Source organism: Rhinolophus sinicus, linkage group LG07 (assembly GCF_036562045.2).
Source record: "Rhinolophus sinicus isolate RSC01 linkage group LG07, ASM3656204v1, whole genome shotgun sequence".
Classification (NCBI taxonomy): Eukaryota; Metazoa; Chordata; class Mammalia; order Chiroptera; family Rhinolophidae; genus Rhinolophus; species Rhinolophus sinicus.
In genome coordinates this window covers 37,427,376-37,571,554 of record NC_133757.1, presented here as the reverse complement: position 1 = coordinate 37,571,554, position 144,179 = coordinate 37,427,376, and positions in this window count along the sequence as shown.

The window sequence follows — 144,179 nt, the reverse complement described above, 5'->3', positions numbered from 1 at the left end:
TTTTAAGGCACAAAGTATTTCCCAATGCAGCACATAAGGTCTTTGTGCTCATGTCAGCATTGGGGATGAATTTCTGAGAGAAAAATAGAGAAACTGTTCATTTCTACAGACATCAAAACACTAAAGTAAAACTGAAAAAAAAAAAAAAATGTGGCAGAATTAAAAAATAAATAAGGAAAAGCCTGAACTAAAAAATATGCCTATCAGGAAACATCCAGCCCATGAATTACAAATTTTTAAAAAGAGTGGGTTTTTGCATGATGATCGATTCATGCGGTGTACCTGGTGTTCCTCTGCGTTTGCTTTGTGGGACTCAGTGCCTTTCTTGGAGACATAGGCAAGAAAACTGTTTCCTCTTCTGCACCAATAAGAGGAAAACAAACTATTTCTCACATACACCTTGGAGGGCTTCCCTCAGTGTGCTTAATGATCAATAAATCATGTCAAATAAGGCTTTTTGTTATTTTTGACATAGTATTCCTAGCTGGAGGTACTCAGAGACTCCCAAGGATCAGAGACTCCCAAGGACTCAGCTTTAGCATAAATTCAGTATACTCTCTTTTATTAAAACAGTCAAGCTGTCCCAGCAGTTATTAAGTCTGTGTTTCATTTTACACATAAATGTATATATAATGGCCTTTTTCCTAGAACGACTTAAAAGATAGTATTCATTAAAAGTCCCATATTTACATTTTCTATACACCAAATGAGTCGATTACCCATCAAATGAACCAAATTGCAGATAAGGAGCTGAAATTAGCAGCAGTTTGAAAAAAAAGAAATTTGAAATAAGTCTTTAAGTAATGTGGAGGGTTACTTTATAATTACCTCATCAAAAAAAGGGACCATCATTGTTTTGGTTACGATTTAAAAATCAATTGCTTCCAAATGTATATATGTATATAATCTAACTTGCAATACTTTTATCTACTTGTAGCCCAAGGCCCAAGTTTCTTCTCAATTTCTAGGAGGTTTGTATAATATAGAACATATTTATTTTCATTTGTATCACTAAAAGTCCCACTGTGGATGGGGCTATGTCACCATTATCATGTTCATGAATCCCCTGATTATAATCTACACAGGTGGTCTCTCTGTGAGGAAGAACTTGTGAGGAATGTAATTGCTCTCTGCAGTAGCAGTCCTTTTCATTTTTAGATAGTTTTCCATATTTGAACATTCTTGCTGATTAGGGTCAAAGTATGCCTTGTTGTAATGTCTGGGTTTACATTTTAAGTTATCCAAGATTAGACCAAACTATCCCTCCACGTGATAGACTCACAAAAAATTTGATGCAATTATTTGTCAAAAGTGTCCTACTTAACCATTTCCTCCTGTTCTTTAGGAAAAACAGCCCCAATTTTTCCAGCCACATTTGGCATTATTACTTTGAACCCTTTTGTCATTCTGGTATCTTGTATTTGGACACCCTTTATATTCTTCCTGTTAAAATAAACATGAAAACTGTGTTACTGGTATGTTCTAACTAGTGAAAATCAGGACTCTATAGAGAGTTTTGTCGAGACACTAAACTTGTAAGAGAAAATCATTCTTTTTCTTGTATCCAGATCACCCTACTAACTTAGTTTTAGGTAGGGTTAATAAAAAAACATGGTGTAAAGGACCAGAGAATAAATATTTCAGGTTTTGTGGGCCATATAGTCTCTGTTGCAACTATTCAACTGTGCTATTACAGTGTGAAAATACCTGTAGAAAATCCATAAACAAATGGATACATCTCTCTATCAATAAAACTTTATTTACAAAATCAGGTTGTAGGCTCAATTTGACCTGCAGGCTATTGTTTGTTGACCCTTGGTTTAAGGCCAAGCTAGGTAAACACTGCTTATTATAATAACATCTGGATTTTGAAACACAGCTCTCTCATGCTAGAATTGCACATCATGTGTATGTTGGTGTGAGTATACAATATATAAAGGTCTTCCCTACTCAGTTTTGTTTACTAAAAGCTGATTGACAATTGTAATTCACTAACATCTATTCAGGTTTTTTTTTCAGGTTTTTTTTTTTTTATTCAACATATTATCTAGTCCTCAAAATTCTGTCATTCCTCATATGTTTGGAAGATGAACAAGTCTAAGTAAGTCACAGATGAAATATGACCAAAATATGGACAAAAGTGAGTTTTTCAGATTAAAATTTTTATTTATTACTACTTTATGAGTGTATCTATTACCCATTTAATGATTTATGAATTATTCCATTACCTGGTCCATATTGCTACTTCTTGTCCAAAAGAATATAATGAAGTACATTGCCAAATACTAAATGGTTACCTTACTGGATATTTATTGTATTATTAGAGGGCCCTGGTATAAGTCTCTCTTAAAGAACTTAAACTGATCCCTAGTGGTTATTGTTTCTTCATCTTGCACCATAAAGTGAATAACCATTAAAAAATGGTTATGTCTAATAATTAATAATAGAGTTACAGAGCATTTTTTAGACAGTTTTTCTAAAATTATCATACAAACCTGGTTAAATTACTGTAAAATTCACGTCTGAGCTACTGGAAGCTAACCTGATCCTACTCTGAAAAAGCACATTTTATGTTTCCAATAGTACTTATTAGAATGTTTGCACATGAGAGCAAAGGAAGTCCTGACTAAAGCTGGCTTGGATCGTAACTGATTTGTTACCAAGGTAATACAAGGCCATACAAGTAGATGACGCAGAATTTTCTTGGCCAAGATAAAATTGAAATATCTATGTCTTTCCTTAAAAATTGGCTCATCTATTTGGGAATCTGAGTTTCTCATAACTATATCTTTTCTCTGCTGTTTTAAACTTGAGCTCATTCTCTTTGGTAATTAAGAGAGTAACAAAATAGAAATTGTGCAGTCTCATTTTTATTCTGTTATGTGTGAGGGTCTGTACAAAGCTAGAAGTATTTTACTCAATATTTAACAACAGCATGTTGAATACCTCCAGCATGACCAATTTCAGGTTATCAACATAACATCTCTGAATGCAGAGTTGGGAAGACGTGAGCACTGCTTGCTTTTATGTGTAGTTCCAACTGGTTCACACACAAACACCACTAGTGTCACTTCTCTCTAGCCATAGATCTCTCCTTACTGATGTTTTTTTGAATTAACCACAGTATGAATGAAAAATTATAATTTTATTAGCAAAAACAATTAATCTAGGACTTGCCATTATTTTAATATGCTGTACTATTTTATTATGATTTTTGTTAATACTGTTTGCTCTCCTTTTATGCATTTTTGTTTTGTTATGCAACTTTGTTAGTTTATGTAGTCAGTTCTTGGCTAGATAATGAGAGAAAAGAAACTAACATTGTTAAATGCATACCCAGGGAAATTCTCTATGCTAGATGTTCATATTGTATTCCTTTTAATCCTCTAAACCCTGCGAGGTAAATATTATTGTCTCTGAATTGTATCTGAACAAACTTATATTTACAGGTTGATAAATTGCCCAGGTTCACACAGAGAATAAATTCTATATAGATCTATATGACTTCACAGTATGAAGAAAAAGAGGAAAAAAAATTCACCTTGCAGGGCCACAGATATCAGAAGAAATGATGGGACAAAGTCAATATTAGATTTTATAGAGGTAAAAGACTCATTTGGGGAAAAAATATAAATCCACTGAGGCAAGATATACATTATTAAATCTATAAGAAAAGTTCTGTTATGGGTGGGCCATGCCCGTCATATACAGCATTCAATTTCACATAAACTACTAACACTAGACTACTTGTTGAAATAGGAAATTGACTACATAGGGGATAGAAGACAAAATTAATAACACTGTGGCAAAGAAAATAACTGCAAGATGTAGCTATCTGCCCCATCCCCCAAATCTCCTACCCCAAAGGCTTAAGTGAACAAAGGGAAGAGGTAGAGTTTATTACAATTTATCAGTTCAGAGTAGTAGTCTTGCTGAGCGAGGGTTCACACCTCAGAGGAAGGGATATGTTCCAACTGCTGCTTTTGCTTCTGAGCAGTTACTATGAGGCTGATTTGGGGGCTGCAGACAAAAGCAGTAAAGTGTAATCAATTACCGGTTTCTCCTGCTATCTGAAAGTATAGTGTTCCTATGAAACCCTTCATAGGCTGAAATGGTATAAAGTGAAGAAACAGTTATCATTACTTTATATGGAAAAATTTCTGAGGTTTCCCAGACCCAAAAATAACTTACGAAATCATACCAAATACACCTAAATTACGACCAGTTTGCTTGCTCTCTTAAACATTTTTGATACATTAGGACACATCTAGCTAATGGATGCACACAATAAATGGAGATGAAGCACAGATGCTCACAGACACATTTCAGAGCTCTGGTGGCTTGATACTGAGATGCCGAGTGTACTTCCTGGGGAAGGAGCTTGGTGGGGCCACTCGCTGCTTGGGTGCACACTGCCTCTATAAGGGCTTGCTGCAAAACAAACACTGAACGCTCTTTTTGCTTTTCGCCGTTTTTCATAAAACCAAAGATTCTTTCTGGATTTCTTTCAGTTAGTGAAAACAAACACTGATGTAGGTCTTTTGTAAAAATTAAGTGTTATAACTCGAACTTGTAAAAAGTGGGGGATGCCTGTACTGCTCCCAGGGCAAACAGCTGCTCAGGGAGGGACATGGGTACCAATAGGCAAACAGGAAGAAGGAGGTCCCTTCTTCCCTTCTTTTTACCTGTTTCTCCAGTACCTCCTGATAGCATAACCTAATAGAAATCCAACTCAAAGTCTGGAAAATATAGCTTGCTGATTCTCATCGCAGCATCACAGTGCTTGCTGCAGAGACATAGCCAAATTCTATGATCATTGATAAAACAATGATCTTACCTAATTCTTCATGTACCTTGATTTCTTACAACAGGGATATCTGTGATTGTAGGGCACTCAGTATATTTTTCATTTTTTTTCTGTAGTGGCATTCTAATTGTCTTTTGCGGATCCACCTCTTTCTCTTCTAGTTCACATTGTCTGAGGGGGTTGACCCAATCATCACTGTTGCAATCAGAGTATGTCTCAGGACAGTCCAAAGAAGGACCCTATCCCATTAACCACAGTGGTTTATTTTGTAATGTGCTCATGGTCCAGGCTAGTCTGAGAAACTTAACCAGAAATGTTGTTGAAATTATTGGGGAAAACAAATGTTCTTTCTGTGCAGAAGAAGCTGAACTAGTAGGAGGTAAGCTTGCTGATACTGGTGTCCATCTTGCCTTGGGGCAATATTGAGTATGTTTTTTTGGGAGAGACTAAAAGAAATGTATACAATATAAAGGGAAACAGAACAAAGTTATAATGAGAAATTTCTTACAACCTAGATTCAGTTGAGCCTGAAACTAGCTCTAAATCTAGATTCTTAATAATAATACTATTAATAATAAATAATAGCCATATATCAAATACTATGCACTAGGCACTCATTTATGTGCTTTATAAGACTAATTCATATAATACTGAGACTTGTGAGGTAGATATAATTATTATATAATTTTTTATAAGGAAACTGAGGTAAAGTAGTTAGGTAAATAATCCAAAGTCACATGCTAGTAAATAACCTAACTCAAGAATATATGCCCTTATCCATGTCATGTAATCTGATGTACTTCAGCTATAAGAATCAGTATTTTCCATTATTGTTATAGTCATTTGAGATTTTGTTTAATATGTTTTGTTCTGGCCTGCAACTAACATGTTCTGACTAATAGTTTTCTCCCAGAAAAAGTATTTTTTTCTTTTCTCTGATATCAACAATTTATATGTATTCACTTATTTTATGTTATTCTTTTGATTTTTTTTGAAATTAATTTATGTGTGTATAAATATTTTTTCTTGTACTGGAATTTGCAGAAATTTCAGGATATAGTCTCAAGCACGTTTTATTGCCCATATCATATCATAGCAAGAATTAGTAATCAATGATTCATTCATGATATAGTCAAATCTCAGGAAAGCTTCACAATTCAAATAATTAATGATATGAAATTATATCAATTTGGCCCCAAATGCTTATTTCTGGAGAAAATCTATTTATTTTCTTTATGAAAAGTTCTTGAGAAATCAAGATATTTCATTTCTATCAGTTGAGAAAATGTTTTCTTATATTATGCTTTTCCCAGTGCATCATTTGTTTGCTCACACCAAAATAAGAAAGGTTGCAGCATGTGTTTATTTTGTTTTTGAGCATAACAGTTAATGGCTTTTTCCGCTCTCATAATTTTTTTAAGCCATTAACTTTATCTCAGCCCTTTTTACATTCCACACCATCTTGCATACTAATTATGTGTGTAAATTCCTCTTGCAACTACATCGCCTCACTAGCTAGCCCACATCAGTCTACTCCTCTTCTATCACACTTATTCAGCCTCAGTGCCCTCTTCTTTTATCTCATGACAAGTTAACAAAACACAGTGTTTTAATTCTATCACTTATTTCTGGTGGTGAAGTAATGATACAATGGATTTTGATCCTCATTTTAGCTATTATTTAATCATAGGCACGTAGTGACTAATCATGAACTAAAATCATTCAAAGATCTTTTATTTATTATCTAACTTCTGTTGTATGCATGGATTCCATGAGCTGAAGGAATTCACAAGTACTCAGGTAAGATATATGAAGTACAAACTTAAGTCTTTTCTATTAAGTTACTTGTATGTCAACAATAAAAGTCAATTAATGTTAGGTCAGTAGTTTCATAACAAAGCTGCCGCTATAAGATGGAATTTGATTACTAGGAGTGAGATAAGCTATTATAATAAAACCACTCTGCACTGTTCCCAAAACTTTCTACATACCAATCTTGTGTTCCATTACGTAACTACATATTTTATTTTTTATTATTACTATTCGTTTCAGGTATATAAAACAACCTAGTGATTAGACATTTATATCCCTCACAAAGTGATAACTCCAACAAGTCTACTACCTGTCAGACACCATAGTTAGCTATTACAGTACCATTGACTATATCCTCTATGCTGTACTTTACTTCTGTGCCTATACAAGTTCAGACAATTAAGTTTGTGAACTCATTCTAGAAAAAGTGCTACATACTTCTTTGCTGAATATCACTATGGTCACCTTCGAAGTACACCCCTTGGGAAGCTATGCACTGATGCCAGCACCTAGTCCACCTTTCAAAGCAATGTTGGAACTCTTTCTGGGGTGGCCGTCAGAGCTGTCATTGTATTACCCTTGATGTCCTGAATGTCACCAAAATGTCTTTCAATATTTCCTTTATCTTTGGGTAAAGAAAGAAGTCATCAGGGGCCATAAGGTGCATAGGGAGGGTGTTTCAATACAGTTATTTGTTTACTGGCTAAAAACTTCCTCACGGACAGTGCTGTGAGCTGGTGCATTGCGATGATGCAAAAGTCATGAATTGTTGGCGAAAAGTTCACATCGTTTTCATCTAACTTTTACATGCAGCCTTTTCAGCACTTCCAAATAGTAAACTTGGTTAACAATTTGTTCAGTTGGTACAAATTCATAATGAGTAATCCCTTTGATATCAAATAATGTTAGCAACATCACTGCAATAAGTTTGCAGACTTAATTGTCTTACCTCGTGTATGTTTTTTAATTATAGTTGATGTTCAGTATTATTTTATATTAGTTTCAGGTGTATAGTGCAGTGGTTAGGCATTTATAATTTATGAAGTCATCACCCCAATAACTCTAGTACCCATCTGACACCATAAATTGTTTTTACAACGTTACTGATTCTAATCCCCACACTGTATTTCACATCCCTGTGACTATTTCGTGATTGCCAATTTGTGCTTCCTAATCCTTTCACCTTTTTTTTACCCATCTCCCAACCTCACCTCCACTAAGCAACCATCAGTTTGTTCTCTGTATCTATTAGTCTATTTCTGTTTTATTTGTTCATTTATTCTGTTCTTTAGATTCCACATATATGTAAAATTATACTGGATTTGTCTTTCTCAGTCTGTCTTATTTCACTTAGCATAACACCCTCTAAGTCCATCTATGTTGTTGGAAATGGTGGGATTTTATTCTTTTTTATGGCAGAGTAATACTCCATTGCATAAACACACCACAACTTCTTTATCCAATCATCTGTTGATGGGCATTTTGGTTGTTTCCATATCTTGGCTGTTGTGAATAGTGCTCCAGTAACATAGGGATGCCTAAATTTTTCAAATAAGTTTTTTGGATTATTTTGGATAAACATCCAGGAGTAGAATTTCTGGGTTATGAGGTAGTTATATTTTTAATATTTTAAAGAACCTCCATACTGATTTCCATAGTGGCTGCACCAGTATGTAATCCCTCCAACAGTGCACAAGTGTTTCGTGTTCTCCACATCCTCACCAACACTTGTTGATTTATTGATAGTCATTCTGCCAGGAGTGAGGTGGTATCTCATTGTGATTTTTATTTGCATTTCTCTGGTGATTAGTGACGTTGAACATCTTTTCATATGTCTATTGGGCATATGTTTCATATAACCTCTGTTGTCTAGATTTTATAAATCAGCAAGCTGAGACTGTCTTTTCCTAGTTTTTCCCAGGGGACCTTGGGTCCTCACTCAAAAAGTGCTTTGAAGTTCCCAGTATAGATGGAAGATTGAATAAATATCTATGTCTCTCTACAATGATTCCACTAAAATGATAGTGAAAACATAAAAATGGTGTAAATGTAGGATGGCCGGTTAGCACAGTTGGGTAGAGAGTGGTGTTAATAACACCAAGGTTGCTGGTTTGACTGTCGCATGGGCCACTGTGATGTGAGCCCTCCTTAGAATAAATAAATAAATAAATAAATAAATAAATAAATAAATAAATAATAAACAAATCAAGTATAAATCTTTAATTAAGAATAGAATGGAAGGAAAACATCAATAGAAGAAGATTTCAATAAATTTCTCATGAGCAGAAAGAAAAATATTGGGAATCAATATAACAGTCCAGAGAAGTGCTTCCTTAGTCTAAAGTATATGAGGAATAGCATATAATCAAGAAGGGAGCAAGTCATGGCAAAACTTTGGTGTCTTGGTGCTTAGAAGAGCCAGACACTATGTAGAGTATGAGTGAAATTTGGGGCTGCAGATGATGGGATTAACTTAATGACAACATATGAAAGATATGAAAGAATGTACCAGTATATTGACCTCTGGAATTTCTGCATGCTTGGGTAGGTAAGAATTACAAAGAATTCTGATTTCTGGTGTTTTGGTATCCCTCATCATTAATGAAGCTCTTTCAATGAAAATCCCCATGCTGAACTCAGAGTTGTAAAGCAATTTTTCTTAACCCTTGAAATGAAGAATAAAATAGGTAGAAAAAGCTCTGAACTAAATTGCATACACAAAACCACCTGAATGTATGTTCAATCTACAAAGAAAAAATTGGTTATTATGGAAAAAAATAACAGAAAACATGGAATACATCTTGCAGAATAATAATAATAATAAAATCTGAAAAAGTATTTCATTAAATGTTAGAGTAAATAACTTTGACAATTTATTGAAAATCTTGAGAGAAATATTAGTGAAATATCAATTAAAAAATGTCAATGTATAGGTTCCAATACAATACTAAAAAACATTTCATTAAAAAAATAAAACAGAGAAAATAGAAAGAAAAATCAAAACAAAAATACATAAGACCTACAAAAACTAAAGTGTATGATTTGTCAAAATTGATGTTTATCAAATGCCTATGACAAAAACTGACACCCAATCAAAGATTCATGAAATTACAGGATATTAAGTATAAAAAGCAGACTCTAAATTCTTCCAAACAACAAAATATGAACTTTAATAATGGTTAACTAAATTTACATGGACTAAATTTGTTATAATAATAAACAATCAGGATAAATAGATTAAAATATACCTATATTGTTAGAGCTAAGTGGACAGGAAGATGTTCAATCAAATTTAATGTACAACTAAACAAATCAGTAACAAGATGGCAGACAATTTGCAAAAAATAGGTAAAACTTGAATAGACGTTTAATAAAAGTGGAAATCCATATGACAATGAACATATGAAAAGGTATGTCACTTTATAAATAATGGGGCAACTTAATATCATGTCTGGTGATTTTAAAATATGCCAACAAATTCTTTAATATTCCTGCCATTGAGTTTTATGAATGTATATCCCTTCTCTTCAATCTGGCCTGGTTTATGACCACTGCAACAGAACTTGTATGACAAAAGTGATGATATGTGTACTTCAAGGCTAGGCAATAAAATGCTAGGACATTTTTCATTTGGTTTACTGGACCACTAGTTCTCAGAGCCTTTAGCTGCCATTTAAAAATTCAGACTGCCCTGTGACTACCATGCCATGTGGAACCCTATGCCACATAAAGAGACTACTTACAGGTGCTTTGGTCAAGTCTCAACTGGACCCAACATTTGTGTCAGTTCAGCACAAATGCTTTACCTGTAAGTGAAGAAGACTTCCATGATTTCAGCTCTATGCTGGTGAACTTACCCCAGGCTGGCTGAATCTTTTCATCAGAGTCTCCAGACATCATGGATCACAGCTAAGACTTTCCCACTGTGCTCTGTCTAAATTCCTGAGCCACAAAAGCCTTAAGCATAATGAAATACATATTGATTTATAACACTAAACTATGGGGTGTTATAATAATAGAATTTAACAGAATTTAACAAAAATAACAGAACTTGGTACCTGGAAGCAGCTTGTTGCCAGAACAAAACCGAAATATTTGGTGTTGATTATTGGGCTAGGAATTGCTGCAAGCATAATGGACCTTAAGGAGGCTATTGGTAAAGGGTTGAAGGAAACTATACAAAATGACTATTGAATTCAAGAAAACAAGGGACCCTTGTGAAGTAGTGGAATGCATTGTCACTTACAGTGATGTGGAAAGTACTAAAATCCCCCATAAATTTGCTGACTTAGCTAAAGACATTTTTGAGCAGAATGTTGAAGTTGCCACATGGCTTATTCTATATTGCTATAATAAAATAAGAGAAGAGAGAAATGAACTAAAGGAAAGAAGTTTCTATTTTAAGTAGAATTTAGAGAAAATACATGAAGCACCCAGAACATTCAGCCATTAAATAATTCTCATAGTAAGAAGGAGCATCAGGATTTTTAATTGACATTAATTAGAGGATTAAAGACTACATAGAACTCACCAATTAACTATAATTAATTTATTGAGTGGCAATTATTCATATTAATACCCTTTTCCACATAATATTTAGTGGAATAATAAAGTTTTACCTACTGTTTTTTTAGTCTATGTTGGTTTTATACGTACATCCTGTATAGAAAGTTGAAAACTGTTATGCTTATTTTCTTTCAATTTTAAAGTGTTCAAACATTAATTTGTTAATCCCTGTAAAAGGGACTGTGCAGGATCTCCATGTGGATGATTTCTTAAATACTTCAGCAATGTTTCTCATTTAAGAACAGGGTCAATAAAACAAGTGCTCATGAGTCCATATCCTACTGATTGGAACCACCACATGAAAATACCCTGTACTTAGAAGTAGGAGTGCTTATTCTCCTAATGGCTTTTGTGAGTTGGCTTTGATCCTGTCAGTTTGGCAGCCTGTATTATGTTGGTTGTTTTTCTTGATGCTTGCTGGCACATAGTGACAGGGAGCAGAATGAGGCAATGAGTGTTTCAAAGAACCAAGAGATGTAAACCCTGAGAAAAATGAGCCTTAGGGCTAAAAATTGGTTTTGAACACGTAAGATTGGGTGTGGCATAAGTGCATTCTTCTTCCTCCAGAAAGTTGAACCAGAAACAATGTGCAAGATTTCAACTAAAATGAGAAGTATTTTTTGAATAATTTCAGAAATTCAATGATAGAAATGGCTGCATTGAGTATTATGTTTCATCCATCACTAATGGAATTAAAAGAAATAGAATGGTACTTGGTCAGGGATGCTTTATAAGTAATGTTCTCCTAGAGAGAAGCTTATATCAAATGATGTTAAACTACCTTACAGCACTAAATTCTTTCATACCAATAACTATGAAAAATGCAATAAGCTATTCAACAAATAATAATTAGATATTGAACAATGTGGATAAATAGAAAATTGCCATTTAGTTAAGTATGTTGTCTAGTGAAATCCTTTTTCATTATATAAATATATTTCCAAGGGACCTTGTAACATTATTTGTAAAAAAGAGACAATTCCTCCTTTAGCTGTGATTCAGTAGAGAACTATTAAGTAGGGAAGAAGAATGTAGAATATATCTGTAACTATACAGATAGTTGGGTAAGAGAAAAAAACAGATGTACAAGATAAATCAAATTACCAATCACTTCAGGAAAACATACACACAGGAAATAAAATTAATAGTTACTTATTAACAATTGCATTAAATAATCATTCTAGAGGTATATTACAACTTTAATATATAAAACCAATTTAATATGGTTCCAACTCTGACCTCATGAAATAGCTTTAACTTCCTATATGGATCATATGGTTTCTATTAAAGGTTTGTCTACTGTTATCATTCCAATAAATTGTGGCTTGTGATGGGTATGGGAGTGGGCAGGAAATTCAGAATTAATTTTTCATAATTATCAGTGATACTAAACAAGTTCAAAAACTGAAATACATTATTTAAAATAAAATTTGAATCATAGCCTCTCTCTGGAGGCACTGAAACAATACCTTAAATCACTATTTCAAATTTACTTAATAAGCAATTTACTTAACATCACTTCTTTAATTTTAATAGAACATACATTGATTTATAAAAGAGTGTATACTAAAGAAATTCTTCAATGTTATTGTATTATAGTGAATGATGTCATATATATGCATAGAAATATACAAAATTAATTTGATTGTTTTAATTAAAATACATCTGTGATAAGTGGAATCCTACAATGATATCCAATCACTAGATTTTCTTACCTGTATATTTCTCTCCCATTGAGTTTGGATAGAATATGTGAATAGAATGGAATATCATTCTTATGAAAATTTTACATTACATGGCAAAGATTTGGAGATGCAATTAAGATTCCTGCTCAGTTTCACTTTAAGTTAATTAAAAATGAGAATATACTGGGTGGGCTTGGCCTAATCAAGTGACCCCTTAAAAGGGACAAGGCACAGCAGCAGATACTCTCCTGCTGGCCTGGGAGAAGAAGTAAATGGCCATGTTGTGCACTGCCTATGGAAAGCACATGACAAAGAACTCTGGATAGTATCTAGTAATTGAATGCTGACAGCCAAAAAGGAAATGGACTCCACAAGGAAATTAATTTCGCCAATACTATTGATTTTTAAAAATTTTTCTTAAATTTATTGGGATGACATTTGTTAGTAAAATTATATAGGTCTCAAATGTACATTTCTATAATATATCATCTATATATTGCATTGTGTGCTCACCACACAAAGTCAATTCTCCTTCCATCACCATATAATTGACCCCCTTTTCTTTCCTCTACTACCTCACCTCCCCCCTTACCTTCTGGTCACCACTAAACTGTTGTCTGTGTCTATGAGTTTTTATTTCTTTGTTTGTTTATCCTGTTCATTTTTGGCTTTTAATTTTATTTCACACAAAAGAGTGAAGTATATTTTTCTTGACTTTTTCTGTCTGATTTATTTCCCTTAACATGATAAGCTCAAGATTCATCTATGTTGTCACAAATGGCGGTATTTCATCTTTTCTTATGGCCAGGTGATATTCCATTGTATATATGTATCACTTCTTTATTCAATCATCTATTGAAGGACACTTTGGTTATGTCCATGTCTTGGCCACCATGAAAAACGCTGCAATGAACATAGGAGTACATATATCATTACGGTAAATGTTTTCAGAGGTTTTGGGTAGATGCCAAAAGAGGGATTGCTGGGTCATATGGTAATTCTGATAATTTTTTGAGGAACCTCCATACAGTTATCCATCATGGTTGTACTAATTTACATTCCCACTGGCAGTGTATGAAGGTTCCTTTTTCTCCACAACCTGTCCAACACTTGTTCTTACTTGTCTTGTTGATGATAGCCATTCTAACATGTGTGAGGTGGTATCTCATTGTGGTTTTGATTTGCATTTCCCTAATAGATCGTGAAGTTGAGCATGTTTTCATATATCAGGTTTTCATATATCTGTTTTCATATATTTGTATGAAAATTTTTGGAGAGTGCCTGTTCAGGTCCTCTGCCCATTTCTAAATTGGATTGTTTGCTTTTTTGTTGTTGAGTTGTATGAGTTCTTTGTACACTTTGAATATCAGACCCTTATCAGAGGTGTTTGCAAATATCTTCTCCCATTCAGCTGGTTGCCTCTTTGTTTTGTTGATGATTTCTTTTCCTGTGAAGAAGGTTTTTATTTGATATAGTCCCATTCATTCATTTTTGCTTTTAGTTCTTTTGGTTTTGAGGTCGAATTCATAAAATCCTCTCTCCACCCAAGGTCCACAAATATACTACCTATGCTTTCTTCTATGCAATTTATTGTTTCGTGTATTATATTTACGTCTTTGATTCATTTTCAATTATTTTTAGTATATGGTGACAGATAGTAGTTTAGTTTCATTCTTTTAAATATGGCTGTCCAATTTTCCCAGCACCATTTATTGAAGAGGATTTCTTTTCTCCATTGTTATGTTTTTGACTCCTATGTCAAAAATTATCTGCCCATATATATCTAGGTTTATTTCTGGATTCTCAATCCTGTTCCACTGATCTGTGTGTCTATTTTTCTGCCAATACCATGCTGTTTAGATTATTGTTGTTTTGTAAATTAACAAAATTTACAAAAAATTTACAAAATTTACAATAAATTGAAGTCAGGGAATCTGATTCTTCTGGCCTTGTTGTTTCTTGTCAGGATTGCTTTAGCTATCTGGGGTCTTTTGTGATTCCATACAAATCTGATTTTTTTTGTTTTGTTTTATTTGAAAAATGCCATTGCAATTTTGATGGGGATTGCATTAAATCTGTATATTGCTTTGGGTAATATGGCCATTTCAACTATGTTGATTCTCTCAGTCCATGAGCATGGGATATTTTTCTATATTTTTACATATTCTTTAATTTCTTTTAATAATGTCTTATATTTTTCAGTGTATAGGTCCTTTACATCTTCTGTTAAGTTTATTTCTAGGTATTTTTTTTTCTCTTTGTTGCAATTGCAAAAGGAATTTTTTTCTTTTTCTGAAATATCACTGTTAGTATATAAGAACACAATGGATTTTTGTACATTGATTTTGCACTCTGTAACTTTACTGTATTTATTTATTTTTTAAAATAGTTTTTTGATGGAGCCTTTAGAGTTTTCTATATAATCATGTCTTCTACAAAAAGTAACAATTTGACTGCTTTATTCTCAATTGGGATGCCTTTTCTTTCTTTCTTTTGTCTGATTGTTCTACATTATGTTGAATAACAGTGGTGAGACGGGGCATCTTTGTTGTGTTCCTGATCTTAGAGGAAAAGCTTTCAGTTTTTTACCATTGATTATGTATTAGCTAAGGGTTTGTCATATATGGGCTTTGCTATTTTGAGGTACATTCCTTCTATACGCACTTTATTAAGTGCTTTAAGCAAAGATGGATGTTGTGTCTTGTCAGATGCTTTTTCTGCATCTATTGATATGATCATATAATTTTTATCCTTTATTTTATTTATGTTGTGTATCACATTGATAGATTTGCATATGTTGAAACATCTCAGGCCCCTGGAATGAATCTTACTTGATTATGATGTATAATTTTTTTAATGTATTGGTGTATTTGATTTGCTAGTATTTTGTTTAGGATTTTTGCATTTGTATTCATCAGAGATATTGGTGGTGTAGTTTTCTTTTTTGTCTATTATCCTTACCAGGTTTTGGTATTAGGGTAATTGTAGCCTCATAAAATGAGTTAGGAAATATTGCCTCTACTTCTTTTTTTTGGAAGAGTTTGAGGGTATTAAATCATCTTTGAATTTTGGTAGAATTCACTAGTGACACCATCTGGTCTTGGACTTTTGCTTTGGGGGAGGTTTTGGATGATTGTTTCAATTTCCTTACTGTTGATTGGTCTATTTAAGTTTTCCAGTTCTTTGTCATTCAGCCTAGGAAGGTTATATATTTCTTAGAACTTGTCCATTTCTCTTAGCTTATTGAATTTGGTGGCATATATTCCTTTGTAGTATTCTCTATGATCTTTTATATTTCTGATGTATCTGTCTAACTGCTCCTCTTTTATTTCTGATTTTGTTTGTTTATGTCTTTTCTTTTTCTCCTTAAGGAGCATAGGTGGGGTTTGTCAATTTTATTAATCTTTTCAAAGAATCAGCTCTTTGCTGCATTATTTTTTCTATTTTTTTTCTATATTTCATTTAATTCTGCTCTAATTTTTATTATTTCCTTCCTTCTTCTGACTTTGAGCTTCATTTGTTCTTCTTTTTCTAGTTCTTTAAGAAGTAATGTTAAGTTGTTTATTTGGGATTTTTCTTTTTTCTTGAGATTGGCCTGTAATAAGAGAAAAGCACCAGTAAAAACCTGGAGCCTCAGATAAAATTGTAGTCCCACCCTGGTGAGAGCCTGAGCAGTTAATAAGTATAATTTGAATTTTTATCCCCTTTATATTCTATTTTTGGGTACCTCACTATACTCATTACTCTATTACTTGAATTATCAGTTATGAATGTAGTCTTTTGATGCATACCCATTATAGATGAGAAAGCCAGCCTTGCTACACCATCTTCCATCTTTCCCCTTTGTCCTGTCAAAGGTTGACCTGTCATAGGTGGTTAATATATTTTGTACAGTAAGAGTTTATGTCTTTAGCAAATTCTCACATTTGTTTTCGTCTTAGTTCTACCATCAAACATAGTCACTGCTCACTCCCAGTCTTTTCACTATAGTTCTTCTAGTTATCTTTTGGGTGAATCTCTTCCAGCAGATTATTCAAGAAGAAGGACATGCAGTAGTAATATTTAACATTCTCTAGGTTTTTGTCTATAGTAAATAAATATATATGTTTATATTTTTAAAAGTTTCAAATTCAAAATTATATATATATATATAATTTTTGCTTCCAATTTTTTATTTGTTGATTTTATACGTATCATTTAAGTGTTTTCTGATGTTGAATATTGCTTTGTATACAACTGAGACACTGTATACAAAATATATATATTTTGTTTTCACTTGTGCAAATATATATATATATATATATATATATATATATATATATTTGAAATTTAGTGACCTTACTAACCTATGTTCTGTTTTAATGATTCCCAAGGTATGTTGTGCTTCTGCAACATGTCCATTCAGGTATTCTTTTAATTCAGAAATATAGTTCTTGGCTATGTCCTTATTTTAGTTTTATTTTTCAGTTTTATGAAGGACTCTATTTATATATTGATTTTTATTTGTCTTATTTATGTCTGTCATTTTCTCTATAGTAATTTAATTCTTTATTAAATTTGATTTCCTTTTGTTTGCTTTTTCCCCCCTCTAATTTATATATTCTCCTACATCTTCTTTACCCCAGCCTCCCCCCACCCCCCTCCGCCCCCTCCACCCCACACACACATTTTGCCTAGTCTATCTCCTGGTTATTCCACATATGTCTTCATTTTTGTGAATTCTTTTCCCCCCCTATTTTCCTTCTGATTTCACCTTCTTCTGCTTTCTCCTCATCTTTTCTTCGATCTATTAAATGTCTAATTTGCAGCTAGAGGAAATTAATATACACTCAAAAGAGTGGAATCTATCACTGAATTATGTGAACAGGGAAATTTAAAAAATAATATTTCACTGAAACAATACTTTACTGTGTATTTTTTACCTCACATTTTTTTCCTGATAATCTATCATCCTTCAGCATGTATATAGCAATCTTCTGCTGATCACTTTTTAATGTTTTTAAATTAGAAAGTGCTGACTTTTTTGTAACCCAGTTATTTGGATTACCTTTTACTATTACTACAATTTCCAACTTTTAGAGTTACACAAAAGGTTTCTGTGCCATTTTTAACAGAGAAAAACATTATTTAATACTTTTTAATTGTAGTATCCACTCAGAACTTTTTAAAAAAATAAGATCAGTGTAAAAAGAGTGTTATACAATTTCAGCTCTCTGACAGCTACGACTGTCTTACATTGGGCTCATATGAATAGGGTATAAGATGTAAAGAATTGTCTCAATGTTTCCCAAATCATGGTAGGTTATTCTGCAGTCTTTCTTGACATTTAGTCTGACTATTTTTCTCACTTCTGGGTTTTGATATTAACACGAATTTTCTTTTTCTCATTGTCATTATTATTTGGGTGTGAATATGCTTTACTTACATGAAGAATTGCCAAAGAGATACTATTTAGTTGCCCATCATTAAATTTATTCAATGCATAAATTTCATTGATTCAACATATTTAAAGATTTTATTTAAGTTTCTTTTTTTGTATAATCACTTCTTCAAAATTTTTCTACTATAAGTAATTTAGGATTTATTTTGACAAATTGTCTCCATATTGATAGTACTAATTTAAAATAGCCATAAGTAATTAGGGTAGATGTCCTTTGACACTTTTAATCAGCATTATGTATTTTTGATAGCATTTATTTTACAATTTAATAAATTGCATTAATTTGAATTTTTCCAGTTATTAGTGAGACACTTTTCATACAGTTTAGTGAGTAAAAAGTAGTATCAGTTCTGAAGTCAGACAGTCACTCTAGTCTCAAACTGCAGTATTAGATGTGTGAAAAATAGTTGCATCTACTTCATAGAGTTTTAAGTTTGTAACATAATGATGATAAATGTGCATAGCAAAGTTTATATATATACACACACACATATATGTATATATATATACTCAAAAGTAAATACATATATGTGTGTGTGTGTATATATATATATATATATATATATATATATATATATATATATATATATAAAGCTGTTTCAGCTCCCACCTTCAAATTTGCCTTCCAGCCAAATGGAGGGAATAAATGGAAAGGAAGTAAATGATCCTTTTCCTTTGAGGACATAAGATCCTTTTCCTTCAAGGACATAATCTAGATATTACACATATAATTTTTGAACATACTCCATTGGTTACAACTTAGTCACAGAGCCAACTATCTGTAAGGAATGCTGAGAAAGTCTTTATGTTGGAGCCCACATGCCCACTAATAATGTTTGTTGTTGTTGTTGTTGTTTAAAGTAAGTGTATACAACAAGGAGAGACTAGTTACCAGTCATCATCTACCTCATTGATCAACTATACACAAGTACTTTCCCTGTAGACCACTCATACTCTATTCCTAAGGGAGCCAGCCGTAAATTCCATCAGTTATTATACATCACTTAAAGCCCAGGGTATTTGGAGAATGTGTCATCTGCTTCATTAGGCCTGGAAATGACCCTTCATGAATTGACCATCTAAAAATAAAGAAGTAAGTTGCTTTCATCCTTCACATTCTTACCCAGTAAACAATGATTGAGACAGAACATGAAAACTGAGAAAAACATGTTTCTAAGAAGGAAAATTATATATATATATACACACACACACATATATATATATATATATGTGTGTGTGTGTGTGTGTGTGTGTATATATATATATATATATATATATATATATATATATATATATATATATCAGTATTCATCTATAGCAACTATTAAATTTTCCTGGGCAGGAATTGAGAATATTTCATGCTTTGGTCATAGACCTTGAATTATGGATGTGGTAACTGCTGGCTTTCTGTCTGAGATAAATTTCCTTTTCCACTGTTCTCTGTGCTGGAGTTACCTGATAAAATACAGGAGTCCCACTGAGTTCGAATTCCAAATTACAATGGGTCTTCTGCATATTTTTTTCTTTTTCTTTTTCTTTTTTTGTCAATCTTGCAGTACTGCTGTGTGACCTGGCTTTAGATTTGAGGCAGGTAATTATTACTATTTTTATATTCCACTTGGTCCTCATGTAATATTATTTGAGAACTGGCCTTTACTAGAAACTACAAAACTTCTGTAGATGTCTTTTTTGCTAGTGTAAGTTTGAGGGCCTGTGAATTGATTTAGGAATTAAGAAATGACAGAATTGCGGGTGAGGATTTATTTTATTTATAAATACAAACCCCTCGAATCTTAGTAGCCATGGTGGTTATTTTGCTTTAAACATTTCTAAGTTCAAGGACTCAAGTCAAAGATCTCCTTTAGAAATAGTTTAGATATTGGGAAGACATTCTGTCTTATTTCTTCTTTATTCTTCTTTTTCTCTCAATTTAATGCAGGTTACATTTGGGCCATCTGAAAAAACAGGTTGGGGTAGGAAGGCAAACATTTTTGCATGTTAATAGACAGTCTTCTGATTACCACGAAGACTGTATTTCCTGCAAGCTCTATTTCTCAATCTACAGTACAGCTCCCTAAGCATTTATAAATTATGAAACATACTGATTTTTTTATGTTGTATATTTGCATCTCCCATTCATTTTACCCAGGAGTCCCTCTGAAGTCCTCCAGACTGTTGTTTCACAATTAGCTAAAATGTCACCTCCTCTGTGAAGCTTGATCTGAGTCCTCCAAAAAGCACTAGGAGATGCAAATATAGTGTGTAGGAGTATACAGAGACGGGATCTGGAACTATTTTGACAGAAGAAGGAACTAAGAAGTTGGATTCCAAGCCTGCTGCCTGTGTGCTCCAAGACAAAGAACTCAGGCAGAAGTTAATCAGTGACAGAACATTCTCTCAGGAAGACTAATGATTCCATTAGGATAATACCTGCAGTTAAGCCCAAGGCAAATTAAATACAGTTTGTGCTTTACAAGAGCTAAAAACCAACCTGCCCCTATTCTTTTTGCATCTCACTGAAGTTAAAGATGAAGTTACCATTGTTCTTCTGTCCTCCTCCCTCCACCCTCCCCATACCAATGAATTTTCCATGGAAGCAGAAAACACCCATAAACCCTAGACCTGGGGATGGAGGGGGTCTCTGTTCCACAAGCGATTAGAGACTACCACTCTGTCTATGGGTTGGCCTTTATTTTCTTATTCTCTGCTAAATAATCTTAACTTTTACATTAAACTATCAGCTCACGTTTTAATTCTTTCCTACCTGAAATCAAGCGCCCTCTTTTCCTTTAACAAGAGTGTAGACTCTTAGGGTCACGCAGCCTGGATTTTCATTCTGTCTCTGACTATTATGTGACCAAGTTACAATGTCTGCATCTTACGTTTCTATTATGCAAAATAGTGTCAGCCCACTATTCCAGAGGGCTGAATTAAATGATCCAGGAAAATTTCTTAATACAATACAATGTGCAAGTATGGTGAATATTTTTAGTTACTAAGTAGAAACTCCATTCCATGGACTTTAATAATAGCACAATTAATAGTAGCATAGTTAATTATCAACTCTTGGTTGTTGTTGTTTTTTATTTAATTTATTTTTTTATTAGTTTCAGGTGTACAAAACAATGTAATAGTTAGAGATTTATCATTTATATCCCTCACAAAGTGATAACCCACCCCCAATCTACTACCCCTCTGACATGGCATACAGACGTTACATTTCCACTGTCTCTATTCCTAATGCTGTACTCCACTTCTTGTGACCATATATATATATATATATATATATATATATATATATATATATATATATATATATATTTATAAAATTACAGTTGACATTAATTATTGTTCAGCCTCAGCTTTTCAGCTTCAGCTACACCATCCCTGAAGTGGACTCCCTAATAAGACAAGTGTCCATCAAATACCCTACAAAATCTTTACAACGTTATTGATAATATGCCCCAACCTGACTTTCGTATCCCCATGTCAATCTTGTGGTTACTGATTATGCTTTCTAATCCCCTCACCTTCTCCTCTGTATCTCTGAGGCTGTTTGTGATTAGTTTATTCATTTATTCTTTTCTTTGGATTCCACATATAAGTGAGATCATATGGTATTTGTCTTTCTCTGTCTGACTTATTTCACTTAGCATAATGTTGTCTAGGTCCATCCATATTGTTACAAATGGTAAGATTTCATTTTTTCTTTATGGCTGTGTAATACTCCATTGTATAAATATACCACAGTTTCTTAATCCAGTCATCTACCAGTGGGCATTTCAGTTGTTTCCATGTCTTGGCTATTGTGTATAGTGCTGCAGTAAACATAAGGTGCATAATTTTTTTCAAATTAGAGTTTTGGATTTCTCTGGATAGATATTTAGGAGTGGAATTCCTGGGTCATAAGGTAGTTCCATTTTCAGTTTTTTGAGATACCTCCATTCTGATTTCCATTGTTTCTTCACCAATCTGCAATCCCAACAGTGCACAAGGGTTCCCTTTTCTCCACATCCTCGCCAGCACTTGTTTGTTGATTTATTGATGGCAGCCATTTTGATTGGTGTGAGGTGATATCTCATTGTTGTTTTTATTTGCGTTTCTCTAAGGATTAGTGAGGTTGAGCATTTTTTCATGTCTGTTTGCCATCTGTATGTCCTCTTTAGAAAAATGTCTCTTCATGTCCTCTGCCCATTTTTTAATTGGGTTGTTTGTTTTTTTGGAGTTGAGTTGAGTGAGTATTTTTTAAATTTTGGATATTAACCCCTTATCAGATATATCATTGACAAACATCTTCTCCCATTTGGTAGGATCCCTTTTTGTTTTATTGATGGTTTCCTTTGCTGTGAAAAAAAATTTCGTTTGATGTAATCCCATAAGTTTATTTTTTCTCTTACTTCCCTTGCCTGAGGGCACATATCAGTAAAAATTTTACTCCTGGTAATGACTATAAACGTTCTTCCTATATTTTCGTCTAGGAGTTTTATAGTTTCAGATCTTACATTTAAGTCTTTAATCCATTTTGAATTTATTCTTGTATATGGTGTAAGGAGGTTGCCCAGCTTCGTTTTTTTGCATGTGTCTGTCCAGGTTTCCCAGCACCACTTATTGAATAGACTGTCTTTACCCCACCATAAATTCTTGCTTCTATTGTTATAGATTAAATGACCATATAGGCATGGATTTATTTCTGGGCTCTCTATTCTCTTCCATTAATCTGTGTCTGTTTTTATGCCAGTACCATGCTATTTGGATTACTGTAGCCTTGTAATATAATTTGATGTCAGATATTGTGATACCTCCCACTCTGTTCTTATTTCTCAAGATTGCCGAGGCTATCTGGAGTCTTTTATGGTTCCATATAAATGTTAGGATTATATGTTCTATTTCTGTGAAAAATGTCCTTGGTAGTTTAATAGGAATTGTGCTGAATTTGTATATTGCCTTAGGCAGTATGGACATTTTAACTATGTTAATTCTCCTATCCATGAGCATGGTATGTGTTTCTATGTCTTTGTATCTTTTTTAATTTCTCTCTTCAAAGTCTTATAATTTTCTGAGTACAGATCTTTTACTTCTTTGGTTAAATTTATTCCTAGGTATTTTATAGTCTTTGAAGCAATTGTAAATGGGATTGTTTTCTTAATTTCTCCTTCTGATATTTTATTATTGGTATATACAAATGCAACTGATTTCTGAATATTAATTTTGTATCCTGCTACTTTACTAAATTCATTTATCAGTTCTAATAGTTTTTTGGTGGAGTCTTTAGGGTTCTCTATATATAGTATCATGTCATCTGCATATAATGACAATTTTACTTCCTCCTTACCAATTTGGATGCCTTTTATTTCTTTTTCTTGTCTGATTGCTGTGGCTAGAACTTCCAGAACTATGTTGAATAGAAGTGGAGAAAGTGGGCAACCTTGCCTTGTTCCTGATCTTAAGGAGATGGTTTTAGCTTTTCCCCATTGAGTATGATGTTAGCTGTGGGTTTATCATATATGGCCTTTATTATGTTGAGATATGGTCCCTCTATTCCCACTTTCTTAAGGGTTTTTATCATAAATGGCTGCTGGATTTTGTCAAATGCTTTTTCTGCAACTATTGATATGATCATATGATTTCTATTTTTCATTTTATTAATGGGGTGTATCACATTAATTGATTTGTGGATGTTGAACCACCCTGGCATACCAGGAATGAATCTCACTTGATCATGGTGTATGATTTTTTTAATGTATTGCTGAATTCTGTTCACTAATATTTTGTTGAAGATTTTCACATCTGTGTTCATTAGGGATAGCGAGTTGTAGTTTTCTTTTTTTTTTTGTAATGTCTTTGTCTGATTTGGGGATCAGAGTGATAGTGGCCTTGTAAGAAGTGTTTGGGAGCCTTCCCTCCTTCTGGATTTTTTGGAATAGTTTGAGGAGAATAGGTGATAATTCCTGTTTGAATGTTTTGTAAAATTGACCTGTAAAGCCATCTGGTCTAGGGCTTTTGTTTTTTGGGGCCTGTTGATTACTGACTCAATTTCCCTGGTAGTAATCAATCTATTCAGGTTTTCCTTTTCTTCTTGAGTTAACCTTGGAAAATTGTATGCTTCCAGAAAATTATCGATTTCTTCCAGACTATCTAATTTGTTGGCATATTGTTGCTCATAGTAATTTCTTAATTTTTTTTTTTTTTTTTTTGTATTTCTGTGGTGTCCATTGTCATTTCTCCTCTTTCATTTCTGATTTTATTCATTTGGGTCCTCTCTCTTTCTCTCTCTCTCTCTCTCTCTCTCTCTCTCTCTCTCTCTCTCTTTTTTTTTATGAGTCTGGCTAAAGGTTTGTCGATTTTGTATATCTTCTTGAAAAGCCAGCTCTTGGATTCATTGATCTTTTGTATTGTTTCTTTGGTCTCTATTTCATTTATTTCTGCTTTGATCTTTATTATCTCCTTCCTTTGGGCTTATTTTGATGTTCTTTATCTAGACCCCTTGAGTGTAAGGATAAACTGTTCATTTGTGATTTTTCTTGTTTCTTTAGGTAGGCCTACATTGCTATGAATTTCCCTCTTAGGACTGCTTTCGCTGCATCCCATAGATTTTGGGTCACTGTGTTTTCATTTTTGTTTGTCTTGAGATATGTTTTGATTTCTTCCTTGATCTCATTGTTGACCCATTCATTATTTAGTAACGTGCTAGTCAACCTCCATGTATTTGTGTATCTTCCAGTTTTTTTCTGAGTTGATTTCTAATTTCATAGCACTGTTGTCAGAGAAGACAATAGGTATGATTCAATTTTCTTATATTTATCAAGACTTGTTTTGTGGCCTAACATGTGGTCTATCTTGGAAAATGTTCCATGTGCACTTGAGAAGAACGTATATTCTGCAGCTTTGGGGTGAAATGCTTAGAAAATATTAGTTAAATCCAACTGGTCCAATGTGTCATTTTTTTTTAATTTATTGGGGTGACAATTATTAGTAAAATTACATAGATTTCAGGTGTACAATTCTGTATTACATCATCTATAAATCCCATTGTGTGTTCACCACCCAGAGTCAGTTCTCCTTCCATCACCATATATTTGATCCCCCTTACCCTCATCTCCCACCCCCCACCCCCTTTACCCTCTGGTAACTACTAAACTACTGTCTGTGTCTATGAGTTTTTGTTTCTCATTTGTTTGTCTTGTTCTTTTGTTGTTTTTGGTTTATATACCACATATCAGTGAAATCATATGGTTCTCTGCTTTTTCTGTCTGACTTATTTCGCTCAGCATTATACTCTCAAGATCCATCCATGTTGTCACAAATGTTCCTATATCATCATTTCTTACCACTGAATAGTATTCCATTGTGTATATATACCACAACTTCTTTATCCATTCATCTATCGAAGGACATTTTGGTTGTTTCCATGTCTTGGACACCGTAAACAAAGCTGCAATGAACATTGGAGCACACATGTCTTTATGTATAAATGTTTTCAGATTTTTTTGGGTAGATACCCAGGAGAGGGATTGCTGGGTCATATGGTAATTCTATTCATAATTTTTTGAGGAAGCTCCACACTGCCTTCCATAACGGCTGCACCAGTCTGCATTCCCACCAACAGTGTATGAGGGTTCCTTTTTCTCCACAGCCTCTCCAACACTTGTTTCTATTTGTCTTGTCGATGATAGCCATTCTGACTGGGGTGAGGTGATATCTCATTGTGGTTTTATTTGCATTTCTCTGGTGATTAGTGATATTGAGCATTTTTTTCATATGTCTATTTGCAATTTGTATGTCCTCTTTGGAGAAATGTCTCTTCAAGTCCTCTGCCCGTTTTTCAACTGGGTTGTTTGTTTTTTTTGTTGTTGAGTTTCATGAGTTCCTTGTATATTTTGGATATTAGCCCCTTATCGGAGGCACTGTTTGTAAAAATCTTCTCCCATTCAGTTGGTTGCCTCTTTATTTTGTCGATGGTTTATTTTGCTGTGCAGAAGGTTTTTAATTATATAGTCCCATTCATTTATTTTAGCTTTTACTTCCATTGCCTTTGGAGTCAAATTCATAAAATGCTCTTTGAACCCAAGGTCCATAAGTTTAGTACCTATGTTTTCTTCTATGCAGTTTATTGTGTCAGGCCTTATGCTTAAGTCTTTGATCCATTTTGAATTAATTTTGGTACATGGTGACAGATAGCAGTCCAGTTTCATTCTTTTGCACGTGGGTATCCAATTCTCCCAGCACCATTTATTGAAGAGGCTCTGTCTTTCCTCCATTGTATGTTTTTAGCTTCTTTGTCAAAAATTGTCTGTCCATATTTATGTGGTTTTATTTCTGGGTTCTCAATTCTATTCCATTGGTCTATGTGTCTGTTTTTCTGCCAATACCATGCTATTTTGATTATTGTAGCCCTGTAGTACAAACTAAAGTCAGGGAGTGTGATACCTCCAGTATTGTTCTTTTTTCTTAAAATTGCTTTGGCTATTCGGGGTCTTTTGTGATTCCAAACAAATCTGATGATTTTTTTGTTCTATTTCTTTAAAAAATGCCATTGGGATTTTGATGGGGATTGCATTAAATCTGTATATTGCTTTGGGTAATATGGCCATTTTAACTCATTTTAACTATGTGTCATTTAAGACCACTGTTTCCATATTTATTTTCCATCTGGAAGACCTGTCCCTTGTTGTCAGAGGTGTGTTGAATTCCCCTACTATGATAGTGTTACTGTTGATCTCTGTCTTTATGTCAGTCAATATCTGTTTTATATATTTAGGTGCTCCGATGTTGGATGCATAGATGTTTACTAGGGTTATGTCCTCTTGTCGGATCGATCCCTTTATTATTATATAGTGCCCATCTTTGTCTTTTAATATATTCTTCATTTTAAAGTCTATTTTGTCAGATATAAGTATTGTAACTCCACCTTTTTTCTCATTTCCATTTGCATGAAATTCTTATTCCAATCCTTCACTTTCAGCCTGTATGTGTCTTTTGATCTGAAGTGAGTCTCTTGTATACAGCATATGCAAGGGTCTTGTTTTCTTATTCACTCAGCCACCCTATGTCTTTGATTGGAGCATTTAATCCATTTACATTTAAAGTGATTATTGATAGGTACATAGTTATTGTTACTTTTTTATTTGTAGTTAATTGTTTTCATCTTTCTTCTGCTTACAGAAAACATTTTAACATTTCCTGCAATGCTGGCTTGGTGGTAATGAATTCCTTTAGCTTATTCTTTCCTGGGAAGCTCTTTATTTCTCATTCAATTTTAAATGATAACCTTGCTGGATAAAGCAATCTAGGTTGTAGGCCAGGGGTGTCCAAACTGCGGCCCACGGGCCAACTGCGGCCCTCAATCCATTTTTTATTGGCCCGCAGCAAATTCCAAAAATATATTTAATTTACTTAAATAAACCAGGTGAGGCAATACGTACTTCACCTCGAGGGAGTGGCCCAGCTGTTTATGTGTTTTACGGCATATGGCCCTTGGTAAAAAAACGTTGAAACATGTTTGGACACCCCTGTTGTAGGCCTTTGTTTTTCATCACTTCGAATACCTCCTGCCACTCCTTTCTGGCCTGCAGAGTTTCTGTAGAAAAGTCATTTGATAGTCTTTAGGAGTTCCCTTGTATGTAACCCGCTGTCTTTCTCTTTCTGCTTTTACGGTTCGCTCTTTGTCTTTAACCTTTGCCATTTTAAGTATGATGTGTCTTGGTGCGGACCTGTTTGGGTTCATCCGGGTTGGAACTCTCTGCACCTCCTGGGCTTGTGTGTCAGTTTCTTTCACCAGGTTAGGGAAGTTTTCAATCATTATTGCTTCAAATATGTTCTTGATCCCTTGCTCCCTCTCTTCACCTTCTGGTATTCCTGTGATGCGCATGTTGTTGTGCTTAATGTTATCCCAGAGGTCTCTTAAACCATTTTCATTGTTTTTTCTTCTTTTTTATTTTTGATGTTCTGCTTGGCTGATCTCTGCTAACTTGTCTTCTAAGTCACTGATTCAATCCTCTGCTTCATTTAACCTACTGGTAATTCCTTCAAGTACGTTCTTTATTTCAGTTAATGTATTCTTTATTTCTAACTGGTTGTCCGTTATGGTTTCTCTATCCTCTTTTATGTCATCACTAAGCTCCTTAAACATTCTTATCATCAGTGTTCTGAACTCTGTCTCTGATAGGTTGGTTACTCTATTTCATTTGGTTCCAATTCTGGAGGTTTCTTCTGTTCTTTTATTTGGGACATGTTTCCTTGTTTCCCCATTCTGGCTGACTCTCTGTGTTTACTTCGATGGATTAGGTAGATCCCCTAGGGTTCTTGGTTTTTGCTGGATGATCTTATGTAATATGTGTCCTTTATATTTGATATACACCACTTCCCTGTTCTCCTGTGCATGTGCTCCAAAGGTGACCCTTGTGTTGTGTGTATTGCCCTGTTAAAGTTGAGCTTTAATTGCTTTTGACTTGTCAGTAGGTGGGATTGACTCATGGGCTGACTAGTTGTGTGACTTGACTCTGCCCACAGTGGATGATCTGCTGTTTGAGGGTTGACTGCTCAAGTGAGGCTTGGTCCCTCTGGGCTCTTGTGCCTGTAGAGAATTCCCTCTGGGTATGTCACTTGTAGGTGAAACCCTGTAATACTCTGGTTTGGTCTGGAGTTGGCCTCTGGGTGTGTTGAATCTTGTGCCTCTTGGGCTGGGCCCTGGTGTAGGGCAATTTCAGAACAAAGCAAATCACGAAGCACAACAACAACAAAGAAAAAACTATGTACACTCATATGTAAAAACAACCGATAACCCACATGCAACACAGGCAAAAATATCAAAAATACAAAACAAACAAACCAAAAAAAACAAAAACAACAAAAAAAGCCAGTGCCAGTCTTGGCTTAAGCCCACCAAGTAATCTGCAGGTTGTCCTCTGCTGTACCAAAGAGTACTCTGCATCTTGTGCAGACAGAGCCGGTCACCTGGTGCTCAGAGTGACCCTTACACTATAGTTCTAGATGAGTGGGGCTATGGGGTGTGGATGGCAGTTTTTACAAAGTTCGTGCACTTTCTGCTCTTGCCTGAAACATACGCACACTGAGAGTACCACAGCCAGCCCTGTGCCCAGGTCTCCTGAGTCTTAGGGCACTTCTTCCATTGGCAGGGTGTGGAGGGTGTGAGGTTTCTGAGCTGCTGAAAGCTCAGAGCTGCCTCTGCCACCTGCTGCTGATCCCTGGGTGTTTCTCAGCAGTTGTAATTGCTCTGCCCTTGGCAGGCCAGAAAAGGTGGGGGCTGGGGTGGAGGAGTCTTCTGTCTCCCACCTCAGCAGTGACACACTCTTCCCAGCCTCTTCCGTGGGTCACAGCTGCAAATTGGGTCTTCCCAGATCCTGAGGGCTATGGCTCCTCTGTAATCTGACACTACTCCTCAGTTCAGGGGCCAGTTTGAGTCTCTGAAAGGGCAGGGATAGGATTGGGAGAGGTGGAGGGGCCCAGGTATGGTGTTAACTTCCTTTTTCAGACATAGGTCCCAGCTGGAGGTCTCAACTGAGGTTAGTGCCTCAATGCTGGATATACTGTCCTCTCGGCAGGGGAGATCAGCTGTGGGACACAGGGAGAGAGCCCATCTTCTGGCTCTTGTGATCTCTGTTCTGTCCTGGGGCCCCCTGTGTGTCCGTAGCTGCGGATGGGGGCCGCGTCTCCACTCCACTCCCTTCCCTCTTCCCCTGCTCACCCATTTTGCCCACCTTCAAGTAATCCTCCTAGGAGTCTCTTAGCTGTTCTGTGTGATGAGCATAGAGTCTTTTGATTTGTGGTAAGTTCCAGAGGAGAACTCAAGACCACCTCACTGCTGCCATTCCTATGACGTCATCCCCACAAATGTGAGGGTATGGCTCAATGAGTTTTAAAATGGAGGCATGGGAGTTAATTTCCAGCACTCCACATTATTCCAAAGTGCAGTCCTGTTTAACAACCAGAGTGCTAAAAAGCTTGTTTTTTTCTAGTATTGCAATAGGTATTCCTTTATAGTTTCACAAGCAGATATGTTTATTTACCTTTGGATAGAGAATAGGAAAATATAGAGAAAAGAATGCAAATTAGGTGGATTTACTTAACCTTCTTTTAAGAATCCTCATGCGCTGAAATACCACATCAAATGTTGTAAAAAATTTATAAATTTATATTTGGTTAGCTTTACATCATTATAACTCTGTCACAGTTTGAAGACTGCTAGGCTGAAGACACTGAATTTATGTCAGCAGGGAGTAACTTCTTCATACCGATATACTCAAAAATGTCAAGCAGTTTGGAATTTTATTGTAGGAAATTGTTTAAAAGATACCAGGAACATGTTATCGCAATCACTTAATGATGCAGCTGGCAATACGAAGTGAAAAGACATTTGTGAAGTTAAAACTAAGGAAGATATTTAGTAGGACACAAACTGCATTAACCTTAAAAGAAAAATAAATTGGACATTATCAGAAACAATACCATCACTCTTTACAAAATATAATTCAGAAAATAAAAAGGTAAGCTACAGATTGGAAGAATATATCCATGATACACACACACACACACACACACACACACACACACACACACACACACTCTCCAGATGGGTTTCTTGTCGTTATAAGGTTAAGTTGGATGTGGTATTTATATATTCAGGATACAGAATCTTCATAATATATATATATAATTAGCTTATGCTTTAAAATGGCAAACGTTTTGAGCAGACTCTCATATTAGAATATATACAAATAGCCAATGAACAGTGAAAAGATGTTCAACACCATGGTCCATCAGGGAAAAGTAAAATAAAACAATAATGAGATATGATGACACAGGCACTAGAATTGCTGAAATTATAGAAGACTAATATTAGTGCTGAAAAAAATTGCTGGTGGGAATCTGAAATTTTTCAACATGTTGAAAAACAACTTGGTAGTTCCTTAGAGGCATGTTGTACCTACCCCAATCCAGCTGTTCCACTCTTTGGTATTCATCCAAGATAAATGAAAATATATGTTCACTGAAAGACTTGTGCATTCATAGTCTTAGCATCTTTATTTAAAATATTCCCTAACAGAAAAACGAATAAATGTCCATTAACATGTGAATGAATAAACACATGACATGTGTCCATAAAAAAAGTAACATAACAAGCTATAGATACACTCAAGCACATGGAATTTTTTCAAAAATAGTATGCCATATGAAAGACAATGTATATACTGTGTGACACTATTTATGTAAAAATGAAGAACACACAGAATTAGCTATATTGATAGCAAGCATATCTGAGGTTGCTTGTGGGTTGACTTATAAAGCATAAAAAATTACTTTGGGTAATGGAAATGTTCTCTTTTGAATGGGGTAGTGGTCCCATGAGTGTCTCCATTTGTTCAAATTTGAAGTGGGCGCATTTTGTTGCATGTGAATTATACTCCAATAGTTTCATTTTTCATTATACATTATATGTTATATATTATATATGACATATGACACATGACACTAGACATTTTACATTACGCTTTATTTACTATATGTGTGTGTTTGTGTGCCAAGGTGTGTGTGTATGTGTGTAGTCATCATCCTCCCATTGTCAATTAGATAACTGAAGAATCGGCCTAAACTGATCTTCTTGCCTATTCCCTGGAAGCTATTTTCAGATTAGATGTCTAATACATTCAACACATGTCAAATGCTGTCACTCCTCTGCTCAGCAACCTCCAATGTTTTTCCATCTTTCTCAGAGTACAAGTTGAAATCCTTACATATAATCTGCCCACTTCTCCCTTCAGTGTTTTATTTATTTATTTTTTAAATTATTTATTTAGTTTAAGTTACAGTTGACATGTTAGTTTCAGGTGTATAGCATAGTAGTAAGCTATTTATATAATTTATGCAGTGTCCCTCAATTAGTCTAGTACCCATGTGGCACTATACATAGTTGTTGCAATATCATTAACTATATTCCCTATGCTGTATTTTAAATCCCCATGACCAATTTGTTACTACCAATTTGTATATCTTAATCCCTTCACCTTTTTCACCTAGCCCCACAAACCCCTTCCCCTCTGGCAACCATCAGTTTGTTTAAATTACAGATTTGTTCATTATTGGAGCTGATGAAAGTATTACCAGATCCCTTAAGCTTTATTGAGGATTGTCCTGTGAATAGTTACGTTTTAAATCTCCATGTCACCTGACTCCATACACACATACATCATTTCAAATTGATATTTGCAGAGGCTTGCACTTGAAGAGAGTTGACTGAGCATAAGATTATTTTTTTTTTTTTACTGCTCTTTCATCTTGAGAAACAATTAAATATGAAAGTACAGTTTTACAAAGAAACCTAAACAAAAAATTGTATAAAGAAAAAGAAGAAATTTATCAGTAGAGCAAAGTTTTTGGTGTTTTGGAAGACAGACAGTGGATGCAAGCATGTTAAGCAGGTTGATGAATCCCAGAATGGAAGCCATAGTGAACGATCTCTGTGGAGTTGTACATGGAAGGATGTACAACTCATCCTTCCAGCAGACTCATGGAGAGGTGAATGTAGAGATTATGCATGGAAGGGAGGCCAAGGGTATAAGGATTGCTTAAAACATTTGTGGACTAGCTATTGCCTTTCCGACTTCTTTCCATTAAATCACAAAATTGACCAGTTGACCAGACACTTTGTTTGCATGCAGACTGAAACAAAACAAAAACAAACTGTGGTTGTTCCTCTAAAGAAATTAAACAAACTGACTGAGAGGAATTAAAATTTTATTGTGGGATAATGCCTTGCTCCATGTATTCTCGTGCAACCTGCTCCTCCTATCCCTTTATACTATTTCCCTAAAGAAGACAAGTTTCACTGGCCATTCAACTTGCCAGGTGGCCGGCACCCATCTCATAATCAGAGTGCCTGGTGTGTCTTTCCATTCAAAGGAGAGATCTGTCAAGAGAACACAGCTACATCACTGTTGCACAGTGTTTTAAACCTCTTGCCAGTCAATTTTTGCGTTGTGAAAATTCATGGCTTTCCATGTCTGTTGTTTGCTCAAATTGATGTCTATGTTTTATCAGTATGTAACCTAATACAGTACTCACTCTCATCCTTTTTACAGTAGTTGCTCCATTCCTAATCAGTGTATTGCTGCACTTTTCGATCATTTGCATTTCATTCTTAATTCCCCACCTCCTTGCCACCCAGGAGTGTTCATAAATTCTTCCATTAAATATGAGTCTTCCATTATGCTTGTGCCATAGTCTCAACAAGACTATCAAATCACTTGGATTTCTTTCCCCTCATGTTTCTCCCCCCTGGGAGCCAGCCCTTTGTTCTCCAGATTCAATCTAGATCAATTGATATGTGGATTAACTGCTTCTTTGGTTCAGAAATGTAATCAAGGGAAATGTTAATACAAATTCTGAGAGTAATGAAGGAAATTCACAGAATGATTTACGTTTAGGTTCTTTGGGGAGTAATTGTCCAGATTAGTTTATTCGTTTGCTTCTCTATTTACTAGTTTCTTCCCATTTCTGGAGGACATCCTGAAATAGCTTATAAAAATAGATGGCGTGGTAAGTAAAGCTTTCTGAGCTCTTTCATGGCTGAAATCATCTGTATTAGACCCTAACACTGACTGACAGTTTAGAAATGCATTTCTAGATTGCAAGTCATCTTCCCCACCACCACAGGAGATCAGAAATGTCATTTTATTGTCTTTAAACATTTCTTTATTTATAAGAATTTTGATACCAGTCTGATTTTCATTCCTTTGTATGTGACTTTTCTTTTTCTTTTCCTCCTCACTGGGATCTTTTAGGATTTTCTTTCTTTATACCCTGTTATTTTGAGATTCCTAGATTTAGTCATTTTTATTATTCATTGTGCTGGACACTGTGACCCAGCCAGTCTCTCCATCTCTTATCCCTATTTGGAATATCTGTGTGTCAGATATTTGACACCCTTGCATATCTGTTCTATTTTATCTCGTGTATCCATCTGTTTTTGCCCTCATAATAATATACATATTATTAATTTAATTTTCAATTTTTAGCAACAGTCTACAGTGAACACAGAAAAAATAATTGTCATTTGTACAATTAAAAGTACAAGTGATAGAAGCCAAGGAATTTAAAGGGTAAGAAATGTAGAAGGCAATTCATGAATTAGAGGCAGATCACTTCATCTTACACGAAGAAATGTCAAGGCATCATCTAAAATGGATGGAACAACAAATAGAGACCTAAATGCATTATTTAGATCTATAATTATTCAGAGAAGAAAAAAATAACAATGTACTATCAAAAATAGGGTGAACATGTGAAAGAAAGACCGGGAGAATATAAGCAAACTGAAGCATCATCTCATAGAAGGTTATAAGATCTGCTGTCTAACTTCCATAGATTAAAAAAAAAAAAAGTATAAGCATACTACTTAATATTTTAGAGGCAGTCATTATATTCCTCTAATTATCAAAGTAATTAAAACTAGAAATAATTAAAATTATTAGACGGGATGGAACCAGCGGTATCGCAGCTAATATAATAGACAATATTGGTTTTCATTATAAATACTCTGTATCCCAACATTTTAATAATAAAATAAAAAATTTTAAATTTAATTGGAAAATGTATATTCATTTTGAGTTGACTCAAACTAAGAATTACATTTCCTTTGAATATCAATGAAATAATTTTTATTAAAATATATAAACAAAGATTAAATATTCTTATAGGTGACAAATGCATTTTTAAAATGTAACACTATTATAGAAATAAATATTAAAGAATAATCAGGATGTCACCCAAATAAAGACATACATGATTTTTTGCTACAGCAATTCTTATAGTAAAATTCTTGGATTCCAAAAATATTTGACAATAAAGAAATGGTGAAATATCTTCTGGCATATTATGATGGTATTTCATATCATGCTTTTCAAGAGTCTTTAAACAAATGAGGAAAATTAGAATTAATTATATGTTTTTTTAAAGCTTACTATAAAATTATGTGTGCATTTAAAACTAATTGATCCTAGAGAACATTATGTTAAGTGAAATAAGTCAGAAAGAGAAAGACAAATACCATATGATCTCACTTATATGCGGAATCTAAAGAAAAGAATAAGTGAATGAACTAATCAGAAACAGTTTTGGAAACATGGAGGAAAAACAGAGGGTTGCTAGAGGGGCGGGTGGGGGTGAGGATAAGGGGAAGGTGAGAGGTTTTGGGAACGTACAGAGGGATAGTGGATGGGGGAGGGGGGTTCACACAGTGTGAGGGATATAAATGATAAACGTCTAAGTTTTGCTTTGTCTTGTGCACCTGAAACTAATTAAAAAAATAAATAAATAAATAAAAATAAAAAAAAATAAAAATAAAAATAAAACTAATTGATAATTTAAGAAAAGTTTATTTATACAAAACACTGGAGAGAATAATCCCAGGGGTTGGTGGGAATACAGTGATTTTCACTTATATCTTTATATTTTTATAAAATTGTGTATAATTATGTATGTTAAATAGCAGTATATAATAGAATATGTTATATACTTTATTGTATGCAATTATAATATTATATAAAATAAGTATATATGTAATGATCACATATTCCTTCTAGTAAAAGAATAATAAATGTTATAAAGATTTAACATACAGCATGTGGTGCCTAAAGCTCAGAATGATACACCATATAATCAGCATTTCTCATCACCAAAGATGCCATCTTTTCGCAAACTGCCTACCTCAGTTTGATGTGACTGAGTGATTTATGATCTCACTCTTTTCCAAGTAACTGATTAGTTTCTTAGAAAAGTCTCTGACCTTGTTAAATTTGAAGTTTTAAGTTGCAAAGAGATTGTGGCTTAGGCAGACTGCTCTCTAATCCTCCCAAACCATGAGACCAAATTCAGATTGGATTCAGAGAATGCTCTGGGGCATGTGTAAAAATGAACTCTTATTGAATTTGAAATATAAAAATTGATTTTTCCAAGACACTTGTATTGAGAACAAGCTGAAAAGAAAAGGCAGGCTGCATTTAAGTATTGAGTTGTTTATATATATATATATATATATATATATATATATATATATATATATATATATATACATATATATGTGTGTGTGTATATATATATGTATATATATGTGTGTATATATATGTATATATATGTAAGTTTCTTTCTAAGAAGAAAAAAGTATAAATAATACATTCATACAGAAACTTGAAAATATTCAATATTCTAAACTTGTTGTTCTAAATTTTCTAGATACGCTATATCTTTGATGGTGTAATATAAATACCTAAATTGATTTACTTAGCTAAATGATATATCATTAGCTATTTGTTATTGAGGTAGCATTGATTTATAACACATAAGTTTCAGGTATACAACATTATAATTCAATGTCTGTATACTATACTACCTGTATAGCATATACTATAGTGTGTTCATCACCAAAAGTCTAGTTTTCATTCGTCACCATATATTTTACCCATTTGCTTCTTGCTCCAGCCCCTTTCCTCCCTGGTCACAATCCCTCTGTTGTCTGTATGTATGAATTTGTTTTATGTGTTCATTTGTTTCTTTTTTTGTTTCATTTTATTGTACACATATGGTTGAAGTCATATGGTTTTTATCCTTGTCCATCTGACATATTACACTTAGAAGAATACACTTATGGTCCATCCATGTTCTCTCAAATGGCCATATTTCATCTGTTTTAGAGTAGTATCTCATTGTGTGTGTGTGTGTGTGTGTGTGTATTTATATATACCATATCTTCTTTATCTATTCACCCACTTAAATTGGTGCAGTCACTATGGAAAACAGTACGGAAATTCCTCAGAAAATGAAGAACAGAACTACTACATGATCCAGATATTCCACTTCTGTGTATTTACTTGAAGAATACAAAAATATCAATTTTAAAAGCTATGTGCACACCTATGTTCAATGCAGCATTATTTGTCATAGCCACGGTCATTAGATATTTTTACATATTCAGAAAAATCCTCCAATTTTTTTCTGGAGTATACATAATGAAGTGATAGCATGCATTAAAAGAAATTCCATATATTTCTAATAAAATCCTCAGCTTGACAAAGTCTTTGCGGATTACTGAATCATATGTATTGTTAGCTAAGAATTAAAAATAATGAAAGGATAGCTAATAAGTTAATATAGCACATAACATGTTACCTAGCATTGGAGTAATATGTTCTCAACTGTGCAATACTAAGTTAACACAAGCAATTTTTTTCTCCTCTGAAGTAGCAAGGCAAAGTTTGACACAATTAACTAAGATGATACACTTGTTCTCCTTCTTGGATTTGCATATATTCTTTGTACTACACTTTTTATGTTTCCCGAGTCATCATTCATTATTAATATTCTCCTAGAATGGGTTAACGAGAGTGACATGATGTGCAATATTAGAGAGGGTGGTCTTTGGAAGCAGCCTGGTATGTTCTGTCATTAATCAACAGTGTGACATTGAACAAATAACTTGATCTCTCTGAGCCTCAAATTGAGAAAATGATTACGATTCTGAGGATGAGGGTCTGATGAAGTAGACGGAGTATGTAAATGTTCAAATATAATGTGAAATTCTCTTCCAGGTTTAACTAAATGACAAATCGTCACGCCATAGCTGTCTTATAAAATTAGCATCTCTCATTTTCTGTATTCCTTGCGGACTTGTTAAAATTTGTTTATTTGGATGATTAAAATCTTCTATATTTTAATTGTTTGATTCAAACACTTGAATATATTCCCAAGATGGACAACTGAGAGGACATTATCCCAAATATATTTGAATTTTCAATAAATTCTGATGATAGGGTAGTTAAGCGTTATGCTCTCTGGATTGCAATTCTGTCACACACCTCTACTAGCTGTGAAACCTCAGGCACATTTCTTAACCAATATGTGCCTCAGAACTTCTATAAATTGAGGATGATTATGATAGCACCTACCTTGTAGAGTTGTTGTGGACTGAATAAATTAAAGCAAGTTAAAATGTTTAGTTCTGTATCTCACATATTGCTAGAAATCTATAACTCTTATTCGTTTCTAGGTCTAGAATCCTTTTTATAGCCTGATGGATCTTTTGAGAAGATGCAATTCTATTTTCTAATTCTATTTCAAGTTTTCTTGAATTTTATTTCTAATTCTAATTCAAGTTTATTGTGCTTACTAGAAATGGTACTCAGCAGATCAAATTAGTTTCTGCATAATAACTCCTTCTATGATTATATCTAGATCATTAGATCTCCGACAATATTTTCCTCTTCTCATTCTTTTAACCTTAAAATGTAATGTTAGACAACACTTAAGTTATACATTGTTTCATTTAATCTCCCTTAGTAGTACAATAGGAAAACCTCACTGTGTAAATGACCATCATATTTATAAGTGTGATTATGAATTTAAGGCCAAATTTTTTAAACTGGTCATGAGCAGCAAAAGGTAGTCTAATATGGTTCAGGTAAACTTCAGTTCTAGCCTCAAAGTTAAATTTCTCAGTGCAAGTATAATCTCAAATCATATTTGCCTCCTTCAAAGCTTTCTAATTTTTCATATTTTCTCCCTGAACCCTAATATTTCCATATGAATCCATGCCTCACTTTTTACTACACTGGGTTTTAAGGCTTCTTCATGCTTAATCGGTACTCTTTTCTGTTTTCTATTTTATTTTAAATTTCATTTTATTTTATTTTATTTTAACATTTTATCGCCTTTTCTCTTTTGATTTTGTGAGAATCCATTGCACTCCAGCAATCTGTCTTTGCAAGCTACTGATTATATGATTTTTTTTGGAAAATGAATTCTAAACCTTCCTTTGACAATTTGAGTAGCTAAACAAAAATACAATGAAAACGTATGTGCATAAATAAAAAAGATACCAAATTTTAGAAGGATATTACCAAAGAAAGGACAAGATGTGCTTGTTTTTCGTTTTTTCCCTTTGTTGCATGAAGAAGAAAATTACTAGCATCTTTAGCTAGGTTTCTAATGAATATGTTATCCAAAGAATTTGCCCCTAGCATTAGCTCCATATCATTGCAGGTCTTTTTAGAGAAACTTAAAATGTTTCGGGTAATAAATGGATGGGAACAAAATTTCTCAATTTACTGATGTCATAACTGTATGGCAGACAAAAAAATAATACATGAGATTTGTTTATTCTGATATCAACTTGTGAGATGAAAACGTTAGACCTACTAAAAAGTGAAAACATATATACATAAAACATTTTGTTTATAATTTTAGATTTATATGCATCAAGAAGCCCATAGGGTTCCCAACTATTACAGTTTTAAAATAAATAGTCACAAATTTCTTCATATCCTCCCTCTGAGGGATGGGGGTCAATGTCCCTTCTGCTTGATTCTAGGTGGACTGTGATTCACTTGTAACCAATAGAATGCGGCACGAGTGGAAAAGCATAGCTAGGTCATAAAAAGTAATACATCTTGCAGCACCTTGTTCTCTAGAACACTAGTGCTTGAGGTCCTAAGCCTCCAAGTAAGAAGTCTGTCTAATGCAAGGCCATCACACTGTGAAGAAACCAATCTGCATTCAGAAGCCATGTGTAGGTTCTGTTGTTGGCAGTACTAGTCTATGAGTCCTCATAGTTCTGATGCCAGATATAAGACAGGTTTTTACATGACTCCATCCTCAAGGTATCTCGTTACCTCCAGGCTTTGAGCTGTCTCAGCAAGGGAATCTCTGGGTAGAAACAAGGTGCTTCCTTTCTAACTTTTCTAATTGTCTAATCAACAGAACAAAGGCAATATCCTTTTTTTTTTCTTTTACACAACTAAGTTGGGAATAATGTAATATGCAGAATTGCTTATCAGAACAGCAAACCACGTGAAATAGTTTAAGTCTATAGAGAACAGAAAGTCAGAAACATTGGGTTTGGCTAAACTCAGCCAGTCACATAAGAGATTGAGAACAGGAAAGTTTTTTGACATTCTGTCTATTCTTGGAAATGCAGATTCATGAAAATGGACTAAAATTAGCAAATCCAATCCACCAAGTTAGAATGTGCTAAGTGACAGCCCTCAACTGTTACCTTTTTAAGGATAGATAAGATTTCAAAAGAAAGATATGTAATAACTAAAAGCAACAACATTGTTAAATTAACCGTCAGAGGACACATGCACGCGCGTACACACACATACACACACACACACACACTCACACACCCCAAGATTTGGCATATTGCTAAGGTATTTCTCCTGTACTGGACAGGATACATTAGGCTCAGGTGTGAATACAAGTTAACCATAAGTCTTTGTGGCTTCACATAAAAAGGGTTATGTATTGTTCATGATAGATATTTGGTTCATGGCTGGTAGTTTTAGGGGGTGGGGAATTGCTCCAGCTTGAAAGGGCTCTTCTATCTGATAGTACATGTTAGAGACACATATCACTAAATTTTGACGAGAAATGTAGAGAAAGAGCTTGAAATTCATGTGGGATATTTGAAGGCCAAACTTGAAAGAAGACAGGAGATTACTGCCTATATCTTTTTTGGAAAACCCAGATAAATTGTAAAATTTAAAAGAAGCTGGAAATATAGCCTCTTGTGGTCCCTCCAAAAAGAAAAATGTATTATTAGAGTTGGGCGAATACCTAACAGTGACTTGTCAAAACTTGCTGAAAGCTAAATTCTGATGATTTTATTTACTTCATTAATATTTTGTACTACATAGCTTTCTTCAAGTGTCTGATATATTGGACCTTAAACAAATATTTATTTTTATACCTTTCACAATATGAGTGTCCTGCCATATGGAGGATTAGGGGGCAACCGAATGTAGAGGAAAAAAATGTATTGGGAATTATAGATAATAAGTTTCAAAGTACTTAACATGCTTTGGGTTCAAAGTAATAAAAAAATATCAGCTCATTTTGTATTTTTTGATCAAAGAGCAACATACAGGAAAGAAATTAAGAATAACTCATTATACAAAAATGTGATAGATTTTGATAAACACAAAGTGAAACAACACAAAAACAGCTTATCGTCACCTATAATATATAATTTATGTGCTTTAAGATAGTATAATCCATATTCTTTTAAAGTCTTCTTATTTTTGGTAAGGTTTCAAGTGCATTTAATTATTTCTAGTGGTTTATTTCCTTAGTGAATCAAGGTAATTATTGATTGGTCTGTTTGAAATGACTGAGCAAGCAAACATTGAATGAATCAACATGAATCATCCCCTTCATCAAAATTGTTAACATCTTCTTTCCTACAGAAATATTCTTTGCAAAGTCAGGTTTGTTTATTCTTTGGAACTACTCTCTTAACAAGAGTGTAGTGTCAACTGGTGTTTAAATGACATCAAAACACATGGCTACAAACAGAAATTAGTCACTCAGCCATCAAAAGAATCTGGCTTTTCCTAAGAGTATAGCCCCTTTTGAATTACTCATCACTTAGATAACAACGTAATCTGTACAAAATATTAAGAAAGCAACAATTTGAAGAAACCGGAAAGAAACTTAAAGCAGACGGAAACTGGAGGGGAACTGAGCCACAAGGAAGGAAATGACCAGTTTATACAGTGGTTTTAACTTTTAGCCTGAAGACATTTGTCAGTCTAGGAGGCAAGGTTGGGGGTTGGGGTGAGGTGGGGGCAGCTATTCTCAAAACAAAAAGCTACAGTCATTCTAGCTTTTGGAATCAGAGGATGGATTTGGGGGCTTTTGGGGTGGCTGAAAACTAATGAAGGAAATAAGATTTGTGGTTATAGGACTTAATGCCTGAAGAAACATCCCAGTCTTGGTGGGGAGGTGGTAGTGGGGGAGGAGTAAACTGTACCAGGTACATAGAATAATCAATAGATGGTCATGATTATTGTGACTGTTAATAACATGTTACAAGTTCTATTTATCTATTGCAAAATGTCAACCTGGCACTTACAGACATTGAAAAGAGAAAAAGTATGTACATAAATCATTATAAAGCTGCGGGGCTGAATGTAATATTCATTTTTATTTTGAAAAATTATTTTGTAACTCAGACACAGAAAATCTCTCTCTCATACACACACACACACACACACAAATGTATATCTCAATTAGTATTAAAATGTGTAAACACTCTTGTTACACCACCCTATCAAGACAGAACTCCACCAAGCACCACAGAAACCCCAGTAAACAGCTGCATCCCAAAACTTTCCTCCTCCATTACCTGACTTACATAATCACCGCTATCTTGTGTTTTATTCATAGTTTAGTATTATAAACTTTTCTATAAACTTTTAAATCTCCTTTATTTTCCACATTCCCCATTCAACAATTTTTCCCTTTAATTTTATCTGTTGAAGAATCCAGAGCATTTGAACTATAGGATTTTAAGGTGAAACAGCCTCTGTACTCCCTGAAAATTGGAAGGTGGTAGATCCATTGTTTGATCAGCTTTATATGTGTTTCCTTTGGCCAGATTTTTGTATTCTTTTATCAGGAAGCATCTAATGTCTGCTTGTACTTTTTGAGATATTATCTACTGTTTAACTGCAATACTTAGATTCATTGTTTCATTTGAGGTTGCTAAATAGATATTCTAACTCTTTCTCACTTATTACCAACTGTAAAGAAACAATTCTGACCTACTTGATTACCGAGTGGTACCAAATTCATGAAGAAATGGAAAAATAAATGCTTCATTCTTTCCCTTATTTACCAATTTTCAAGATAAAGAATGGTTCTTAATAGTCTTTCAAATTAGTTTAAAATATATATATATATATATATATATATATATATATATATATATATATATATATATATATATCTTTATGCAGACAACAGTACCAGAGGGGGAGAGGAGTGGGAGGAAGATGATAAAGGGGGTCAAATATATGGTATCAGAAAGTGACTAGACTTTGAGTAGCGAGCACACAGTGCAATGTATAGATGATGTATTATAGAATTGCATACTTGAAACTTACATAATGTTATTAACCAGTGTCACTCCAAGAAATTTAATTTAAAAATAATTATGCATTCATGCATTTAAATCTATTTGATGGTTTCAATAAATTTTAATCATCATCATTTTTGAATATTAAATTGTTCCAACTTTGCCAGTAGGTTCTTCCTCAAGTTATAAATTCTATTTGCAATTGATCTATAGATAACATGCAGAAGGAGTAAAATTGACATTTGGATTTCTTTTTGAAAGAGGACCAAGTTATTCTGTGCCCAAACAGCAGTTTCGTTTAAATCCTTAAAACACATGTTAACTCTGTACAGTGTATGCTGTGTGTGCATGCAAATGTTTGTGTGTGTCCCTTTCTGTACATATATATGAGGTTCGACAATGAAGTTCATGAACTCATCCTAGAAAAAGTGCTACATACCTCATTGCTGAATATCACTACAGTCATCTTTGAAGTATTCCCCTTGGGAAGCTATGCACTGATGCTAGCACCTAGTCCACCCTTCAAAGCAATTTTGGAACTCTTTTTCTGGAATGGCCATCAGAACTGTCGTCGTATTACCCTTGAGGTCCTGAATGTCACCAAAATGTCTTCCTTTCAATATTTCCGTTATCTTCAGGTAAAGAAAGAAGTCATTGGGGGCCACATTAGGTGAGTAGGGAGAGTGTTCCAATAGAGTTATTTGTTTACTGGATCAAAACTCCGTCACAGAGAGTGTCATGTGAGCTGGTGCATTGTCGTGATACAAGAGCCATGAATTGTTGTCGAAAAGTTCAGGTCACTTTCGTCTAACTTTTTCACTCAACATTTTCAGCACTTCCAAACAGTAAACTTGGTTAATTGTTTATCCAGTGGGTACAAATTCATGATGAATAATCCCTCTGATATTAAAAAAGGTTAGCAACATTGTTTCAACAAGTTTGGAACTTAGTTGTCAGAACTTGTATGTGTGCCTTTGTGTAATGCAGAAACTCTGGTTTCGCTTCCCAGTTAACTACCCGTTGACCTCAGAATAGCTTTACTGCCTTTCCTTCCCTTGAGTGTTTTAAATATTGCTCCACTTTCTTCTGATCTAAATCATCACTACTAAAAAGGACTAACGATAATTTAATTTTCAATTCCTTATAGATAACTTGCTATTTCAGCTAGTGGCCTTTTTTTTTTTTACTTTTACATTCATTAGTTTGTATTTTAGTTAGCATTGATTTTCTGTGTTACTGTCGTCTAGCACATGATGTGCTCATTCTATATGTCGTTTTTTTTTCCCTTTTTTAGGATACTTCAGAAAAATTTAGTTTAGTTTTTGTTCTGTTTTATGAAGTCATTTTTGTTCTTTAGGGACTCCTATTATCCATATGTTGGATATCTTTTTTACAAATTTAATCTTTGTCAATTTCTCTCAAAACTTTTTTTTTTTTTTAAATCTCTTGATTTCACTGTAGTTTTGGCCCACCTTGCCTCCTATTTTGGAAGGCATTATATGTTCTGCTCATGTCTTATATTATATTTAATGTGTGTGATTTGTTTTGAAATAAAAAAATGAAGTTTTGATGTGTACTCTGGTTATATCTTTCTGGCATGCTTTTATTTTCTGTATTCTTGTTATTTTCCTGTAATATTGGTATTTATTTGATTTTCATGTTTCTCATTTTTCATTTGCAATTAATTATTCTGAATGTTTACAAAAAGTTGTAATTTAGAGTACCTTTCCTAATAGAACTCCCTCTTCTGTTGTTCATTTGTAAAAAGATTGGTCTCTTGCTATTGAAATTCTCTGACTGTTCTGTTTCCCTACTTTTATGTGAACCTTCTATTCATCTCCTTTTCCCTATATACTCAATTCAATTTCATCCCCAACAATTTCTCTTTAGTTTGGACTCTGAGCTGAAAAGGAACCAAGGTTGGTGGGGCAGTTCAAAGAATTCATGGGGAGAGCAGGTTTCATAATTAATATTACCATAAACCTTGTTGTAATCACTTTCTGTTGAAGAAGGCAACCACTCCAACCCCTCTAGTTAGTTGATTTTCTCTGATTGGTCTGCCTACCTTCTAGTGATAACCTTATTGGTTATTTGGGGTTCCCCTATTCTCAGGATCTCCAGATCCTGAGATTTCTCTGTTGTTTCCTGTAATTTCTTCTAAGCAGATGCTGATGCCAAGTGTAGCCATTTTTGTTTTTTATTTTGAAGCTTGAAGAGACATTTTCTGACTTGGTTCTGTTATAAATGTTTTCCATTAGTTTTGTTTGTTTGTTTGTTTGTTTTTTGTGTTCTGATATCTAGATGTGCTCTCTGCTTTTATGTAGGTATTCAGTGAGATGTAAAAACTGTACAGTCATTGCCATCTTCCCTCTAGTAAGTATATCACTAATAATCGGCAGGTGCCTAGCATAGTCCCTGGCTTATAAAGACAAATATTTATTAAATCTACAACTTAATTGATACATGCATTAATTCATATAGAAACAAATGTATAAGTATTTGATTTTAGTTAACTTTATCCTGTATGGTACCTGAATAGGAGACAGTGATTCTCACTTTGTTCTGAGATTGATTACTTTAGGATGACTATGCAATTTGTCTTCCAAAGAAAACATGTTTAAGTGTGAAATGATTACTTTTAACACTTGTACTGGGATAACAGATGAAAATGAACAAACAGGGCCACAGGGTCCACCTACTTGCACTTAACAAAGTCTTTTGTGCTTCACCTCTTCAAAGAAGGTGATGTATCCTCCCCCAAAGCACAAAAATTAACTCTCCGAGTTTGTTACTTTGAAAGTTTCTTATCTCACAATTGTTAAAACAGTTGAAAGTGCATGCACTAAGTTAAGAAGCTCAGGAAACATTGAATTTCCAGGTGTGATCATAAGGAATAGGTTATATTAAATTTTAAGATTTAGTTTTAATTTCAAATTCTGTTAGATCAAAGAGTAAATGTTGGAAGAAATACTATCAAAATGAAATATATCAGCCTGGAAAACAATAAGAAATAGCTCGTATGAATATTGTCTATTGATCTGTAGCTGAGATACACTTAGGCACTGTGGAATTAAGACAAAACTGATTTGGCAAAGACTGACTATATATTTACAGTTCTGCCAAAGAACTAATTGTGCTCCTCCATCTATTTTATCAAGGGTGAAATATCTAGTGGAGGTGCAATACTATTGTCCATTCATTCATTAGCATAAATATTTTAGAAATCATTGAATTCTGGGATGCTGAAGCTTTTCTCCTTCGTTTTTCCTTTTGGAACTTGTAGCTTCATTTAATCTGACTCTCTTCCTTAAGAATCCCCAGGGTCCAGTTTGCTACCGTAGCTTAGCTTTGCTTTTTCATATTACACTATATCAAAAATGAGTGTTTTGCATTTTATTCATCTTAAGTAACATAGTGTGCTCAGATGGGCCCCTCAGTCATAATCAGAAAGTTTTAGAGCTCTTCCAGGATCACCAACATAAGTCTGCTGGATATAAAAATTGTGATGACTAGTCATCATTATTTCTATTTAGGAGTATGAAGTGGATGGGTTGTCTAAAGGTAGAATTTAGCATCGTATTTGCATCATTTGAAACTGGCGTATCTTCTGCGACAGTGAGGGTGTGTGTGTACCTCTCCTCTTTAGAATGTACCCTCTTAATTATTTCAGGAAAATATTTGACATATACACACCCAGCTGTTGGCAAGGTGGTTCAATTACAATTCTCCTTTACAATGTTGGAACTTACAGTATAGAAAATTTAGATTAGCTCATCCATGCACAAGGAAATCTTTGATTTAGTAAAGTGAGAATTTTCCTATTGTCTATGAATTGCACTGATAATAAAAAGTGAAGCTCAGTGGTGACAATAGCCCTCTATGTCTCCACCATGCTTATCATAAAAAACATACACATAGACATACATTCACATAGAGTCACATATGTGTAAATTATCTGTATTAGTTATGTTCTGTTGTTTAACAAATTACCACAAAACTTAGAACTGTACAACAAGCATTTATTATCTCACAGTTTCTGTGGATCATGAATCTGGGAGTTTACTTGATACACCTTCTACTTCAGGGTCTCTCACAGGCTACAATCAAGGTGGTGGTTGTACTATACTGAATCCAAAGTTCAACTGGGAAAGGATTCACTTCAAATTCAAATGGTTGTTGGCAGGATTCAGTTCCACTCAGGCTCTTGGACCATGGACCTCAGTTCCTCCCTGACTATAGACTGGAGACTCCCCAGTGTCTATGTCCTGTAGGTTCCTCCAGTATTGTAGCTTCTGTGTAAGTCAAGAAGCTGAAGGTCTGCTAGCATGATGAAGTCACTATCCTTTGTGACTTAATCACAGGTGTGATATCTCTTGAACTTTGCCATGTTCTATTAGGTGAAGAAAGTTACTAGGTTCAGCCCACGTTCAAGGTGGGCAGGTTATATGGGTGTGAATAACAGGAGATGGAGGTCATTGGGGGAGATTTTAAACATTCGCTTATCACACAGTTTAAAGAGAAAGATTTGCTAAAAGCTGGCCAAATCAGTTGTACAATCCTCAGCTCGTTACCCACCTTGAATGGTTTTGTTCTTCAGAAGCAGATAGATGGAGTTTGTAATGCAAGATTGTCATTAAGGGGATCCAGCAGATCCCTTGAGTTAAACGACTATGATGGAAGACAAAAATATTTTTTATTGCATTTTATTATTTCAGTATTTTCATATGCAGTAAGACTTTTGATGTGGTAACCTGACAGATATAGATATCCATTAGTTAAAGATGTGTGTGTATTTTATGTTTGATAAAATATTTAAGAACTGTATACATAATCAGTTTATCTGGGAAAAAGACATATGTGTACTCATATTTTAATATCAGTAGCTTTAAAGTTAGATTGTCTAGTTTCTAAACTCAGTTCCACTTTTCCAGTTATGTGACCTTCGGCAAGATTCTTAACATCTTTAATCCTAAATTTCTTATTAAGAAAATGAGACAATAATAATAATGATATCTGCATAATGGTATTTGCATGAAAATAAAATAAGGATATTCATGTAGAAGGGTGTAACAGTGCTTAAATATGTTATATAAACAAATGTAAATCATCATTGTTATTTTCTGCAGAGAACTAACAGTCTGACTAGGAAGGATTCTGAATCTAATAGAGGAAAATGGAAAATTCAGCACATTTGACTGAGTTATTCTGTTTAGTTTTTGTGAGTGATTTATGTAGGGCTTGGCAGATGATGAAAGAAGATGGTGTATTTGGAATAGAATAACAGAGCTGTTAAGAGTCCAGATACAGTTATGTATAGCTCAATCCTCTTTCCTTCCAAACCTGTACTGCAAATTTCACTGTACCTTTTAAAATAAATATAGAAGATTTAGAGTAGAGAATTTACTATAGCCAAATCAGTGCTCACTGCATTAGACCATCTACTAGATCATCAAAATAGATTTGTATTAGAGAAATGTCTTTCTCATGCATGGCATTTAGATTCTTTGGCTGTTGCATAAGTTTAATAAGTACATTACGTTGTTGAGTTGTATGGAAACTGGCCAAGAGGTTCATTAGACCTTAGAAAGCTGTTATCTGTTACTTCTTGTAATTCTTCCATGTGTGGACATGTTGTTATTCTCATGTCCATGAATAATGATCATTTGTAATGTCTTTCGTGAAAATTCACATTTCAATGGCAGTTTTTTTTAATTAAAATTTATTGGGGGTGACAATGGTTAGTAAAATCACATAGGTTTCAAGTGTACAATTCTGTAATGCCTTATCTATATATCATATCGTGTGTTCACCACCCAGAGTCAGTTCTCCTTCCATCACCATATATTTGACCCCATTTACCCTCTTTTACCACCCGCCTCTCCCCTTACCCTCTGGTAACCACTAAACCTGTGTCTGTGTCTATGAGTTTTTGTTTCTTGCTTTGTTTGTCTTGTTCCTTTGTTGCTTTCAGTTTTATATCCCACATATCAGTGAAGTCATATGATTCTCGACTTTTTCTGTCTGAATAAATTTGCTTAGCATAATAATCTCAAGATCCATCCATGTTGTGGCAAATGGCACTTTTTCATCTTTTCTAATGGCATTTTTCATGATCATGTTTACAAATGTTACTCTTGTGTAATAGGGGGTGTCTAATACAGGAAATTTCATAGAAAACTACATGTGGAAGCCCATTAATGATTCTCTTAAAAACCTTTTAAGGAATGTTCAGCATCATTGGCACTGAGCATTTTAAAATGGATTTCCTCATACCTCTACAAATGGAGACCCATTGTCTACCAAATAGTCAAATGCTATAAGGCCTTTATTTGATCTTACAGTTTCAGGGAAGTAGCTCAACTTAAAAAAGTGGATTGGGAAGACTGTCTGAAAGAACAATGGCCACTTAAATTCCTGTTCAGTCATAGCCCACTTCTCTCAAAATGTAAACTTTCTGCATGTCAAAAGCAAAACAATTTGTTTGAACTAGGTGTTGAGAATATTGGATTTGAAAACCATATTCTTATTTTTTTGCCTTTTCTCAAATCTCTTTGATGAAAGAAAAATACTGTCCTATTCAAGTAGCATTTTTACTAGAAAATCTTTGAAATCAAAAAGTACTGAATTCATAAGTGCTATTTTAAGCAAAACATACCTGAGAAAGAGTTCAATTTAAGCTGGGACCTAGTGAAAATAAGTTAAGGTTAGCATTTATGAGGCTTGGGTACCAGCTGAAGCTCTGCCAATAGTAAGCTGTATGACTTTGAGCACTTGTCAAACAATACACTTCAGTTCCTCATTTCTATGGCAGTTCTCTTTACCATTCTCACAGTGTTTTTAAATATCAGATGAAATCAAAGCATGTCATGGGAAAATGCTCACGTAAAATAAATAAGAAGAAAAGATAGGCTATAAAATTGAATTTACAAAATGAATTTAATTTTATATAAATATTATGGGCTATAAACCTGAAAATCTGTATTACTTAAATAAGAAATAGCAAATATTTGAGTGAGTTATTTTCTTTGTACATTTTAATATTACTAAAATTATACTTTAAATAAATATTTTAGTTGTAAAGCTGCTGGGATTATATATTTAAAAGTTGAAAGTATTTTATTAAAGGAAACATATTATTATGATGAGAGGGGGGAAGTAGATTATAGTTAAAAAAAAAGGGAACAAATTATACTTTAAAAAAAGAGAACAAAAGAGACATGAACATTGATTTAAATTATAGGTCTGCCGTATGTTAATCATGTGCCCTAGGGCTGAATGTTTGGCTGCTCTAAACCAGTTTCGTCATCTATAAAATAAAAATATGTTTTAATTATTTTTGTTTACAATAATAGGTTACTAATGCTCAGGCCACTGATAATCCCCAAACATATTCTTTACTGTTTTCATTTCTCAAATTTCCAAGGAAAGTTTCAATTTCAACACAAAAGTTCCCAAACCAATTAAAATTGAATCTAGTTAAGGAAACTGTTGTTTTTGTTCACTTCTTCATTAGTATTTATCATGTTAGTCCCTTTGTCCAAATGGGATATTATTATTAATTTTGAGAATCTGATGTAATACTCAACTTTGTTCTTAGGTGTGGGAGTGACTATACTTGCCCATGAAGGTATTATGAGAACAAAATTAAATGGGACAATGTATGCAGTGTCCAGCTTAGGGCAAGTGCTCACTCTTATTACTAAAGGAAGGATAAAAACAGATCCTGGCAATTCACTGAGGTTCACTGCCACTCTGGGGATCACCCAAAACATCCATTTTCATCTGATTTAGCAATCAGAGGTATAGAGCAGTCATATCCAGTAAATACTTGGACAAGTTTCAGTATTGGCTAGAGAAAGAACATCCTAGATTTTTATTTTTATTTTAATGCTACAATGCAATGTGTATACTATCTTATAAACATCCTATACAATAAAGTGGATAAATATACATTCTATATGAAAATTATGTTTTCCTTTTTTAGTTCAATGATGGCATAGGTTTCAGAAATGTGTACTGCATGATATATTTAAATATCTAAACTAAGTTTCACTACTCTACTACCCTTAATATATTTTGCCTGAAACTGGAGATCAAATTCTACGAACTTAAAAGCAGCCTGTGAAATAAAGGCATTTTCCTAATACTATTTACTGCTATTGTTTTACTCTAGAGATAAGTATAAAATACTATTTGATAGTCTATTATATGCTTATTCAATGTTAAAAACATTAAAATCAGAAAATGGCAAATAAGGAAGCAATATCTGGTTACCTTTCCCTGGCACGCCTACCATCTTATGTTAAATGCTCAACAGCTCTCAAAATGTTGTACCTGTTTTTGTTTTTATGTTTGCCTTAAAAAAAGGAAAAAAAGTTATGAATCTGGAATTTTCCTTACAGTTTACTTGCTCTTGACTTTATTTTTAATAGAGCACTTCTAAATATAGGGACTTTTTCTTTAAATATACTAGGTTGTCCTATCAAGAGCTATAGTTAGAAAGTATATGGTAGGGACTAAAAAGAAGAGAATTAACGCTATTATCTGCTCTTCACTGCCTTCAGTGAACATTTCTCTGCCTAAGTGCATACAATTACATGACATTTTAACACAGTTATTCATAATAAAATATGCTGCTGTCCATTCAAAATTCTAATCAAATCCACAACTTTAAAATAAACCTAATGAGCCTACTACCTATCCATCTGTTGGCAAAAGTAAAGGGAATTCACAACAGTTAGAAAAACTGAATCACGCTGAAAGTCATGTCACTGCCCTTCGTTTACTACTCTTTGCATTCAAGCATGCATTAATTAGGTAACTCAGTTTAATTAGACCAAATATTTGAAGAAGTGCATATTATATCTACTGCACACTGTTCTAAGCACTGATAGGGATTCAAAGATGAGCAAGTCTCATGACCTCACATCATTGATTTATGAGTGTTAGAAAAAAATATAAACATCAAAATATTAGAAGACATAAGATAATTGCCATACAAGAAGTTCATAGAGAGGGCAATCAGGATTCAGAAAAAGAGAAACCATCCATAATAATAATAAGAAAAATTTCATGGAGAGGATGGGATTTCGAATGGACTTTGAATAGTAGGAAGAGTTTCAGTTCCTGGGAAAGAAGAGATACTGAAATTAGCAGGGGGAAAAATGTAATCAGCAACTTTATGAAGCTGTGTGGTGTGGATAGCTTGCTTAGGAACCAACATGCAACATACAGATGAGAGTCATGAGACCAGATAGGAGTGTGGGAGGACAGGGTACGTAGTGTAAAGGATCTTTGTCAAAGTGATGCAAAACAAGAATAAAAAAATCCAACTTAAATCAGAAGAAACAAGGGAGCTTTTGAATGTTTTGTTAATAGGGAAACTGTTTGTGATAACCAGCCTGCATGATAGACCATGGTGATTCCAGCTTACTGGTGTTTGCACACTTTTGTAGTACCTTTCCATATTGTACCACTTTGTCTGTGTGACCAACAGAATATGGCAGATGAATATATGCCACTTCCAAGATTAGGTTATAAACCATACTGTGACATCTATCTTGTTCTCTTTTACTGTTTTCCTTTCTCATCACTCATTCTTTTGGAGGATCTATGCCATGGGTGGCCCTCTAGAGAGTCACACATGATGAAGAACTGAGGCCTCCTACCAAGAACTACCTGGGTAAGGTTGGAAGCAGATCTTCTAGCCACAGTCAAGTCTTCAGATACTATTGCCCCACTCTACAGCCTGACTGCAACCACATGAGAGACCCTGAACCAAACCATACAGTAAAATTCCGCACAGATTTCTGGTGCTCAGAAATTGTATGAATGATACATTTTTGTGGTGTTTCAAGTGTCAAGTTTTGTCACTATTTGTTATGCAGCAGTAGATAACTGTTGCTTTAACTTTGTGGCATGATATAATTCATATGACAGTAAAATTCTGAGTAGATTAGAAGAGAAAAAATTAAGAGATGAGAAGATACATTTTAGTAACTCATGATGTACCAAGCCCCCTGCCATGTGCTCTTTATGAATTTTCTAATTAAATGACCCAGGTATTCTTTTTAAAAAGGTGCTATTTGTATTCTTGTTTTATAGAAACTTAGATCATGAAGCAACTTGTCCAAGATCTCATAGCTAATAAGTAATAAACAAAAATTCAAACCCTTATTTGTTTATATAGATAAGTATTGGTTGAATGAATGAATAAACACATGGGTGTACATTTTATGGGTTGTTATAACATCCTACCATGTGGCCTTGGGAAGTTACTTACCCTGTTTGCCTCATTTCAAAAAGGGGATGATAAATGGTGCTTTATGAATAAGGTTTTGTGAAAATTAAATAAGTTAAAATATGCACAGCTATACAAAGTTGAGAGGTGGGGAGGTAGTATTATCAGGACAATCCTGTTGGTTCTTACCCTGGTAACAGATGTAACCAAAGTTTAAATGATATATGGATTTCTATAGAAATCAATTGCTCCCAGAGCAGGCGAACAGCAGGTCTACCAGTTAGATTTCAAGAATGACCATAAACACTACATCAATTATAACCCTATGAAACAGGATAAGAGTTATTTCTCCATATATTTTGTACCATAGGTGCCTCTATTACCTCACCCTAGTCCTGGCCTTTGAAATGAAAATGCAAAGAAAACACACAATAGATCTCTGGGAGACTGTAAAAACATTCCTGCTGTTCTCTAAGGGAGCTGTGAAACAATAATTAAGCACATAAAAAAAAACAAGTTTTTGTGAATGATCTTATGTCTCTTTATTTCCTGTCCATTGTTTTATTTGTCATTTCCATTTAGATAACCGTTGCAATTTTATTTCAGAAATCTGTGGAAATTGAAAAATCCTCAAAAATACATAAATTATTTCCAACTGAGGCCCGACATAGTCTAGGGAATATATGCAGTTGGTGTAAGTTGTTTGCATTTTATTTAAAAAAAAAATTCGGATTCTGCTCTTAGAGTTCTAAATATAACTACGTAGAAAAAAATTGTTGAAATGCAGAGGTGTAACACATGTATTAACAATATTCCTGCTCTGGGCAGAATTTTTCCATTGTCCTATAGTTTTTCTGTCAGTATTTTTCTTCAGATTATTGCTGATGGGAAATACCTATTTTTGACTGGAAGATAAATGTTATCTTTTAAAAATATCATTGAATCATTGAAGAGGAAAGTCTATGTTAATTAATATAAATGGTATTTTGTTCATAGTTAAAGCAATATATATGGTGATTTTTGAAAGTTTTTCATTTTTTAGGAAACACCTTTCAAAGAACTGTCCAGTCTAATATGACATAAAGAAATCAATGGTATTCCATAGGCCAACTAGAAAATCAAAGAGTGGATTCGATATGAAGCAGGCAACCTTTGAAAAAATGTAAGGAGAAACTTTCTAAAAATGAAGCTGTTTAGCAACAAGAATAAAATTAGCTAGCTTTTACCGAACACATACTATCCACCAATTACTCTGTTAAGAGTTTTATTATCTCCTTCCAACTGTATAAAAACCTGTACAGTAGGCATTAACATTATTTTTCTTTTATATATGAAAATATTGAGGCTTAGAAAGAGCAAATATATTTCCAGAGGCTAATTCTTGATGTAGTTACTATTTGAACGTAAGATGATATGAAGGCCAGTGAAACAATACACAACTCTGCCTCCAAATGCTTAGACATAATGTGTTAGGCACATGGAGGTGAAGAGGGAAGGAGGTCACTGAAAATTCTGAAAAGGCAACTGACAACTAGTAAGTGGAGCTCTAAGAGAGATCAGTGTGCAGAAATGATGGGGAAAAGGAAATCTTGGGCTCAGGCTCACCATTCCCAAGGCTGCTGAATGATGAAAGAGTGAAAAGATGAATAAAAATAGTACATCTTTCACACGGTGATTTCTACAATGAAAGTGTTAATAGCCAGCATTCATTGAGAGACGCTATGCACATAGCACCATGCTAAGTATTTTACATGCATCATCTCAATACATCCTCCCTTATCCAATGGAATAGGTACAATTCTGATCCTTACTTTGCAAGTGAAGAAACTAAGGTTTCAAAACTTTCAGTAACATGTGGACTGCATAGTTAGTGAGTCAGGAAACCCAGGGTCAAAGCTGGGCCTACCTGAATATAAGGCCTAAGAAGTCAACCACCAAGCGATATTCAACCCGTTATTTTACATTCATTCATTCTTTTCAGTCTCACAACAACCTTATAAGATAATAGTGACTAATGTAAAAACTGAAACTCACAAATGTTAATGAACAGGGCAACCCTAGGTCATATTCTTAATATTGAAACCCAAATTTGATTATATTGATGGTTAAAGATATATGGAACATGCACTAAAAATAAAGTACTTTCAAAGAAAGTAATTTCCCAAAGAAGTATCTAATCTTCCTGCTTTATTGAAATATTATTCTCAATTATAGACCAAATAAAATAATCCTTTGGGGTGTTTTCAGTACTGAGCAGTTGTTTCCTTGTCACAAAGATCATTTTGGACTTATCACCTAAGAGTTTTCAAGTATTCCTCGTTGATGAATTCATTGAGAACAGCATTTATGAAATGGGAGAATTAATCAGAATTCAATTGTTTGTATTACAAAAGAAAAATATAATTAAAAACTATGCACAGCAAATTATAAAGTATTTCTCAAATTTATTTAATATTAATTGCACTAATGATTTCCATCTAAGAATCTATAACAGGCTATATTAGTTGTGCATGTTTTATACTGCCTACAACACTTTGATCAATGCACTACATAAATACGTAATTCCAAAGGAAGCCTTAGCATCGATGATAATGAGAATGTTAAAGGAGAATGAAAAAGGAGAAATTAAAAGATTACTCCCCAAAGGGGTAAGATTCAGTTGAGATCAGGAGAGGGTAGACAGACAGTAGGAGAAGGCAGTTGGCACCTCCTCTTACTCTTGTTATCATTGATGATGATTTTTCCTCGTGCTCATCATGTGGACATTTCTTTCCTTTTTTGGACTTGGAAGAACCAGGGAATTTCGTACAGTGCACTCTTCTGTGGCTGATAGATGAGTCAGGAATCAGTCTCCTTCACTACAATAATTGTCTTTGACAACCTATTAACAGCAGTTAATGGCCTGAGACTGATGTGGACTCTTGACCCAACATTTCCTTGAGTTTCACTTTTATTACTAGAAGTGCAAGTTTGTTTTTTTTTGCTTGTTGAATTCAAATTACACACTACACCATTAGCATATATAATGCAAAATTTTAAAGTTCTGTTCATTGTAAAAGTGAGTTGTAAAACAAAAGTTAAGACAAATGGGCTTTCTTTATCAGTTTATATCCAAATGTCTTTGAGAAATGGTAATACATTCAAGTTGCCTTTCCTGCCGCCTACAACCGTGTCAGACATAATAGAGTTTTCCACTAATTTTCTCTTGAGCCTTGGCTAGTTAGTCACTTCAAGATGTCTACAATTGGCTCAGTTAATGAACCCCATTTGCAGTACCTACTCTAGATCCTGCTAAAGTATCCCAAACACATATTTGGCCTGACATAATTGCAAAGCAAAACTGGGGGTTGGAAAATTATGGGATAGAAAACAGATTATCAGAGAAATTTGGAACTAACATGAAATCAATAACTTTTTATGTCAACCCAGAAGTTCTTTCCTTTTATACTAAACTAAGGAAGACTTCCTATTGCTGAACCAGAGAGTCAACAAAAAAAACAAAGAAAGAAACAAAGCAAAAACAGAATTCTCGGTAACTGAAGCAAACATTTTATAAAACATAGAATTTCCACATATTTGAGGAATCTAGTGACTAGGTATCCACTAAAGTATCCATGACTAGGTATGCTGCTGGAGGATGAGGGAATACTAGAGAAACAATATCTTTCAGAAAAATACAATTTTAATATAACCAATAATAAAAAACAAGTAAATTTAAAAATTAAAGGCTCTGTAATAATTGTCTAAAGCAAAATAGACTTTCAGAAACCATGAAGCAAGCATTTAAACTCTTACTGCTGTTAGACTAGTTGAAGAAAATTAAGTGTAATGGTGATAAAAATAGACACCAATATCAGAAATGTTAAATTTAAAAAATATATTATTTAAGATAAAGAGGTAAAATGTGCGTAGTGCTCCTTCAAAGAGTAACTTCAGCCTTTTAAAAAAGATTTTTATTAAAAATATAGCTAGCATACAGTATTATATTATTTTCAGGTGTACACTATAGTTGCTTAACATTTATATACCTAAAGAAGTGATCACCATTAAGTCCAGAAATCATCTGACACTGTCCCATGCTATCACATTATTGATGATATTCCCTATGCTGTACATTATATCCCCATGATTTATTTGTTTTATACCTAGAAATTTAGACCTCTTATCCCCCTTCACCTTTTTCCCCTTTTAAAAATTGTTCAATTAAAGTTGACATTCAATATCATTTTGTATTAATTTGAGGTGTACAGAATAGTGGTTAGTCATTTATATAATTTAAGAAGTGGTCCTCCTGACTAGTCTAGTACCCACCTACCAATATGCATAGTTATTACCATATTATTGACTATAATCCCTATGTTTTATTTTACATCCTCATAACTGTTTTGTAACTCCCAATTTGTACTTCTTAATGCCTTCACCTTTTTTACCCTGCTCCCAAGCCCCCTCCCATCTATCACCCCAACAAATCTAGTACCCCTCTGACATCGTACATAGTTGTTAGAATATTATTGACTATATTCCTTATGCTATACCCTACATCCCCAGGACTACCAATTTATACTTCTTAATCCCTTCCCGTTCTTTCATTCACTCCCCCAAACACCCTCCCATCTGGCAACCATCAAAATGTTTTCTGTATCTATGAGTTTGTTTCTGTTTTGTTTGTTAATTTTGTTCTTTAGATTCCACATATAAGCAAAATCACATTGCATGTCTTTCACTGTCTGACATACTCCGCAATACTCTCCAGGTCCATCCATGTCACCACAGGTGGCAATAACCCATTCCCTTCCATGGTCGAGCAATAATCCATTGTATATATGTACCACCTCCCCTTTAACCATTCTTCCATCAGCAGACTCCCAGGCTGCCTCCACATTTCGGCCATTATGAATAATGATGTAATGAACATGTGGCTGCACACGTCCCCTCAAAGTAGGGTTTTGATTTTCTTCAGACAAATACCCAGAAGTGGGATTATCCAGTTCTCCTTTGTCTCTTGTTATAACCTTTATTTTAAAGTCTATTTTGTCTGATATAAGTATAACTACCTCAGCTTTTTTTGTTGTTTGTTTTTGTTTGTTTATTTGTTTGTTTTGTTTTCATCTTCATGAAATATCTTTTTCCATCCCTTTATTTTCAGTCTGTGTGTGTGTCTTTTGATTTGAAGTGAGTCTCATGTAGACAGCATATATAAGCCTTTTGTTTTCTTATCCATTCAGGCTTCCTATGTCTTGATTGGAACATTTAAGCCATTTACATTGAAAATAATTATTGAAGGATATGTAGCTATTGCCATTTTATTATTATTATTATTATTATTATTATTATTTATTATTGTTATTGTCTTAAAGAAGTCCCTGTAACATTCCTTGTAGTACTATGCTGATGGTGATGTTTTTGTCTGGGAAGCTCTTTATCTGTCCTTCGGTTTTAAATGATAGCCTTTGCTGGGTAGAGTAAGCTTGGTTGTAGGTCCTGGCTTTTCATCACATTGAATGTTTAATGCCAATCCCTTCTGGCCTGCAAAGTTTCTGTTGAGAAATCAGCTGACAGTCTTATGGGAACTCCCTTATAAGTTACTAGTTGCCTTTCTCTTGCTGCTTTTAGGATTCTCTCTTTGTCTTTAATTTTTGCCATTTTAATTATAATGTGTCTAGGTGTGGGCCTGTTTGGGTTCATCCTGTTTGGGACTCTGTGCTTCCTGGACATGTATGTCTATTTCCTTTGCCAGGTTAGGAAAGTTTTCAGTCATTGTTTCTTCAAATATTTTCTCAGTCCCTTGATTTTTCTCTTCTCCTGGTACTCCTATGATGCAAATGTTGTTACACTTGATGTTGTCCCAGAAGTCTTTTAACTAGACTCATTTTCTTGGATTTTTTTTTCCTTGTTTTGCTATTCTGATTGGATATTTTCTGCTGCCTTGTCATCCAAATCACTGATTCAATCCTCTGTTTTATCCAGTCTGCTGGTGATTCATTTTAGTGCATTCTTCATTTTACTTATTGTATGTTTTACTTGTGATTGGTCCTTTTTTATGGTTTCTATGTCCTTTTTCATGCTTGCTGTCTCTCTTGAAGTTCTCACTAAGTTCCTTCAGCATCCTTACAACCATTTTTTTGAATTCTTCCTGGTAGGTTTTTTACCTCCATTTCATTTAGATCTTTTTCTGGAATTTCTTCCTGTTCTCACATTTGGGATGCATTTCTTTGATTCTTCATTTTGGCGGCCTCTCTGTGTTTGTTTCTGTGTAGTGGGTAGGGCTGCTATGTCTCCCAGTCTTGCTGGGTGGCCTTATGTAGTAGGTACCCTGGAGGGGTTTGGCACAGTCTCCCTGGTCACCTGTAGTGGGTGCGCTAGGAGTGTCCCTTATGTGGGTTGCGTGTGCCCTCCTGTTTTAGTTGAGCCTTGATTGCTGTTGGCACATCAGTGGGTGGGATTGACTCTCATTCTATTTGTCTGTGGTGTTTGGCCACAGCTTATTGGCTGCTGTGTGGGGGGCTTCCCCCAAGAGTGGGATTTGTCCCAGTGGATTCTAGTGCCTGTTGAGACTGCCCTTTGTGTATGCCACTTGTTGGGCTAATTGGGTGGTGCCCTGCTGTGGTCTGAAGCCAACTTTCAAATATGTTGTTTCTGAGGCCACTTGGGAAGGGCACCAGTGTAGGCCCAGGTCATCCACTGTTTGTGACTTGCTGGGGACTACCTGGTAGCATCTACAAAGTGATCCATAGTTGTTAACTGCCTGTGTGACACACAGAGGTGTGTGGGAGGGACCACGCTGTGAACCAAGGATGTCTGCCATAGTACTGGGCCTGGGGTAGCTTTATAAAAACCAGGACACCCAGAGGTCTGCTACTACCTGCTGGCTCCATTGAGTTTCAGCCACTGATAGAACCTTATGTAGTATGCAAGTTGAGTTAGGCAGGGTCACTAGGAAGGGAGTCACTAGAGTGGGAAGATTTGTGGTCACCACGTTAATGTAAATTCTAGTTTGGTTCCACTGCTGAGCCTGGAGCTACTCATCAAAAGTCTCAGAACACACTGAAGCCAGTTGCCTCACACCTGGGGTCTGCCAGACTCCAATAGTTTTCCAAGAAAGAGTGTGATGCAGACAGGGCTGGCTGATCACTGAGAAAGTGCCTCTGGCATTGGTGGAGTTGGGTGGGTTGGGGTCCTAGCAGAACTCATCAGACCAACACAGATTCAGATTTTGCCCTGTGGGGGAGGGCTCAATACAGGAAAGATGGTGCCTGCCTGCCAGCTGCATGGGAGGACAATCCCTCACAAGGAAAATGGTGATTGTCCTTAAGCCCTTGCACCAAAGCCACATATCTCAGTCTGCCCCCCCACACCCCCGTATGCCTCCAACACCCTCCGAGGCACCATCCCTCCACCAGAGCCCAGGGTGAATGCCTGTGAGTTATTGAGTCCATGCATGGGTTGTTTAAGAGGATGTTGGTTTCCCACAGCCTTCTATCCTACCTGTATGGTCAGAATACCCACTGTTTTTCACAGCCAGATGTTGTGGATGCTCCTCTTCCTGGCGCCAGTACTCCAGACTGCGGAACCTGCTGTGGAGCTGGAGTCCTTTACTCATCCTGGGGGAACCTCCAGGGCCCAAATATCCCTCCTGATTCTCAACCACCTCATGGAGGTTTGGGGCTCATTCTGCATCTCCACCCATCCTACCAGCCTCGACGTGTCTTCTTCTTTAACAGACTAGGACTTCTGTTCAGCTAGACTTCAGATGGTTCTCCAGGTTGATTGTTCTATAATTTAGTTGTAATTTTAATATGTTCACAGAAGGACCAGACACAGTGTTTATCTACTTGACCATCTTGGATCTCTCTATCAGTTCTGCCTTTTAAGCAATTCTTTTTCTTTTCTTTCTAATTGTCTGAATTATGAAAACCCCCATAATATGATGGCCCCTATCTGACTCTATTAGAATAAGGATTCTGTGGTTCAGGCTGAGCAAGTATGAGTTGAGTGCTTTATCTTACACAAGAACCAGTAGAGTTAGAATTGATATAAATAGCTGGTAGGAAATAAGTTAGAAAGATAGATGTGAAAAGGGAATGAGACTCTTTCCTGAAATCTCAAATTTTAAAAAAAATGCAAAGAGAATGAAATCTCTCCACAATTCCTAGTAAAAGAAAGTTCATTGAATTTTTCCCCTTACCATTTTAATGTAGAAAATATACACCAGCAGTTACAAGTACTGACTCTGACTTGCCTTGAAAGGATTTGAATTTTAGCTTATCTTAATAATTCTCTGGTTTTAGGAAAATTATTGAAATTTTATGACCTATAGTTCACTCCTTTTAAAAGTGACAGAAATAATGGTACCTCCTCTGTAAGGTTCTCAAATGAGGTTAAATATGAAAAGTACTTAGCAAAATACCTGGCGCCTAGTAAATGCTCAGTAAGTGTTATCTGGCATTTGCTAGTAATAATACTATTGTATCAATTTTGCAGAAGATGCCTCCTCATTTCCTCTGGACCCACTTCCTCTCACTCCTCATCCACTTGGAGTCTTGAATCTCTCCCATCATTTTAATACTTTTGTTCCCTATTTTCTTTGCTGACTTGGACAGTCTTTTACATCTATTCATCTCATGTCTCATTTCCATATTCAATCTCCCCTCTAGTGCATATTGTCCCCAGGTGAGCAACTATCCATGTAGCCCCAATCCCTCTTTATCAGGAGTAGCCTATTCTTTCTCTTTCCTCACTTTGTATGGATATGGGTATGGTCCTGGATAGTTAGGAATCCAGAGTACAGATAAGTTCACAGATAGAACCATCTAGTAGAGAGAAGACGATCCTTGAGATGCAAATAACAAGTATTACAAAAGAAAATAAAAAGGTGTATTCAATTATGCTGTAACAACAACAACAGTAAAATCCAAAGCTTAAAGCAGCAAATGTTAATTTATTTTTTGTTCAGATTTCATAGTCATATTGGATAGGAGAGGGCTCTGCTTGACATTGTTTTTAATCAGGGATCCAGGCTGATGAAGTATCGACATTTGTAACTTTATCTCTTGCCATGTGTAGAGTAAGGGAACAATCATCACATAGAAGTAACACAAGACACTGCAGCTTATATTTCATTGGAAAGCAAGGCACATGCCAATGCCTAACTGCAAGGCAGCTCAAAAGTTCTATCCTACTATTTGTCTGGAATATTCGTGAATGGCCCTAATGATTACAAAATTGTAAACCAATATAATAGACTATGAGCTCCTGACAGCACAAAATGTTCTTCATGATTTTTTTTATATTCACCCCTTCAGACAAAAAAAACTTGCCCATATTAGCTAAAGAATAAATGCTTTTATAATGAGTAAATAAATCTCATCTATCCTATTATAAAAATGAATCCAGTGTTGATTATTCTAACAGATGCAATATATAATGCTAATAGAATTGACAGTTTTAGAAGAGGTTATTTACCTAGAATGTTTATGCACACATTATGTTGCTTTGAAATTTTTAAACATTAAAATTCTTTAGTTTCAACCTTGAGAATATTAAATTTTTTTCTGAAGTCTTTTGCCATGCATTGTGATATAAAGCACTCTTGGGACTTTGCCAAAGCTTCCCACTGAGATCTTCTGAAATTACTCTGGATTTAAATTGCTTAACTTGATAGAGGAGAACACTTACATTCAAAGCTGTTAATCACATGCACTGTAATGTTATGAAAGCATTTAATGTTTTTTCCCTGTGGGATATTAGGTGTCATGTTAGCATACTGTGATTATTACTCTGAGTTCATGTTTTAATTCTCTTCTCTCCCCACCAATGCACACCTACTTCACTTGTAATGTAACCTCTGTGTGCCTGCTTCCATTTCTGGGGGAAATTATTGCATCCCAGAAATTTTGAATTTTTGCTATGGCTTTATTCCCGTGGGTTTCAGACTCATGTACTTGACCTGATTGAATGAGTCATGAATGAATAGAAACATATTGGAGGTGCCAGGAGTGGATGCTGAAAACTATTAAGACTAAATATTGATGAAGAGCAATTACTTTGCTATGACAAGAAGCTTCTTGATTTCATATTCCAGAATATTTCTAAGGTATGAGGAAATAAGAAATATAATGGAAGAGAAAGAAAATCAAAACTCTTTTCTTAATATTATATTAACAGAACAAATATTGTAATAAAAATTTTTAAATTATCACTTTTATAAATGTACATTTGTCTATGATAGTCTATATTCCAACACTTTATTGTGTTGACTTAATAATTATTTGTGATATACTTCTGCTTAATTTCTTGTTATCCCTTCTGCGTAATCAGGCGACAAACAAAGCCAGCTAAAACTTGAAGAATACTTACTTTTTTTTTGTTCTTATATATGTCTAGAGATAAGGAATAGTCAATTCGGGATAGGAAAAATTGGAAAATACAGTAATTCCCTTTTCCTTGTCAAATTCTCTTCTTCATTTATCAAATACCGGGTTCTTTCTTTTTTTTTTTTCCTTGTTGGAGTCCTTCACTCTGCCCCCCCACCCACAAAAAAATGACACTCTCCCCATTAAAACTTTCATGATCTACTTTTTCTGCCTCCTCCTGTAGATTCTCCTTCCCAAATGTATCCAAAAATCTACATCACAACATATTGATGGGTAGTGCTGCCTTCAGTTAATATTTTTCCATACATAAATTTTACTAGGGAATTTTTTTATTTTAGTCAAATATGAAAAGGATACAAAATATATTCAATTCTGAATGTAATTCTCTGATTTCTAAGTATTAGGCTTATTGCATGTAGGTTAAGGCCCCAAGAGTTTCGTGATGCTGAGTTACTTAGGAACAAAGGAAAATGGAATACTTAGAAAGCAGAAGCTGCTTACATCTATGCAATGAAGAGGGAGGGAGAGAGAGAGGAAGAGGGAGAGAAGAGAGAAGGAAGAAGCTATAAAGAATAAAGAGGGGACATCACTACACTGTAGATCCTTAACATATTAAAAAAATGATAATGAAAATTGTGAAAAACTTTATGCCAATAATTTTGACATCTGCAATTCTGTAGTAGCAGAAATGCTAAGCCATGTTTTTAGCTTTACTAGGGAGCCACAAATAATTTTCCTAAGTTGATATACTTTTTACACCTCCATCATCTGCATACGAAAGTTCTACTTGTTACACATTCTTGCAACAACTTAGTGGTGTCAGCATCTCTAACTTTACTTATTCTGACGGATGTGTACAGATGTAGCATTGCGATGTTAATTTGTGCTTCCATGATTTTAATCAAGTTGAGCACTTTTTCACAGATATATTGGTAATTTGGATTGTCTTTTCTGTGAAGTGCTGATTGTTTGTTCTTGCCCATTGTCTATGAGCATGCTTGTCTTTCCCTTATTGTTCTGTAGAAGTCTTTTTTATACAGTAGTCCCCCCTTAGCCGTGCATCTTCAGTTACCCACTGCCAACCACTGTCTTATAATACTAAGTGGAAAATTCCTGAAATACATAATTCTAAGCAGTAGAATGAGATTTTGTGCCATTCTGCTCTGCCTCACCCAGGGAGTGAATCATCCCTTTGTCTAGCGTATCTACTCTGTATGCGCTGTCTGCCCCTTAGTCCTTTAGTAGCTGTCTTGGTTATGAGGTCCCCTGTTGTGGTATCAGTACTTGTGTTCTAGTAACCCTTATTTTACTTATAATGGCCACAAAGAGCAAAAGTAGCGATGTTGAAAATTTAGATATGGCAGAGAGAAGCCACAAAGTGTTTCCTTTAAGTGAAAATGTGAAAGTTCTCAACTTAATAAGGAAAAAAAAAAAAGTGTATACTGTTATTGCTAAGATCTACAGAAAGAACAATTCTATGAAATTATAAAGAAGGAAAAAGAATTTTGTGCTAGTTTTGCCCTCACACCTCAAACTGCAAAAATTATGGCTACAGTGCTTAGTTAAGACGTAAAAGTCATTAAATTTGTGGGTGGAAGACATAAATAGAAAACATGTTTCGATTAACGGTAACATGTTGTGTCAGAAAGCATTGCATCTATCTGAAGACTTCAGTAAGGGATCCCCCTGAAACGAGTAACACCAAGCTATTTAACACCACAAAGAAGGGATGGGAACAGATCCAGGAATAGGTTTAGACTGAAAAATGTAAAAAATTACTGGAGAGGCTGCATCTGTCAATAAAGAAGCTGCTACAACACTTCAAACAGAGTTCAAGAAGTTGATTAGGTTTGGTACTATCCTCAGTTTCAGGCATCCTCTTGGGGTCTGGGAACATATCCTGCATGGTCCTTTGTGAATTTTAGTCAGTATTACAAATATCTTTCTAACTCTGTAGATTGCCTTATCATTTTCCAGATCATGTTTTTTGATTAACTTTTCCTAATTTTAATATAATACATTTTATCAGTGATTTTATTTATTGTTAATGTCTTATATACTGCTTGGGAAATATTTGCCTATCGCAAGGTCATAAAAGCTTTTTAGATTTACCAAAAAAAATTCATCTAAAACCCACATTGAGTTGATTTTTCTTTATGACATGAGAAGGGGCCGATATTAATATTTTCCCCATATTAATTAGATTGTTCTTTTCTGACTGCGCTGCAGTGACGCCATAAAAATAAATTAAATAACCACATATATGAGGTCTGACCATTACGTTTGCAAACGTTGCAACAATGTGCAAAATTTTTTTTGATATAAGAGGGATTATTCATTATGAATTTGTGCCAACTGGACAAACAGTTCACCAGGTTTACTATTTGGAAGTGCTGAAAAGGCTGCGTGAAAAAGTTAGATGACCTGAACTTTTTGCCAACAATTTGTGGCTCTTGCATCACGAGAATGCACCAGTTCACACAGCACTGTCTGTGATGGAATTTTTAGCCAGTAAACAAATAACTGTATTGGAACACCCTCCCTACTCACCTGATCTGGCCCCATGACTTCTTTTTTTACCTGAGGATAAAGGAAATATTGAAAGGAAGACTTTTTGATGGCATTCAGGACATCAAGGATAATGGGACGACAGCTCTGAGGGCCATTCCAGAAAGAGTTTCAAAATTGCTTTGAAAGGTGGACTAGGTGCTGGCATCAGTGCATAGCTTCCCAAGGGGAGTACTTCGAAGGTGACTGTAGTGATATTCAGCAATGAGGTATGGAGCACTTTTTCTAGGATGAGTTCGCGAACTTAATTGGCAGACCTCGTAATTGAGACTATTTCTGGACTCTATTTCATTGGTCTGTGTTCCTATCCTGGTGCAATTACCATAGCACTTTTATTACCATGGGTTTATAATAAAACTTTATACTGCATAGTTTATTTGCTACAACATTTTTTCTTCTTCAAAATTATATTGACTATTCTTTCTATATTTATATAAATCCAAGAATTAGCTTTTCAGTTTCTCTGATTAAACAACAACAACAACATCAAAAACTGGAGATTTTGCTTGGAGATTTAATTAATAGATCAAATGTGGAATTAAAAAAAAATGTTCCAATCCTTAAACAGTATATTTCCCTCCATTTATTTAGTTTTCTCTCATTTTAAATATTGTTTCATAATAGTGGCCTGACACCTCTTCTGGTAAAACTCTTCCAGGTATCTAATGGGGGATTACTACACCTTCATAGAAGAGCTGCTGGATGCTGAGTCCTAAAGTATGAGTGAGAGCAGCTGGAATGGATGGAGGCGGATGAGGCGATCTGTGCGAGAGATTCAAGCTGTAATAGGGCTTGAAGAGGAGGGAGATTGTGACAAATTAGGAAACTGGAAGTGCTTTACTATGACTCGACAATGGTTCAGTATGCTTGGTTATACTAATATATATTATTTGGATATAATTATTCAAATTTTCATGGGTAATGCTTGAAAACTGTTATATTGGAGAGCATAATAATAATTATTTTTCTCAATTTTCAAGTTATTCTGTGAGAGCTATTCGTTCCTGTTACCAAACAGAAAGAGTTTGTCCACCTGGCAATAGCAAAGTCAAACATTAAACATTAAAATTGCAGTGGAAAATATGGGCTATTTTATTATGAGTGGTGCCACCCAGGAGAACAGGAAACTGATGCTCAAAAGGCCAAATTTCCTGATCAGGTAGAACAGGTATTAGGAAGCAAGGGTGGGGTAAGTTTAACTGGATAACCTTGGAGTTTGGCCACTTATGATAAGGTGTAGCAACACTGACCATCCTGGCAAATGGACCTTTGGTTCTGAAAGTGTTTCGGTGTTCAAGTTCCAGTTATGTCCTGATGCTTTGGGTGGAATGACTAGAGACTTTGGTCTTGGGTGCAGCTGGAGATCAAAATTCTCTCCTCTGAGCATGCTTTCGCTGCATAACATGCAGATTTGGGTTAATTTTTCTGAACAATAGCTTGTTAAACAGGATAGGACCATGTTGAGCTGGTTCTGTGCTATATTAGTAAGGAGTATATTTAGGCATTTTCTTTTATAAAAACAAAAATAAAAATAAAAAAAGAATGTGTTGCCATTTTGCTAAGTCATGATTCCTGATATACTTAATGTATTTTTCTAAGTACTTAATCTACTAAGAGAGACAGATTTGGGGCCTTGTGATAAGAGACTATCTAACTTGCAAAAAATATACCTAAATACAACTTGCATTAATAAAAACAGAATTTAAATTATTTAAAGGCATAGGTTATAAAACATCCTCGGGGAAATATTTAAAAATATGCAAATACACTAAGAAGTTTGAACTAGATTGAGAAATTGGATTAATTGTAGTGGGAAATTGAGAAAATGCTAAACTCTTGCTCTGAGTTTAAGCTCTAAACTGATATCACATAACTGCTCTTTTTTTCATTACTTCACAAAAGAGGAAACGATGGCTTTCTGTAAAATGAGAGCAATTGATGAAAAAAATAGATGTTCATTCAGGAGGATAAGAATGATGCCCCAAAGGATTTGACATCTTGGAAAATTAAAAACAAAACAAACAAAAATCTCTGCCTTAGTCTTCAGTGAGAGCACATACAGTCCTAGGAACCAACATCACATAAGTGAGAAGGCTCATGAGCAGCAGTCCTGGGTCTGTGCTTGGTGAAGAAAGATATTAACATGAGTGAGACAAGTGTGAGATGTTTTAGATTAAAAATACTTTAAAAGACAATAAATAATAAAAAAGTACTTTGCCATATATATTCAGAGTGAAATAAAAAGTGTCTTAATGATGTGTTTATGAGATGTAGACTGCTGCTAACAGAAAAGCTACTTATTTTTGATAAGCTTTGGCATTGTGATATAAGGGTTCTATGACATTACAGCACAGGGTCACTAGTTTGAATTCACACTGGCCAACAGTCATTGGAAAGCAATATGGTTGTTCCAGATCTTGTGAACTGCTGCAGCAGCTGACATTCTGTTTTCATCAAATACTCTAGGCATATGGCAGTACTGTTTAATGAAATGAAATGGACTTGGTGTAAGGAGACAAATTCTAGGAGCAGCTCTGCTGCGAATGAGTTGTTTGGCCTTAGGCAAACCACACAGATTCTCTATACTTTTCTTAACTGTGAAATGAGTAAGTTTCCTGTACATTTTTAAGTATAAAAAAAAAAAAAAAAATAGATTGCAAATTGTATTTATTTGTTGACATAATGTAAGTACAATTAGTAGGGCCAAGAAATTAGTTACAATCCCTAGATATTCTTTTTACACCATGTATTGAGCCCTTCTCTGTTAAGTAGGTTGTGGAGGAAGGAACAATGAGAGAACCACACATTTTGGAGCAACTTGCTTGCTGACTCAGTGAGAACGATTTAATTATAACCTGTGTTACTTGACAAGTCCTAGTGGAAGACTGATGAAGCCCTCTGGTTTTAAAATCTTCTCTCGTCATCAAAAAGCTGGTGTTTTCAGCATTCCATCACTTGAGCCAAGCTCACATATATAATTCAAAAAGGCTACAAATGGATGCACATCTTTCTCTGCTTATCAGCCAAACATTGGGGTGTAGACAAAGGCTCAAGCCCAGTTGTAGCCTAAAGCCCTCCCCAGGAAATACAGTGAGACCATCTTTAGTCTGCCAGCCTGTCTTTCACAAGAGACTGGGGCTAATTAATCGTTTATTCCCATTTTACTTATGCTCTCTTCTTACTCTGCTGGCTCTATTTTCCAGGCAAGCCTACTTCACTGCCTTGAAGTTCTCATTAAGAATTAACCATTAAAATAAATTCTTCCAGAGTGACTTCTTTAACTTTTTAGTATACTCTAGGATGTTAGTGCTAGATAAAGGTAGACTGGAATACCTTTTTCTCATTGTGAATAGTCACCAATTCAATTGTAAATCCCATCTAGGAGAAGCACTGAAACTGTTTGGAAAGGTCTTTAGAAAATAATCCACTGAGAGACTAAAGCACATGCAAACAATATTAAAAAGAAATAAAAAAGAAAGCCATGAAAAGATATTTCGCATTGTTCCCAGTCAAAGTAAACATCTGGTCTTAAAAAAATATTTTCAGCATATATATATATATATATATATATATATATATATATATATATATATATATATATGTTGTTTTCAGTTCTGTACCCAGATTTTTCAAATATATTACTGGAGTTATTGAAGTAATGTCTCAGAAAAGCAATCAAATACACTTCGAACTAATATTTGCCAAACATTAGCCATCCTTGATACGGCTTTTGACAAATTTTTTGAACATGCCTGTAGGTGCCACAAAAAGCCAGTACAGGAAAAGGAGCGAGGCAACGTGAGATTATATGCAGTTACCCAGCCATGATATTTTTAATTTATGAAATATAGCCTTGCTGAGGATCCATAGTTCTGTAGTTGTTCTTTATAAAGGAGAAATTTAAGATCTGTTAGTTGTACTTAAATAGTTTCCTAACAAATTTTGCCCATTTCTTTCCTACCTTTCAAATTCTCAGTGCAATGTCCAACTTAGTGCAGGCTTTGTGGTCCATATAGTGTCCACAATGCAGAGCAATTCTATTTACTTTGGAAAATAAAATAAAAAAGATGTGCACTAACATTAACAAACAAAAATATTTATCACAGTCATTTCTACAGTTATGAAAATTAGGGGCAAACAGTAGTCATTACATAAATGCAATATAATGAGAGGTATAATCATTGCATTTTATTATTCTTTTTTTTAATTTAATGGCATGGGGAAATGTTCATTATATTTTAAAATAATGGCATACAATGATATATGATTTTATTTTCATAATACTATATAAATACTATATTCTTTATGTAATAGGGCATATATTAGTATACATTTTAAAATCAATAAAAATATGAAGAGTAGTTTTATTAAACTTTGATGTTGTCAATGATTTGGGATTTTTTTCCTTATTGTATCTTCCAAGTTTTCTATAATTTTATGTATTAATTTTAGAATTGAAAATTGAAGAAAAAAAACCAATAAGTATCATGAGGCACAGGATAGACCAGGTGTTTTGGGTCTCTGCCAAGTACACTGAGGTTATTTTTAATCTATGTTCGCCTCTAAAGAGGATTTAAAAAAATACAGATTCCAGGGCCCTGCCACAGGCCCATTTTTACTGGTAGCTAATAATTTAGCGGAAACTCGGTAAGGTTCTGGAGATCAACCGTATATGGGAAGCCACGTCTAAGTAACAAAGGCAGACACTTAATGTTTCCATCGTTGAACAGCATTGCTGGCATGGGCTTTAGATGTCATCTATTAGAAATGCCTATTTTGTATGAAATGTAAAATAAGCCCCAGAGCTGCACAGCTTCTCATAGAGAACAAGAACCCTGGTAGCTTGACTTCTAGTACTACTCTAGCTCCCCGGTACGCTGTTGCCAAACCCAAAGACCTCCACGCTCATGATCTCTTAGAGATCCTTTAAAATCTGGCTCCTTTCTTTTCACTGTCTGCATCTACTCCCTGTTGTTGGAGGATGAATAAAGTCATCAAGTCGGAGCATTTTAAGCAGCTACCAGACCTCAGACAATAACTCTTAGAATTATTGCCTACTTGAATCAAATCCATTCATCCAGAGGTGAAAAGACTCTAGCATCTTTTCTCTGGCTTTAGGGACTGTATTTCACAGACGGTTGAAAGGCTGCTAAGAGTAGAGTGTAAAATGTTTGAAAAGTCACTTGTTTTTAATGTATTATTTATTTATGCATGGGAGTGCATACTTTGAGAGATAAAATGAATTAAAAGCCTGAGAATTAAATACTCAAGTCTTTAAAAAAGTTTTAAATAATGTTTTTCATTATGTGTGTGTGTGTGTGTGTGTGTGTGTGTGTGTAATTACCAATATTAAATAGAGAAACATAAACATAAGGAACTGACAGGCTGAAGAAAAGGTGGACATTTTTAAAGAGGAGACATCTATAATGACTTTTAATTTAATTTTTCTTCCAATGAAGAGAATATCTGTTTTATAGTTTCAATTTGAACTTAATTTTATGGTCCTAAAAGTAGTCAAGACTTGTGCTCTACGATTTAAGCAGGTGATGCAATATCTTTTCCTAGGCTTGGATGAGAGACCGTAGACTGACAGACTCCATATGAAATGGCCTGGTCTAATTGTATGACTTTAGGCAAATATGTATTATACTCATTTTGCAGATGAGAAAACTAAAGGTTTGACAAAGAGAGGGAATCTTTTGATTTAAGTAAATTAATATGTACGCTGGGGGACTCTGATCCCGTCCTTCCTGGCTTCTCCCACATTATGCTGGCAGATCTTTTTATATTTAGACAGAGACAATGCCAGAAAAGTAAAGACTGATAATACTGGGTACATTTTGTCTGGAGATAGAGTATGTAGATAAAATCTTAAATGATTCAAATCCCCCTCTCTCTCAGCAGGCACTTTGTATATGAAACATATTCAGTGAGCATTGTTGGTATGTTTTCCTAGGGACTATACAAATAATAGGCAGCTATGTAGAGGTCATTTATGCCAGGAAGATAACAGATAAGAACTTAAATTGATAACATAGGAGTACCAGAAAACTACTGTTTTCTCTGGGCTCCCAATTATGGCCAGGCTGATGATGAAGAGAATCTAATCGAAATAGGATGAGAAAGCTGAGCAAGAACGGTACTTAGATAAATATTGGAATACATATAAAGAAACATCTCTGTTTCAGAGTTTTAATCAAAATTATCTTATTGATTCTAATATTATGCAAGAATTAATGATTTCTATTTTCAGGTGTATGCCGATTTTGCTACATTATTGCTTTCTTCGACTGGGATATTAAGGTTTCCTATGTCAGGAATCTGAGGATATGACGGAAAGAGGAAACGGCTAACTGGAAACTGGCAAAATATAATCACATAAACAAAAATTTTAAATTTCTACTAAATTACAAAGATATCAGGTATCCTAAAAAAAGGAAGAAAGAGTGCTAATGGAGATATTATATTAAATAGGAATATATCTGTATACAAGTGAATATATACAGAGGGTACCAAGAAATGCATACACATTTTAAGAAAGGAAAGAACTATTAAAATTGTAATACTCAATATATACCGATAACAAAAGATGAATACAAGTCACGTTTGACTTCTGCAATTACAAGAGGTGCTTAAAGTGGTTACCATCAGCGTCCAGACACTTCTGATCACGGTGAACTACTGCTTGAGCAACGTTGACCAAAGTGTCCACTTGTGTACATTTTTTTGTCACTCTTGATATATATATACTTTTACAAAATATCTATTAACTATTCAATTTTAATTCCTCTTCAAATATTGATCTACTACTTTATACATTCCTTTTACTGTGCCCTACACAGGTTAACCATGATAAAGAGAACAGACAAAATCCTTATGATTATGGAAATTACAGCTTAATAGGAATGACAGAAAAGAAAAAATCTTGCAAGTAAACAATGGTGAAATATAATAAATGCAATGAAGGGAAAGAAATATTTGTTCTGAGAAATTTTAACAGGTTTACCAAATTTTGTTGAGAGTTAAAAGAAGTTTCCTAAATTATGGCTAAGAATTGCTTTTAAAATATCTTATGAATGTGTGTGTGTGTGTGTGTGTGTGTGTATGTGTGTGTATGTGTTTCAGGATGGGGGATAAATCGGCCAGAGAAAATTGTATTGCATAAAATCCTGAGGTGAGAATACAACCATTTAGAGAAACAAAAAGACAAACAGCAAAAAATAAAACACAACAAAAAGTGAATTTGGAACACAGCAAGAAAACAACAATATAGGCTGTTACCGTATTTTGTAAAATCCTATGCATTTTTCTTGAATGTGATAAGAAACCATTGATGATTTTTATATAAGGATTATTTAGTAATTATACTAGTACATAGAACTCATTAAATAATAAATTATTTAGTAATTCATCAAACCAATCAAAATCTAATAAACTACACAACTACCTCAAAAACACTACTGTTTACAGTAAGAGGCACTTGACCCTAACCCAGAAAACAAAGTTTCAGTAATAGCTATAGTAGTTGGTTTCATCATACCCCAGAAATATTTCTAGATTTTTATTTATTTATCAAATTTATTGGGGTGACATTGATTAGTAAAACTATATAGGATTCAAGTGTACATTTCTATAGTAAATCATCTATTTATTCTAATGTGTGTTCACCACACAAAATCAGTTCTCCCGTCACCATATATTTGACCCCCTTTACCTTCTACCACCCCCTCCTCCCTTACCCTCTATTAAACACTAAACTGTTGTCTGTGTCTATGAGTTTTGTTGTTGTTGCTTTCAGTTTTATATCTAACATATGAGTCACGTTATATGGTTCTTGACTTTTTCTGTCAGACTTATTTAACTTAGTATGATAATCCCAAGGTCCATGTATGTTGTCGCAAATGGCAATATTTCATTGTTTCTTATGTTCGAGTAATAACATTACTCCATTGTATATATATATGTACATCTTCTTTATCTAATCATCTATCAAAGGACACTTTGGTTGTTTCTATGTCTTAGCCACTGTGAATCATGCTGTAATTAACATAGGGTTACATATATCTTTACAGATGAATGTTTTCAAAGTTTTGGGGTACATAACCAGAAGAGGGATTGCTAGATAACTCTATTCTTAAGTTTTTGAGGATCCTCCATACTGTTTTCCATAGCGGCTGTAGCAATTTACATTCCCATCAGCAGTGTATGAGTATGAGGGTTCATTTTTCTCCACAGCCTCTCCAACACTTGTTATTGTTTGTCTTGTTGATGATAGCCATTCTGACTGGGGTGAGGTGGTATCTCATTGTGGTTTTGATTTGCATTTCCCTAATAGCTGGTGAAGTTGAGCATTTTTTTCATATATCTGTTGACTGTATTCTTGGGAGAAGTGGCTGTTCGGTCCTTTGCCGATTTTTCAGTTGTATTATTTGTCTTTTTCTTGTTGAATTGTATGAGTTCTTTGTGTATTTTGAATATCAGACACTTATTGGAGGTGTTTGCAAATATCTTCTCCCATTCAGTTGGTTGCCTCTTTGTTTTGCTAGCTTTTTTTCTTTTTCTTTTTCTTTTTTTTTTTTTTGGTGCTGTGCAGGAGCTGTTTAGTTTGATATAGTCCATTTATTTATTTCTGTTTTTACTTCCCTTGCATTTGAGGTCAAATCCCTAAAATCCTCTTTGAACCCAAGGTTCACAAGTTTAGAACCTTTCTTTCTTCTATGCAATTCATTGTTTCAGATCTATGTTTAGGTCTTTGATCCATTTTGAGTTATTTTTGGTATGTGGTGAGAAATAGCAGTCTAATTTTATTCTTTTTCATGTGGCTTTATAATTTTCCCAGCACAACTTATTGAAAAGGCTCTCTTTTCTCCATTGTATGTTTTTGGTTCCTTTTTCAAAATCACACACCCATATATGTGTGGGTTTCTTTCTAAGTTCTGAATTTTATTCTGTTGCTCTGTGTGTCTGTTTTTCTGCCAATACCATGCTGTTTTGATGATTGTCACTTTGTAGTATAAATTGAAGTTGGGGAGTCTGATACCTCCAGCCTTGTTCTTTTTTCTGTCTACATCTGTAAATTGCATTGTTGTGCTCACTGTTACTGATCTCTTGCCCTGAGGATATTTCTACAGAAAAACATACTGTTAGTAAACATTTTACAAAACCAGCCTTCGAAAAGTCTTTGTAATAATAGTTAGTCACAAAAGTCTTCTGGTTATCATTTTCTTCACTTCCTATACTCTCTGTTGCATTATCAGGGGAGGCCATGACAGCATCTCTCTCAGAAGGTATTGAGACCACTCTTGAACATATCGGAAAGATATAAAGATCTTTGCAAATAAGAAGGTAAATAACACAGTTCCTATCAACCATTTTTTCAGTGGAAAAAATTACACTTCATTTTCTTAAACCTTTGTTAAATATTCTGAATAGCTGCTCCCATTCCCATGTTTCTCAAAGTCCACAATAGAACAACTGTAAAACCAGGTTTGTATGTATTTGCAGCTGAATAGTTTTATCAACCTGTTTTGCACCAATATCATCTTGAGGGTTCAACAGACTCCCACCCTTTTATACCCTGTGTCATTTTCAGTCCAATATAGCAACGTCTCAGCTGAAATCGTTTTCTCAAGAACTTCAAAAGTCTGCATTGTATTTCAGTTTTCACTTCATTGTACAAAGGCCACATCCACATGTTTTTACTTCATGATAATCCCTCTTTATCTTTAGCTCCCTTTGAGAACACTGAGGGGCAATACCCGTAAGATTCCTAGAGATGTTACGGTTTTTAGGCACATGCTCAATCTCTTGAAAGAGCCTCTGTGAGACTTAAAATAGTGACCTGTTGATCTTTCTGTGGTTTTAGCAAAATATTTTATAAGCATACCCTTTTGCTCTATGCTGCATTTTCAAAAGCTATTTCTTAATTTTAATAACTTTTGCCATGTTGAGAGACTGAGAAGTTTCTAACCGTCACACCTGGTTTCTTTTTGTTTAATAGTTCTTCCTTCAGTTAATTTCCTTTAACATTTTATTATAAGCAAGAAGCTATCAGGGTGGAATTTTTAGCACTTTGCTTAGAAAACTCCTTAGCTGTAGAACAAGTTTAATATATGAGTTCTGCTTCCCATATGACCTCAGAACACCATTCTACTAAGTTATCCGTCACTATATAACAAGGACCTCCCTTCATCCCATTTCAAAAAATATGTTCCTCCTTTCCTTTTAGGTCCTTACCAGGAGTGTCTTCCGAGTCCATATTTCCACTAACAGTTGTTCAAGGCGATTTAGGCTTTCTCTATCATGCTCCTCAAAATTACTTCAGCCTCTGCCTACTGCCTGCTTCCAAAGCTGCTCTCACATTTTTAGGTATGTGACAAAAGCACCCTCTTCCAGGCATTGGAATCCGTGTTAGTTATATATTCCTGCATAACAGTTACCACAACTTAACAGCTTAAAATAAAATACTTTTATTGTGTCACAATTTCTATGGGTTTATAGTCTGAGCACAGCTTAACTGGGTTCTCTGCTTCCGTATCTCACAAGTCTGCAATCAAGGTGTCAGCAAGGACTACAGTTCCATTTGAGACTACAGTTTCTCTTCCAAGCTTATATGGTTGTTGCCTGAATTATAGTCCTTGCAGTTGTAAAACTGACGCCCTCAATTTACAGAGTCACCCACTGTTTTTCGTCATGCGGTGCTCCCAATGCAGCTGCTTGCTTCCTGAAGCCAATAGGAAATGGAGACTTATAAGAGGTAATGTAGTCATTATAGTGCCATCCCATCACTTTTGCCATATTCTGTGGACTAGGAGCAAGTCACAGATCTGTCCACAGTAAAAGTGATTATACAAGAGCAAGAAAATCAGGTGGTGAAGACCATGAGGGCTACCTTAAATTCTGTCTACCATATAGATGTATGATGTAGGTATTAATATGTCTTTTTTAAACAGGAAAACTAGGGAGTAAATCATTCAAATGGTTATTAGCACAGTCACTACACAGATCCTAGGTCGTAAGATTCTAAAACACACTTAATTGGTGCACTTGATCTTATGATCAGTTTGACCTCTTTGAGCATCAGATTTCACTAACATAAAATGATGAGGTATTACCTATAACACAGGCTATTACTAAGATTAAATTGAGATTCATTTTGTCCCTGACCAGAGTAGAGCTTATAAAATGCTAATAGTTATTATAACTCACATAATTTAAAAAGTTTTTTGTTTGTTTGTTTTTTACTAAGTCTGTGTCAAGAATCTGGTTTTCTTATCTTGGATCAATTGTCAGCCTTAAATGTATCATTGCTGCATGGTCTTTCCTCATTGGAAGTCCCGGCTGTCTTTCACCACAGGTGAGAATAAGGTGGAGCCTTCTCCTTTAGTTCTCCACTCTCAGAGGGACAAGGAGAAGGATCCCCATTTAAGAATGTGACCAAGACAAGGTAGAAGAAAAGTTTATTAAACATTTCTTTAGTGATTCTGTCTCCCTATTATGTTGGCTCTAAAAACATTAGATGCTAAACTACCTTGAGAATAAAGTCTAAGAAAGGTCGTGGGGTGGGGGTGGGGGAAATTCTTACTTTTAAAGCTTTCAAAGTATATCTTAGTTCTAATGGAATTATCCAAACTAAGAATAGCAATAAACCTTTCAGCTGAAACTATTAAATAAGTAGGAAAATAATGTTTCCTTTAAATCCAAAGTTCTTAAGGCTTAAGAAATACCTGTCAAAGTCAATATTCTAGTAATTTAGCCAAAATTAGTTAAAATATGTTAATTTTATCAAAACCATCCATTTAATAGTAACCATGAATAGTACTTTGTTGAAGCTAAGAGGTTAAAATGTGCTGTCATAGTTCCTGGTTCCTAGAAGTTGTGGTTCAAATAGGGTAGAAATAGAATATATTTAAATAACTCTAATATAAAATATATGAGATAAATGCTATAAAAATACTACAGTTACAATGCCAGTGGGGTTCAGAGAAAGATGAGGTTCCTTCTAGATAGAAAATTTCACTGAAAAGATGGTATTTAAGTTATAGTAATGAATGGGTAAATTATAGCATGTGATGACGAAGGGAACTGCAGATTGAAGGGACTTGTAAATCATTTCTCAGTGATGGGGAAGGATAGGTTATGTAGGGAGACAAGGAAGTCATTCAGTTTTACTAGAACTTAGACTATAAGGATAAGAGTTGGAAGAAATTACGCGAATGGGTTTATATTAAAAAAACACATGAATTGCCAGATTAGGCTGCTCAGACCCTAATGTACAGGAGAGAAGCATTCGATGGAATGTTGTTATTTATTTGTTTTGTTTTTAATATATTTGATGGAATTATGTGTCTGCATTGGCAGACAAGTCTGACAAGGAAGTTCAGAATGGGTTGGAGGCCATGACTGGTGATAGAAACCCTGTCAACAAAACACTTAATAGTCTATGTGAGAGTTAAAGAGGATCTGAAATATGAAAATGACAGTGGGAATGGCAAGATAGGGAGTAATTATGGCAATATCAAAGAGGCAGAAGAAAGAAGACAACGAAATAAGATGAGTTAAAGAATGATTTCAATCTTGCAAACTGTGTGACTGGGAGAAGGATGGTGATTTTATCTGAAATAGTGAAGTCATGACAATAAATTGGGTTAAGTTTTGTTTTAATTGTTCCCAGAGGAATGAGGATGTGTGTTCAGTATTACACATGTATACTTTGAGTTTCATATTATACAGAACATTGAGGACAAATCTGGGTAAAGTCGGAATTCTCAGGAGAGGTCTCGTTGAGGATGTGAATATTATTAACATGAAAGAAAGCTCTGAAGTTGGGAGTGTATGAGACTGAATAAGATTGCAAATGATCTTCATGACAGCAATGATGAATACAGAAATGAAAAAAGACCAGGCAAGAAACTTAGAAAATCCCTGTATTTAAAAGGTGGATAAATGTCGACAGGTCAGAAATAGAATAAGAGAAGAAGAAAACAAATATGAATCACAAGGAAAACAGAGTTAGGAGTGTTCAGGAATTTATCAAAGGTCTGAATACAGTTATTTGTATTAAAAAAAAACACAACTCATTTTTGTTTGTCGGTTTCTGTTTTACTTTACAATGAATTCTGTTGATGCACTAAAGGGTTTCACAATATAATGAACTACGAGTATATTTATATGCAAATATATTCAAGCTATCAACTTTGGATTGGCCTCTAGGGAAGTATAGTTATCTTAAATCATACATAACTATATAATAAAATGTTCTTTAAAGGTGTACATCTATGCTATTTCCAAATATTGTCATTGTCTTTTTTACCAAATTCTTGGGTATTCTAATACTCTCTTCCGGTTTCCAAATACAGTCATGTCACCTCAAAGTAAAGATACATTTGATTTTTCTGTTCCCATTATTTATATTTTATTGCTATTGCATTAACTAGAACATTTTAAACAATTCTGAGTGACAGTGAGGACAGTGACTAAGCCTCCTTTCTGCTTTGAAGGAGAATGGTCTAATAAGTCACTATTAAAGTTTATGTAGGATTTTCTGTGAAAAGACTTTACCATATTTTAGTAAGTTTTCTCCTTGATTTATTCTATTGAAATAAATTATTTAGATTCTTTAAGTCTTAACAATCTTGTTTTGGAAACTCATTCCATTATTTTAAAGCATAATATGATGAGATGAAAAATTGAGGCATTGGGTATGCTTGTTTTCCTGTTCACTCTTGACATTACTCCATGATATTTGCCTATTTTAAGCAGGTTCTAGAATGTTCTATTCTCATTTTCTCAAAGAAACGAGGACACAGCAGAATATGGGTTTCAAAAATCCAAGCCTTAAAAGATTCAGGTTATAAACAGATTTGGATAAAATAGGTGAAGAGGCAAGCTACCTCACTTCCATGTTAAATAAAAACTCTCAGGAAAAAAGGAAATCATAAACTTGGGAGGAAACACAGAATTGTATCTCCATACCCTGACTTCTCCTTCTCCTTGGGCCAATTTGTTTATGTGTTTGAGGAGGCAGAGGAAGCTGAAGGGCAGCAGCACATTGACGTTCTTATTATTCCAGAGCAGAGGAAGTCTGTCTTTCCTGAAGAAGCAGCAGGGGTGCAGATTTCCCCTTTGCACAGACTGCAGGACAGTAGGTTAGGGTGGGAGGCAGTCTCGGAGAGGACCGCCAAAGATCTTTAATGCTGGGGATCAGGCCCTTGAGCAGTCCTATCTTCTTGAGTGTGTGGTGGACCTATAACTTCCTTCTATTAAATAAAATATGGCAATATTACTAGGATATAATTGATGAGACTATAATTTCGATCTTGCCAGCGATCTCCTTCCTCTTTCTTGGAGCTCTCACTTTGAAGGAAGCAAGCTGCCATGTTATGAGTGGTCCTAGGGAGGAACCCAGAAGAAAAGGAATGGGTCTCTGGCCAATAACAAGTGTCATGAAGTCTGCCAACATGCCATGTGAGAAGGCTTAAGATAACTTCAGCTTTGGAGGACATCTTGCTTTCAGTCTTGTGAGAGACCCTGAGACAGAGAAATGGCTAAGCCTGGATTCCTGATCCAATGGGATGCATGTTTATAACATTGATCCACTAAGTTTTGAGGTCATTTAATTTTTACAAAGCAATAGAAAACTCATACAGATAATCTTACGTGAAGTGTTTCTGCAGGTAGATTTGAGACTTGCACTCATTCCAGTGAAGATACAGTAGAAAGATATCTCTTTTACCTGTGAATAGCCCTGAGGAAAAACAGTCTTAAAAAGCTGTATAAGTTTCATTTAGACCCAGAGTGATATAAGAGGGAAGGAAGAAGCCAAATATTTTCTGTACCTTTGAGAGTAGAAAGGCATTTACTAAGCGAAACTAGAAACTTCAGAGACCTGGCTGTAGGTAAAAAGGGACAATTTACTGGTAAGTTGTTTTGATGAAACACTGAGTGCAAAATGATAAAACACACATTCAAATAATTCAGATAACAAAGACCAGCTAATACTACTCTCCTGCAGTCACTATGACACACAGAGTCCTCAAATACCCCACCTTCCACCCCCAAAACACTCGTAAGGATTTGAGTGACTCAGATTAAATTCCTACCAGGGAAGTGTAATGTACATCTCAAAATACAATTCACAATTATTTTAAACAAACAAAAAAAGAATAAATCAATGTTACCAAGGCAAGTTACAGCTCACATACATATTAGAATTTGTTGGCTGAGATTCACACTAAAATAATGAAAGTTGCTTCTTCTTCCATATTCTGTAGATAGAATAAATGGCATTGATAGTTCTGCAATGACGGTGAATTATTTTTATTTTCCTCAAATAAAGACCATTTTGTCTTTGACTGTTTTTGAATAATTAGATGTCAAAGTCAGTGGTTAAAAAAAATTCCAATAATACCACAAATTATAAAGTAATTATAAATAATTTTAGTAAGGAAGATGTGAGATCCCTATTAAAAATTCCCACTTTTAATGCACACTTTTATTAGCATGATTGTAAATTCATATGCATTTATAAGAAATAATACAGAAATCCTGTGGATATTTTACTTAGTTTTCTCATAATGGTTTGCTAAACTGTAGAGTAATGTCACAACCCAAATATTGACCTTGATACAATCTACTGATCCTTTTTCGATTTCCCCAGTTTCACTTGTAATCAATCATTTGTGTGCCTGTGTGTGTTTACCGCTATAAACTTTTATTATATGTATACATTAGTTAGTGTATCCACCACCAGACAGACAAAATAGGGTATAATCCCATCACCAGAAGGAGGTGGTAAGCACATGGAGGTTAGATGTCCCAGATCAAGGAGTTGGCAGGTTTGATTTTTTCTGAGGCCTCTTGGCTGGTTCTGTTCTCACATGAACTTTTTTTTTTTTTTTTTTTCTGAGTGCATGCATCCCTGGTGTCTCTTTGTGTGTCTGAATTTCCTCTTACAAGGATGCCAATAGATTTGATTAGGACCTGCCCTAATGGCTTCATTTTAACCTAATTATCTCTTTAAAGGTCCTATCTCCAAATACAGTCACATTTTGAGGAACTAGGCGTTCGGGCTTCAACATATGAATTTTGAGGGGATACAATTCAACCCCTAACAGGGTAATTTTAAAACTGTTATATAATTACAATCATATATGATGTAACCTTTTAGAATTAATGTGTGTTTTTTTTCATTAAGCCTAATTCTCTGAAGTTTTATCCAAGTTGTTAAGTGTATTAGTAGTTTCTTCCTTTTATTGCTGAGAAGTATTTCATGGTATGAATGTGCCACATATTATTTAACCATTCATTATTTGAAAAACATCTGTGCTGTTTTAATGTTTTAGGCTATTATGAATAAAACTGCTATAGACATTTGTGTACAGGTTTTTATGAGAACACACATTGTTTTTTCTCCGAAATAAATGCCCAAGAGAGCAGTTGCTGGGTCATATGGTAGTTGCAAGTTTTGCTTTATAAGAAACGACCTAATTCTTTTCTTGGGTGACTGTACCATTTTATATTCCCACTCGCAATATATAAGTGATTCAGTTTCTCTGCATCCTTACCAGAATTTGGTGGTGTGATAATTTTTTATATTAGTCATTCTGATAAGTGTGCAGTGATATCCTCTTGTGGTTTTAATTTTCGTTTCTCTGATGGCTAATGATGCTAAACATCATTTAATGTGCTATTTACCATCTGTATATTCTTCTAAGTAGAAGCTATGTTCATGTCTTTTGCTCATTTTCTAATTGAAATAGCTTTCTTCTTTTTTTTTCTTTTTTACTGTTGAGAGTTTCATTTTTTTTTCTTTTTTAATATTCTAGATATTAGTCCTATGTTGGATATGTGGTTTGCAAATATTTCTTGAAGAGTGAAGCTTGCCTTTTTGTCCTCTTCATAGGGTATTTCCTGGTGTTGTCAGAGTCTCTCTTTAAGTTGTTATTGGAATTCTGGATTAGATTACAAAGTCTAAAATGCTATCTACGTTCTGAAATGTGACAAATTATTAAGGTTTACAGAGACCCAGTCAGATACCACAATGCAATATAAATTATATTATAAAATATTTCTTCTATTTTCTGAAGAGGTTCAGAGGAAAACATAATCTGTTCATTCATAATAACCGCTAACATTTATAGTGATTTTTAGCAAGTTCTAAGTACTATCATAAGCACAGCTTTACATAAATGTATTCATAGAATCCTCCTAAGTATATTATGTAGTTATTCATTATTCTCTCAGTTTTATAGAAGTGGAAACTGAAGCCTAGAATTGTTAACTTCTCCAAACCTAATTATTGTTACAAGAACTTAAAGGGATTTAGGGGAACCAAGAAAGTACAAAAATTACTTTTCTGCTATTGGACCTAAAAGTTCATTTTTAATTGACCTGGTAAAAATTCAGTGTTTGATAAATTGGGATTTTAAAAGTGAATGGCATATTTAGCAGATGCTGGATATTTTACTTGTTCACATGTAAGCATATGAATTTCTTTATCATGTGCATAAATTATTTTCTTGGTTTCATTACTCAATTCACAGACTATATTTTCAGAGTGACTATTACTGTGTTCATCTTTCTCTACTATATTTACTACATAGAACTATCAGAATGGTTCTGAAACATTCCTTGGTAACAGATCTTTTTAAAAATAGTTATAAAGTTATGGATACCCTAAGTTCTACTTCACATGCAAACACAATCACAGTTTTACATGTGTTGATACGATTTCAGATGGTCTGCTCGCCCCCTAATACTACCTGCAAGTAAGATAACTTTTCTAGTTTCTAATTTGTATTGGTCAAGTTAAGAAGCTGAAGTCACCAAACTTGTTAATTTTCCGCTAAACTTCTTGATGTGGATAACATTATAAAAATTATAAATTCCTTATTTGGTTATCGTAACTGATGTTCTACAATGACCTTGAAAGTCAAGATTTGAGGGAAATTGATCCAATGATAATAGTATTCCCTTTATTTTATAGACTATACTTCATGTATCTTCTGCCATATTGATGAGTGCATTAAGTGATGATATTTATCAGCAGACACTTCTAGTATTGTCTTCAAACAAAACGTGACTTTTCTCACCAAAATAAAGTTTTAAATAGGACTTTCATGGCTCCTGTGTTTGGAGAATGCTGATCAGAGTAAATAAGACTCAGATTCCAATAAACAGAGAGATGGCTCAAGGACAAAGAGCAAAAGCCTCATGCAGACATTCTTGAGATCAGTAAGGAAGCAAGCTCCCAGTATTTTGAAATTTCTATTGAACAGAAGGGAATTCTTTCTTGGGATTCCGTTTTAAGAGGCACTGTACTGGAACCTTTATACTTATCTTCTAAAATGTGACAAATTATCAATGTCTGCAAATACCCAGCCAAATTCTGCAACGCAAAGGTTACATTGCTTCTAATCAGAACCTAGACAAAAGGAATTAGCTCTGTAAGATAAGGTAGTACTGAGTACAACAATGCAGAGGGCACAAGAGGAAAATGATGAAACCAGTTCAGATCAGAACCATTTCCCCAGTCATGCAGGTAAAGGATTATCATGACAATCTGGTAAGAAGGAACTGAAGACTGACGCCAAAATTTACCACATACCCTTGCTGGGTCAGTATAAAATAGGTCATGTTTTTTATGATGTGTTATTGTCAAGATGCTTTCCATAAATTATTTTCACATAGTCTTCAAACCCCAAATAAAGATTATTTCAAATACTGTCTTGTAGATGACAGTCACTGTGGAGTTTAATGTCCAAATAAGACAAAATTAGATAAGCTAACCTATTTGTGGAATCCTGTCTTACCAAGATTTGATTCTCTCTGCTTTGCTATACTTTAAAGGCTGTCTGGGCTGTGTTTCAGTATTGCATATGGTAGATGCTTCCCTTTGTTGATGCGAAGTTTATACTATACAAAATTGCTATGTATTATGACGTACAAAAACACTTTCAGTTTTTCTGTGGGTATATATTATGTAGAAACACACACACACACACACACACACACACACACACACACACACAGGGTGCCAAAAAAATGTATACACATTTTAAGAAGGAAAAAAAAAAAACTTCATTAAATGTAATATTCAATATATACTGATAACAAAAGATGAATACAAGTCACATTTAACTTCTGCAATTACAAGAGGTGCTCAAAGGGGTTACCATCAGTGTCCAGACACTTCTGATTATGGTGAACTAGTGCTTGAGCATAGATAACATCTCTTAAAATGTATATACATTTTTTTGGCACCCCCGGTATATGTATATGATTGCAATGTATTTGATAGTCCTTGACTTACAGAAATGTTCATTAATTTTCCCCTGTTAATTAAAAGTATGTTATTATGTACTATAATTATGCCAACCAACCATCAAACATATATCATCAAAGGAATGTTTTGGAATAACAACCCCACATTGAGTAGAGCAGAAACAAATATCAATAATTATCAATGAAAACAGCAAAGCAGTAAAACTATTCCACATAATGAATGGATGTCTCTAAGGTGTTTAGTCACAAATGTGTTCACTTTCTAAGAGAATGGTCTTACATAAAGGCAAAGTGATTTTAATGGTATTATATTTTAAATAATTTCCTCAAGTTTATTTCTAGCTTTCATAAAATGACTCCCCCTGTCCTTCTCTCTCTCTCTCTCTCTCTCTCTCTCTCTCTCTCTCTCTCAAAAAAAAAAAAAAATCCCCTTGTATTTGTATCATGGCATATTATGGAGAGATTACTGTTTAGTAGCTGCATGATTTCAACTCTTTGTATCAAGTAGGGCTCAACAGTGGAAAATCCAATCAAGTTTCAGTGAAGTAATCAAGTTATACTGCTGTTGTGGTTTCAGCACGTTCCCAGGTGCACAATTATTTCAGCTGACTCTAATATGCAGGAGAAAAATATTCTGTACCAATATTTTGTACCAATACATTGGTGGTTAATCAAAAGCAGAGCTGTCATTTTGTAGGCCTCTTGAAAATTTTAATTTATATTTATTTCCTGATTAAGCTTCTTACTACTGAAGGTAGCACGACATCTTCAGTTAGCTAGTGTCACTTTTCCTAATATCAGGTTCTTAGTTACTTTTGATTTTTATTCTTTTTAAATTAAAAATTAAATGTATGCTGTTTTATACGGTGCTTGATCAATCCCCTCTGGGTCACATGTTTTTCAACCAGATGGGTTAAATAGTATACTATCTCCATTCTGAGATTGAGAATCTATTTCTTTTGTTACCATATAAATGGGTTCTTTGCAGATTGAAAGAATTTTAACCATAGCCTACAATAATGAGAATGATAATAATTACAATAAGAACAACATATATAATACTTATACATGCCAGACACTATTCTAGGCACTCCACTAATGCTATTCATTACTAATTTAATTCTCACAACAATTCTGTAACATGATTAATTAGAGTGTCATTATTTTACAAACGCAAAAACTGAGGCACAAAGAGTCAAAATATTTTGCCCCAAAGGAAATAGATCATGTGAAGCCAAACCAGGAATTAAATTTAGGCAATCTAATCCTATTCTGAAGAAAGATGTATTTGTTCAGCTCCTTTCATCCACTGAGAATTAATTCCATATTACTCTGTTAACGCAATGATGACAATTATAAAATTTGAGTCATTCATAATTTTTTTTGAGAAAAAATAACAAGTAAGCTAGCAAATCTCTTTTGCTATCAAGTGTGAAACTTGTCCTGATATCAGTGATTTTAAAATAAGACAATATAAAGGTGCAATTCATTCTTATGTGTCATGTTCCTTAGTAGAAAAATGTGACAGACACTGTGTTCTACTTACTATTCGAGAAACATTAAATTTTTTGTTTATATTGAAAAGGGCAGATGTCAAAAATGGAGCAAGAGAAGGAAGAGAAAAATTAAGAGAAGGAAGCTTACATTACTAGGGCTTTCCATTCTGGTAATGGACTATTGTGATACAGCTAGGCAGTATGATAACAACATTACACCATATATTTCAGATCAAAAACAAACAGTGATAACACTAACACCATTTGGGGCAATGTTAGTGACAAATGGAAAACTAATAAAAACAAACCCCGTGGATATACTCTTACCACTACTAAATGAAGTGTTAGATTTCTGTTTTTTGATTTATTATCCATAAGCTCTTTTCTTAAAAATAAAATTAAGCCAATGTTTTTCTGTGAATTCTGGAGGCTTTCTAACACACAGCCCCAGAGAACAAAGTTTTTGCTGAGGAATCCTAACTTTTGGGACTAAGCCCACTGCGAAGGCACATTCTTTGTTTGGGTAATTAGTACTCAGAGTAAGTGCAGTGGGCATCTGTTGATATACTATGCTCAGCGTCTGTTTTTCTCCTTCTGTCTGGTGCAACTCTAGTATGAACTCTTACACACACACACACACACACACACACACATACACACACACACACACACATTCCTTTAGGGGATCTGCTTCTCCTTATTACATTACGAATAATTCTGGTAAAGCTTCTAATCACAGTATCATACCAATTGACCATGGTGAACGCTCCCAAAGCCTGGGCTTATGACACGAGTAAGGCTGATCAGAACCCATTGTTCAGGTTTATGTATACTGAATTGGGAAAGGAAGAGATTTTCTTCTCTGCTATTGCTAAACTATAATAATGCAAACTTGAAGTTGACTTGGCCATTTTAGCCCCTCCTCCCACTTCATACAGAGTTAAGGAGTTAGAGTTATGGAAACAGAAAGAGTACATTGTTTCCCTTAATATTGGTTGTTCTGAGTTATATGAATTAATAAATTCTCATTTGTCTGAATTAGATTTTTCCTTTTGAAAAAAGAGAAATAGGATAAGGAGGAGATCTGATTTCCTATGGAGGGTGTTTGTAACTTCCCTGGACATTAGTGATATTTTAATGACTTTTCACAGTAGTCTCCTGCCTAACATACAAACAACCATAACAGTAACATTTGGGAAATATATAAGATTCAAATTTAAAATTGTAACAAAAATTACTTCCAGAAATTAACTCTCAACATAGCAAAATAGAGAAGAGTTAAGTACCACTTTTATTTATCTGCAGTTTCTTCTATTTTATCCCCCACAAAGCCAATATTCTATACATCCTCTGGAACCTCTGACAGCTTCCACCAACCTGCAAACAATGGAAATAAAATGGAATGAAATGTTTTCTGATGCATCCTAACCTCTGTTCCAAGCATTACTCAAGGAGGGCATGTTTGAGTAGGACACCTCACTACTTGCTCAAAGATGCGGGGTTGGAAAGGGCTCATGGGATCTTGGAGCCATCCTGGCTGGAAACCCTTTGAATATAAGATCCAGATTTTACCAGGCATGCCTTCCAAAAATCACTTGAGAAGAAATATATAAATCTGTACTACTCAGGTCTCACTCCAGACCTTCTTAATCTTTGGGTAGCACACCTAGGCATGCATATTTTGATGAAGTCCCCAATGTGATTCTAATGTTCACCCCTGATTAACAACATCTGCCATGAATAAATTACTTTTCTCTGTCTATTTGCCTCAGTAAGCAGACTATGCTCCAGAGACTATGGACTCTTTACAATTAACTGTAGATACTATGAGTCTGGCACAATAGAGGCTCTCAATTTTTTTTTTTTTTTTTTTTTTTTTTTTGGATTTTAAATAAAGCAAGCTGATTTGAGTTCTTCCTTAATTTCTTTAGCAGAAAAGATACATCTGAATTCCAGGTGCCATTATTTTTTCTGTCACATAAAACACTGCTCTTAGGATAACACATACTCTTTTCAATAACTTGTTTTATTAAGAGGACATGCTAAAGTCTAAGGGTAGATATGTACCATTAAACAGGCTTATACTGATTGTTATTCACCTATGATAGGTGATGCACTGTGCAAGAATTGGGTAGAGCAGAGTACAGTGTGAAACAAGCATGAGGAGAAGACCTCGTATTACCAGTGCTCTACATAAACAGGCCTGGTCTAGATATATCCCCTAAAACGTAGGAGAGAAGGAGTATTTCTTAACCATAGTCTCCATGCTTAGAGGCAGAGAGTGATGACACAATCACATCCAAAAAAGAATGCCAAGTGTGTCCAAAGTTGGAGAGACGTGTGCTAGGTATTTAGAACAAGCGGGACAGAAAAAGCATAGCCATTAATCTGAGGATGCACAGAAATACCTAATTAATTTTCTAAAATATAACTGACTATGATGGATGTTAATTTGTTTTGTTTGTGGAAAAATAACAGTTTTAATTATACAAACTCCACCCCACTTAACGTGTGTGTGTGTGTGTGTGTGTATGTGTGTGTGTGTGTGTGTGTATATATATATATATATATATATATATATATATATATATATATATATATATATATTAACTTAAGTAAAGAAGCAGAATAGTGCATAGCTGAATGTTCAATTTTCCAGCACCCATTTCCCCTTCACCATCTTATTTCCTTTAGGGAAGCATCATTCTCCCACTCTCTGGTCTTTAGGTTAGAAATAATATCAATTTTTAGATCAATGGATGAACACATGATGAAAAGCCTAGCAAATTAGAATGTTTTCTACTTCTAACCAGAATGATTAGTTCAGAAATGATCATGACCCGAATCATCTCCATAAGAATCATTCCAGACCTTTTGTTAGTAGTATTGATAGAGAGAGTTTCACTGGTATAACATAAGCCTGGAGTTGCTTGAGACCTGTGTGACACCATAGTAAATGAGACTTCTTTAGAAAAAAGAAGGCCATCCTGAAGAAAGAGCAGGCAACTAGTAGAGTGAGCTAGAGATAGAAGTGGGGAAGGAGGGAGGGAGGGAGGGAGGGAGGGAGGGAGGGAGGGAGAGAGAGAGAGAGAGAGAGAGAGAGAAAGTGTTAATGAGTTTGTTGGAGGCTCTAGTTTCTAAGATGCCCCTCCAAACCACTTCTTTTGAGCATCTCAGTTATGTAATAAGTTAAATTCCTTTGTTGGTTTAAGTGAAGCTGAGCCAAAATTTTGTGATTTGCAATAATAAAAATTCTACCTAAAACAGATAGGTCAGGTGCTTTAAGATTAAGATCAAGACCACATAGAGATTGTTTACAGGTTAGACTGGGTCTAGGAGGGGCTCAGGGTGTGTCTGTCTCCACCTTTTTGGATTGTAAGATCATGGAAATATCGGGGTGCAAAAAAAATGTATACAAGTGGACACTTTGGTCAACGTTGCTCAAGCAGTAGTTCCGCCATAATCAGATGTGTCTGGATTCTGATGGTAACCACTTTGAGTACCTCTTGCAATTGCAGAAGTCAAATGTGACTTGTGTTTGTCTTTTGTTATCAGTGTATAGTATTACAATTTTAATACAGTTTTCCTTTCTTAAAATGTGTATACTTTTTTTGGCATCCTCTGCATTAACAAATCCTTAAAGAAGGAAAATATGCATGCATGTGCACCTACACAGTGATGTCTGAATTTCTTTACAGTAAGAAAATAATTCCACCCAATCAGAAAAGTTTCAAATTAATACTGTTGTGGGAAATGGGGTGGGGAGACTTAAAGGCTAGAGTCTGGTTTATCAGAGGCTCCAAGGGAAGATGACTTTATCATTCAAACTGAAACACTTTTGAGAGATGAAGAGCACACTAATAATAATGACACCAGGACAACAGGTATGAATCAGATCTATTCCAGGGAAATCAAGACATATTCTTTTTACACAAAAGGAGTGAACTTGGAGAGTAAAAACATTTTATTTTTTTTAGTTCAAAAGTCTCAAGTTCAAATCTTCTCTGTCCTTATATAATATTTAGCCAATCAATTTAGCACTCAGAATTTGTGTTTTATTTTTAAAAATGGGTTATATCTTTTATTGTAAATGATTATTTGAAAACTCATGTGTTATATACATCCATTACCATACCACATGAGTTTTGAAATAATCATTTGCAACAAAAGGTTCCGTTTTGTTTTATTGAAATCCAGTTTTTATAGAAGGACCAAAAAGGCCCATAGAGCTGAAGTGAGACAGAAAAAAGGTCAAAAGGATGAAAGTGGACAAGGGTTTTGTGTACAGCCAGCACTGAGATTTTATTTACTGGTTGGGGGCAATGGGGGTGGGGGGCGGGGCAGCGAGGTGTCAGCTGAGGTCTTTCTTGAAGGCTGAGGGCACCACCTGGAGGTAACGGGGATGCATTAGCACATATTGGCACAGTTTCTATATGTCTGTAATAAGAGCAATTTTGTAAGCATTTCCATCAAGAGAATTGATCATTGAGGATTTGGCAGCCTGCCCAGCTTATTATCCAGAGTAAACTCTGGCCCTACTCTGATCCATTTAAATATTATGTCACCTTCCAAAAAGTTCTTGCAAGGGAACTGTCAGGGTTTCTTACTTCTGCTTTACTTATTAAAAACAGCCTGGTGTGGGCAGTGATTCTGGAATCTTAGACACTCATCTGAGGTCAACAACCACAGAGCTGTGTGATCATGTGTAAATCAACTTATTTCTGAAATCTGTGTCTCTGAAATGGGAGCCAGGATGGTGTAGCAGAGCTGTTAAGGGTAATTACTCAGCAGTCAAATATGAATTCAATGTGTGCATCCATTATATACCTGTGGAAAATTATCTATCTTATTAAATCTTTATTTTCCAATGTGGAAAACAAAAATGGTAGTAACTATTCCATAAAGCGGGAAGATATCATCAGATGCGCCACATAATATATTCATTGTAGCACGTGGTATTTGCTAAAGCATCAGTAATCATTTCTTTCTTTTAATTCCCATAAAGCCTCCAAACCAGACATTGTCATGTTAAACCTAGTTGTAAAAATGAGTTTCTTAAAGCTGAAACAAGTGGGCTTAATCATTTATGGAGAGATTATATTTTTCGAAGACGGCTGTACCAATATGCCTCCCATCCTAAATGGTCTTCTTGTAATATGACATTAGCATTCCTTCAATGAAACCTGGATAGCTAAGTTGTTTACCCTCAGACAAACCTGTGTGACTGTGTTGACCAACATAGTACAGCAAAACTAATGCTACCTGACTTCCCTCTCTCTTTCTCTCTCTCAGAACAAGCCGACTGGGATCCCTCAACCAACATGTAAGAAGTCATGCTCCCTGAATCTCCCATGAGGGAGATACCACATGGAGAGAACACATAAAAATGGAGCTGTCCAAAAAGCCCCTGTTTTTCCAGTCCCTAGCTGTTTGGACCATCCCCACATCAACTCTGAGACATGTGGTAAGTACGCTTTCAGACGACTTTATCGTCTGCTTTTGTGCCACTCCATCTGATTTTCTGCAGAACATAGGCAAACTGTGCATGCCAAATACTTCTCAAGCTACAGATTCATGAGCAAATTACATTATTGGTGTTTTAGGATACTAACATTTGGAGTGTTTTGTTATTAGCCATAGTAACTGGAATATTTAGTTTTTAAAATATGTTGTTTTTATGGCTACTGACCTAACAAAAAACAAGTTTAGCCTCCTAAATTTAGAGTTCTAATTCAGTTTTCTTCATTTGTTACCTTGACTATGTGTTACAAAATGTAGACTATGACCCTGCACCTCTCTGGATAAACAGTTAATTTTAGAGAAGTCCTAATTAAATATCTGTACTCTAAAAAGCATCAAAGACTGGCCTACCTGCTTATAAATCTTGCCTGGGTCTTAATTCTATGTAGATTAGGCTCTAAAATGGAAATGAATTCAGGCGCTGTGCTACTTTTTTATTTAAAATATCCAAGTGGACATGCATCTTTAGTTTTACCCTACATAATACTTTAGGGAAATGGTGTTAATCAAATATGCCTTTTTTTTTTTTCAAATGCAGCTATTTTTATTTGCTGAAATAAATGAAATTTTCCTTGTATGATAAACTTGAATTCCTCAGAAGATATAATTTCTAATACATAATTGTAGTGTTTGGGTTATTTTGCTCTATTATTAATATTTAAAAAAATTGAAATCCAATGCAAATGTAATAGCTTATAATCCTAGGTCAAAAAGTATAAGGACCAAATTCAGGTAGTTGGAACATTTGTTCTTCTGGTTCTCACCCACCTGCTTTATTAATTCAACATTGATTGCATAAATGTCAGATCAAAGTCTTGGAGCTGTGCATGCATGGTCTTTCTTAGCATATTGGACTCATTTCAAAGGGGAGAACAGAAAATAGACATTAATAAAGAATATGTGTTTTTTTTTTTTCTTTGCTGTTAGATTCTCTTATTGATCACATCTAATGATCACAAATTAATAAAACATTTGAAGGATTGAAATTAAACATGGAAAGCAAAAGGCTAGTGCTTTGCAACAGCTTCTTAAAAAATCAAAGCAGAACTTGTCTCTTGGAAGAGTAGAGGAGAGGCTAATCAAATCTGCTGTGCTATTCATTTAAAGCTACTTCCAAAAGTCATATTTTAAAGAGAGCAAGAATAGTTTTCAAATATTGCAATCTAAGTAATACCAAGAAGGCTTTCCCACCTCCTCCTACCTCAGCTTGATTCTTCTTAAACTCTAAATTATTTTTCCTCTAAATCTATACATTTCTAAATATATAATGCTGATTGTTGAAAATAGTTTTAACTTGTATCCATCTGCTTTGCATTATTGGACAGCTAATTCAAATCTCACATAGACCCAGGAAAATGGAACTGTGGTGCTCAGAGTAGAAAACCAAAATGATCAAGAAAATATAGGAAACATCATTTGAGGAGAACCCATGGACAGTTAGGGCTCTGGACAAGAGAAACAAATGCTGAAAATAGTTTCATTCCAAGGCTCTGACCCTGTCAATTTAAATTAAATCCTATCAATCCTGGGGCTCTGTGAGAATTTTAAACTAAGAAAGTTGATATTTAATCTAATTGCTGATGGTGAGGTATTAGAAAGTGCACGTTTTAGGAATCAGGAGCCAGGTTCTCAGTCCTAATTCTGAGATTTACTAAAATCTAAAAAGTTATCTCATTTTGCTCAATCTCACAATCCATACCAATTCACAAAGGGGCTTGTATGAGGAGTCTTTTCCTGGGTTAAAAGTGGGGCTGTAAGAGAAATTTCAATCCCTTTGTATTTTGTGGGCATGTAGTATGGTGGGGAAGGGCATCTACAACTTGATTTTACTCTCCAGGCACCTGTGAATTCCTGAAGTTTAAGGGCAACCGCATGATCTCTTTCCAAACATTTGACATGTCAAAACTATCAAGTAAGTTCAGGCTACAGATATAAAGAGTATTCAGCTTTTTTTTTTTTTTTTTCTGAATTAATTCAGTTAAACTCATCAATATACAGAAAGTCATAAAGAAAAATCCACAATGTTTAGAGTTTATCAATAACTTCTCTGACCGATGTAAAACAAAGGAAATATACCATTCTATGATCCAGCCCATGGTGTCGTGAAACATCTCAGTTCGACCACTTGCACACTCTGATAGTGAAAGATAATACCGCAAACATGGATAAGAACTATTTAAACTAGGCAAATAGTTGGGACTCTGTAATAATCTCACTAGATGTTTAGTGACATTTTAATCAAGAAGTTCACAATCTATACTCACCACAATTTGGAGAGTCACTGTGTTTGGCACTGTTCGCATTTTCAAACACTGGTCCTGTGTGATTATTGAGATACATGTTCTCTTGGAGAGCCTTTTTGCTTCTTTGAATGAAACTCTAATTTCAGGTATATCTCAAATCTGCTATCCAGTAATCAGTCATAAAGGCAAGAAATGTTGTACAATTAGGTATTGTTAAGCCACTAGCTGATGTAAAACACACATGTGCCAATTTTCTGATTTATGTAAGAATTGATATTGCAGTATTTCAACATACTTTTTTCAGGTATGATCTGATGCTGTTGTCAAAGTAAAAACAAAACAACAAAACAAAAATGCACTAGATAAATTTAAACCAGCAAAGAAGATTTTGTTCAAGGCTCTTACAATAGGGAAGTGGGGCAAGAACTCAGTTTGAGTTCAATTTTGCTGAAACAAGTGCCAAAAGTGTTTTCTAAAGCGGAAGAGGGGAGATCCTAGGTCATCTGTGTGTGCTCATTGGCCTTACCTTAAAGAAAATAAACTTTCTCCTATGTTCATGACAGCAGGTACTTTTCAACTTAGTGCAAGTTGACCACCAAAGTTAGACTTCTACTCTTCTGTGGAGATTGAAAGATAGGGGCTCTATGTTCCTTGATGAGTAAGTTTCAAAAGGATAACTCCCAGCTCCTTGACACATTCCTAGGTTTTAAAACTGGCAAGAAGCTTTTAATAAGATTCTCGGTAATGAACACACAATGTGATATCTAGATGATGTATTACAGAATTGTACACCTGAAACCTATGTAACTTTACTAATAATTGTCGCTCCAATAAACTTTAATTTAAAAAAATTACTTAAAGTGGCAGAGAAAGAATTGACCAAATTTTTCTAAAGTAAATAAATTCTCTAAGAAAAGGAAGGTCTGGGCTGAGAGGAAGAAGCCTAGGTAAAATTTTAGTCAAGCTGACCGATACATTAAAGATGTCTCAATCACTGTCAAACTTTCAAAACGCACCTCACTCCTTTCACATAGCACGCAACATCTATCAATCACAGAATCACTGGCTGCATTAAGATGCTCATAGGAAGTTGCCATTTCAGTTTAAACTATTCAAGAAATGGTGAACAGTAACAGCATTTGTTCATGGAAAATATGACATTTATAGTCTGCCATTTAAAACGAATGTTTTTTGTTTGTTTGTTTGTTTTTACCCAGGAGCTTATTTTTGAATTTTCTTTAAATATTTATGTGAATTTTTAGTCACTGTACGTTTTTCATTATTTCTCAAGTACAATTGGAATAAGTGCATTACTGTAGCCCAATTAATTATTATTTTTTAGTTTGCCTGATTTATCAAAAATGGGCAGTCATTTCTCTTGACAGTTTGTACAGACCATCTATATCTATCTCTATCTCTATCTCTGTCTCTGTCTCTGTCTCTGTCTCTGTCTCTAGCTCTAGCTCTCTATCTATCTACTTACCTATCTATCTATCTATCTATCTATCTATCTATCTATCTATCTATCTATACACACACACACACACACACACACACACACGTATATTTGTATTGACCATAGTCTACCATCTGCTCATTCAAAGAGAAATGTTCACAACTCTACGTAGCTACACTCGTGAGACCATCCTCTCATATGCACTGTTTCTGGGGCTCCCTATCCATCAGTTATCCACTTTACCCACATTGTTCCAAAGAGCAACTACAAAACGTGTTCTCTAGCCAGTGACCTTGGTACAGAAGTAACCCCTTGACAGTGAATCTCTAATTTAGAGACAGTGATAAGGTGACTTATCCCATTTCAACAGTCAAAGGGTACTGTATAATAGGCCATATTTTCTCCCAGATGCCCTGAATAAGGGTACTGAAAGAAAAAGTTTAGCAAGAGAAAATAAAGCATGAAAGATGAAGCTTCACCCACAAAGGGGATAATGTGCCAGGCCACTTCTTTACAGCTCCATAGTTCAGATTATATCATCACCACTCCCAAGCAAAGAAAGAGGTCCTCACTGTTGAAGTTAAAACTTTAATAATGTGTAGTATAAAACCCTCCAGGGACAATTGGGTTCCCTAGAAACAAATCTGCAACAGAGATTTGCATGCAGAAATTTATTGGGATGGATCTTTAACCAAAAGTTGATAAAACATCAATGAAACCAGGACTGAGCAGGAGTGTTGAACTACTGCGATTCATTTGCAGTAGATGTCTTGGCTGATCTCAGGGCAAGTTCTGAACTTGAATGGCTTTCTGATATGCCCTGGATTGAGGCGAGGGGACCTAGGCATTCTGCTATCACATTGATCATCATTGAATGTTGACTACAATGGAGAGCATGTGGTAACCTTGAATGAGGTGACTCCTTTCCTCTCAGAGCAATTTTTGAGAGGGGCTAAACTGTGAGGAACAGCAGCTGCTGCCCACAATGAATGCCTCCCTTCTGCAGGGGAAATGGATAACACAGAACAGCATCTGCTTTAGTCTACCATTTGGTCAGCTTTGATCGACTTGCTTTATCTAATAAATTCATCCAAATGGGGACAAGCTTTGCTATAATTCTGATTGGTCTTTATCTTGGAAAAGCTTGTAAGTGGAAAGTAAGTAAGTCAAAATAAAGCCCCAGAAGCTGCAACTGATATTTATCATCTTCCTTCTCTAATACTCATTCTGGATGCCCTTCATCCTCAGCTAGTTCTGCTGCTTGTATAATGGCTTATCCCATAACCCCTAAGGAGTCTAAATTCCTGATCTCCATTAACTTTTAATCTTCAAAATTAGTGAGGGTACTGTCAAAAGTTACCCTTCTGTACACAGCCAAATGTCCCCACTATTTATCAACAGCCTTATCTCCTCCTTATGTTCTTGCTGGTCTCTTGGCACAATACAAAGTAATTAAATGGAAGTGCCTACAGCTTCATGGCACACTTGCTGTAGCCCTGTTATAATGGTGTCTCCTCTGGACATCTAGACGCTGACTCTTGAGTAGGAGAAGTACAATTGCACTAAGTACACACTGGGAGTGATGGTAGACATCCCACTCCTACTGCTACCCTTCATTACTGGACTCGGCTAGGTATTCTGTGTGCTGATATGAACACCATGTGATGGCCATTGTTCTAGGGTATATGATGTGTTGGAGAGTGGCACTTTATCCTTCTAGGGTGTCATCTGCAGTCTTCTATTCCAACTGGATATTTAAAAGTTGTTCCATCATTCTATCAGGCTAGTAGCTTCTGATTCATGCAGGATGTTATAAGACAAATGAATTTTATGATTATGTGCTGTATTTTCTATATACTTTGCTGGGAATATGGGTACCCTGGTTTGTTACAGTATTATGTAGAATCTAGGACTATTGGAGCAAATCCTCTGAGGCTTTTCAGATAGTGTTATTTATTGAGATCTGCAATCAGGAAAGGCAAATCCCTAGACAGAAAAGCTCAGTTCTAGTCAAGGTGAACTTGTTGCTTTTTCCGCCATATGGATAATTGATTCCCACAATAGATAATGTCATATTAGAGGTACAGCCTAGGTGACAGTTGCTGGCCTAAGTATTAACTGGAGGAGCTGTGGTGAGTAGAAGCCCATGCTGTTGGGTTTATACATAGCCTCCATCCCTGCCACCATGGCTGTTCCATTCAAAAACCCATTGTTCCAGCACTGGGTGTTGGCAGATGTCACTTGCATGTATCATTCATTCTGCCCACTTGATTGTCAGTGTCTTTTCCATAACACTCATGGAAAACAATGATTTTCTCATTATATGTCCATCTATACGTCTCTTCCCTAGAACTCTGTCCCTGATTTTCCAACTTTCAATTTAGTTTAAGTATGATTTGGTGACTGAAAAATAGCAAATAAGAATTTTATTTTCCAATCCAGCATGTCTGTCTCCTTTATATGTTCTTTCTATTTTTGTTGTTGTTGTTGTTGTTGTACAAAGTGAATCATTTTCTTTTTATAAATACAGAGCTGAATAAATTAAACCAAAATAAACAAAACCTAGCTATTTCAAAGTTTCCTATAGAAATCTTCTCAGTCAGGTCCGTAATTTTTTAGGCACATTTTCAAACTACCAAGTTACTTGCAGACAGTTATCTTGCTATTTGTTCTAACCCCATGTAAACATGGATTACCCTTTCTCCAGCCTCATGTAATAGCTTTTTTTAGCCTCCAATAACAGGTTTTTTTTTCGTATCACCCTTCTAATCTCCACCCACTGCCCTGTCCCACAGCCAATGCCACATATTTTAGTACTATTAACACACATTTATGTTATCTATTGCCATCTAATAAATGACTCCAAAATATAGTTGCATAAATAAAAATGATATCATGTTTCTCTTGATTCTATGGGTCACCTGAATGCTTCCTCTGCTGCTTTTTTCTGAGCACATTCATGCAACTTCTTTCAGCTGATAGGTAGATTGGAAAAGCTGGGGCCGCTAGGTCCCTTGCTCTCTCTCCACAAGATCTTTCATACCAGGCTTCTTTATAACATGGTAGTCTTGGTATGATGTTCCAAGGGGGTGAAATCATAAGTTGCAAGACCTCTTGATGTGTGGCTTTTGGAAGTACAAGGATATCTCTTCTGCCATATTCTTAGTCAAAGCCTGTGACAAAGCCATCCCTTATTTAGTGAGATGCAGAATAGATGCCACGTCTTGGTGAGATTTGTAGTAAAGTCACATTACCAGGGAGCATCTTTTAAACAATATGTCACACGTATCCTGTCAGATGATATGGGCTGAATTGAAAGAAGGATCTTTGTACCCTGTCATCCAGTCATTGGATGTGAGTTGCTACATGCAACAGGATATAAGCTTGGTAGAAATAAATCCTTTTGGCTAAAAAGAATTTCATTAGAGAGATTCAACTTTGAGTTATCAGAAGCCCAAAGTCCTGGCAGCCTCGGTAAGGAGTGTCTCAGTACAAAAAGTGTAGATAAGGGAATCACAGAAATCATTGTACTGAAAATGCTACACACCCTGATTTGTGTATTGCACACATATTGTACAGGTTTCAGCATAATCACTACACTAGTGAAAGAATGATTGTAGTCCCCCTTTTTTCATGGGAAATAGGTTCCAAGACTGCCAGTTTCTTGTCAAACCTCAGATAATACCAAACCCTATATATTCTATGCTTTTTTCCTACGCATACATACCTATGAAAAAAATTAATTTATAATTAGCTACAGTAAGAGATTAACAACTAATAACAAAATAGAACAATTATAAGAATATACTGTCATAAAAGTTATGTAAATATGCTCTCTTTTTCAAAATATTTTATTGTACTGCACTCATCCTCCTTCTTGGGGTGATGTGAGATGGTAAGATGCCTACATGATGAGATGAAATGAGGTGAATGACACAGGCATTGTGACATAGCCTTAGGCTACTATTGACCTGATGATATGTCAGAAAGAGGATCATTTTGGGTGATTCTAGATCATGGGGCCATGACAATGTCAATGGTTGGATATCAGGATCAAATAATGCCAATGGTTAGAGATTCTTTATAGTTAAAGGTGGGGTTTTTTTGTGTTTCTTTTTGTTTTGTTTTGTTTTGTTTTTTCCAAAACCTTTTGGAAGAACATTGTAACTAAAAGCTGTCTCTTTCTTTTTAACTCATCAAAGTTGTTACAGAGGTTGTCATCTTTTGTTGATACATGGGTGAGTTTACAGCTGCATTCCATTCGAGGATCGTATTTCATAATTTTTGTAAAATAAGAGATACTTGAATGCAAGCACTGTAATACCATGCCAGTTGATCTGATAACCAAGATGGCTACTAAGTCACTAACGGGCAGTTAGTGTATACAGCGTGGATATGCTGGACAAAAGGGTGATTCGTGTCCCAGGCAGAACAGAGCAGAATGTCATGAAATTTCATCATATTCTCAGAATGGCATCCAATTTAAAACTTATAAATTGTTTATTTCTGGAATTTTCCATTCAGTATTTTTGGATGGCAGTTGAATGTGGGGAACTGAAACTGAGGAAATGGAAACCACACCTCGGGGGAGGAACTACGTATGGTTTTCCCAATACACGATGACATGCCATCTTACATATCTTAAAGATTCTTGATTTACTCCTTAAATCTACATGCCTATTATGTCTATGAGCAAGACTTCAAAGTGTTCCCTTTTCTGAGAACCCTTCATTACCTTCCTACTCACTTCTGTTTCCAGTTAGAATGGAACTACTTATTCATATTCCCTCTATCATGGTTCATCCTATGAATCTGTATGTATGCTTATTTGTGTTGCCAACTAGATTATAAACTCTTGGAAATGTGTATTGTCTTACTCATTTTTTTTCCAAGTGTATTGTCTTACTCATATTTTTTAGCAAAGTTCTTATTATAGGGCTGGTATGATGGGCATACTCTAAAGAGACCCCTATGATTCCTGCCCCCCAGTATTCATGTCTCTGTGCATTTTCTTTCCCTAGTGTATGGATGAGACCTGTGATCTGCATCTAATAAATAAAATATGCCAAGGGTGATGGTAATAACCCCCTGGGATTATGTTGTTATGGGTAAAGGGATTTTGCACATGTAATTATGATGGACTTTTAATCAATTGACTGAGTCAGTCAAAACGGAAAATTTCCTGGATGGGCCTGATATTGTCAGGTGAGCCCATAAGAGGGTCTGAGCCTTTCCTGAAGTCAGAGACTAGAAGAATCGGAGACTTTCCCTCTGTAGTGCTGGCTTTGAAGAAGTTAACCGAATTCCAAAGCCACAGGAAAGGCATTTTGCTAGCAACTTGAGAGAGCTTAGAAATGGACCCTTCCCTAGTTGAGTGTCCAGATAAGAACACAGCCCAGCAAACACCTTGATTTCAGCTCTGTGAGACGATGAGCAGACTAGAAAATTTTATGAAAATTTTCACTTGGAAAGTTTGAGATAATAAGTGTGCATTGTTTTATGCCACTAAGTTTATGGTAATGTGTTGTGCAGCAACAGAAAACAAATGCAGCTGCCATCAGCATGTTTAGAATGTAGGTACATAATACGTGTATGTAATAAATTCATTGCAATGGACGGTATGATTTTCAATATAAATATTTTCTTAAGATATAGATAGATTGATGAAATTTGAAAGATCGTGCAATTTATCTCATTTAACCTCTATTCCCCCCCCCCCCACAAAAGCAATTATGCCAAGACAATTTAAGAGAACTGTTTATGGACAAATTATTGATAAAATTAGTATCTGAGCACGTATCTGTTAATGATTATTTTAACTATGCCTATAACATCATGTGCCCTCTCCATGTGAGAATATATATGAATTGGTGAATTATCTTTAAAATGATGAAGCCATTCAAATTATTGTATTGTTATTATCATTATTATTATTTTTTTAGAAATAAAGTTCCCATTGCTCTGGTATCCATTAAGTAATCAACTTGTTTGAATGCTTACTGAGAGCAAGGGATGGAATGAATTCCACTAAAATAAAAGATGATATAAGTCTTAGTCTCTTACTTCAGAGAAGTTGTAATTTAACTTGTGTTGGATAAGAATTCTGCCTTATGACTTCTATTCTATTGTCTTTTTCTAGCCATTACTACAGAGATTGTGAACGATATTGTGGGTGTCTCTTCTGCTAAGGGAATAGGTCATGAACACTATAGGTCACTCTCATTATAAGTGCTTGTTGGAAATTGCATGCCATTTATCATTGCATCTTAAGCTGATTTCTATTGGTAGAAATATAGTTTCCTTCTTTAAGCAAACAGAAATATCTGACAAAAAACACTTTATTTTCCGGGTTTTTTACATTTATTTTTAAATTTTTTTCCTTTCCCTAATAAACCTCTCCTTTTCCCTACATTACTTTTGTCTTATAGAGTTAATGAGTAAATTTGTCACTCTAAATACCATTAAAATTATTGACATTTTATCTGTTTTTTAAAATTTGATACAGAAATATTTGTAGCATTATATTTAAGATAGGACAGTGATGTATTAAATTTGTGTGCATATTTTCTGAAATATTTTTCTTTTTGTTTGTTTTGATTATGTTAGCCCAAATAATCAGATATTATTAATCATTAGCCTTTTTAGAAGAAACTTAAGTTTTATTCATGCTGCTAAAATATACCAAATATATAAACCTTGATTTGCATAATTAACAGGCAAGGCAGAGGGCACAAAGATGAGAAAGGCATTGACAGACTCAGTAGAACATGGTGGAGTGAGGGTAATAATTGTAATGTCTGTAGCATTTACATAATTAACTCAGTAAAATAAGTGAGGCTGATTATATATATATATCTATATATCTATATATATATAGATAGATAGATAGATAGATAGATAGATAGATATTTATGTATTTATTTATTTTTAGTGTAAAATGTAAGTATAATAAAAAAGGAGAAGACTATTCTAAATCAATTCAAATGAAATTACAAACATTAATTGTGTACTTGCTAGGCCCTATCTTTGCTATACATAATGAACTAAATTTCCCCTTTTTGGAAAACTGAAGGCCTATGAAGTATTGTCACACTTTTTAAAGAAACTATATTTGATTGAAGACAGATTGATATCTTTTAGTAATATACCAGGTATTTAAAAGTATCACCTTCCAGATTATATTCTGGAATAGTAATCAAGCTAAATAAAGCTACTGGACATTATGGGTATACTTAAGTTATGAACAAATTCTAATTGACAAGCTTATACCAATAATTAATTTCAATACAATGAGAGGTATATAACACCAACAAGTGTAGATTTTGAGCAAAATAGAAAAATCAGTATTAACTTTACTAAAGTGGGGAAAGGGAGCCAGGATAAACTTCAGAGAAAAAATGAGAAGAAAAAAGTAAAAAGACATCAGATGCTCCAGGCCAGCAGAAAACCCCTTCTTCAGAAAACCTCCACTCCATCCACCCATCCTGAAAGGAACAGACTGTGGGAGCAACCACACAGTGTTGAAAAGGAGAAAACTTTTTCTGATGGGGAGGCTTGGATGAAAACAGCTCCCTTAAGGCAGGCAGGTCATGAGATACAGTGTAATGTGCTGTGCTATATCCACAGCAGTGTTCCCTCTTTCAAGCATAAAGGACTTTCCTTTGAGGTGGAGAAGTTGGGAACACACTTGAATTATGCTAATAAGTAAAACAACTACAGTGAAATATTTTATTGTGAGAGCCCATGGAAACACAACAATTTGAGCAGATATTGCTTTATCTTTTTGTATGAATCCACTCTCAAGGTGAAACATGATATAAAACTTATACAAGATGAGATATTTTCCTGATATCTGAGTTGTTTATATGAGGACTATACATTTTATCTTTTATTTTTAAAAATTGTTTTTAACAGCATCAGGGTAAAATGGTCTTCATAAAATGATAAACTGAATTAGTTTTTTTGTTTGTTTTTATTATGCTATCTAGGGTAAAATTAACACTGCAAATGGAAACTTACAGTAATACCTTTTTTACTTTGAATCATTAATTTTCATTTTATTATGCAATACTATTTGTCAAATTGGATTGGATTATATACCTCTCTTTTTTATCAGAAACTAGTGTTTTCAAATATATTCTTCAGCCTGTTTAAACCAAATATAGAAACAGCATGATTCTCTGTAATACATAGCAATTCATGTGCAAAAATACGCTTCTCTGAATCTGTTCCCCTGTCTGTAATATGAATATTTATATATTAAAAACTAGTCATCTTTTGCACTAAAATTGTATGAGTCTACATAAGTTATAGTGCTTCACTTCGTTTATCAGAATTATACATTTTACCATGAGCTATAATCCTCAGGAATCTGGTTGATCTTTTTTTAAATTGAAATGCATTTGACATATAACAATGTATACATTTAAGGTATACGACATGTTGATGTAATATATTTCTGTATTGTAATATGATTGCCATTGTAGCAATAATTAGCAACTCTATTATAATTTATTTTTCGTAGTTGGAATAATTAAGATCTATCCTCTTACCAAGTTTGATAATTCCAATAAAATATCGTTGTCTATATTCACTATATTATTAGATCCTCGGACTTATTTACACTTGTTGCAAGTTTGTATCCTTAAACATGTAGTTGGTCCTAAATCACAATAAAGTAAAGGGTTTGTTCTTTAAAATTAGTAGCTATCAAACAATTGACTTAAATTTTAAAAATGTTACTGTTGTATAATAACGTACTCTGAAGTTGTCAGTATGAGGCCACAATGTTTTTCAAAGAAATTAAAGAAACTTCCTAAACATTTCCCAAATAGGTCAACAGTGAAAGCATCTGTAAACATTAAGTCTATTGATGTTCCCGCATGTTGAAAAACTTCTTGTTTAATAATCACTGGGGAAAAAAAAAAATTATTTTAAATTCCAAAAAGTGTAAGATTTCAAAAGGTTTCTGTATACTGGAAACTAATTAGTTAATTAAATATCAGCTAGGACCTGAATTCTCACTCACTGAGTAATCTTAAAGAAGTCTTTCAACGATTAATTTGCCCCTCTTCTAAAATGTGTGTAATATTGGGAGTGGAGTCTACTGAGCAAGTGTGCAGTGTTAGTGAGCAAGCCACCCCAGTGTGCTATTGTCTCTAACTCTGAGAGAAAATGTCCTTAAAAAAAAAAGAAAAAAAACAGTTTGGGACAAACAGTCTTAACTGAAATACAGTTATAATGCTAATGAGAATTGTTTGGTATGATTCTGCCGTTAGATCTCTAATGAAAATGATTTTTTTTTTTTTTTAGGTCAATACTTACTGCATTCTTTGGCAAAATCTTCATGCACTTATTGTGAGGCTATGACATAAGGTAAAATGCACCATTTGAAGAGTTGAAAAAACTCTTAAAAAAACTGAATAGGACAATTTTTTATTATATTCTCTTGGTTAAAGTTAACGTGTGTGTGTGTGTGTGTGTGTGTGTGTGTGTGTGTGTGTGTGTGTGTGTGTTGACATTTCTATATGTGAAATCAGACAGTCCTTACTCATAGAAGCATTTAGAATACACCTAATTCAGAATATCCAGGGCATTATATATGTTCAAAAGCATTTTAAGCTTTTTCAAATTACAACTTCCTTATTAACTGTTTGGAAACCATTGGGGTTTATATGGGAAAGAAAGTCCTTTCCCTACATTACCATCATCCATGGGAACAGCAACCTAAGTCTTGAAGTAGGTGACATAAGCTTTCCAACTCCAGAATACGACCATAGTGTGCGTTTTCTCCTGTTCTGCTCCCCATCATGTGCTGGTCCCTAACCGTCTCAAGTGTCTTATCTTTTCACTCTCTCAAATCTATGTATTCCTCCAATGAAGCATAATATGGAAGTATCATTGTATAAACATTTTCCTTCATTAATTTTATTTTATTTTAGCTTTTTGAGGGCAGAATTTCTACCTTTTTAAAAACCATATAAACCAATGTAGTGACTAGAATTTAATGAGTCATATGACAATATTTATAAAGTTCACTGAGAAAAATAATCAACCCTTCAAATGGTGCATTTTACTTTATGTCATATAGCCTCACAATAAGTGCATGAAAATTTTGCCAAAAAAAAGGCAGGAAATGCAGCAAGTATTGATCTAAAGAAAAACATCATTTTCACTAGAGGTCTCAGGGCAGAATCATACCAAGCAATTCTCGTTAATACTATAACTGTATTTCAGCATATATTTGCACATTGTTGATACAAAACAATTGACATTTTCCAGTAGATACAAGTGAATTATTATGAGGTACATAATATTCCTGTTGCATTTGCTTTTTAGAGTAGTAATAAAATTAATTCATAGAAAGGAATGTTACTAATATGAATCAAGTAGTAGAAACTTTTCTTAAGATGGGGTGGAATTTCAATTATAGTTTTATCAATTTCCACCATTTTGATAGAAATAGAATCTAAGACCACAATGTGATTTTTCTTATAACTTGTTTTGTAAACCTTTTATAAAATTCTATAAAATTTATTAAAAAAATGAATCACACAAACACGCTGACTTCTAATTAATTTGGCTTTGCTATAATTTATTTCAGTCTTTTTGCTGAACATCTATTTGTACACATTTTTATTTTTTGCCCAATTAATATTTTTCACAGTAGTCTGGGTGATAGCTTGATGAAAGTGAATATAGAAACTTGTATATTTCTCAAACTTTTTATAGTACCTATCTTTATGTCATATTAAGATTAAACTTCACAATATATCAATTCTATCACAAGAAACATAATTAAATACAACAAAAATGTTTGCCTGTTTAATTATACTTTAAAGTGGTTCCAGAAAAATCTATGGAAATTGACCCTGTAATTAACTGAAAATAAGGGCAGTTCAGCTGAATAATTGCCAGGCCTATTAAAAATAAAAGCAAGAAATGAGCTTTTTTTTTTTTAGGGAAGTCTTACTGATTTGCCAATATTCAAATAATACCTAAACATATATACAACAGGTCCACTATTCCCTATTTTATAACATGGTTATAACATAATTACATGCTTTTTTCAGATGTGCACACTGTGTGAAAATTATGTCATAGTAAAGTTATAGTGACTACAATGATAAAAAGTATATTCTGTGTATGTGTGAGTCTATTTCTCTGCCCATCTATATTTTAAAAATGAGCCTATCCAGCAGTATTTTCTGAAATATCCCATCAAATTCATTTTAGATACAGTCACTTGCCTACATGAATCAAGTAGCCATTTGTGCAAAGCATATAGGAATAAATTTTGATGTCATATTTAATGCTATATTTAAATTTTTTCTAGTGATGTATTTCCTCAACAAGTAATGAGTTACCTTGCGGGTTAGGTAGGAGTGGTGAGCAAGCTGAAAATTTGGTATTACTTGTTTATGAGGCTGTGGGAAATAAAATAAGGTCAAAAAAGGAATCTGGATTTGTATTAGGCTGGTGCAAAGGTAATTGCATTTTTTTATTTTTTTTTTGCAATTTTTAACCTTTTAAATAGCAATTACTTTCGCACCAACCTAATATGAATCCTTAACAACCCACCCCATTTCTTTTGTAACCTGCCAAAGTTCAGTACTAAGCTCATGGAAAACAAAGAAGCATTTTGCTAAGCCTCTTTTCTAGTGGCATGAACAGTGCTATAAAAATGGAATACTGTCAAAATTTTCATTAACAGCCACCCACATTTAGGTTCTCAATAAGAATGTTTTTGTTTGCATTACGACAGTGAGAGATAATTTTTCTAAATTCATTTTATTTCATTGCAATTCCGTGTTAAACAGCATAAATTAAATACAGAATTTGCTTCCCTACTAAATAAGGACTATGTAGTTTACATGAGTGTATATGTGTATATGTGAATGTGTATGTGTGTGTATCTTGATAGTAAATGGTAAAACTAGAATATTGTTTGGGAAATTACTATATGTGAGCCCAATTGCCTGTTAATTGTTAGACATATGAACATACCATTCGTGCAGTTTTTGTTTCTAGCTTTGACTGCAGTTCTTTATCTTCCAACCCCACCTCCTTCATTTACTCTTCTTTTCCCTTTACCTCAGTTTTCCCTTTAATATTAACTCTGATATATGATCTGGAACCTCAATATAAAGATGATCTGAGGAGGTTCTGGATGAACAATATCAAGTATGTGAGGAAATTGTTTTCTGAATAAGCCAAATATTTGGAATGAATGCATCCTTTTTAAAATAGGCAAAAACACACCAACCAACAAACAAAAACATCAGAAATTCCCAAACCAACTGACATTTGTAGACAATTCGAAGGAACTAAATATTTCAAATAAGAAATCAACATAATGTAGTGATAAAAAATATATAGACTTTGGAGTCATATGTTTTGCTGTTCTGGTTCTTTTGGCTAATGACAATTTGGCATTATGCCTGATACTTATCCTCTCAGAGCGTCAGTTCTGTCTTTATAAAATGGAAATCTAGTCTCTCATTCAATAAACAATTGTAAATATTAAATAGTAAAAGTATAGTAGAACCTATATTAACCCATTTATACTTCACCCAAGAGATAACAATACAACTAATACCCTACTCATAATGAGTGCTTTAGTGGATAAACTAATCTGTAGTAATCACTTATAATTCTGCTACCATCAGTCCATCTCATCTAATCTCAAATCTATTTAGACAAATTGTACTTGTGATAAAAATTACAACATTTAAGTAAATGATTGTATTTGTTATCTATTGCTACAATACTGTTGCATCACAAATAACTCAAAACATTAGTAGCATAAAATAATAATTGTTTACTTGGTTCATGAATTCGTGGGGTTTAGCTGTGCGCATGGGTGGGCTTTTTGGCATATGCACCCATTTACAGTCAATTATAGGTTGACTTATATGGTTGGCTGACATCAGCTGGTTTAAATTGACCACAGATGGCATAACTCGGGGATCTCATCTTTGTTCCATGTGTCTTCTTTCTTCCTGCTGGCTAGCTTGGGTGTGGTTGTGGCAGAGGTCCAGGAATGAAGACACGACTATCAGAGTACCATTTCAAGTCTCTGCTTACATCATGTCTGCTAACATCCTATTGACCAAAGCAAATTACCTAACCCATCAAGAAATCAGAGTAAGAGAGCAATAATAACTTATATAATGAAGAGAATGGATACAGCTATTGGTGAAAAATCAGGGCTACTTATGCAATCCACCATAGTCCACTCTCTGATAGCAATTATTCCTAGATTCAAAATATACGTAACATACCATAACTCAGGATACCAAAGTCTCATCCAATTAAAGATCAAGCTCAGAGTACAGAATCATGGAATCTACATCAGATCTGATATAACACTTCCTAATACAGTATACACTAAAAAGACAATGATGAAATAGAAACAGTATAACCATAGAACAAACTCATGTTCATAAAGGGGATGAATAGAAAGCACTTAGCAGTCATTAGTCCATAGAAGTTCTGGTGTCTCTTGGGGGTAAACATTGTCAAGTCCTCCAACTCCTGGAAGGGAAAATATTTCCTTTTTTAAGCTTTGATTCTTCCCTACTCCTCAGTTCATTGTTTCCCAGAGCTCTTGAATCTGCCCACTGGAAAGAAATTTATTTACATCCCCCTCTTCATTAATTTCTTAAAAAGTCCATTAGAAAGTAAGCCTTTTGTATAACTTTCTCAGTCTGCTTTCTGCCCATAAAAAGATGAGAGGCAAGAAGCTTTTACAAATTTTAAGCCATCTCAGTCTTTGTGGTAATGCTTCTTCTAGAACAACTGTCTCAAAAACTCTTTGGCTTTTTAATACATTTTATCCTGTTCTAGTCCATGTGCCAAAAGTTACAGTTACAGTCCTTTTCAGGACTCTTTCTAGACTTGATCACTGCTAACTTTGACCTTGTAGTCTGCTATAGAAAACACCCCTAATAGTCCCAGAAACACTTTTGTACAACTGAAATGTCTATTTGGCACCATTGTAATTCTTTCAAAGGTCTGAGCAAAAAGTGTCACATCCACACTCTTGATTCTCTTGTTAGCTGAGGCCATATCTTCATTTGAAACATTCTACCATTTTGAAAGCCTGGATATGAGAAATAGTTTTAATTTTTAATCTAATGAATCTCAAGATCTCTTTATTCCCTCTAAATTCTGCTTGCAAACTGGCCTTTTTTTTTCCTTGAGCTATCCTGTTCTTATATAAACTTTTAAAGATCGAATACAAACAAGCTTATACATTAAGCATTTTATCTAGAAATCTATTTCAGCATTTCTACCTTAAAGTTCAGTAGCTTTTCTGTCTTTCATGTTGCCAAAGGTAACCAATAAGGCCTTAGAGTTCCCCTCAGCTTCTCTAAATTTTAGACTGCCTTCTCCTTGACTCTAGTCCCCTGATTTCCCTTATCTATCATTTTGTCAAAGGTGTAATTTGTAAATTCTTTCAATTCTCCTTTGAGGTATAAATCTTTTTATATCTTGCTAGGCCTCCAACAATGTCTTTCTTTAGGACCTGGGAGCCATACCTTTGAATCCTCCAGGAAGACAGAACCCCTTGGCCTGTTGTCTTTGTTAGGGGTAGAAGCCCAACGTCAGTGGATGCCTTGCTCCAACTTTGAAAATACTACCTGTTCTCGGGAAAATGGAAGAGTTGGTTTTTCTTTTGGGTAAAGCCAATTAGCAATCACGGATGGTGCCTGATCCTTCACCCCAGCTCTTAACAACTCTTCTGTTTTCCTTTCAGTAGAGCTGAGTATCTACACTTCCTTTGTGCTCTCTGCCCTATTGCTGGTAATAATATCAGAATCAAATGGACTTCTGTTTGCTCATCTGGTCCGGTATGATTGTTTTCTTTAACGCAAGTGAGAGTCTTAACAAACATTTCACCACTGCATAATGTCGCTAGCCATTTTCCAACCTGTTAGAACACTTTTCTCCCATTTTTTGCTTACCACCTGGTCACAAAACTTATGCCATATATTTTCACTTAGTTTATTTAATCAGCATTCCTTTCTGGTGTCAGTTTGACTTCTATACCTGGTATCTACAGCCACATTAATGTTTAATGGCAAGAAAAAATTTCTGAGATGTCCTAAATTAAATTACAAAATGCTGGAGGGTGGGAAGACCAGACAAGAGAGCTTAATCAGTTAATAGATCCCTGGACCAAAGCCAACAAAAGACTGCCTACATTCCTGAATGATGGTGAAACTTTGAGTTAACTTCCAGGTTGCTATTTCTGGGATTATCTAAAGAGAGTAGCCAACCACCAGGGGCCACCACATCCTGCTTATGGATGAAACTTCTGGACTGCTGCCCACCACAAATCAGAAGTAGGAAATACTTCTTCTTTACAGACTATGCATCTATCCTAGAACTGCCCCCCCCCAACTTTTCCTGTCCCCATCATCTATAGCCAATGTAAATTCTTTGAAAACAACTTACAACTTTCTTCCTCAAATCCACTCTATAAAAACGTCACCTCGGCTCTAGGGCAGGGATGTGTTTATTGTTTCCATCTCTCACACTGCTGGTGGCTTAGACAGACAGCATGCTGCAGGACATGGTCCTTATACTGTCTGGCACATGGCTCAATAAATATCACATAACACAAGGTAAACATAATAGGCCATCAACAACCAGTCAATAATAATCCCGTGTTCGTGTTCACCCAAACCTCGACACGTATTTAGGAGCCAAATAAGCAAGTCAAGAGAGAAAGAGGGAAAAAAGAAAGGTGTAAAGGGAGATTTTATTTCTGGGCATAGGTCCTTGAACCACTGTTGTGTCACTCCTAACATTTCCCCACTCAGAGACTCCTAGGCTAAACAGGCATTTGAGAATAAATGGTCTACGGGTAAGATGGCCACCTATTTTTTTTTTTTTTTTCCCAAGGAAAAAAAGTGGTATTATTAATAATTACTCCAAAATAAAAAAGTATAAATGGTATATTCCTATCAAACCTATTGTGGAAGGCTCTACACAGACTAGGAGAGCAGCCCACCCATCCTGTTATAATTGGCTTCTGCCAGGGTAGGCTAGGCTGGAGAGTTCCTGTTACCCACTTCTTCTAATGTTGGTAAGAGGCAGGCAAGGACTAGGCTTCTGATTCGATGCAAGATGGCATAGCATTTGTTGCTCTGACAGAAATACTGTCTTCACCAATTCAATGATGTCTGAAAATGTCATTAGTAAAGAGAGTAGTCCTTGTGACATTTAGATGATATGCCAGGGTATCTGTAGTTGGGCAGTCAACATTTCCTCCATGGCTTCTGAATGATTCCAGGTTTGATTTTTGTTGTTGTTGTTAATTCAAGTTTCGGTTACTTATTCCCTTCACGTCTCTGTTCTTTCCTCAATCCCTATTCAATGTCACCCACCAATACTCTTATTGAGGTTTTCATTTGATTATCAATTTGTACACAAAAAATTTTATTTTAAAGACCATGTTTTTTGAATGTTCTTTTTTGTATTGTATTAAATTTATTGGGGTGATACTGGATAGTAAAATTATATAGGTTTCAAGTCTATATTTCTATACTACATTTGATGTATTACTGCATTGTGTGTTCACCATCCAAAGTCAAATCTCCTTCCGTCACCATATATTTGACCCCCTTTACCCTCTTCTACCATCCTATCTCCTTCTTACCCTCTGGTAACCAGTAAACTTTTATCTGTGTCTATGAGTTTTTGTTTCTTTGTTTGTTTTGTTAATTTGTTGCTTTCAGTTTTATATCCCACATATGAGTGAAGTTACGTGGTTCTTGACTTTTTCAGTAGCAGCTCATTCCTACTTAGTGGTTATTTTTTCTCAAAAGATATTATTGAAATATATTTTTAAAGTTTCTTGTCTTTCCTCAACTTGCTTTTACTTTTTGTTTGTTTTTTTAATTTTTCTGATGTTGATACTGTGGTATAATCAAGCCTGTGGGGATCTTTCTTTCTTTCTTTCTTTCTTTCTTTCTTTCTTTCTTTCTTTCTTTCTTTCTTTCTTTCTTTATTTATTTATTTTTGGTCTGCTTTTAGTTAAGGGAGAGTAAATTAAATGCTGATTGGAGGTTCTATGTCCATGGATGAATTTTTTGACTGTGGAATTCACTGAATGTTTTGTTCATTGGGAAAATCTTATCTTAGTACATTTAAGTCGTTTTCGTTTTGGATGGTGGTATTCCACCTGCACCCCAAATCCACAATACAGTATTCTCTTACCAGGCTGCCATTTTTCCAGGAACCAAGTGGGAGAAGAAGGTGGGGGCTTATTATTCACAAAGTAAATTTCAATCAATGCCCTTGTATTCATTACAGTGCTTCTGCTTTACAGTAGCGTCTGTCCCTCATTCTGCTTTATGTTTTCTGCAAAATACATTTCCAATATTCTGTCAGAGTGAAAGAAGAACAGTCATCCAGATTCTCAAAGTAAGGAAGTTATATGGGGGGTTAGCCTCTTAAAAATGACTTAAAGTCAATATTCTGTTTTAGCTCCAATTTTGCTCATCAATTTATCCTAGATGCCACTACTAATTTCTGAGCCTTTTGGAGAAGTGATAGCCTAATCATTCAGCTTTATCAACAGCTAACATAGGTTTCAGGACGGCTAGGTTAACCACCACTCATCATTCATCTCTTTCCAGTCTCCAAAATATTTTTATCTTTTGTTTTTTTCTTGAGAGACTATATTTTTTAAAATGTCACTTGCTGTCACTAGTGGGATTTGGTGGAAATGGAGGTAAAAGAACCTACTCAATCCAACATATTTATTCAGAGATCTGACCCTGACAGGGAAAAGACATATGATATTAAAGAAGAAACTCAGGGGCTTAATGTTTTAATAGTATAACAGTGTGCCTCAGAAAGACATTTGAACTACTTACACCCTTATAGTTATCGCAGTGTTAAGTTACCAAATAAAATGAGAAAACGAGACCAAATCAAGATGTATACTTTCAGTGAAATTCTATTAATAGGATCTACTTGTTACTCTGTATAGCTTTCCAGAATTCCTAGCAAATAGTAGACACAGAAGTATTTTCATATCAAAATGAGTAAGCTCAGTAGAGGGGAAAGACTTCAGTTACAGAAACAATGATTAAATCTTGTACCATTTGTATCACTATCTTTTTTTTTTTTTTTTTAAAGATTTTATTGGGGAAGGGGAACAGGACTTTATTGGGGAACAGTGTGTACTTCCAGGCCTTTTTTCCAAGTCAAGTTGTTGTCCTTTCAGTCTTAGTTGTGGAGGGTGCCATACAGCTTCAAGTTGTTCTCCTTTCAGTCTTAGTTGTGGAGGGCGCAGATCAGCTCCAGGTCCAGTTGCCATTGCTAGTTGCAGGGGGCACAGCCCACGATCCCTTGCGGGAGTCGAACCGGCAACCTTGTGGTTGAGAGGACGTGCTCCAACCAACTGAGCCATCTGGGAGCTCAGCGGCAGCTCAGCTCAAGGTACCGTGTTCAATCTTAGTTGCAGGGGGCACTGCCCACTATCCCTTGCGGGAGTCGAAGAATTGAGCTGGCAACCTTGTGGTTAAGAGCCCACTGGCCCATGTGGGAATCGAACCAGCAACCTTCGGAGTTAGGAGCACGGAGCTCTAACCGCCTGAGCCACCAGGCCAGCCATTTGTATCACTATCTTGAAGATGGAACTTATAAAGCACCCTCTGTTGACTTCAATTTTATTTCTCATAAGTGGAAGAGCATACATTAATATCTCTGTCATATAAATTGCTCCCCAAAATAGAACTGAATTGTCGGTGAATAAATTTACAGGAGTTTTGGATACTTTTTTTATTCAGTATATTCAGATACTTTCTGTGCATTATGTTTGCAAATTAAACATTTTTAAAATAACTTGATGTCTTTATCAATATAAATGCTTTGAAGGTATGCATTTTACATTCTAAAATATTGTACAGGTAAATTTTCTAGCCATTTTCTAGAAGGAAAATGTGAAGCTTCCTCTTAGTTGCTTGGCATTTAAACAAACAAACAAACAAAAAACTATTTTTTTTTTTTAAGTTGATTGCTCTGACTTTAAGACAGGATAACTCATTTGTCCAATCCCTAGACTACACATGTCAAATATTTCAAGATACACTTTTCTCTATTGCCTGTCATATTAACTAACAATATTACAAGTAAGGATAGTAAAACATTAGAGATGTGCTGCTGTTCTCACTCATACTTTGTGGCTGTTTCTACACTGTTATAGATGACTATTTGTGAAAATAAACATTAGAAATAAAAGTGTTGCTGAACAAAACTGTTTCTACTGCTTTAAGAAGTTAGACCGGAATGCAAAAATGGTAAGTATCCATAAACTGAAAGCCTGCAGTATGTCATTCATAACTCTGACATTAAATTCTATGTAAATGAAATTGTAATCCAAAGGCTCTAAACTTAACTGTTGATACTAACAATGGAACAGTTTCACTCGGATCCCTCTTTGTTTTCTTTGGCACACAAATGTGGCATAAATATATTTTATTTCACTTCACAGGTAAATGAATCAAATAGTAACAATTTATATGACCTACAAATATAAAATATGCTTTTCAAAGTTATGTGTTCAATTACAACTGCAAAAATGAGAAGGCTTTTAAAAATTTTAGAATCTATCCTGCTAAACCTATCCTTAGTTAAGATGTAAAGTATTTTATTTTGATTTTTTTTAACTTTACTATTTCCAAATATTGCTAAGCCTTATCTTGATGTCTCTCATCTAAGTACATATAGCAAGATAGCACCTGTTCCTCAGGTAATTACACATAATGCACTCCATTTCTAACACCAATACAATATCATTTTTAATAATAATAAAAAACCTGAAAAGCATGTTTTTGTAGGAATATCAGACTGTACAAAGGTATGTGCAGAATAGGACAATGTTGCTAAATAGAGCTTCACAAAATTTACATGGCAGCTGATTTACTATATTAATTTAGAGTCAGTTACTCTTTTCTTTCACATAAATATAACGATGACATGATTTTGTCTTCTTTATTTTTATTTATCACATCCAAGTTATTTCTGATTTTACTGTAACCATGCTCTTTTATGAAACTATGTCCCCTCTTTAACTGATTAAGATTTGAGCAATTATTCTTGTTTAGTGTTGCATCAGTTCATTTCATTCTCTTTTTCTTTCTTTTTTTATTAATTAATTAATTTATTTTTTAAATTTATTGGGGTGACAATTGTTAGTAAAATTACATAGATTTCAGGTGTACAATTCTGTATTACATCATCTATAAATGCCATTGTGTGTTCACCACCCAGAGTCAGTTCTCCTTCCATCACCATATATTTGATCCCCCTTACCCTCATCTCCCACTCCCCCACCCCCTTACCCTCTGGTAACCACTAAACTATTGTCTGTGTCTATGAGTTTCTGTTTCTCATTTGTTTGTCTTGTTCTTTTGTTGTTTTTGGTTTATCTTTTTCAATTTTATACATGTGGAAAAAAAAATTCCTAAACTTCATAAAATGGAATTTACATTTACATGTAATCCATTCTGCTGGAAAAAAAAAAAAAAAAAAAAAAAAAAAGTCCCTGAATAGAGTCTTATTATCCTAGCTATAAATTTGGAGTACAGGATTATGTCAATTATATAAGCTAAAGCATTTAAATTAAATAGAATATAATTCTTCATAATACTTCTCATCTACTTACTCATTGGAAAAAGATTACTTTTAATATATGATTTACCAAAGTAAGCCCAATTAGTGTTCTAAAATTTCTCAGTGCCAAAAATCTGGGGGAAAATTAAAAGCATATAGTCTTCCAGAATAGATTATAAGTCATTGATGTCTAGAAGATGCTGAAATATGGATTTTATAGAGAACGGTAAACCCAACGATATTACTAATGCAAATTTACTAATACCATTTTGATTTTGTGTTCAAATACATAATTTAAAACAACATATTGCCTTGATAGAAATTTAACTGACCTAATTCTACTTCCTTACAACAAGTTATACAAATTATGAATGATAAAATTGATTTAATTTGGCATGGAAATTGAACCACAAAAAATGAACCCCTTAATAAGGATTCAGATCAGTTTATACATCATACATCTATTACATTAAATTGGTCATAATAACATTTGCAAGCAACTGAAAATACAATTAAGGAGAATTATTAAAGAAGAATAAACATTCCTGAAATTAATTTTTGCAAAGTGTTCCTATTTCTCCTTAAACAGTATATATATGTCTTGTAAAAACCAAGTTACCTTAGTTGCAAACAGGAAACTCATATAAATACTATTATACATGAGATGTGTAATGCAGATCCTTTGAGACATAAGTGGGCAGGAAACCATTCCAGCAACTACACAATTAGATCTGTAGAAGAATAACAGTGTCATTTAAGATACAAACATATCTCCAGAGCTTTAGTCTGACAGTAGCTCTAATGACTCAACGATTCTGGCAGTATTCCATTCAGCAGAAAGCATCCATTGCTCACTCATCTTGTGACTCATAATTGTGGTGATTCAGTTACTTTCTTTCTCTGATTCATATACATGTTTGATGAAAAAAAAAGATATAAATAGTGAAGACTTATAGTTTTCTCATTTTCATGGAATGCTTTAAAACCGTTGTACAGGAGCCTATGGAATGTCATGCCACATGTTTTTAGATACTTATTCCCCCAGCTTCAGAGTATATGGGGAACTAACAACAATCATCTGAGTTCCTCTTCAGGAACTGTCACGAGCCAGGAAGAGCTGTTTACCCCAGGTCACACCCTCCCTATCCCACATTCAATTATTAGTCCATTCAGTTGTATAAAGGAATGACTCTCTTTCTCGGAGCAGGAAGGTTATGAAGGGCCATCCTGAGCCCAAGGCTCCCTGTGGGATTGATTGAGGCCATTTGTCACACTGCAACCCCGTTGAGTATCTCCCTGTGCCCAATTATACTTCCTTTCCACAAATGTTGATCCAACACAAATGTTTATCTCCATCTTAGAATCTGTTTCCTGAGGAATATGACATAAAACTACTGGTACTAGGAGTGCTCTAAGGAAGTAAAGTCTGATGTGAAACACTGGGCATGAATCCCTCACCAGCAGTCTGATAATGAGGACATCATTGCTGGTAAGGGGAAACAAAGATAGCGCTTGCAATGCTGCCGTTGCACAATTGTTAAAACTGGTTTATATCAAACTAAAGTAAAATAGTTGAGGCAGGGAATGTATTGGCAGGTGTAATGTCCAACTTGAGAAATATAAATTATAAGAACTAAGCAATTGGATGATATTGTTGGGGTAATTAGTGAACAACAGTGAAAAGATTAAGATAATCACAAATTTAAGGTGAAGTTTGAAAGCCATAGGGACTGTATTATAAAAGAGCTACATAGTGTGGTTAATATGGTAGAAGGTAGGATAATTATGTATGGAAATAGGTACCTGAGAGTGTTGAACCAAAAGGGGATGAAACATAAAGTTGGGATTAAATCATGGCCTCAATTAGATAGTAATTTATCATTGAATCTGACAAATGTTCTATTTCCCATCCTTCTAAAGAAGTGGAACCAGATGCATTTCACAATATCATGGGACAGAAAACAGTGCATACGTATGCTACTGATCCTGGGCTAGGTTACTCTCCTGCCTTCTGTCATAATGTAGTCTGGAGGGACCCGGAAAAATCTATACAATCCATCAAACACCACATTAGTCATTCTGTCAATGACATCTTGTTAGTTGAAATAGATGACTAAGAATTGGCAAGTACATTAGAGGTCTTGGTAAGACACCTGCACTCAAGAATATGGAGATTAAAAACAAACAAACAAAAAGATTCAAAACCTTACTATATCAGTACATTTTTTTTAAAGGGGGAAATCCAAGTATCTGAAGGATGCCAGGACATACTTTCTAAAATAAAGGGCAAATCATTGCATCTTGTATGTCATATCACTAAGAAAAAAGTACGATACCTACTAGTTCACTGCTGGTTCTAGAGGCAACAGGATATTTCAACTGGTAGATGATGATGTGCCACGTTTCCAAGTGACATTACTATGGATTATGTGTCTCCCCTCCCCTCCAAATTCATGCATTGAAGCCCTAATCCCCAATGTGATGCTATTTGGATATGGGGCTTTTGAGGGATCATTAGGTTTAGATGAAGTCTTGAGAGTAGGACTCATGATGGGATTAGTGCCCTTATAAGAACAGGAAGAGACATGAGATGGTGGCCATCTGCAAGCCAGGAAGTATGCTCTCACCAGGAACTGAACTGGTTAGCACCTTGATCTTGTACTTTCTAGCCTCTAGAACTATGAGGAATGAATGTTTGTTATTTTAGCCACCCAGTCTGTGGAATGTTCTTAGAGCAGCCTGAGCAGAATAAGCACAGATAGAAAAATCTATCAGATTTGAGTGGGATTCAAAATATGAACGCACTCTGAGGTCCAGGTGGCCATTCAAGAAGCCCTGTCAGTTGAACAATATAGCTCAACAGACATTACAGGTCTATATGCTGTTGGAAAATACCTTTTATGGAGTTCATGGCACCCCCAATACGAAATGCACTACTTAGAACTCTAGGCTAATGGACTCAGTTTTTGACATTTGTAGCACATATTTGTACACAAAAAATAGCTCTGATATGCTCTAAACCTGGTAGAGACAGAGAGTCTGACATCAAGATGTGTCATTTGACAGAGAGTCTGGCCATGGAATCAGAACTGCTCCTTCATAATCCTGTTTCTGTCAGAACCAACAAGCCAAAAGTAGGGGTGGCCCAGCAGAAGCCTATCATAAGGTAGAAGTGATACATTGAGGATCAGGCACAAGCAGACTCAGAGGGCACAAATAAGCTACATGAGTAGTAACCTCCTTGTTGGCTACTACTGTCACATTGTGGCTTCTTTCTCAGCTCAGACCTATGTCCGTACGGGTTACCTTATGACTAACTAATGGAGAGGAAAAAGCAAAGCTTGCTTAATAGGTAGTTACTCAGTATGGGGTCAAGCTAATAAAGGATGACTGCCACACTACAGTCAAATATAGGAATGGTCCTAAAGAATAGACAGTTGTGAAAAATCCTCCCAATGGACACTAGTTCATCTACTTTATGTGGGCAGAAGAATAGCCTAAGGTAGGAATATAGGCTGATTCAATGGGAATGGTTATTATTTTGGCAGTTTGGTCAATGGCTCAAGAAAGATTAGGACATCAAAAATAAGGAGAAATGAAGAAGAGTCAAGTTGATGGACTTAGAGAAGCTCTCACAAGATGTAAAGACCTTTGAACCCTATGTTAATGCTCACTGAATAGCACTGTGTAGAAATTCCCTATCCAAAACCTTCAATGATCTACTGATATGGGGCCCTGTATAATACTGTGTTGAATCAAGCAACACACTATATTAAAAAAAAAAAAAAAAAAAAAAAAAAAAAAAAAAAGGAGGCTCTGGATCTCTGGGTACATAATGGGATCCTCTGAATTAGTATCCAGGAAAGGATATTAACACCACCTTTGACTCCCAAGTAAAAAGAGTCAGAGCTCAGCACCAGGGTCTACATAACTGGGCTGTCAGGCCCGTTCCACTGCATTATATGGTCAAACTAAGGTTGTTTCTGTTGTGCTTGAGTATCTGCAGTACACACATGTTATATGAGGACCCCAGGCCTACAATGCTGTGAGCCATACCTTTTTGGAGTCTAAGGTTCTTGGCATGGAGAGAAACATTTTTATTATTTTCTCTTTCAGTCTCTTAAAAAGCTACTTCCAGACCAGCATAACCCTCTATTAATCTGTGATGAGAGACTCCTTCCTCTTGTTTGATACTTCTTTGCAATAGCAGTCACACCTGGCAACAATAGAAATTCTCCAGCTCTCTTTCTACACCACTGACTCTTTGAAGGACAATTAAGTTGCACCATGCTTCATGGATGAGTTCAATATGTTTTAGCAGGGGAGAGTAGAAGGGGTTGTTTTGCTCATGTTATGACTTTGTACATGTCACCAGTGAGTCTCTTGCTAAAACCATGGCTAGCGGTCTTTCTGAAACAACTAATTACAGGATGACAGACACAAATGACTTTTTACAGTGAGTAGGAATATATAGCCAGGAACCAAGAATACAACCTTGGGAAGGTTATTAAGTCAGACAGTGTGGGCATGGTGATGAGAAGGCACTCTCACAGTGTCAAGTTGATTGCCTAGAATCATTAATATGATTAATATTATTGTGACCTTATTTTTCACAAGCTGAAGATTATGTAAATATTTCTGAACCTACTTCAGCACTGTAATAAAGACCCTAGAAATGAAATTCTTCGTAGGCCATATGCTAAAAATCTATTGAACCAAATTGCAAAATTATTCAAATATAGTATTATGGGTATACTACAGATTTGGGGTTCAGAAGACCAAGTTAATTACCCAGTTAATTTAATTTTCTCTATGTCAGGTTCTTGATCTACAAAATGTGAATGTTAACAACTACCCTGAAAATCTTTTGTAAGGTTTGAATGAGATATTCATGACTTAACACGCATCAGTCCTCTTACTCTGAGAGAAATGTTAATAGTTCCTTTCTATTTTTTTATTGACAAATTTAACCTTTTAAAAACTTTATAACTCTGTTTTCCTGGAAATCTGATAAAAGTGGAATACCATCTTTTGTTTCCAGCTGACACAGGCTATTTTAAAATGACCCCTGATTGGTAAATTTCATCTGGAATGGCAGCATTGTTAAGGAACTATAAATTCCTAGTTGGAAACCATACCTTAGTATTTTCTGAGTGACTCTTGTAAGAGAGAATAATCCCTTACAATCATCCCTTAGTAGTTATTCCCATGAGATTGTTAAAAATAAACCCTAGTTCTTATTTGGGACATGAGTTCCTAGAATCACGTTGACTCCACGTCCCATCCAACTCAGTCTCTCACTAACTGTTGACTATAACATGAGGAGCCATAATACAACCCAGGACTGCTGTCTGTTTTTCTCTGAGTACTTCCCCTAAGAAGAAATTCCTGCTGCTGCCCTGGTGCTGTGCTCCATGTCTTGCCATGTGTTTTTCTAAGTTACTCTGATGCGAGATGTGGAGTTTTAAAACTACTTAAGTGTTCAAATAAGACAAAAATGAAAGGCAATTAAGTACTGTGCTCCTTTTCCATGTGATACTGTGACTAAATATTAGAATGCAATTTGTTACTTTGCAAGGCACATAGGATAGTGTAAAAAACTATATATAAGGCATACAATTAAACTTAAGAGTAAATCCTTAATGATTGCCTAGTGAATTTGTACAGCAAAGTCAAGGTGTGATGGTCCTTCCATATTCTTTAATGAATATCTAACTCCTCCCTTGGTCAAGGTTCTTGTACCACAGACTGTTGTAAAGTTGTTCAGTGAAGGCATCTGCATATCAAGGGAACCCAAAACACGGAATCAATGAGTTGCAAACCTTACACTATTTTATTTGGATCAAAATCAGATAAAATTAGAAGGGGACCTGTTTCGTCCACTATTAGTACTACTGCAGCAGAAGCCAAATGATTATAGAAAGGAAACCCATGGAAATGAAGTTTTAAAGAGGTTTTTTAAAGGCTCAAATTTGAGGTGGCACAAAAGAAACTTTGTCATATATTCAGTGATCTATGAATAAATCTATGCTTTCTGTACTTTGCAAGGGAGAGGGGATTGAAAGTGGCTCTCATTTCAATTACCATGTCTCCCCGAAAATAAGACCTAGCCTGACAATCAGCTCTAATGTGTCTTTTGGAGAAAAAATTAATATAAGACCCGGTATTATATTATATTATATTATATTATATTATATTATATTATATTATATTATATTATATTATATTGTATTATCCAGTCTTATAGTAAAATAAGACCGTGTCTTATAGTAATTTTTGCTCCAAAAGACACATCAGAGCTGATTGTCCAGCTAGGTCTTATTTTGGGGGAAACACAGTATGCCAGCTGGTGGGGAAAAATGGAACTGTTCAGACCATTTCTTGGAGAAATTCCAATCTTAAGCACACCTTTACGCAACATGAGACAGGAAGACAAAGGTGTTCTCCTGACTGATTAGTTGACTTTATTGTGACACTGATGGCAGGAGAGAAGATAGTATAAAAGAACAACAAAAAAAAACTAACAAAAGTATTGCTAAACAACAAAAAAAAGTATTTCTGCTTTGTGCTCTGAAAAGTACTATTTTTTAAAGCTTTTAGATTTGAGTTTATTTTTCACTTAACTTTTAAAACACTAGTTACTGTAGTTGAATATTCTGAAAAGTATTCTTAATATAAGGAATTAAAAAACTAGAATGTTCCAACTTTCTCCTAGTTCTTTTAAAAAAATCCAGTTTTTGAAAGAAATATGAATACACATTTAAAAATAAGTTCAAGAACTCAGGAGCCTGAGGTTAATGTTGTGGATGAAGGAAGTACGGATCAGAGTATCAGACACGATGTCCTTTCAAACTTACATGTCTATTTACATGTAGTGCTACTTCCTTTTTTTTTTTTTTCCCCCCACAGGACACACTTTATCTTTTTTTTTTTAATTAGTTTTAGGTGTACAAAGCATCATAATAGCTAGACATTTACACCCCTCCCAAACTGATAACCCCATCCCCCAAGCTACCACCAATCTGACATCTTATATAACTGTTACAATACCATTGACTATCTTCCTTATGCTGTACTTTACATCCTGTGACTATATATATGTATATTTTTTTAAATTTAATTTTTATTGCATCTCTTAGTCATAAGTTGGCCACTTATTCTCCCATCACCCTGGTCCCCACCACACGTTTAGTTAGCCTGGTTGCCTGAAAGGGTCCTGATATTTGCATTTACACACTTACAAAAAAGGTTTCATTAATATGTTTCTCTTTTAAGGTTTGATGACTAGTAAATCTTAATAATACAAAAATATAGGCAAATTTAATATGATAAACTCCTGCTTTATCTATGAATTATCTACAACTTTTAAAAAACTTTTTCTTATTTGCCTCGTTTGTTAACAATGTGAGCTCCTAGTCAAAGCTTCACAACTAGTGTTTCGATTAAACAGCATGGAATTCTGTGAAACCTTTTTCTCAGTCAATGCTAGTTTTAACAAACTTTTTCACTACTGTATGCCTAACTCTTAGTACAGTGCCTAGCACTTTCTTCCTTGAATGAATGAGAGTCTTCCCACTTTGTTTCAGAGGGTCCCAGGGTCCTCTCATACCTGAGTCTGATGCACAGCCTTCTTTCCTGTTATGACCAGTGAATCATGCCTACTCCCAAAGCTAATCCTGAATTTGTATGCTACTTTGCAACTCTTCGGCCTCTCTCCTTCCTTATTGTGTTTCCTCTCTTTACTAATCTCCCCGTTAACATAATTTGTTAAAAATTTTCCCATCTTAAAAAAAAAAAAAAGTAGCTTGAATACCAGTCCAGCTACTGCCCACTTTCTATACTCCTCTTCAGATTAAAGTTCTTGAATGGCCACTATCGTTTAGGACCACTGTGAGTCTATTCTCATTCTCTTCTTCCTGCCTCTGACGCTGCTTGTGGTCTCCTCAGTTCCATGTGTACATCAGTGAGGTCGTTATCTATAACTCTTAATCTGTGACATGTTCTACCACTCCTCCATCCACACGTGTGAGGTAGGAGTCTGACTCTCAGACTGCTATTGTGTTCTTCTGTTCTGATGTTCCCTCTGTGGGAACCCATGTGACATGGCAGGGACACTGTGTTAGGTTAGACTGGCCTCTCGCTCAATACTGTCATTTTTCCCCATGACTCCTTGTCCTTTCTTGTCAGTGGACTCCAGAAGCCCCCTCCCTAAAATGAGAAAAATCTTTCAGGTTCCACTCTGATGTCTAAGTTATAAAATGTACTACCACATGCTTCAAGAATTTTAGAGATTTGAGTTATACGGATCATCTCAGATTATAATTTCTTCTCCTTGGGCCTCTCTGTACAAGTTCCTTAGTAGTAAGACAATCAATGTAGCCCATGCTATTATATTTTAAACTGTTGCTTCTTTATTACATGGACTCATTAGCATTTGATCTACCTAACGTATTTTGTCTTCTATAAAGAAAAATTGCTTCGTATGAGTTTTGCATAAGTAGGTCTCTGGGGCCTCCTCTATAAATGCTTAGACTTACTAAATTTTAAGGACATGAAAGATTAGCTATAAGTCTCTCCATGTGTTGTGCCTGTTCAAAGATATATCCTCAGACTTGTCACCTATGAACAAAGCATGTTTGTGTCTTGTGGGATATTGGATATAGTGAAATTTGACTATAGAAGAGATATGGATAAGGTGATCAAATTTAAGATATTTAATTCTCAATTGGACAAAACAGCAAGTGTGTGTGTGTGTGTGTGTGTGTGTGTGTGTGTGTGTTCAATAAACCACCATTAAGTATAATGGTACAATATTTTCTATCTCAAACTTCTGTCTCTTCAGTTCAAATTAAAAAAAAAAAAATAATAAAATACTTAAAGATTCCACTTAGAGATTAAAAAGAATGTGTGATGCTTTTCAAAAGTTGTTTCCCTTCCTTGATGGAAATGCTATGAAAACATAAATCCCTTAGGACTCTATTACAATCCATTGAGGGAAACCAAGATGATTTGCTTATTGTACTTCTTTTCAAGTTTATATTGTAGAACAAATGTTGAAACATCTGATGGAAAAATGAAAATTCAGTTTTCATCATCCAATGTCATTAGAGTTGTTTGGATTTCCCATCAGTAGAAAGGTCTTAAGGAAAATTAAATAAGTGTGATAGATACACTGAGGAGACTAAGGTGCTGAAATATCACTCATCTCTCTGGTTCTCAGACTGCACAGGGAAACCCTCTCTTGTTTCTCTTAATAATGACATTCAGTGGGGCAAGTTTTCTCAACCACTTAAAACCCTACTTCCTCTTGATAAAAAGCTCTCTTTGACTTTTAGTATTATTTAAATCCAAAATTAATCACATACTATGACACAAAACTCAACACAATTGAGCAAAGACATTATTTTATTCTTGAACTGAATATGCTGTCTATACATTCTGCTATGATTCTATTTATCAAAAATGACCACATTCTGAGCTGTAATAGCCTCTCTGTGTTCATAACAATGAGAGAGTGGGAGAAAGCAAGATAGACAGATGATGGAGATGATAGATAGATAGATAGATAGATAGATAGATAGATAGATAGATAGATAAGAGAAAGAAAGGAGAGAGAGCAAGGAAAAAATTAAGTAGGGAAATAAAAAAATAGGAAAAAAATGTAGTAGGAAAAAACTATAGCCAAAATGTTTCAGGAAGAGAGAGTAAGACAGGGTACAGAAAATCCAAATCAGAGGATTGGCCAAAGTATAGTGTTTTATAGACACAAAGGTAATGATACTAAGGAACATACTAGAACGTATAAATTTTTAAAGGGTTAATGAAAGTGCATTATGATATTCCGTGGAGATGCCATGACAACATCATAATAATACTGTGATGATAGCCATTAACATATGCCCTTTATGCTCCCTGGAAATTTTAATGGGTGCCTTAGCTATATGAAGACTGATTTTCCATAGTTCATTAATCTCCACTTAACCCCTCAAAGCTTTAGAAGAAACGTTCCTTCACATCTGCTCAGTGCCTCACTTCACTTTTCTTTGCTTGATTCTTTTCTCTGAGAAACTCTTCTCCTTCCCCTCCTCTTCCTCCCCCATCCTCATCCTTCTCCTGCTCCTCCTCCTTCTTTTTTGCAAATCAAGTTTAAATAAAGTGAAGTATTTCTCATAGCGTGAAGCATATCCAAGAAAAGAAAAAGTGATTATTCAAACCAAACACTAGGAGATCAATTGGATAAGACATGGACACTATAATAAATGAAGTCATAAGTTATTACACTGAGTGAAAGATTTGACAAATAAATTTGGTAAAGTGAATCATTACATTATGTAGTCAATTTTTGATATAGTAGGAGAGGATTTTTAGCACTTGACTTTAGTTCAAATATTGGCTCTGCCACTTATTGTTTGATCTTAGACGAGTTACTTAATCTTTTTGAGATGGAGTCTCCTTATATTAACCCTAAATCATACTTACACATTAAAGTGGCTGTAATATCCAAATAAGGTAATCATTTTTAAAGCTTCTAGCTCATTATAAATTATTGCCGTCATCATCATTCCAAATTTTTATTTTTCTAGATTTATATCCAACTTCTAAGACCAGAAAGTTAAAATTAAAGGTCATTTCAAAGTAATATGAGCAATAACAGGTTTTCATACTTATTAGTAAAAGTACAGAGAGAAGAAAAACTCTCCTTTATTTACAATAGTCACTCCAATGTAAATACTGAGGGATACAGGAGAATTTCATGGCCCCTTCTAGTTTGTAAATAATGGGAAACCTACCAGGAGCAAGAAAATGAACCTTAATTAGCTTGAAGATAAGCTATAGACTTGCAAGGAATTTATGCTTCACAAACACTGAGGCATTCGCTACTCAGACCCAGTCCCAAAATCTTTCTGTTCACTCTGATCCCTCTAATCGATAAATTGAAGGTAATGATGCTGCCATGGAAAGATCATTTGAAAGACACTATGAAATTCAAAGCATCATTATCTATTACACATTGGCTCACTGGTCTGATTAGTGATATACACAGTGTCAAAAAAGGTTTTTTGTTTTTTTTTGTTTTTTTTCATTCTATTGCTAAATAAAAATGAAAAATAATTATGTTGGTATTATTCTCTATCAATTCTGTTGTCACATTTGACTGAGTTAACATTTCATCATCAAATCTCTTTAAATGCTTTATTAAACATGCAACCAATGTTACAGAACTGCTTGCATTTTAACATTCTCTCATAAACGAGGCAATTAAATAGGCAATTGCTATTTTGGCCTTTTTGTTCTGATATCTCTTATTGAAAGGAATGTACATTGTGTTATCTTCTGAGTTTTTGTGGTTTTTTTTTAAACATTGCATAGAATGTTTTCCATGTGTTTCTGTCATTTATAGTTCATCATGAATGTGTCGACTTTTGAAGTATTACTCTTCTCCATGCATGCTTTATTTTATTTTTTCTAATTCAGAGCCTGTGTTCAAATATTTACCCAGTTTTTATATATTTACTGTGCCTGTAGTAAGCCAGCCAGGCCTATTCACATATATTGTAAGTGAGGTAACTACAATAAAGATAAAATCATCTAGAACCTCCTCAGTGTACTCACAAACCACTGTCACATCCCAGCTTCTTCCTTACTGTTGATCTGTAGTTTCTGTTGATATTGGAGGTCTTGATATTTTTGTCTTCTCTAATTCTTTAGACTTGTCAACTGATGTTGGTTTTCCTGGACTGATTCTCAATGTTCTCAAAAATATGTTATCTCTCACCATTTCTGCTTTCCTTTGGTAAAGTTTCCTCTCCTAAATTGAAGTATTAGAACATACCCTTCACCAGGGACTCTTTTATTTGCCTAGGAAATTCCTTTCCTCTGTATTTACATACACACACCATCATAGTGCTGAGGTGCCATTATTTCTTCCCAACCTCAGTACCACTGTGATGTGATCCTAACATAACCAATCAACATACTGCTTTACCTAAAATTTACTTAGAGCATTCATGCCAAGTCCAAACTCTTTAACATGGCTTACCAATTTTTTATGACCTACCTCCTGTTTACCTTCCTAATTGACCATGAGCTTTTGGGGATTAAAACATTATATAGTTACCTAAATGTATTACATTCTTCCATATTTTTGTGTCTTTGCAGGTAATGCAAAATCATAATAAGTTTTAGTCCTACTGATTATTGATTGAATGTCCTGTGCTTGGGGAAATGTGCTTGGCACTGGGGTAAAAAGATCATTAGGACAAAAATTATCCTCCAGACAAAGAAGCTACAAGTATAAATGTTTCATATCTGAACCAAATTATTAAAAAAAAAAAAATGGGTAAGAATTTGTTAAGTGGACAAGAGGGGAAAGAATTATACCTAAAAGAGTAAAACAAATGAAGAAAAACAAAAACAAAAACCTAGCATGAATGCTGCTTCCAGAATTTCTAATTCAATTGTTGGTTGAGAATTACATTTCTAACACATTCCCAGGTGATGTTGATGTTTCTGGTCAGAGAGAACCATGAGTTTTAAGGAGAAAATATTATCACTGCATTGAGCTGGAGGGTTGTTAACAGTGAATATGTAAAATTTTTAAAAAAACAGTAAACAGGCAGACCATAAAGAATCCAAGGAATAGGAAACAGGACCAAAAGGAAAGAAAGTACACTACCCAGTTCGTAAGTTGAATTCAAGTTTCACTAAAATCTATTTCAATTTATGATTTCTTCCATAATTGATTGAGGAGGACACATGCTATTTGGGATTTTTTAAAATGCATATGTTTATTTTTCAACATTGAAACATGAATTTAATTTGGAATAACAATGTTAATATTTTTAACTTTTAAAGCTGAAGAAATATTATCACAAAATCCATTTTTTAAGGAGATAAAAAAAGAAAAAAAAGGAAGATACTATATTACCTGACCAGATCACTTGAGTATACAAAGAAATAAAATTTGAGTTTCATTTTTCACTCTTATTCCAGTATTCTCTTGACTATAAGATGGTTTATCAACTCGTTATGATCTGAGGTAGTTTTACCTGACTCCACCAACTAATGCTGAGGCTCCCGTTAATTGTATACATTTTTTAATCCATCTACCTAAAATTTGAAATTCCTATTTTTATTGCCTTTCTCTTCTAAAACTATTTATAAAATTAGTTATGACATACTTGATTTAAGTTCAGTTGTCACTATGATCAGGACCAATATTTATATTGCTCAAATATATATCACAAAATATAACCTATGCACTGTTGTACCATAGCTATAGGAAAATTTATTCTTTTGTAAAATAAATTGGCAGAGTATGCCAACCACACTGATTATTTTGTGGGGTTTTTTTTTTTCAGTTTTATATCAAATCCATGCTTTATTAGTATCATGAGTAAATGAATACCTACAGAAAGTTTATGCAGATGTGATTTTTTAAATGTCATTCATATTTGATTCAAAAAAGGAATAATGCTGCCCCTTGGTAAATGTTCATTTAACTACTAATTATATAGAGTTATTAATTCCTTCAAGATATAAAATCAATATAAAGTAGCCTTGAAAAATGAGAGAAACTGCTTAAAAATACTAGTAAGGTTTAGTAGACTTCTTTGAGAAGGTATCCAAGCAGCTATGGGACCAATACCCAGCTTTTAGAGAGATGAATGTTTAAAATTTCCAGTGCAATCAACCCTGCAATGTACATCCAATATAACATATGAACACATTAATGTCGTAATATTTCATTTGTTATATGAACATGCAATTTATTAGGACTGTAATTCTCCAAAATCTTTTACGTACCCAAGTATGCTGGATACTTTCATTTGTTTTTCCAAATCTAACCTCTACCCTTCTTTATATTTCTCTATTCCCTGGGATGCTGACTTTGGACTGCAGAGTGGGCCCCATTCTGGCTTGGGTTAGCATAGGGAGAAGCAATTTTAGAGTATGGGCTCTTGTCACAGAGTAAGGTTGGGGTATTTATTCCTTCGTCTCTCCCTGCTGATTTGCTATTTCTCTACCAAGCCTCTACTCCTGGTAGGAGGCCATTTCCATAGAGTTGCCCTCTTTGGATTCTGACAACTGCCCATAGTCCATGTCTCTAATTATTGTAAATGCTTTCACTATTGCTAGACCTAGGCCTGCTCTTTATCTGATTTCCCTAAATAGGCTTTTAGTGAATTCTACGACAACTGCCTAAATTGAGGATTCTATTTCCTTCCAGAAAATTGCTGCTTTAAACATCTTCAATATCCTATGATAAAATAATTTCATAACAATATAAACACTACTAGTAACAGTTTTGCACCAACATTAATTATTTAATAAGTACTTATTAAGGGACATAAACTTAACACATGCTCTTATATTACTAAATGGCCCCATGTAAAGTAAAAAAAAAAAAAAATACCCAAATGATTTTAATACTGTGGCTTTGAGGTTATAGTATAACTTTTCAAGACACCACAGATTTTTAGGTAGTGCATCACTAATGAGATTTCACTGTTTAAGAATTTGTAAACATTTTTGTCTATATCTACTTTAATAGTAGGGAGATGATATAGTTGAAATGTGTAACTTAAAAATTCTGTTGCTGAAACTATGTATCTCTACACACTGTAGGAATAAACAGGAACCCACAACAATGGAAATGTGTTAAATAAATATAATGTGACAGTTATTTGTATTTTTCTAAATAGGAAAATAGCAATTGAAACTAAAATGAACTCAAGTGAACTTTCATGGTACAATGAAAACAAAGCCCTGAAGCCAAAAGTATAGGGATTACAAATATACTCACGAGTAAAGGTCTGACAACGTTTTATAGCAACCAGAATTCTTACTGAGCTAGTACCACAAGAATTCTAATCAGACAGTAAATAATATTTATTCATATGATATTTTAATAATCCTTACTAATTAACTTACTAAGTTACTAGTAAAATATTTGAAACGTGTTCAGATAAGTTCTATAATGATACATGTTACTTATCAGACACCAGAGGTACATACAGCCTAGTGCTATGCATTTTCAAGAGTTATCCCAGGTGATTTTCATATAGTGAACTTTGGAAAACCCTGAATTATTGTTTTATTTCTCATTTGATACTTTAAAAAACTAAAGTATTTGCTCTGTTATTTTTAAAATAATGAGCTCTCATCACACGCACGACATTAATCTTATTAATTAGTCTTACAAAAAGTTAGCTTTATACTTTTTAATGAGAACCAAAGTGTTTTTGATGTATGTATAAATAATTTTTCTTAAAATTAATATAGCAAGAGCCTTCAATATTCTCAGCAAAATTTACTCATTTTGAACTGAAATAGTGAAATTAGCCTGAATTATTTTAGACAAAAACATGTAATATGCTGTATTCAATATGCAGCCAAGGAGCATTGTGTAAAGTCATTTACAAATTTGAAAATTGTGTCTAATTTTACACACACATGCACATACACACACATGTGCACACACACATACACACACATACATAATCACTGTCCCTGTATGGACCTGAGGTAAAGCAATTAAAATGAAGACAACTGGGAGACAGAATTTTAGGAGAGTCTTTAAGGATGTCCCTTTCGAGATTAACTCAGAGAGAGAGAAAAATGGGAAGTGGGACAGGGGGAGAAAAAGAGAGAAACTGACTCTCACAAAGATTTTAAGAACTAAACATTTATAATATCCTGTCTGCCAATAATGTATGTCCTTCCCAAGCCAATATAGTAGCTACTTCATGAAATGTAGAAGGGGCCTGTTAGAGGGGATTTTATTAGGAGAAACTCATTTCTTATGTAATCCTCACGCTTTATTCAGTGAGAATCCTGATCCTGTTTTGTCCAATTACATTGTCTTATCATTTTATACCCGAAGTAGGTGAACACCAGACTCTCTAGTTGCCCACACCAAACCTCAAAGGTGTAATTCCATACACCACATGGATGGGGATAGGGATAGAGGTGGGAGTGGAGGATTTTCAGTTTTTGCCATTTCTGTTTGTTCTAATTATTTATTGTTGAGTCACAATTCTTCCTCCCACCCGTAAAACAGCATTGACTTTCAACTAACAACCATTTTGTTTGTACTTTATTTCTTCACCTCTCCTTACCAGTGGTTTGTAGTTTTTTGTTTGTTTGTTTGTTTGTTTGTTTTATGAAGCTGCATTCAGCTGATAGATTGATTAGAGACAGAGCTCTGCTGGTCTCTTGGATGCTAAACTTCTTCCTCTTTCCATTATAATCTCAGGCCTCTCTTCTCCATGGGTTCCTCTATAAATTGTATCTCCAGTAGGGTATCCAAGTGAAAAGGTGGAAGCTTCCAAGCCTTCTTTTATCTTATGCCCAGAACCTGAACATTGTTGCTTTCTCTGTATCCTACAAGTTCAAACAAGTCACAGGCCCAGCCTGGCTTAAAGGGGAGGGGATACACAGGTCATGAATGCTAAGAGATATGATTTATTGGGAGCGCCAACGTAACAGACTGTCAAACCTTCTGATTAGTTAGATACCAGGTTCTACAAAGAAACTCCACATCTGAAGATATTTTGGTTTAACATCCTAACATAGCCAGTGAGAGACAAAAAGAGCACAATGCTATTATGCAAACATATATCTATTCAATGCCATCATCTGTTAATGAACTTGAGAAGTGATCAGAGGGAAGTTAGCAGATATTAACTTTTCTGCCTGAGTTAATTTGCAATTCTATTTTAAAATTAAATTTTTATATGAGTTTTAATATTTAATAATATCCAAATATAACTATATGGAGCTGAACTGACACACTCTTCTTAATGGAAAGGTACAGAGATTTATTTTGATGATCAAATAATGAGATTTATATTCTCAGAATACCCATGATAATTAGAATCATTACTATATGGTAATTGACTAACAAATCTATCTATGAAACAAAATAAATAAAATTATAGAAACCTTATACAGGAAATCCTTTAAATTTTTTAACTGAGGTGACAAGATATGGAAGAGTGTTAGAAATCAAATCCCCAATTCTTATTTCCCTTTTTACTTAGAAAATACGAACACAGAAATCGCTGATATTCCTTTCCCTAAGAGGTAAACTATAAGTTGCTCATTAAATTGTTTGTATCTACTAGCTTTAGATGTGGTGGACTCTACATTGAAATACTTGACACCTTAGTTCATTCATGTGCACCAGTTTTCTGAGGATAAATCATCTGGGCTATAAAACTTCAAGCTTCTATGACAGATCTTGTGAGGTTTACCTCTAAGAACAAAGGTAGAGACTGATTGGACAGGACAGTGAGGTACCTTCTGACCAGATCCTAAGGGGAAGAGAAATATTGTCAGAGGAGTTTTACTTGGAACCCAGAAAGCAACATGGTGAGGTGAGGAGGCAAAAAAGAGGTCTGACAATCTTTAGTGAGAACTGGTCTTGGCAATAATTGTTCTGACATCGACAATAGAACTTCTATTCTGTTTTAAGCTTGACATAATGCAGCTCAAATCGCCAGCTGGCTGACCCTCCATGCTTGACTAACTTTGCTACACTTAAAGAACCCGTGTATCCTGTAGTCTTTTTAATATTTTTGACCCTAGCACTCAATCTCAGCAAGTGACAAAATCTAGGAAAGCCACACAGCGTCCTGGGGACTTAAGACAGAGGATTCTTGCTTTCTCATTTCCATTAGAGATCGTTAAGATGAACTAGTACAGTATGTTGTAAGATCAAGAAATTCCATTAGGGGAGAGAATGAAAAAATCTGCTTTTACTAAATCTGCAGGGATCAGTCCCAACATAGGCAATGACTACTTACTGTCCAGAGAGAGACTCGATTCCTTGTCCCTGATAATGAGTGGTGCCTCTTTGTAAATCAGCCACTGTATCAAACAATCTTTGATACAGAATGGGTGAAAAGGAGTGGAGTTGTATTTACAGGACTTGGATCAAGGTTTTATTCTGTTTATTTCTTGACCAAGCACCATAATCCCATTGCACATATAAATGGATCTTAATGATGGATTACTTTTAAGAAAGGCAGAAACAAAGAAAGTAACATAAAGTCTATTAACTAAAGTTTTCACTCTCAGATGGATCAATAAACTCCCAAGCCTTAGGAGTAACTGTTCATAATGAAAATGTACACATGTTCATCATCACATAATAAATACAGTAAATAAACTGATTCCCAACTTTGTTTCTGCCTGTTTCCTGTTCTCCTTCTCTAACTCCAGCACAAGGCCTATTTCAATGAGCTCATTGATATTTTTTTCTCTCCGTCTCCCATTTCCCATGTTCTAAATTACCGAATAGATCCAAGTTCATAGGATATGTATACATGCATCACTTAGAGGATAAAAGAAATATGTATATGACATTTGGTGGGAGACCACAATTATATCCACATGAATATATATATATGGGTATAATTGTGGTCTCCCACCAAACGTGAAATTCATTACTTAAAGAAGTGGGGATAAAATTATAATCTATTACCTCTTTCCTCACTGAAATCTTGAATATAGGAATTGCCTGCCCTCTCCCCTTATTCAGGGGAGCGATGAGAGTTTGTTTCTCTCCTCATTTCTTTTTGAAGTCTTTCTCAAGGGAGATGGAATAATCTGTCTGGTTGCTTCCTGATCAGCATAAAAGGATAGGTCACTGGGCTGCAAGTCACTGCTCCTTCAGAGCACTTGTTCTTTCTGCCTCCTCTTGTACTTCCTGCAGCCGCCAAAGACAGGCTGGTTGTCATCCTACCTGAAGTGAAAGGGATAAACCGAGCTGTATGCTCTCTAGGGACCTGGTCATATTTCTCTTATTCTCTATCAGACATACCCAAGTATGTCTTCCCAGAGGTTCAGAATGGGAAAGAGAGCATAGGAATATTTTAGTCTCAAATTGAAACTGTGATTTCTAATTCAACCTTAAGAGTTTTTATTGAAATATCAAGCATTTGATCAATTTTATTTCCATTGCATTTCATTACTGTTTAGCTTCCTGGGAAGGAAGAAAGAGCGAGTTATATATTTAAACCCTCACAATGATGACTTTAGTTAAATTTTATCTTCCATTTAAATAACATAAAATAGAAAATAATTTAAAAATAAGAATACAGGTAGTCTAGGTTACATTCCTAGCAAGCATCCTCCACTTCCTGATTCCCAGTAGCCACCAATTTATGGCAGTTATCCATGTGGCTCCATTGCAAAGTGCAAAAGCAGAGGACATACCAATAAGAGGATTCCAGTGTTCTGGCCAAGTGTGACATTTTCAGGGTTGATATGCATCTACGCTGTTCCAGTGAGAGTGAATAGTAGGACTTTTAGTAGAAAAACGAATACAAAGATATCTGTGTCCAAGAGTTTCTAGCAATCATCTTGTGATCACAAGCCAGCCCTCCTCTGGCTGAAGCTGACACTGCAGAGGCAGAGCAGCGGGGCATAGGGTCACTGAGCTGTTAGGGACATTACTGAATTGTTGGATCACATCATATATACTCTGAGTTTCTCATGTATGTTGTAGCTCTCTTTATCTGTATATTGTTTAAGCCAGTTTGTGTCAACTTTCCTGTAATTGCAATCAAAACTATATAAATAAAATAAGCTTCAGAGAAAAATGCTGGTTATGTTTTTCAGATGAGATGAAAACAGTGTCTCTGGTATTGTTGACCCAGCATCTTTCCCTTCTCCCAAAATTGCCCTCTACCCACTCATATCCATGTTGCCATACTGGGATCTGCAAATATAGTATGTTTCCCTACCTCTGGCCTCAGGTAATAGGTCCTGGGGAGAGCTCTTGATCAAAGCCAGTCATCTGAGTCTTTTTTTTTTTTTTTTTTTTCCTACCTGGAAATAAAGAAGAAAGTTAATGGTAGTGGAGGCTGTGAGGTATAAAGCTCAGGAGCTCTTGAGGACTGTATTTCTCACGATGTAGATGAAACTGCTCAGTAGTGCAATAAAGGGAAACTAATATGAAGATAAGTGCAAAGCTGAGAGTGGAATGAGAGCCCTGGCAGAATCAAGCTCATGTTTTCACTGGTCCCTAAAGTCGAGCCACATCACCATCCTTCCCAGTGATATGAGTAAATGATCCTCACTTTGGAATTAAGTTTCCATCATTTGCAACCACAAACATATTTTAAACTCTTTAAAAGGTAATTTTCTTCATAGTTCCTCTTTTCAAGTCGCAGAAATGTGATATCTAAAATTTACATTAGAAACTCCTCTTACTCTTTTAGTACTAATATTAAAATGCTCAAATGCCAACGTTTATGTATCTAGACAGCAGTCTAATCCTCACATTTGGGGGAATAAATGCATGCATATGAAGAAAATATTCCAGTGTTCTAAATTTAGTTTTAAAGCCAACAATAAAACACTCAAAGATGTTCTTGTTATTTATAAAGTCAGCAGAGAACTCCGAAGTGAGTCATAGGCTTGTGGGCACAATAAGACCATCAATTACTATTCTGTACATAAACATCAAGTGTTTACTAAGTAGCATCTCCAAAAGCTTTTTTTATAAAGTGGTGAGTATATGAGGATATTTTGCTGTGAGCATTACACACCAAAGCATGAATAGCTTGGTTGAAATCACAGAACACTAGGCTTACACTTGCCAAAAAGAAAGACTGGGGAAGTGGGTATTTATTTACGTAGTTTTATTCCACTTCCTCAGCCAGGCTAAAAAATACAAATAAACATGGAAACAACATCTGGTAAGCACTGGGATATCAAGTGGGGCCAGTGATTCTTCTTCTGCTGCTCACTAGCATTTAGTAATTCATCATATTTTATGACCTATTTTATTTTAATTTTAATTTTAATTTTATAAATGCCGAGTGCATGCTTCCTGGCAAAATATTTATTCCATATATGTCTTTATATCCAGGTTTGTTTGCTCACATTGAGGGGATGGTTCAATAGACTGATACTTCAATAAATCATTTACCATAAAAATCATTAAACAATATACTAACAAAAAATGTCCTAAGATTCAGTAAATGGAAATAATAGTTTAGTCCTCAATATAGTGCCTAATCTTAACAGAATGTATAGGAAGACAAGCATATGCTTAAAATAAAAGTTTGCCTTTACTAACTGCGCAACTTGAAAACTGAAGTCAACATAATTTCCTGTCTCTATGTTGGCCAATACTTGGACTGAGCATATTCATATATATGAATTAAATGATATTGAGAATAAGCAAAATCAGCTTAGCTACTTGACCCAGGAAATACTTGCTCCTAGAAGATAAGACTGAACCAAGTGAGATAGCTTATTATCAGGACTAATTGGTTGCTTATCAAGAATTGCTTCAAGACACTTGCTCACTGTGTCAACTAATCCAAAGCTATTATGTTATACATTATGTGATCCTAACTAATTCTCTGTCTTGAAACACCTTTTGTAAAATCACCAAGCTCAGGTTCTGAAGTTTTTAAAATATCCTTCCCTAATGTTCCCTTCAGGGAAACTTCTTAGACTCTATCAAGGTAATTTTCTCCTACAGCAGTAATGCAATGAGATTGATAAATTTAGCTTGGCTTCTTCAAAGGTTTGTTTTGTTTTCTAGTTATTCTATTTCTAGAAATACAGAACTGTTGTTATTGCTATTCTTCTGTGTGACTTTGATGAACTAGAATGCCTTTAGAATTGGTTCACAAGGAAGAAAATATTTTTGCTTTTCAGATGATGGATTTTCCTAATAATTCCTATTTATTTTCCTGTTTCAATTAAATAAAAAAATAAAATTGACATAATTAAACATCTACCTGAATCTACTATATGGATTAACTTTTAGATCTTTAAATAGAGTTACCAGGAGGACTCTTCTTGTCTATGAAGGGGGGGTTGCTAATTATCAGTCTTTTGGCTAATTGATATATTGTATTTATTAGCAAAATGTTTTAAATTTTTAGAAATTTTCTCTGTAAGTTAAATTTCTTGATTCTTTTAAGAAATCTAATGATCCCCCACACCAAGTTTACATTCCCATTCAGAAAGAGTCAGCTGGAGCTGAATGATCATAAAGATTGCTTATACATGTGGAGTATTTACTATGAGTCAGCCACAATTCTGAGTACTTTACATAGAATGTAATGTTTACAATTATGTAAAATGCATATTATTAACAGCCCCGCTTGACCCGATTGGGAAATTAAAACACAGAACACATTAATGAGTCACCCAAGGTCAGATAGCTAGTGAATGCTGGGATTAAACTGAGTAAATCCGACTGCAGAGTTCATTGTCTTGACCACCAGGCTACACTGCTTCCTTTAGTTTGTGTAAGTGCATTTCACTTTGCCAGTCTCCACTGATGCACTGGGAGGCTGTCCTCTGTACTCATGGCAGTTACCTTTATGACTGCTTCAGGTGCTTAAATTTGTGCTTTATGATTGCCTTTGAATTCTGTGGTATAAAATGATGAAAAATATCCATAAAAAAACAAAATATATACTTCTAACATAGAATCATTCACATTAATGGGAAAAAAAGGGATGATTAAAAAGTTCCTATTGCCATAGTACTTTAATAGACTATTTAGTGAGTTCCTACTCATGATAGGAAGTTCTAGCTAATGGTTATCCTGGAATTCAGAAATAGTGTGTGTAATCTATTCTTTTTTTTTTTTTTAATTTTCCAGAACTAGCCAGTAGATTTCAGACAAATTCTTCATGGACAAAGAAATTGTTTTGACTTTCTTGTTGCTTGCAAGCTACGTAAAATTTTCTTTAAGTACCATTTTAAAGCAAAGTCAATTTAAGTACATTGTAAAGTAAAATTTTTACTTTACGGGTAACAGTTGTTGTTGTTGTTTTTTTAAATATACCTGTAGTTATATAGAATGTAAAAGATAGATAGTTAATAACATGAGTTTAGGTGCAAGCTAGCCCTTTGTGATTATTTTAACCTCTTTTTGCAAAAGATAATATTTTTAACTACAGTTGATTCTGGTTATGCACAGTAATTGTGTTCTATAAAGTCACTGGAAACAGTGAAATTAGTGAATACTGTACCATTGTTTCTAGGAGAAATACAAGGTTAGGTTCCTGCCAGCCTCTAATCACATTTTTGTGAAATCATCAATACATAAACATGTTTTATCTATGTTTCTATTTAAACACAACTTATTGGATGTATATCATTGATTTATTAACATTGAACTCGTTACCAACAACACACATCACTTATACCTGAATGAAGCTCACATATTTTCTCCATAACCAATATCACAGACTTGCACTTGGGAACAGACGACAGTACTTCAGCACTGAGATAATATTAAACAGTGAAGTCACCTCTCAAAAGAACAAAATGTGAAACATATGGCACTATCTAGACCCTGAAAAGGATACTTGTTTATAGAATGAGAGCCAAAAAAGGAAGTCAGAGTATTGACTTGCTCTATCTTAGCTGGGAATATGCACATTGGGTGACTCAAATTTTTCACCACTTGGCGTACGCTTGTAAACAACCATGAAAGTATCATGAGTATTGATTTTAGGGTTACATAAAAATGTCAGTGAATACAGTTTTACAAATACAGAATTTGTGAATAACGACGACAGGCTGTATTTTACAAATTTACATATGTATGTATATATATATATATATATATATATATATATATATATATATATATACACACACACACACACAAACACACATATATATTTTTTTTATTAAAGTTTGTTGGGGTGACGATTGTTACTAAATTTAAATAGGTTTCAGGTGTACAATTCTGTAATACATCATCTATGTATATCACATAGTATGTTCACCACCCAGAGTCAGTTCTCTTTCCATAACCATGTATTTGATCCCCTTTACTCATACCTATTACCCCCTCCCCACTTACCCTCTGGTAACTACTAAACTATTGTCTGTGTCTATGAGTTTTTGTTTCTTCATTTGCTTATCTTGTTCTTTTGTTGTTTTCAGTTTTATATACCACATATCAATGAAATCAAATGTTTCTCTAGTTTTTCTGTCTGATTTATTTCGCTTAGCATTACAATATCAAGATCCATCCATGTTGTCGCAAATGGTACTATTTAATCCTTTCTTGTGGCCAAATAGTATTCCATTGTGTATATATACCACAATTTCTTTATTCATTCATCTATCGAAGGATACTTTGGTTGTTTCCATGTCTTGGCCACCGTAAATAAAGCTGCAATGAACATTGGAGCACATATGTCTTTATGAATAAACATTTTCAGAATATTTTGGTAGATACCCAGGAGTGGGATTGCTGGGTCATATAGTAATTCTATTCTTAAGTTTTAGAGGAACCTTCACACTGCCTTCCATCGTGGCTGCACCAATTTGCATTCCCACCAACAGTATATGACAGTTCCTTGTTCTCCACAGCCTCTCCAACTCTTATTGATATTTGTCTTGTTGATGATAGTCATTCTAACTGGGGTGAGGTGCTATCTCATTGTGGTTTTTATTTGCATTTCTCTGATGATTAGTGATGTTGAGCATTTTTTTCATATGTCTATTGGCCATTTGTATGTCCTCTTTGGAGAAATGTCTCTTCAGGTCCTCTCCCCATTTTTTAATTGGATTGTTTGTTTGTTTTTTGTTGTTGTTGAGTTGTATGAGTTCCTTATATATTTTAGGTATTAGCCCCTTATTGGAGGCATTATTTGCAAAAATGGTCTCTCATTCGGTTGGTTGCCTTTTTATTTTGTCGATGGTTTCTTTTGCTGTGCAGGAGACAAATTGATATCTTTTAGTTCAAATAATTTTATCAGAGATAACAGTGACCAAAGATCTTTTTTGGGGGACACTTCATTTACTTAAATTAACAATGATATATTTCATTTGTATTATACATTAAAATTCTGGTTGAGAACAGTGTTCTCAGAATTAATCTGCTGTAGTTCATCTGTATACTTGAAGGCCATTCAAGATATTCATGAAAAATTAGATTACACTGCTTCACACTGATCAATGGATCAATGTGCCCTCCCCTCAGCTCATGTAGCCCAGACTGCTTGGTGTTAATTCATTGCCTTGTATTATTCTTGATTTAGCTAATTTCATTGAATGCTATATTTTTTACTATTGTCTAAACTTCTTGAGGTAAAGGCAAAAAGCAATACTTAATGCAATGTTTTGCAGAACTGTTCATTGATCCTTCTATTCTACATTCTTCCTAGATTCTTCTTGTTTCCTCCATCTCAATAACCTCTATCCCTATTACTTTCTGTTTCCAACCTCTGCCCATTCATTTCCACATTTTAAAAATTGCATTCTTTCTTCAAAGTCCAACGGAATATCAAAATGAAATGTCATTGATGTTCCCCAAGACCACCCTCATGTGTGTCAGAGATTGACGAGATAGTCATAGAGCTCAGAAAAGCAGTTAAGACATGGTTATAGTTTATGACAATGAAAAGGTACAGATTAAAATCAGCAAAGGAAAAAGACATATTGTACAGATTCCAAGAGACACCAGGCATTTGTTTCTACTTGGTCTCTTCTAGTAGAGTCATATGGACAGCACTCAATTTTCTCAACAATGTTGTGTGACAGCATACATGGAGTATTGCCAACCAGAGAAGTTTACCAAGTCTTGGTGTCCAGTGGGTCAGTCACTGGACATAGGCATATGAGTAACCATGTGGCTGATCTATTTACTCAGTTGCCAGCCTCTCCCAAGGTCAGATTGGTATCACATGACCCAAAGCCCCAGGTAAACAAAAACACCCTTAACAGGCAGGACATTCAAGCGTTTAGAGACTGTCTTTCTGAAGCTATTCAACAACAAGCTTTTCCTTTGGAATGTACAGGGTCCAACAACCCAAGCCTACTGAATTAGTCCTTTACAGCACAAATGTAATGTACTCCATGAATCCCGTCCCTCTCCACCATCATCTCTAGACAAAATAAATAAGTCTACGGCTCTTATATGTCAAACTTGTGGAATAAGAGAAAATAGTTTATTAATTTCAAAAATTTCAATTGCTAAACTGGTCTGTAGGCTGAGAACAAACTATAAATTGCTCTGGTCTAGACTATCGGAGGGAGGGGGTTTGAATGACTGTTCATGGGAGAAAGGAATAGAGATTAAAGACAGTTTGTGACTAAGGAGAAACTTGGAGATTGGACCAGTAGCTAAATGGGAAGTTTAAGTTGTGTCTACCAACCAAATCCACATAAATTACAATTCTTTGAAGAAGGAGAAGGAAAAGGTGCAGCGACACTCTGAGAAAGGTGGGGTTCAGGCAAAAATCTAAGACTGCCAATCGTGTTGATGGTACATATAATTGTTAAGTAAGTTTACCATTTTTCTTTAAACGTTTAATACTTGAGAGTAGATATGTTTGAAGCAACTTTTGAACCCTAACTAGCATATTCTTTGGTAAATAACTTAATAATTAACTTTTATTTTATCATTAGCGTGTGTTAGATATTATTGCAAATACCTTATATGCTTATCTCATTTAATCCTGTGAAGTGGAATTTTTTACATAGTAAACAACTGAGTCTATTTAAGTAAGCTACTCAAGGTGAAAAGGTAGTGAGTGGCAGAGCAAGCATTTAGATTCATGTGATTTGGCTCCAGAACCCATAACTTTAACCTCTGAATAATACTGAGTCCTATATAGATCACCAGTTGCTGAATGGATATAATAAATTAATATTTTGTGATTATCAAAAATCAGCTGAAAGGTTAATATTTTAATTCCTCACTATTCTTAGTATAATCATAAGGGAAATTTAGGCCTTTACTCCAGAACACTTTCATGTTAGACTATTGGGCTAGAATGGGTGACAGGTTTGACTCAGAGTCAGAACATAATGTCTTTGTTAGAGTTTGAACTTCAGCTTCAACAACTAGAACACATTCACCCTCATACTGTCATCAACAAGAGAACAAAGCAAGCAGTGAGAAGTAAGTCATGATTTCCTGTGCAACCCAAACAAGAGGCCTTCAGCAAAAACACCATTTTCCTGAACAGTGTCAATGCTAATCTAGGAATCGGAGTGAATAATTTGACTGCTTGATGCAGTGGGAGAACAGTTGGTGGAAAAGTCTGAAACATAAGGAATAGGTATAAATTATTCCATTCCTTCTATAGTTGTGACCCACTTAACTGCTTCTGAAAAATAAAGA